Source organism: Ahaetulla prasina, chromosome 2 (assembly GCF_028640845.1).
Source record: "Ahaetulla prasina isolate Xishuangbanna chromosome 2, ASM2864084v1, whole genome shotgun sequence".
NCBI classification, from domain to species: Eukaryota; Metazoa; Chordata; class Lepidosauria; order Squamata; family Colubridae; genus Ahaetulla; species Ahaetulla prasina.
In genome coordinates, this window is record NC_080540.1 from 96,202,474 (window position 1) to 96,324,369 (window position 121,896).

General features: G+C 36.8%; 3 protein-coding genes and 3 long non-coding RNA genes across 7 annotated transcripts; 2 read left to right on the plus strand and 4 right to left on the minus strand.

Annotated features, from left to right (window-relative positions):
* The first annotated feature begins 17,149 nt into the window (after positions 1-17,149).
* CDKN2AIPNL (CDKN2A interacting protein N-terminal like) lies at positions 17,150-20,416 on the plus strand. Its single transcript, XM_058173257.1, has 3 exons — positions 17,150-18,052; positions 19,322-19,420; positions 20,229-20,416. The coding sequence occupies exons 1-3, from the start codon at positions 17,841-17,843 to the stop codon at positions 20,245-20,247; spliced, it is 330 nt and encodes a 109-aa protein (XP_058029240.1). The 5' UTR covers positions 17,150-17,840; the 3' UTR covers positions 20,248-20,416.
* Positions 20,417-28,527: 8,111 nt separating this feature from the next.
* UBE2B (ubiquitin conjugating enzyme E2 B) lies at positions 28,528-39,787 on the minus strand. The gene is made up of 6 exons (XM_058171356.1): positions 39,599-39,787; positions 35,261-35,341; positions 34,833-34,858; positions 30,804-30,893; positions 29,252-29,340; positions 28,528-28,967 (listed from the first exon to the last, which is right to left on the minus strand). Exons 1-6 carry the CDS (start codon positions 39,640-39,642, stop codon positions 28,839-28,841), a joined length of 459 nt encoding a protein of 152 aa, XP_058027339.1. The 5' UTR covers positions 39,643-39,787; the 3' UTR covers positions 28,528-28,838.
* A 3,005-nt stretch (positions 39,788-42,792) lies between these two features.
* On the plus strand, positions 42,793-121,645 carry LOC131192569 (serine/threonine-protein phosphatase 2A catalytic subunit alpha isoform). 2 transcript variants are annotated; one of them, XM_058171817.1, is made up of 17 exons: positions 42,793-42,972; positions 47,158-47,352; positions 48,931-49,109; positions 50,083-50,195; positions 57,666-57,805; positions 67,202-67,290; positions 69,259-69,412; positions 71,146-71,474; positions 71,977-72,070; positions 74,370-74,532; positions 77,199-77,296; positions 114,780-114,989; positions 115,953-116,126; positions 116,319-116,408; positions 118,905-119,066; positions 119,256-119,374; positions 120,021-121,645. In XM_058171817.1, exons 1-17 carry the CDS (start codon positions 42,808-42,810, stop codon positions 120,091-120,093), a joined length of 2,547 nt encoding a protein of 848 aa, XP_058027800.1. In that variant the 5' UTR covers positions 42,793-42,807; the 3' UTR covers positions 120,094-121,645. The 2 variants fall into 2 exon arrangements, with proteins under 2 accessions (XP_058027800.1, XP_058027799.1); XM_058171816.1 differs by lacking the exons at positions 42,793-42,972; positions 47,158-47,352; positions 48,931-49,109; ... (6 more) ...; positions 74,370-74,532; positions 77,199-77,296 and adding an exon at positions 101,800-102,057.
* Positions 55,976-59,625, minus strand: LOC131192576 (uncharacterized). The gene is made up of 3 exons (XR_009153754.1): positions 59,493-59,625; positions 56,640-56,744; positions 55,976-56,114 (listed from the first exon to the last, which is right to left on the minus strand). It is a non-coding gene; the product is annotated as an uncharacterized LOC131192576 (long non-coding RNA).
* Positions 67,149-101,511, minus strand: LOC131192575 (uncharacterized). Its single transcript, XR_009153753.1, has 8 exons — positions 101,396-101,511; positions 98,244-98,355; positions 89,133-96,719; positions 84,802-84,853; positions 81,035-82,560; positions 77,625-80,578; positions 70,084-70,956; positions 67,149-67,498 (listed from the first exon to the last, which is right to left on the minus strand). It is a non-coding gene; the product is annotated as an uncharacterized LOC131192575 (long non-coding RNA).
* On the minus strand, positions 105,349-113,248 carry LOC131192574 (uncharacterized). The gene is made up of 3 exons (XR_009153752.1): positions 112,821-113,248; positions 111,704-111,879; positions 105,349-108,304 (listed from the first exon to the last, which is right to left on the minus strand). It is a non-coding gene; the product is annotated as an uncharacterized LOC131192574 (long non-coding RNA).
* Positions 121,646-121,896: the final 251 nt, after the last annotated feature.

Genomic DNA, 121,896 nt, shown 5'->3' on the forward strand with positions numbered 1-121,896 from the left:
ATATCCTTCTCCTGGAGTGGGGTGGGAATGGAGATTTTGCAGTATCCTTCCCCTGGCACGCCCACCAAGCCACACCCACAGAACCAGTAGTAAAAAATTTGAATTCCACCACTGTCTTTAATCTGAAATGAGACCCTTGATGGATCTCTCCCAGTATTGGAGAGCAAATTTCTATTGCTGTGATACATGTTAGATCTACTGGTAGGTGATTGCTCAATGAACACTTAAGCCATTTTCTGATCTATTGATCAGGGAGGTTGAACAACTGGCCCTGTGGTACATCCAAAACTGAGGTGGGTTTCAAAAGTTTTTACTACCAGTTCTGTGTGTGTGGCATGGTGGGTGTGGCAGGGGAAGGATACTGTAAAATCTCCATTCCCTCCCCAATCTAGGGGAAGGATACTGCAAAATCCCCATTTCCTCTCAATCAGCCGGGGCTTGGAAGGCAGAGAATAGATGGGGGCAGGGCCAGTCAGAATTTTTACTACCTGTTCTCCGAACTACTCAAAATTTCCACCATCAGTTCTCCAGAACTGGTCAGAACCTGCTGAAACCCACCTCTGATCCAGAACAATCTGGAGCTGAACACACTTAAAACTGTAGAAATGACAGTAGATTATAGGAGGAGCCTCCTATTCTACCACCTCTTACCATATTAGTATCAAAAGTGGAGACCTTCATGTTTCTGGTTCTATAATCTTCTAGACTTGAAATGGACACCTAACATTAGAACCATGATTAAAAAGGCACAAAAAAGAATGTTCTTCCTCCGTCAACTCAGAAAGTTCTGATTCGCCGAGGAGCTGCTGATACAGTTCTACAGAGGAATTCCCGAGTCTGTCATTTGTACTTCTCTAACAGTCTGGTTTGGCACAGCAACCAAACAAGACAGGTGCAGTCTTCAATGGATAGTTAGGATTGCAGAAAAAACATTTTCAACCAGGCTGCCTTCCACTGAGGTCCTGTATACTGCACGGGCCAGAAAGAAGACTGAGAAAATATCTACAGACCCCTCACATCCTGGACATAAATTGTTTCAACCCTCATGACACTGCCATAGGACACTGCATGTCAAAACACAGAGACAGTTTTCCCACCATGCCATCACTCTGCTAAACCCCAAATTTCCACAGCACTGTCTTATGCTTAAGGATATTTACCCATGTAGTAGAGCAGTAGATTGCAGTTATCCTTCTCATTTTTTTCTATTACCTACTCCTATTTGTAGCTTATGATTTATCCCTTTGTATGTACACTGAGAGCTTATGCAATGGAGATAAATTCCAAGTGTCTAATCACACTTGGCCAATAAAAGAATATTCTAATATTCTAATTTTACTGGACAATACAAAAGCTAGTCTCTCCAAAAAGGCTGGCTTTCTTTTAGCTCTGGTATCTTTTAAAACTTTGAAACCGTTTCTCAAAGAAATAACAGCCTACCTAATAAAACCTAAAGGGAAGACAAAAAATCTCTTTTTCAAACTATTTCCTTTGCAGTGAATTCTGTAAATGTTCTGCAAGGACCTATTCAAGCAAGTAATCTGTAATTTGTTTAATTAGGTTGCCTTTACTGATTTTATTAGGAATTCTATGTGTGTGATTGTTTTCTCTTGTTGTTCTTCCTGTTTTCGTCAAATAAGCTGCTTTTTATATCCAGAGATCTAATTGTGTGGTTTTAAGGGTAGCTTTGTAGTGAAACATTTCTTATGTGCAAGATTATAAAGTGGCACAGGTATTCATTGTGTTCGCAGGATTTTTGTAAGATTCTGCCGGATGTCTGGGCAAAGTCCATTTATTTATATCTTCTTCTCTCCAAGTTTAAATAGAAGAAGGGTGCTTGACAGAGGGTCTTGGGACTCCCCAGCTGGACAAATAATATTGACAGGAGGTCCAGACTGAATGTGGCTTCCTGGTGTTTTTTTAAAATGGGAACTGCTTAGCAAAATGAGAACATCACTAGGAAAACATGTTTTCCTTCCCAAATATGTATATTAAAGAACAAAGATAAGAACTGTTTTCTAGCAGGTTGCCAACTTACTTGACTCTCTAAAGGGCACTATTGAGCTATAATAGAATATGAGGGCTCAACATAAGAGAGCGGGAGGAAGAGAGAAAAATTATACCCACATCTGCTGCTCTTAAGCAATTTGTTTATATTAAATTTCCATAAAATTATAATAGTTTTCTTCCCCTACAGCTTCTTCCTTTTTTCAGTTGAGATAATCAGGCTTTGGACCTTCTGCATAAAAACAATTTCTACATGTTGCATTTATCCTTTTTATTATAACTAAGTGGGTACCGACTGAGTGGATATCATTCTGGTCAGAAGTAACTATTCAATCTTTTAAAATGCTCTTTTCCAAGTGAAGATTAGTTCCCTAAATATTTTTTTCATTACTGAAGCATATTGCTGTCCTTAGGTTATACAGTATATCTAATAATATGTATGTATAATAATATGTAATAATATAATATGATGAACTAAACTCAGCATGTGGTCCTCAATGGAACTATATCTGCGTGGAGGAAAGCATGCAGTGGAACACCTTAAGGTTCTGACTTGCCCCAGTTTTCTTTAACACCTTCAGAAATGACCCTAGATAGCGGGATTGATGGGGCACTAATCAAATTTGCAGATGACACTAAGCTGAGGGGAAATGCTTATACTTTGGAAGATTCAGAAGGCTCTTCAAAGACTTGAGCATTGGGCCCTATACAACAAGATGTAATTTAGGGGTGAAAAAAGTAAGATCCTGTACCTAGACAGGAAAAACTATATGCACAGGTACAGTAGTACCTGGCTCAATAGTAATACCTGTGAGAAGGATCTAAGTCTAATCCTGGTGGACCACTGCTTAAGTATGAGCCAGCAGTGTGCTGCAGCTGCCACAAAAGCCAATGCAGTCCTAGCCTGTATCAACCGGGGGATAGCATCAAGATCATGAGAAGTGATAGTAGTGCTTTATACTGCACTGGTGAGACCCCACTTGGAATTCTGTGTTCAGTTCTGGTCACCATGATACAAAAAAGATGCTAAGGCCCTAGAAAGAGTGCCGAGAAGAGCAACAAAGATGATAAAGGAGATGGAGGCTAAACTGTATGTTGAATGGCTAAGGGAACTAGGTATGTTTAGCCTAACAAAGAGAAACTTAGGAGTGATGTAATAGCCATCTTTCAATACTTGAAAGGCTGCCATGGGTAAAAGGGGATCAACTTGTTCTCCAAACCACCACAAGGCAGGACAACAAGCAGTGAGTGGAAACTTGTTAGAGGGAGATCCAACTTAGAACTAAGGAGAAATGTCCTGACAGTTAGAACAATTAGTTAATGGAACAGCTTACCTCCTAGAGCTGTGGGAGCTCCCTTTCTGAAGGTTTTCAAGAAAAGATTAGACAACCATTTGTCTGGGATAAAATAAGGAGGGAATCCTGTCATGTCTCCTGCTAGAGGAATATAGCGTCAATATAAAGGAAGGCAGTAATAAGACCTGCACTGAAGAAACCTCTCTGTGATACTGGGAATTATAGGCCAACCACAACTGTTTTGTTTTGATTTATATTTCAAACATTTTATCCTATTTTGATCATATTAAGCAGCTTACAATCCAGTAAAGTAAAGACAATGATATCATAAGATAGACAATATCATCAAAATGATAGTTTATAACTTCTCTAATTAATATAAATCCACTTATCACAGCATTCCGTACACTACATCCATAGTGATATTATCAACATACATTTCAGGTACATCTTTTCCTCATTTCATCCTCCTAAAGATGCTTTGAAAAGCAAGTTTCTAAAAATAAAAAGTGAGAGCACAGGTATTATTTACAGAATGTAAGGAAAAGCATCTGAACAAAATGCTTGACCTTAAATTCTTTCCTACCATGTCTAACGGTGTGTGGAGACTCCTTAGTAAGCACCTTCAGTAGGAATTCCTTGAATGGGCAGATAAAGTGGTTTTAGAGATAACCAGATCCAAAGCCATGTGAGGCTTTGTAAGTCATTACCACTACATTGAACTGCACCCAGAAACCAACAGGCAACCAAAGCAGATCTTGTTATATGGTGCTGTCATGTAGTCACAATTAGTACTTGGATAGCTGCATTCTGCATTAATGTAACTGAAGTTTCTGGATGGTTTTAAAGCACAGTCTCATGTAAAGCAGATTAAAGCAGTTTGAACACAAGGTGACAAAGTCACTAATTATTGTTGCCAGTGCCTTCCAAGAATAATCACATTTGGGACACCAGTTGTAGTTGGGCAAAAACTCTCCCAGCCACAGCTTCCATTTGTTTTTCCTGAAGGAGTGGACAATTTCAGGAGAAGCCCTAAATTCTGCATCAAGTTTTTCTGGAAGAGCATAAGCTCATTAAGAACTAAATTTGATATTCTCCTGCACAGGAGTTACTCTATCTTGGTAGGGTTCAGTCTCAAAACTGCTTCATCCCATCAGACCCTACAGACATTGGATCAAGATTTTCACCACATCTTTACACTGGACTAGAGCAGAGAGGTAGGCTGACTATTGCCAGGGTACTAGTTACATTCTAGTTGCTTAACATAAAGGTTAAGTTAAATAGAGAAGGTTGATTCCTGCAATCCTCATTCTGGAGTGCCCTAAGTTTTAACCTCAGGAAAGAACAGAGCTACCATAAAATAATGCCTTTGATCCATCACCCTTGCAAATAACAGATACAGCAAGAATAAAAGATTGCACTCCCCCCATCCACAACCCACCACAGGTTATCAACAAGATGAACCAGTACAGTTTCTGTCACATGCCTGATCCTGAATTCTGCGCAAAAAGGGGCCAGATAATCTGCTGCTTACAGACATTTTGTAGCTATTGCCCTATCACATTTTCAAACACCTTCCCTTAAAAAAGGGAAGTTTGAGAGTGAGCAATAGTTGTCTGGTATAGATGAGTCCATAGCCAGTCCTTTAAAACCAAAATGTCCCAGTTACCGTTTTAAAGATTTCAGCACTTTCCCCCTCCCGCAACAAGACATTCACATTGGCCCACACCTAGCCACTTGTCCCCTCTTTGATGATCAGGACAGGAAGGCAGCTAGGAAGGATAGGAGTCTAGCTTATTGATGGCAAAGTTCATCTCACCAAGGGTTCTGTTTATTTCCTTAGGGATAACCCACTCAAATCTTCTAAGAGAATGTATCCAGATGCTATGTCCACAATGCGCTGAACTAATATTTCACAGCAGCCTGTTAGCAGTTTTTCTGGCCTATTCTTCTTAAAACGGTCTGGGTCATTTCAGAAAAGGCTGCCATATAGCCTTCTGCAGATACAATCAGGCCAAAGATGTAATTCTGCTTTGCTGGCCATATTGGTATGGTCAGTGGTGGGATTCAAATAATTTAACAACCGGTTCTCTGCCCTAATGACCACCTGGGTAGGCGTGGCTCGCTGGTCATGTGATCGTGTGGGCGTGGCCAACTCAACATCACTCACATCGATGGGCGCTTCACCTTAGCTATTACAATGTAATAAGGGTTAACTACAGAAGCAGTTTCTGTAAGCAGGGCAATAAAGATTAGGCTAGAAACAACGCTAGAATGTTTCCTTCCTGCCTTCCTTACAGGATTAGCCCTGTAAAGTGGGAAATAAACAAAATGAGATTTCTTCCAACAACTGGTTCTCTGAACTGCTTAGAAAGTTAACAACTGGTTCTCCCGAATAGGTGCGAACTGGCTGAATCCCACCAGTGAGTATGGTACTGGTATGGTATGGTGTGGTGGTGTATGATATTGTTATGGTAATGGTAATGGTACTGTACCGTATTGTATAGTCTTAAATGTGGGCTCTTATATGCATTCAATGAGATTTGCTTCTCCTTCTCCACCACCATAGTTTCATTTCTGGGTAACAGGGAAAGTGGTAAGTATATTAGATGGATCTGAATGATATTGATTTTCCTGTATCAAGTGGATGAATTATGCTGGAGGATAGTCCTGCTAGTTTTATTGAATCTCATGATGGTTTTTGATATCAGAAGCTATAGTAAATTTCTGGACTTTCTGGCAAGATGAAGCCCTGGAGATTCTAGTTTAGAATGTTTCTGATCCAGTCCATTGCATTGTTTTAAAAAATGATAGGAAACCATTGTTCAGCACGTAGACCCCTAAAGTTTCAACATGCTGTTTCCTATATCATTCAATATTTAAATAAAAGTGCTAGAGGAGGTAATTTGATCACCATATTGATCATCAATATGCTTAAGACACCCAACTGTATTGCTCTTTACCATCCAATTCCAGGAAATATGTGGTATCGTTGAATCTACTAAAAGAAAAGAAGCTGAAGATGGAACTAGTACCGGTAACAGGAAACTAGATTTGGGAACTGAGATTCAATCTATTTTTTGAAAAAGTTGCAATCCACCTGAAAGAGTGGATTCATAATTCTGGGAATTCTCTATTGATTCTCAGGTGCCACTGGATTTACAATTGACAACTATAAAAAGGAATATTTTTGCACATCTCTGACAGCTCTAATCCTTGCTGAGCTGAACAGATTTGATGACTATATAAATTTAATAAGAAAAGACAGACAGGCCGAAAGAAAGAAAGAAAGAAAGAAAGAAAGAAAGAGAGAGAGAGAGAGAGAGAGAGAGAAAGAAATAAAGAAAGAAAGAAAGAAAGAAAGAAAGAAAGAAAGAAAGAAAGAAAGAAAGAAAGAAAGAAAGCTGATGGACCTGCTTGAAATAATAGGTAGATGCCCTGTTGTGTGTTTCTGTGTATATTATGAAGATGGAGCTCTCTTTAAGACAGAAAAAAAGAAATGGGTCTTTAGTGACAGCTATAACAAGAAATATTTTTGCACATGTACGCCAGCTCTAATCCTTCCTGAGCAGAACAGATTTGATGACTATATAAATTTAATAAATAAATAAATAAAAATTAGCCATTTTTTAAAATTTGAATTTATATCCCGCCCTTCTCCGAAGACTCAGGGTAGCTTACACAATGTTAAGCAATAGTCTTCATCCATTTGTATATTATATACAAAGTCAACTTTTATTGCCCCCAACAATCTGGGTCTGCATTTTACCTACCTTATAAAGGATGGAAGGCTGAGTCAACCTTGGGCCTGGTGGGACTCGAACTTGCAGTAATTGCAAGCAGCAGTGTTAATAACAGACTGCTTAGTCTGTTGAGCCCCCAGAGGCCCTATGCCATACTTTGTTAACATACTATCTTGACTGCTGCAGCATGCATTGCATGCGGCTACCTTTGAAGAGTGTCTGGAAGGTGCAATGAGTTGAGAATTGTGCTGTTAAGACTGCGATCTAATGCATGGTGAATGAATCATATGATATCTGAATGAAGATATCTGAATGGGCCTCTGTGGCTCCGACTGCTAATGCAGTCTGTTATTAACAGCAGCTGCCTGCAATTACTGCAGGTTCTAGTCCCACCAGGCCCAAGGTTGACTCAGCCTTCCATCCTTTATAAGGTAGGTAAAATGAGGACCCAGATTGTTGGGGGCAATAAGTTGACCTTGTATATAAATATACAAATAAAATGAAGACTATTGCTAACATAGTGTAAGCCGCCTTGAGTCTTCGGAGAAGGGCGGGATATAAATGCAAAAAAAAAAAAAAAAGATATCTGCACTGTTTGCTCATCGTTTATTGCTTGACAATTTAAAGTGATGTTAGTAGCTTCTGCCACTCCTACGTTTCTAAGAAACCACTTCCCTTTCTGTAACGCTGCCCAGTGGTTGTGAATCTCAGGAAAGGCCCTCTTGAAAATGCCTTCTGCTGTCACATCTCATCCACTTAAAATACACTTCTGCCCCCTGCACTGCTCCAGGCAATAGAACACAATTCCTCAGGCTCTTAACATTTTGGAAAACTCAAAAGATGCCTCTCTTACTGAAGATAAATGTATGGTCCCTTTCACTCAATGGATTGAGGACTTGATTGCATTTGCTATCTGTGAGTGGATTGCCTATAGACCTAGATTTGTATGGACAAATATAAAGAAATATGGAACTCACTTGTACAAAACACAGACGGTTGAAAAAAGAGAAAACATAATGTAGTAGAAGTATAAATGTACTTGAATAATAACTGCATCAAATAAGTATATGTAGAATTATATTTACTGCTAAAATAAAATATTATATTTTTATTGTATTTTTCACTTTTTTTAAGAAAAGCATTTTCTATGTGGATGGCATTTCTCCCTCTCTCTCTTTTTTTGCAAATGGATTTATTTTTATAATTGTGATTTGAATTTTTTCTAGTTTATTTTTTGTCACTACTTTAAAACCGATAAAGCTTTCGCTGTTACTGGGATTTAATTGTTAGACCACTTTAATACTTACTATGCACTTTTCTGTAGTTTTTAGTTGTTATATTGCATTTTGTTTTAAATGTTTCAGTTATGTTGAGTACTTATGAGAGCAGAAAGTCAAGGTAGAAATCAAATAAAAATAAAGAAAGGGACCTAGCTGAGTCTGTGGCAGGACCAGGATATCAGCAATATTTTGGGAGCCACCCAAAAACCTGATAAAATATTAGCGATATGGACAAATAACTTTCTAGCTGTTTTCTCAAAATACAGAGCCAGGGAGAGAGCAAGCTGATGGATCTGCTGGAAATAACAGGTAGATGCCCCTTTTCTGTGTTTCTGAGTGTAATATGAAGATGGAGCTATGGGGTGTCTCTTTAGTGACAGAAGAAAGAAATGGTCCCACATGGTTTCTCTTTGGGAGGGAAAAGTGAATTCTAATTACTGGAAAGAAAGGCTGCAATTTGTAGGCTTAAATTCTGGATTTAATTATTAACATCCAACCAGTACAAAAATTCTACCTCTGATGTCTCATGGTGGGGCTGCTGAGAGGGTGGTGTTAAGACTCAGAATACATTAATCAAGTTCCTTTTTTCATCTTTCAAGCAGGAAAGTAAATCTTAACATTTATTTATTTATTTATTTATTTATTTATTTATTTATTTATTTATTTATTTATTTATTTATTTATTTGTCGAGTACGTATTAGATAATATATATAAGTATAAGCATGAATTGAATAAAATGAATACAATTAAAGGGAACATTAAGACAGGGACGGTAGGCACGCTGGTGCTCTTATGCATGCCCTGTAGGAAGTTAGCAGCCACCCCCCTCCTATAAGAATGAAATATTTTAGAAAATATTTAAAAGGCAGAATGTATTTCCCTGGATGAGAAATGGACAGACGTGTTTTAAGGACAAAGCAGCTCCCTGCAACTTCCTGCCACCCCCCCACCTTTATCAATGGGCCATTAAAGCCTCAGCCAAGCTCACTCATTTCCCCCCACCTCTGTCAATAGGCCAGAGGCAGAAACTCATTCTCCCCACCTTTGTCAATGGGCCATCATCCGCAACACAATAGGACCCACCTAGCAACTGAAACTCACATGACACCTGGGAAGATTACATCGGCCAGCAAGGCTAGCTAAGACCCCCCATCCCCTGGGAGTCTGACAACCAATCAAGATACTCTTCCTGTGCCCCAGAAAGTTCAAAGCTCAGAAAAAGCATAAAGCCAGGGAGCACACAGGATCTCATCCCTTTTTCTGTTCAGGAACTCAAGCCATGTGAACCTGATCACCATTAAACCATCTTTCCAAGCAGCCTCCATGTTTCCAGTGTCTTTGTCCCCACCTGGAACTGAACCCAGATGGATATTTCTTCCAACAGCCCCTTACAGACCTCTTAGGAATGGGGTGAGGTCAACAGTAGCCAGTCTTAGGTTAAAATTTTGGGGGCTTTGGGATGAAACCACAGAGTCAGTAGTGCATTCCAGGCATTGACCACTCTGTTGCCAAAGTCATATTTTTTGCAATCGAGTTTGGTGCAGTTTACCTTAAGTTTGTATCTATTGTGTGCTCGTGTATTATTGTGGTTGAAGCTGAAGTAGTCATTGACAGGTAGGACATTGTAGCAGATGATTTTATGAGCTATGCTTAGGTCATACCAAAGGTGGCGTAGTTCTAAATTTTCTAAGCCCAACATTTCAAGTCTGGTGGCATAAGGTATTTTGTTGTGAGTGGAGGAGTGGAGGACTCTTCTTGTGAAATATTTCTGGATACGTTCAATTGTATTAATGTCTGATATGCAGTGCGAGTTCCAGACAGACGAGCTGTATTCGAGAATTGGTCTAGCAAATATGTTGTATGCTCTGGTTAGCAGTGTAATATTACCAGAGAAGAAACTACGCAAGATTAGGTTTACAACCCTTAATGCAGGGGTGAAATGCTCCCAGTTTGGACCGGATCGCTATGGCGACAGGTGGTTTGGAGAACTGGTAGAAAAAATCCCTCCCCCCCCCTTCCCAGCTGAGCTGCGCAATCATCAGATGTGTTTTTTTTTCTTTTAAAAGCATTTTTTGGCCAAAAAAATGCTTTTAAAAGTAAAAAAAAAGCCTCTGATGATTGCATGGCTCAGCTGGGATCGTCTGAACCTTTTAAAAGCATTTTTTCTCAACTTCTTCAGCCGAAGAGGCTGTAAAAAAATGCTTTTAAAAGGTTCTGGTGATCAGGCAACTCAGCTGGGATTATCAGAACCCTTTAAATGCATTTTTTTAATAACCTCTTCGGCTGAAGAGGTTGTAGAAAAAATGCTTTTAAAGTAAAAAAATAGCCACGGCCACCCAGTCACATTACCCCCCAAGCCACGCCCACAGAACCGGTAGTAACAAATTTTACATTTCACCCCTGCCTTAATGCCTTTTTGGCAATGTTGTTACAGTGGGCTTTGGCACTTAGATCATTTGATATGAGTACTCCAAGTTCCTTGACAGAGTGAGGGTCATCTAAGAGGTCATGTCCATTCAGTTTGTATTTTGTGTTCTGATTCCTTTTGCCAATGTGTAAGACAGCATTTATTGGTTCAGATTTGGAGCTGCCAATTTTTTGACCAATCTGACACAAAGTGAAGGTCTTTTTGAAGGATAGCAGCATTGTTGGTAGTGTTAAACAGTTTTACATCATCGGCGAAGAGAACGCAGTTACTTATAATATGATCACAAAGGTCATTTATGTATAGTATGAAGAGTGTTGGTCCTAGAACACTGCCTTGGGGGACACCACTATTAACAGGTGCAGGATTTGATAGGGCACTGCCTATTTTGACCACTTGTCTGTTTGACAGGAACACGGTTATCCAATTAACATATTAAAAGCATCTACCTAGTGATCACATCAACAACTGACACCTTTCTGCGATATTTGTAATTTTACATGCAATAAGCCAGAAAAGGTTGCTGAGGTTAGAGATTACATTGGAGGTAGTAAGTAGGGCAGAGGGATTATGATCTCATGTTACAGATTTAGCTCTCGCAAGCTATGGCTAGATCCTGGTGAGGGCAGACTTACTTCCTGTTTTTCTTAACTTGGGATGGAATTTCAAGTTTAATAGCCAGAACAGCAAAATATTCAGTTGTTTGGCATGACATGGATAAATAATTGCTGCACTCAGTATGTATAATGCTGAATTAAACTGAACATTGTAGGTTACTTAAAAAAGACAGAAAGCTGAATCTGGAGATGCTGCAGTTTTTGATAACAGTGTATCATGCAGCACAATGATAATCTATGTGTATAGATTGGTTTCAGGATTCAAGTGGACACGCTCTCACTTAACTTGTAGTAGCAAAATCTGGCAATCTAACCCTGCAAATCTATTAATGTTCCTAATTCACTCTTCACGGGATTTTCAATAGGATTTGGTACTGTGAAAATGCATGCAGACTGCTTGTACTTTCATGTATGGTGCCCGTTGCCTCATTTCAACTGTAAAATGTAAAAATTACATTTTTAAAGGCATGTTATATGCTTTCCTTTGCTGTAGTTGGATAAAATTGTGATCCTTTCTATGACAAAAGAAGCCTATATGGGCAAACAACAATTGATCATCTCTTAGCAGCTTGAGATAATTATTTATAAACACTTGTTATCAAGTCAGACCTGTCATTTCAATAGACATATAAATCATGAAATGAAGGACGATCCTATTAATATTTACAAACAGTCAACAAAATATACCACTTCAAAAAATGCAAAATGGAGGATGTGTGTGAAAAAAAATGACAGGAAATCTCTGAAGCCTATGATGGTTTCTATAGTTTTACGTATATTAACTGTCATCCTTATCTTAGAGTTTTTTCCCCCTCATGTACTGTGTTATTCTGTCCTCTTTGTAACTGATATGAGAGACAAGCCAACTAAGATTCCCAAATCTATATATATATATTACCTCAAATACATGTCAAAACTGACAGTACTTTTCAGGCTGAACAACATCCAGTTTGAAGAAGTCAGAGTTCATCTTTAGGAAAACAAAGCAAAACCAGAGAGAAGGGAGAGAAAGAACTAGAAAAAGACATGTAGCACTATTTTGCACACAGTGTGTGGTGATCTCCTAGTGCAGTCTTCTCCAACCTAATAGTCTCCTGATGTGATGCATTAAAAAAACAATCCTCTCATCATCAGTAGTCTATACAGTGGCTTACAGTTGGAAACCAAGACATCTACTTTGTACATCTGGTCTGTCCCACGGAGATGAATGAGAATTACAATTTCTCTAAATTGCAAAAAGAACTGTCTGAATAATATGCCCATTGGTTGTTCAATACAGCTGAACTCTTGATTAAAAACCTTATGGAATCTTATTTCCTTTAACAGTTTGAAATAATTGGTGGCGGGGCAGGGGGTTCTTCTTAAAAAGGATCTTATTTTGTATGCATCTTATTTCCATGACCATTTAGCCATTTAAACAAAAGAAAGTCCCATTGATTTTGATAGAGAGGAGGAAGCATACTATATGTATCATTTCTGTCTCATGCCTATCAGTAGTAAATTATATCTGCCTTAAAAAATGACAATATTTCACATTAGCTTCAAAAGATAATGAAAAAGATACCCTCACTTACTCAAGAACAATGTTTTTGACAGTCAGCCCTGAAATAATAAAAATGGCCCATAAAGGAGACAGTAGGATATTTTGACATTCAAAGATGGAGCTATGGAGCTCCTGTTTTTAAACGGAACAAAATTCTACATCCCCTTTTCCATTTCCATTCCCAACTGATTAGATACTGTGTCACTGAATCCAATGTTTCTGAACCATGGGAAACTTAAGATGTGTTGACTTCAAGTCCTAGAATTCCCCAGCCAGCATGTTTCTTTCCAGATCTCTGAAGTATGCCTGGATTGCAAAGCAGCATCCAAAGTACCAAAGACTGAAACTCTCTGCATCTGTCAAATACCATAAAAACCCCCCAAAAAACTCCAGGCATTGCTAACTCGTATATATGTGCTGTGTAACAATTTATTTTTAATGAGCAGAGACAACAGGAAAGCAATAATCTGGACCAATTTATATGAAAGGGTAGTCCAGCCCCAGCTGATCCGAAAAGCAATACTCACAGCAAGCCGCTGATGTACGTGCAACTGTTTATTCATAAATAAACTGAATTCAATGGAAATAATATCCGAGTAAATGCTCTTCATGCTTTCAGCCTCAACAATGCAATTCTATACCTGTCTGTTCAAAGTGAGTCACATTTAATGCATCTTTCCTTAATCTCTAGATACTTCCTTACAACTTCTGTCATTTTAACTTAATAGCCGCTGGCTGTGGATGATGGTCATTGCGGTTCATCATGTAAAGGATACTCGGATGGGAAGTTAATTGAATGGGACTTACTTGTGTGTAGTAAATATAATTAGTAAGAGAGGGAGAGAGAGTACAGCTCAAAGAGCTTTGGTACGAAGGGAAAAGAGAACATATATAAATTAGCTCAGGGATGTAGAAACTAATAATTATCTAGAGAAATTTATTAATATCTCTGCTTGAAAATCAATATAAGTTTATTTATTTATTTAATTAATTTCTATACCACCCTTCTCCCAAAGGACTCAGGGAGGTTTACAGCCAGATAAAAACACAATTATACACATAGCACAAAAATTAAAAACCTTTTAAAAATCTGATTCAAATTAGGCCGAAATAAAAACTTAAAATCAGTAATAAAGCTATAATAAACCCCTGTTAAAATTACTATTACTTTAAGCCAGCCCTGCACTGTAAAACAAAAAAGTCTTCAACTCGCGGTGGAAGGTCCGGAGGTCAGGGAGTTGTCGTATCCCTGGAGGCAGCTCATTCCAGAGGGCAGGTGCCCCCACAGAGAAGGCCCTCCCCCTGGGGGTCGCCAGTCGACATTGTTTGACTGACAGCGCCCTGAGGAGGCCCTCCCTATGGGAGCGCACAGGTCGATGGGAGGCTATTGGTGGCAGCAGGCGGTCCCGTAAATAACTCGGTCTTAAGTTGATCTGATTTTGATAGTTTGATAATACTACCTTGTAGAATAGGAATGGAGATGCCACTGATGGAAAGTGGTGCAGAATAGTGTGCATTTAGTTAAAAAAGACCAACAAATGGAACTGCTTCTAATGGCAGCAGTAGCTAGTTAAAGAATTCATGGGAGAACCAGGAAGTACCGGAGTTCCTTCTTGAGTTGTTCCTTCAATAGAAGCCGATGTATGCTGTAAGAACTTCTATTGACATTGCTGAGCTAATTACACTGTAGAACACAGTGCAAGCTTATGGTGGCCTCAAGGGTCTTCTTCTCTTCTCACATATTTCTGTTAAATTAGGCCTTGGAGGTTTAGGGGTGGTGGAATGATGTGGAAATCAACAAGGAGTTATTTTTACCTGGACATATTATTGCTTGTACAGAAGGAGAACACTGAACAAATTCTGGATCGGTTTAGTTTCAGGGATTTGTGCATTGCATTAATGGATTTTATATGTGCAGAAACCTAAGCATAATTATGGCAATTTGAAAATCAGTAAAGTTCATATTTAGGACACTGCTTACACAAATGACAATTGACTGCTATACAATTCACACTTCTGAATAAATAGGCATAGCCTTAAATAACTTTTAATTGGACACACTGTGATATTTTTATGTGACTTAGAAATCCTATCATATAGCCACTGAACTGAGTAAGGCCACTAAATTCCAGGGAAGTTGTCTGTGAGTAAAGAGCACAATACTGTATTTACTGTATCACTGTAGTTTTCACTTCATTTTAAGCTGTGGATCAATCATCTAATACTGAAGTAAATTAAATAAATGTTCTTATACCACTGAAGACAAGAGGTAAACCTTAATACTTTTTGCTAGTTTAGATCCACTTTCTGCATCAAGAAGTTTGTGTAATGTGTTCAGAAGACTCACTGAATTCAGTCAAAACCTCACTATAGGATCTGATGCTTTTCAGAAAGTGAAAAAACTAATCTATTTACCTTTAAATGCCTGGGAAGATAATATAAGAGCTGTGGTGGTGCAGTGGTTAGAATGCAATATTGCAAGCTAATTCTGCCCACTGCCAGGAGTTTGATTCTGGCCAGATCAAGGCTGACTCAGCCTTCCATCTTTCCAAGGTCAGTAAAATGAGGAGCCAGATTGTTGGGGGCAATATACTGTAAACCACTTAGAGAAGGCTGTAAAGCACTATGAAGTGGTATATAAGTCTAAGCGCTATTGTTATAGTCAAATATGTATTATTTAATGGCTTTTGTATCCAATGTTCAAGAATCCAGTCTCACTTGCAATTTTTTTTAATTTAATTTTGTCATAATAGTATACATAAGCATTGTCATAAGTAAAAAACGTATCATGAAGTATATATATATATACATACATACATACACACATACATACACACACACACATTATATATATATATATATATATATATATATATATATATATATATATATATATATATATATGTAAAGAATATGCATTAGCTATATTAATTTGATATAATAAAGGGAACAATAGGACAGGAACAGTTTATTTAAATTTATTTAAATTATTTAAATTTAAGTTTATTTAAATTTAAAGGACTGTAAAACATAATACTCAGTATCAAATTCTTACACCCATACGTGTCAGTGAAACTTAGGTTTTAAACCAACCGAAATCCCAAACATAACTAAAACAGCATACAGATGTACAGAGAAAAATCTTATTTCCTTGCATTTTCTGTCAAGATAATAAAGACAGCAGAGGTGTTGCAGAGATGGACTTCAAGGAGGCCAATATTTGGCCAATATTAAAGCAGATGCCAAAAGCAGGCCCCTCCTTGCCAGAAATACCAAAAGATTGAGCTACTTATTCCATCATTGTTGTCTGCATCTAAAAGTAGTAAGGGCAGGTGCATAATCCAAGCAATGGCTGGGTGATGCTACAGTACAGTACTGCATTTTATTTATTAATCACATTTAGAAACCACCCATTTCCCTCAGGGGGATGTTGTACACAGCATACAAATAAAATATTAAAAAAATAACCTATATACAATTTCGAAAGAAGCAAAGATAGTTAAAATTCAATTCTAAAAATTAATTTAAAAGTAGGGGGAGGGACTTTTGGGTGCTAACAAGTATGTATCTTGTGTGAGCCCCAAGCAGGATAGCAGAGCCAGGTTGTCCCAAAGGTGCTTTAAAAAAGGCAACTGGTCTTTCTTTTTTCAAGAAAAATCAAGAAAACCCACATGCCTTTTTAAAGCACTTTCGGGGCAACCTGGCTCTGTTATCCTGCTTGGGGCTCACAGAGGATATACACCTTGTTGTATCCAGTCATCCTGGATGACTGGATACCTCAAAAGACACAGAGCCAGGTTTTTAGACAATTCTGAAAGGCCAGGAGAGTAGGGGCCTATCTAATTTCTGGGGGCAAAATGTTCCAAGGGTAGGAGGCAACAACTGAGAAGGTTCTCTTCCTGCACCTTGATAATTGGAATTCTTTGATGGGAGTCCACTCCCAGTTGGCTGGGCTGATGTAAATGGTTTGAAGACAGTTCAGTACATAACTTGGCCCCATACCATGGGGATTTTAAAAGTCATAACGAACATCTTGAATTAGACCCAGAAGGAAACTGGCACCTAATGGCAGTATAACAGCTATTAACTGTGTGCCATCAAGTCATTGTCAGTTCTTAGCAAGCCCATCTTCTCTCCATTATGATCTGTCCCTAATCTGGTCTTTTAGTCTCCTAACAGCACCCTCCATCACCACTGTAACCTAGTCTGTCCATCTTCTTGCCTGTTGTCCTTTTCTTCTCTTTCTTTCCACCTCCACCTTTCCCAGCATTAGAGCTTACTCCAGAGAGCGAGGTCTTCACATAATGTGTTGGAAGTAGGATAATTACTAGCTGTAAAATGGCCTCTGTCAAGCCAATGGCAGTTCTTTCTGGTTGAGTGACAAGGGCAGAAAACAAGCCACCTAGGTGATACTATGTGCAGCTATGGGAGCGCCTCAATCAGAGCAGCTGGAAGTAACTAAGATGTATTAACATTAAGCAGATGAATTAATGAGGTAGTTCCATCACACTGAGTGTGGTTTTTTTTTTGGCAAAGTCTGCTAAGCCTGGGCTACAAAATTCCAGACGGTAGCAAGGAAGAGGTACAACCCTCAGTATTCTTTGCTGCCATCTAGTGGTCGTCTGGGTTTTAGAGGCCTAGATTTCTTAGCCCTGACACAACATCCTTCGCGGAACCCGCCATTCCATAAATGCCACTCCGAGACCAGGGACGTAGAGATGACTCCACACGGTCTCTCTGCGCATGCGGATCTCTGCGCAGCCAAGTACGCCAGCCCGGTGGAATTAAGAAGGCCCCAGGAACGGAGTGAGAGCAGTGGAGATTGACGGCCAGAGCGGCAACGCCGGCCTTTTTGCCTTCTCGCCAAACGGCTGCTCTGTTTAAAGGCGTCAGTTCCGATTCCTGGTGGGCAGGCTACAGGAGGGAAGGATGGTAAAGGGGGACAACGAGGTCGCGCCCGAGCCCGAATTCCCTGAACAGTTCCGTTCCTACTCGGAGAACGAAAAACACTGGCAAGCGCGGCGCGCTTTCATCCTGCGCAATAGCCCGCTGGAGGGCGGGGAGGCTCCCACTCCGCTGTGTATGGACCAGCTGCTCTCCCTCTCCATGGTTTGGGCCAATCATCTCTTCCTGGGATGCAGGTACCGCCTCCTCGTCCCTTCGCTCGCACGGCCTCCAGATGTTTTGGGCTTCGCAGCTGGGCCCTCGTCGATGGAAGTTGTCGTCCGATGCTGCACCAGGGAAATGCTAGAGTAGTGGGGGAAAGGCGGCGGCGGGGAATAGGCTGCCAGCCTTTTGCTCATTCGACGCATGCGCTGGGATTGCCCGGTATTTTCTTAACCGCCCATTTTTTTTTAAGGGATTACGTCATAGTAAGAGGAAACCGTCTCCTCTATATATGCGGGTTTGAGAGCAGCTTCACCCGTTTCCTACCAGGAGAGGTAGTGAAAGGGAAATAAAAATACAGCCGGCCCACAAACATGGTTTTCTTTCTAGAGAGGAAAAAAAAGGACAATTATGTATGTAGACGTTGAAATAAAGTTTAACAGAGTTGCATGACAGGATTTCTTGAAGTTGTTTGCTCTGAATGCAGATAAAAATTGATATGGTGCACATTCTTCAACAATTTTGTGTATTTTCTGTCATTCAGTGATTAATGGTCTCTAATAATAGACTGTTCCATGCAAGTTATATTCCCCAGCAAATTGGAATAATGGATTACTTTCACCCCATGTCTCCATAAAGGAATCATTGGGCTATTATACAAAAATGGGAAGATACTATTTCAAGATAGGCAACCCACTTATTTTAACTACTTTGTTCTCATTCTTCAGCCAGCAAGTGTCTTGGGGTAACTTCCATAAGGTCATTAAGAGCAATACTATGCTATTAAAACAAGATTATTTTAAAAGGTGACAATGATGGCATTTGGCCACTTCTTTTTCTCTATTCAAAGGTTAATTTGTTCAGAGGGATTAGAAGAAGGTGGGGAAAATGTTAATAGAAGTTCACCTTGCTGATTTTTCATTTTTGTTTAAAGAAAATCTGTTTTAAAAACAGTAATCTGAAAGTTTATGAGCTTTTGGTATTTACTGTAGGGTTTGTTACAACTTTGCTTTTCAAATTTCATTTCTGCCTTGTTTCTAAGAACAAGGCACAGAATTTTTATGAAGTATGTTTGGAAACTTGGTAATTAAATCCAAAGTAACTTTGATATTGTATTTAGCCTGTATTTGCTGAGCTTTGTTCCTAACTTTTATAATAAAGCTGGCCTAAAGCACCCCAATTTTTCTCAAGTTTATGGATGCTGTTTATAAAATTGAAAGGATTGAACTTTATTGGTAGCAAATGTGAATGGTGGGAACAGTAGACTGTTAGATATCTTATAAACTTTTGTTTTCTTTATACAGCTATAGCAAAGATCTATTGGAGAAGGTGATAGAAATGGCAAACGGAATTGAGGTTGAAGATGTGCCACATTTCACAACTCGTGATGAGTTAATCAAAAGGTGAATATTATTCAATATTGGTCTCCTTTAGAAAACTTTTCTTGCAGCAATTTTACACATATGCTCAATTTTAGAGAAAAGCAGAATAGCCTATAACCACTTGATTGGGCTTTTACAATCTCTAAGAGCTCCTCCTGTCTTTAAGCCTAGTTAATGTAACTTTCCCAAAATCCATTCTAGTAGATTGTTCTTTTATGATTCGTTAAAAACATCAGAAATTATGATGGGTATTCCTAATAAATGGCCCGATCATTTGTATTACAACATTAATAATACTTTTGTATTAAGAGCACATTTACATCTGAATGTTTGTTAAGGGCTCATTGATTTGGCATAATTTCAGCAAAAAAAGTGAAAAGCTAGTAAGTGATGTGGAAATCAGGTTTTTAAGCCATGCCATAATTTTAAATTTATTGCTGCACATTTTTCAAATGGCTGGGTGAACATGATGCTTCTGATAATACATAGTCTATGTATTCATAATAGGCCCAACAAAGATGTACTAACTATAGCTTCTAGAATGCAGCATTAACTTTTCCCTGGCTGCCATGCATTTCAATGTTTATATGAATCAATACTTAGTCTGCAGTTATTTAATTATTTAGTATAACTTGGGATTAGGGTTTAAGTTAAATCCTAGGAGGTTTGGTATAATAATGCTTTTAGAACTATTATGTTTTGTGTAGGATTTCTAATAACTAAGACTCTTTTTGTAATGCTTGAATAAACTAAACATTACAAATTACTGAACTTCAGATATCTGTGGTTGCAATATACTTAATGGGCTTCTACCATGCATTTTTTTTAGAATCAACACTAATACCTAGGAGAAGAAATGCCAGAGTTTTTACAATACAATCTGTTTATATTGAAGCCTGATCTGGATACTTCAAGCATCACTTCTGAGATGCATTTTAGATTAGACTGTTTTTATACTGGATGCTTAGAGATTATGTACAGATTTTGATTAATAAAGAGTGAAGAAAAGAAAACTAGTACTTATGTTTATTTATCATTAGATACTCTGGCCCCCAAAGACCAGCCCTTCAAAAAACAGGTTTAAATCTGATGTGATATTTCCTAAGGTACCAGTTATATGGTATGAATACAGAAGTAACAAAATCCCATGAAAAATAAATGGGAATAATAGAAACAAATGTACAGTCATGAAAAATTGCTGGATATAAAAAATAAATGGTTTTTTTAAAGCACTGAGTTGTCTATTTTTTCTCTTTTTTACTACATATGCCTTGTAGTACCTCGCTGATCTTGTTTCACCTTGGAGGTTAAGTAGGGTTGGACTTGGTTAGTTCTTAGATGGGTGACACATTGAAATACCTCAACTCTTAAATTGAAAAATAAAACTGGAAGAAGGAAATGGTAAACAATTTTCATATTGGGCACCATTTGCAAAAAAGTATCTCTTCTGGACTGGATAATAGACCTTTCGGTTGTGGTTGTTACGTACTGCCCAAAATCTGGATTTAAGTAGGTTACAAAACCTAAATGAAGTAAATAAATGGTTGCTAACAGAAAATAACATGGTCTTCTCTGTGATGTTAATAGAGTTCAATTATACTTAAAGACTGTACCTCTTCTATGACCCATTTCAGTATTAAGGCTGTTATATATTTAACCATCCATACCAAAGTTTTTTGAATTCTCCATGATGTTTGAATTATATAAAACTCTATTCTGAACTCTTGGATTTCAAAGATATCTCTTGTTGACCATTTGAACAGTCCAAAAACCAGTAGTAGTGTTAAGCTGACTTGATTTTGTAAAAGAGCAGTACAGTTTGACCTTAAATTGATTTAGTGAATATAAAGTACTGTCTTAATCTGAATTTATAAAAGTACTGGCATACAAGGCAAAAGGAATCCAAAGTTGCAATTTTAAGATAGGTCCCCAAACTAAATGTTCAGCTCCCCCCCTTTTTTAAAAAAAAATGACTCAGGTCTTGCCTTATTTTTCCTGAAACTACAGTAATTATTTAGGATAACTAATATATAGAAAGTTTCCCATTCTATATAGCTCTATCATTGTGGGGTGAGAGAAATTCAGTTTTGGATGCATCTTTTCCTTTTCAGCAGAAATTTTCTATAGCATTTATCCTGGCATATCTCTACTATACATCAAGACTATGTTAGGGATTACTCTATCCCTGCTGTTAATACAGTTCAGGAATAGGCAATGTTCTGACACCTGGGAATTTAACACTACATGTTTTTAGTGTCTGAAAACTGCAGTTGGTTGGAATGATGATGATGCAAAAACGACCAAGATTTTTCCCTTATTGAGGATTTTCTTTTTAAAATCTATTTTACACTTAATAGCAAGCATTCTACTACCAAATGACTGGGAACTATGCAACAATTCTTAGCAACTACCATATGGTCATACTTGTCTTAAGGGCTGAAAAAAGGATTAGGAAACCCCCAAAAGTTGCCCATCCCAGTCTAAATATTCTTTCTATTGCAACTATTGTGAGGAAAACAGCTAAACATTTGTTTAAAAAGAACTAGGAAAGGGAAGTAAGTTTCTCTCCCTTGGTGTAGACCTCTGGACTCCGTAGAGATTCCAACCACAAAATTGTTCGTATAGTAGGACTGCTCTGGTTATTAATCAACATTTTGCTGGAGTTGGGAGATGGGTGAATTGAATGTGATTTCATAGGAACGTAAAAGCTTTGTTGGATTAGACCCAAGGTCGATTAGTCCAGAAATTTATTTTCAGTAGGTCAGCCAGATACTTCTGGGAAGCCTACAAGCAGACATATGCTCCCCTCCCCTTCTTGGCTGCTAGCAAGTGGCATCTCCCTTAACCATGACAGCTGACAGCTGATAGATATTTCATGAATTTACTTTTTCTCCTTATCTAGCCATCTACGCTCAAGGCCTTTGAAATGAATGCCCTTTTTTCTGCCTTGAAAGTACTGCCAGTATGTTTGATGAACCTGACCTGGAGTGGTTTGGGTGAGCGCTGCTTCTATTGAAGATAAATGAGAATGATGGCAGCTTATTGGCATTACTAGAAGTGATATTGGTGCACAACTGCAATCTATGCAATCCACTGCATGTTGTATATTTAGAAAGGATGGAACAGACAAAACCTTTTTCTGGGAATGTAGTATGGTGGTATTGGGCTTGCTATCATTAGAGGTCTACAGTTCTCAACCTCTTACATTTACAAATAGCTAATTATACTGCACATTACAGTACCTATTAGGGAATGTCAGACATTTAACCATTGCAAAGTCATCAGATCACACAAAAACAACTGAGATTTCATCATTGATATGAAAATATGTTCTAACTGCTTTTGACTTCTTTAGATACCTGTAATATAAACTGGATTTCCATTTGGTGGACGTGAAGACACTAAATCGCCCTCTGTGCATTATACTGCTGCAAACCTGAGGCATTTCTAAGGCATATTTACAGAAAAAAGGCAGCCCAACTAGATTTTTCAGTTATTAGCTGTTATATTCTATTTAAACATGAACCTTCTCCATTTGAGGATAGCTTTTTTGCATAGAGGTATCCCTCTAAAATGGATGTAGCTTGTTTTTTTCTCATCACCACTCGCTTTCAACTTTCAAGATTATTACAATAAAGGAAAGTCCATGCCTGTTTTTCTGTTTAGCTTGCTCTTTCCTTTATGTAATTCCTTTATGTAATTCTGGTGAAAGATTGGCTAGGCATTTCTGAGATACTATACATTGCTGATTCTCTGTTCTTGAGATAACTTGGAATCGTTTAATGCTATCCATAATACTGCAGTTCTGTGACCTACAATCTGATACGTTAAGTCCTATTAATAGACAAAAAAAAATATTAAACAATTGAGAGTGTACCATGCAGGAGTGGGCTTCAAAAATCTTAGCAAGAGTTTCTCTACTCTGTTGCTGGGTGGGTGTGGCCATGTCGGCCTCCTGCACCACGGCGGGGGAGGGGTGTTTTTGCCCGCCCTGGACTCTGGAGGCTTTTCATGAGCCTCCGGGAGGGTGAAAATGGCCTCCCCAGGCTCCAGAGGCCCAAACTTCTGGTAGGGGCGGGGCTGGTAGGGGCAGGGCCGGCCGGGCCAGCCAGGAATGGGATATGGCGGTTCTCCGAACTGCGCAGAATCTTAGCTAGAGGTTCTCCCAAACCCCTGTGAACCCCCAGCAGCCCAAATCCCTGATACTATGTCATGTCTTTATTGAACTCTCTGAATTAACATTCACTGTTCTTGTTGGAAAAAGATTAAACTTTACAGAGTTTTTAGTAATAATAACTTCAACTGAATGTTTTCTGTACCTGTTGACCAATCATGCATATGTTGTGTCTGTTAACAAGAGAACATCTATTAAGAAACTGCTTTCATGTGATATTTTGGGACTGTCTTTACATGAACTGGTTGCTTCAAGTCATGCCACATCATTTCAGTTAGAGTAAGGTAAGAGCTTTGATTCAGCCATTTCAAATTTAACAGTTCAGTTGGCTTATGTTTTCTATTTGTGTGGTGTTTACGAGCATATAACTCAGATTTAAATTTCAGCTCCTAGAAGGACATACTGGACACTTTCTAGTAGAATCCACTAGTACAGTCTAGACTCTACTGTTCCCTCAACAACTGCAAGACACCTGAGGCTGAGAATCAGCCCCAGATCATGATATGCTCCGCTGTCCTATTTCATGGTTGGTGTGTAATATGTCAGATCTCCCTAGTAACATTCAAGATAGGAGAAAGAGCTATTCTTTCTGGGCATGGGTTAACAGTGCAGTGCTTTCTGGGCATGGGTTAACAAACTTTGACTAATAAGTTTGTTTTCAAATGTAAAATTATTTAGAAGCAGTTTATATTTTGGCTTTCTTCCTTTAGCCCTTTCAGGGTAAAATAAGGAGGAAGGCAATCTTTATGAGAAAGCAGACCATTCTACCACTGGATTTTGTTTACAGTACTCTTATTAATCTTACTGGTGTGGGAAACATCTTAATTTTTTTTAAAAAATGTTTCTCATTAATACCCAAAGTTCCACTTTCATCTTGTGTAGCCTCAAAATTTTTCTTTAAATGGTACACTAGGTTGTGCAAGTAGAGCACTGCACACCAGAACAACTAGACACAAGAACAGTTTTTCCCCCAACGCCATCACTCTGCTAAACAATTTCCTCAACACTGTCAAACAAGTTATTAAGTCTGCATTCCTATTAGTCTTCTCATCATTCCTATCACCCATCTCCTCCCACTTATGACTGTATGACTGTGACCTTGTTGTTGGTATCCTTAAGATCAGGGGTGAAATGCTCCCAGTTCGGACCGGATCGCCCGATCCAGTAGTGATGGTGGTGGGTGGTTCGGAGAACCGGTAGCAAAAATCCCTGCCCACCCCCTGCCCCAGCTGAGCAGCATGATTATCAGAGGTTTTTTTTTTACTTTTAAAAGCATTTTTTCTTCGGCCGAAAAAATGCTTTTAAAAGTAAAAAAAAAAAAAAAAAGTTGGCCATGGCCACCCAGTCACATTACCACCACTACCACCAAGCCATGCCCACAGAATTAGTAGTAACAAATTTTACATTTCACCCCTGCTTAGGATTTATATTGACTGTTTCCCTGTGACTATCATTAAGTGTTGTACCTTATGACGAATGTATCTTTTCTTTTATGTACAGCAAGAGCATATGCACCAAGACAAATTCCTTGTGTGTCCAATCACACTTGGCCAATAAAGAATTCTATTCTATTCTTGGGCAAATTTTCATTTTGATTTTTGGAGAACAGCAATTTCCTTCTCGTTACTCCCCCACAAACTGTTGTAGTTTAGTGTTTTTCTTATGTGGACTCATGAAAACTGACATCAAACATGGCCTGCAAATCCTTTGCTGTTACCATGGATCTGTGACTTCCAGGAGTTCTGTATTCTCTTGAATGATTTCTTGGATAATTACTAGGAAGAGGTAGCAACATTTTCTCCAGTTGTACATCATCTGCTAACTAGATTTTAATTGGAGGCCAAAATCTTTGGCTATGGTTTTGTGGCCTAGTCCACTGGGCCCCAGGCTCAGGAACCTAGCAGCTCTTTTTCCGAGTCTGCAGCAACACCTGACTGAGGCATGATTCATTTTCATAAATCTGTGCTATGTGGAGCAAACTCTAATGTTAACAATAATCACAGTTGCATTTATTATTAAGAAAGGGCTCCTTGAACTCACACCGGTGATTGGAATTTCTGACATGACTTAGCCTCTTAAGAGAGCTAATTTTCCTAGGGTTTTTTCAAAAGGAGGGGGGAAAGTTGACTCAGTATGTATAATAAAGACATGACAGACTGCACTGTCTGGAGTGTTATTTAAACAGAATCTATAAATGGGTACAACTTAGATCAGGGATCTCCAACCTTGGCAATGTTAAGACTTGTGGACTTCAACTCTCAGAATTCCCCAGCCAGCTGAATTCTGGGACTTCAAGTCCACAAGTCTTAAAAGTTGTCAAGGTTAGAGACCCCTGACTTAGATAAAGCCCTGATCACATTATAGGTATAGTACAAATAAGGATTCACATTTTTTTCTCCCACCTCTATATCCCATATAAATTCTGGCTTCCTGAATGCTATGTGGAAACCTTTTGGAGAGTTAACGGAAGATGAATGGAGGGATTTTTTTTCCAGAAGGAATGAGATTATGCAACTAAATGTATCCCACACTGAACGGAGAACTGTTTAGAGAAATGTGTTTTGATAAAAATGAGTTCCTGCTATCTAATGTGGCTAATCAATAATCATTTTTGTCTGAAAAAACTGCTCAGAAAAAGGGGTAACAAGCAATACTGAAATGAACTTTTATGAGAATGTTTTCTAACCCAATTTTTATGTTTCAGTTCAAATTCCCTTTTTCTATATATTCCACCTTATTCTAGAATCAAGTTCATGTAGATGAAGAACTTATTATTCTATGTGCTCCCATGTGCATGTCATATTCCTGCAGCCATGTTCCCAGCCTACACCTCTAGTTGGGACTACCTAGCAAAGGGGTGTCAAACTCACATCATCAGTGGTATCATGTGATGTATCGGGACTTCCCCCTCATCTTCGCTAAACTGGGCTTGGCCACTGTGTGATGCATCTAGCCCATGGGCCAGGAGTTTGACAGTCCTGACCTAGAAGCTTTCATTTTCAAATGAGGTAGTCTGGTGCAGTGGTTAAGGTGCTGGTGTAGAAGCCAAGAGACTGTGAATCCTAGGTCTTCTTTACGGATGAATGCTGGAAGGGTAATTTCGGCCTTTCAGCCCAACCCACCTCACAGGACTGTTGTGGGAAAAACAGAAGGCAGAGCAATTAGGCATGTTCATTGCCTTGAGTTATATCCAGAAAAGGCAGGTTAAAAATCTAGTAATTGTTCTAGGTACAGCTAAAATATACCAGTAAAATTCCAGAAAAGCACAAACAGCTGTTTTATATTAGAATATTGGTAAATTGGGTATGAGCAATGGATTTTTTAAAAAACAATTATTCTCTGCTGGGGTGTGAAAAATACTGGTTTCTGGCTTTTTAAGAGAAGCAAACAAAAATTACAGCAATTTTCTAAAGCCTTTCTCTACCATCCAAGTTCTTACGATAAAATTACTCCTAAGTGGCTGCTCTCTTCAGACAGAGATACAATGCTGCTATGTTGGGCTTAATTTGAAATGGAGAAAGGTACAAGGCCTCACAACGTATTTCCAAAAGCAACGGGATAGATGTTTCCCCTTTGACTATTCTGCATCAAATCTGCTATGAGAGTTTGCAGTAGAAATCCTGCAAACTTCCAAACTGCTGCAAAATGGTTAAGTAGATACATTCCCCAATGATTTTGATGCAACATAATTCCTTATGGAGATCCTGCTGGATACAGATGCTTCTAGTATATTTTAAGTTATTTATATCTAAGGGATCATTAACTCCTAGATTTGCTGAATGTTCTGAGTGTTTTGCTTGACTTTTTACAGATATGAAACTAATGCCAACCCTGAGAATTTAGCAAACTATTAAAAGGATTTGGATCTATGCAATTCATTCTTAAAGCATATTCATTTGGTGTTTCTCTTTCATTTAGCAGACACAAGCCTTAAATGACCTACTATGCCTGTTAATAAGGTTGTTATAGTAACATGTAGTCTGATATCAGTACATGACTACTATTTATATAAATGTAATATGACCTTAACCACAACAAAGAATCACATGTGCACAGCAGTCAAGGAAAATGAATTAGCTCTTTGAACAAATAGCTGTAATGATCCAACAGAAAGGAAGGCTTGCACTTTTAAGTCTTGCCAATGTTTAAAGCAGAGTGGGCAGTTTTCCTGTGGCCAAGGGATTAATGTTTGTGGGTCTGGGTTTGAGGTAAGTGCTGGGTATTCTTTGGATTTCAACTGCAAAATGGTTATTTAAGGGAGACTATTGTGGCTTTCCATATGTTTCCTGCTTTAAAATGGGAAAAACTTATTTGTCAAGCAATCATATTTAAAAGGCCTTCTAGAGCCCTGAAACTCACACAGATTTTCTTCAGTGATCAGATTCACAGAATTACCAAGAATCGCTTCTCAGCCTTTTGGCTAATATCACATATAGAATTACCAAGTAAGGGTAGAATAGCAACAGAGAAGACTTGTACAGTCAAGGCACAGGTACAAATTATTTGAAAAACCAAGATGACAAAGTTTTGGGACTATAATGTCCATAATTCATTGCTACTAAATATACTGCTCCGGCACTTTAGTGCCAAGTCCCTAGTGGGCAGTAATTTGTTTATCCACGTTCAGAGCTGTTTGTACTTTATTTAGTGGCACTGGGCAAGCTTTGGCAAAAATGTTCATTTTGGAGAGCAACCTTGGTACAATTTCCAAGTCAGATGTAAGGTCTCTTGTCTGCCATTCAGGACTAGTAAAAAATGGCTGTGCAGCATGCTCCTTAAAAAAAAAGCATATAAAAATTAATCAACTTTAAAATCTGTGTCAAAAATAGAATAGTGACAAAAATGTCTTGCACTGAGGTTATGTATTTCAGCTTTACATGAAATATTTTATATATAAAACTCTAGTGATTTGTCCAATTTAAAAATCTAAAGAATTCAAAAATAAGGCATTCAATATTTTGAAAAAAGTACAGATTTACAAAATATGTATATTCTGTCATGAAAACTTCACACCAACATTATACACTTTGAAAAAAATACAAACAGGATATATTACAAATTTATGTAGCAATAACTTAGGTCATAACATGCAATAAAAAGTACATTAATCAAAGTACACAAGCTTTTAAAATTTTGAAACTGAAGAGCATTTGCAAATGCATCTGTACGCAAGTCAAACGTGGCACTTGAGTTCTGGTAGCATTTCCTATCGCAAGTTAAATTGTACATGATGATTATGGGGTGTCTGTTAATGAAAGTCATTTCTTATGAATCATTCCAACTTTGTTCAACAATAGCTGAAACTCGTTTTTCATATTCACGTTTGTTCTCTTGATAAAGCTGTGCAGCCTGACTGTTGGCAGGACTATTAGGATTAGGTTCATCAAGCAGTGACTGAAGGTAGAGGAAGCCAAAAACATGAAAAACAGTATTAATTAGCATTAAAAGGATAATGACAAAATAAATATAGAACAATGCAACATTGGACAGTAATTATAGCTAGACTGATGTTATAGATACTTTATATAGTGTTAAAGTTCGACAAAACAATCTTTTTTGACAAATGTAGTCATAAACAAACTAGCTCAGTCAAATAATGTAACTTACACCTGAAGATAAACAGCTAGCGTTTCTATAACAAGTCTGAAGAAAGTGTTCGTTATTATTTTTAAAATTACCTGAATTGAAGTTAAAATAGATGAGACATCGTATGTTGGACTCCAACGATTTTGAAGGATATCTAAACATATGCTTCCATCTGCATACACTAAAATAGAAGATATTAGAATTATGTAATTTGTTTCAGATCATTAATTTCCAGTTTACTACAAACACAGAATAATTTGGATTCAATGATCATCTAAAAAAGGTAATGCACTTTCTGATTCCTCTTAAAAGTAATTTAAAAATGTTTGTAATTTTTTTAGTGTTACATCCAAACTAGGTTTGCTAGCTTTCTTTTTGCTAACTAGGAAAAAATCATAGGCAATCATGGCTTCTGATTTTGATGGGAAAAATAAAGAATGTAATCTCAAGAGAGTCAGTCCCCGATTTAACTGTTTTCAGAGGAACTAAGTGCTTCAACACCATGCAGAAAGTTTAAATTATTTTGATATCTTATTAAGGCAAGTCAATAATATATTCCTTCCAAGGTTCAATATTTTAGTATCATTTTAATTGAACAGTCCAGAAATCTCTGCAATGAAGTTCATAGACTTATTGTCAAACAATAAATATCTGAAAATGTATGACATATTTCAAAGAAGAGACGCCTAATTTTTTCATAAGCAGGACTAGCTTTAAGTGTAGCTCATATAAACCAGTCATTATACTTAGTTAACATAACTTATTTAATTACAATATTATTATTCACACAGGAAGAAAGCCTATATTTTATAAAGATATGGACCCAAATAAAATTTATTTTCCAAATTTTGGATTTCTGCAATGATTAGTAATTTAATATATGAGACTCAGGACCCATGGATTTCTAAAATTAAATCAAAGGAAAGTTGTGGTTTAATATAGATTAAGGTTTATTTTTATTTATAGTAACAGAATGGGAGATAGTATTTACTGTAATCTAATGCATCTTCTTACAACAGGAAAATATCTGACACACCTATAATTCCTTTATGATTCCATACAAAATAGGAAGTTTTAATTTCTCTCCCAGTGGAAACATACTCCTTTAAAGAGTCTAAAGGTTTAGTTTCTTTCTGCATCTTCTTGTCTGATTATTTTAAAACATTTTTATATCACAATGTATTATATTAAATTTCACAGCAGTGTATAGTAATAAGGATAATAGTAATTTATTACACATCACTTTGGAATTAATACATTGTAAAGTACCTTTTAAAAAAGCTTAGCTAAGGCAACAAAGGAAAAATATCTAATGTTTAAGTCTTGTCCTTGGTATTTTGGCAAATGACTGAATTACTGCTTCCAGTTAACTCCCTACAGTGACTTCAAGAAAAGAAGAATGAATCTGAAGAATTGTTAATAACCTCTAAGAGAGACAAGAATTTATCATCTTAATTTTGTGATTATTCTTTTGACCGAAATGATTAATATTGTATTCATTTTATAAATTATCACCGGCAGATTGCAAAGAATTTCTGGGCTAACCAGTTGCCAGAAGCCTATCTTCAACATACAGAAATAGAACATTGCTGAATATATGATTACATTGAAGGTTTTATTATTCCATCTTCCGATAAAACTTACCATTGGGATGAAACATCTTCGATAAAAATCTAACCGTTGGCGGTTTATTTGGGTATTCTTCTGAAAATTCTATTATAAGTTTAAAGGTTCCTGTGTAAAAAAAAGTAAGCAATAAGGAAGTGTGGCAGGGCTTAGGAAATAAAAAAATATACATATATGCATTTTTTTTAAAAGTAGAAGAACAGCTGTATATAATACATCCCTATGTCACTTTAGTCAAATAGCTTAAAACATGGTCACAGTAAATCGATTGAAAATTAACCTAATTTTTCATTTTTGCAAAAACAGCCTACCATTGTAAAAACAAGAGTTATATTAAACATTTGTTTTTATTCCAAATATTAATAAAACACTGAAATAACATCAGCTTCCTCTAGCAATCCATCTAAAAGATTATGGACAAGACCTAAAAGTTAGTTAAAAGATAGTTAAAAGTTAACTATCAACTATTTTAAGGGAAACACTGCAGATTACTATGGTAGGGATATTACTATAGCTGAAGAAATCAAACACAAAAGTCATGAATAACTGGTATGCCTAACCAGTTCAGAAGAAAAAAAATGTAAACACCTCATTTGTAATAGGTATTAACTGTTCTGCTAAACTAAATGTTAGGACTTTTTTACGTATTATGCATCCCCTGTACTAAAAAAAACCCTGCTTTGCATTAGAAAATTCAAGATCTTCTGTGCTTCTCTCCCTCCTCCTCACACATGCAAACACAGAAAATATAGATACAAATAACCAACACCTGAATTTCCTAGTCCTCCAAGGTAAACAGACAGGAAATACAACTAGATGAAATAATTCTACTTTTATTGTAAGGCTAAACTAACAGAATCTTGTTAAGTCTAAGGATACAAACTTCCTGCTGCCACATTTAGCAGCCTAATCAATGAGGGCTGATCCTTCCTAAGTTTCTTTCTCTGATGGTTAAGCCACTGGGGCTCCTGTCTCAATTTTCTCATTCTTTCCCTGGCAGCATCTCTTCCCCCCTTGTTCCCCAAGGTCATCCATGCATTCCATTACACATAAAGTACTCTTTTCTTTAAAAAAAAATAAACAATTACAATTAAAAAGGTAAAAACGAAAAAAGGTTTAAATAGATAAGAAATAAAACTAGAAAATGCAGTAGAAAAAATGATCTCTTCTTCCCATATCTCTTTAAAACAAATCCTTAAAACTGTGCAGTCCTAGTCAGCAAAAGTCCATTAAGGGTTATCAGAGTTAACAGAATATTTTAGCTTTGGTCAAATAAATCTACTTTATATTTTTTTAATTCAGGAGTGCACAATTCGTGACCCATGGGCTGAATACGTCACGTGCTGGCCCCGTCCCCACCCGGTTTGGCAAAGGAGAAAACGTCCCGATACGTCACGTGACGCTGCGAGTTTGGCACCCTTGCTTTAATTTCTAACAAACTTGATTTTTTTTTTAATAATTCAAAACAACAGCATTTTCCTGCAGGACCAATTCTTTCAAAATCTTATTTCAAACCTATAATAGCTGGACCCTTAATCCATTTGTAACTTTTCAAAATGTTTATTCCAAAAAGGGGTATTTTTTTGTCTTTAAACTTGTATTTAAAATTTCTTTTGCTAAGAATTGAAGGAAAAACACCTGGTGTTATAAAATAAACGTGTCAGTCTAAATTTTCGAATAGTTAAGAAGCAATTTCCCAAAGTGATTAAGAAATGAGGTTTCACAAAACTTATGTCCATATAGGCTACAATAGAGCTGTAAGCTTAGTTGAAATTCCTTAACTCTCAGCTATTCAACTTATAAATCGACCACAAAATTATCAGTTCCTGCAGTGCAAATGGGTGATCTCATAACCTCTCCTTTTTCTGTACTTTGCTGGCCAGAATTCACCATCTGGCTGTAAATCTCCACAATGCCATCCCTGCACCTTCACACACATCTAGTTCACCATGAATCCTCACTAGAAGCCACTCACATGGTATTCTTTTCAACACAAATTTATTGGGGGGTGTGTGTGCTTCATATACATATAGATGCACAGAAACAAATATACTTTTGTATAGAATGAATAAAAATATTTGCAATGTGAATTCTTCCTCAGTGTAAAACATAGTAGGGATTCATTCTTTCTTCCATTCTTTGAGACAAAGGGATTTCAAAATGTATTAACTAAGAGTTTCTGGAGTGCAATCCCCAGTATATCCACAGATGTAAATATCACTGAGTTCCAAAGAACTCTTTCATTATTGTTGAAATAATGTCAGAAATATATTAATTTAGAGTTTATCTCACAACAATTTGAATTTCCACTTTTGGAATTTTACTTGTAATCCAAAAATAATCCTTCAAAGAAAACTGATCAGTTTGTGGACAGTTTTGGAAGGCATTACTATATTCAATACAGTTGCTATAAAAAGGTAATTGGATCTATATGCTATGGCAGAACAGGAAGCATGTCATCTGTAGGATGTTGAACTCCCCCACTTAAAAAACAAAACAAAACAAAACAGCTGCATATGGAAAGCCCAAGCAACTTGGCTTGTGAATAGCCATTTACCTTTTTGAGGGAGCTGAGTAAGAATGGTTTCCAGAAAGGGACAATTCACAATATTATTCTGCTCCTTTCAATTACAACAGAAGCCAGTGCCAAATAAATCTGATCCAAAAACTTTTGTGAATTTATTAGACTAATAATACATCCATTCCCATCTTCTAGTATAAATACAGAATATTAACATAAAAGAGTTTCAACCATTAAACTGAAACTTCATTGCCTATATTTTGCTACTTAAAAGTACATTCTCATCAATTTATAAGTCTCTCACATAAATATCTATCCTTCAACATGTTTTGAGTTATAAACAAGCATATTTCTAACTGTATTAAAGCTGTAAAGGCTTCAACTGAAAAGAATTGCAGAATGTGCATATAGCATCTGTTGGCGAGTCTTTAAAGCAGGACTGATCCTGGAAACAGATGCATCTGCGTTAATGAGTCAGTGACAGCTTTTCAGAACGAAATCTGAAGCATTGCACAACGTTAAAAATATTTCTTCAAGACATAACATTTAAAACTGAGGAGAGGGTGGATATACTGTATGTCTGTCACTGTCATAATAGTCTCATATTTTACTGTGGTTGTTTGTATCAAGGTAATGTAATATACTGGGACGTTTGCATTTTCAAGTGTCCATAGATGAATTAGGACAATGTATTACTGACAAAACTGGAAATCTGTATGAAAGATAAAGTGGTCCTTCAACCCAGGTGCTTACTGAATACACTAAACAATTAGAATATAAAAGCGGTCTAATGTTTTGATATGTTGTCTTTTGAGTCATTTTTCTCAAAATCCAATGACCTCAGATTTGGTAAGGTCTTAAGAGAGCCTCTCCAGGGGAGAATTAAAGAATGGCTTTAGTAGTGTATAGAAATTTGACCATGCTAAAGAGAGAGGATCCCCCCCCCCAAATATAGGGAAACAATGCTTATCTTTTAAGATTCCAATGTGGGTGAATTCATTTTTAGAATTATCAAGTCTGGGATTATAATTAATTGCATTTATTGCAAACCATAGATTTGAGTACTTCTTTAAAAAAAATCTAACTTACTGCAGATTTTGAGTTTATTCATTTATTTACCAGCTTATTTATCCTACCCACATCTAGAGATCTCTTGCTGGTTCACATTCAGATGACAAAAAATAGATATAAGGGGTGGGAAAAAAATCCATATTGTGGTTCTTAAATCTACAAATGTTTCCTGCAGAATTGTTTAACTGTTCAAAAGATATTTTAGCTTCTTTTGTTGTATATGGCAAATAGATTGCTGTATTTAACTTCCAATTAATATTATTTGCCAATAGATGTTTTCTCAATTGTTTTTTTGTTGTTGTTATCACTGAGCAGCAAATGAATACTTGCTATATAGTCAGTTACTGTTTCTTACATATTATTTTTCAGAATCTGCTTCAGGTATCAAATACCAGGAAATACTATATAGGCTCATGAAACTAAAACTAAAAAAGATGAAATTTAAAGAAACATACCATCTTCAAAGGGAGTACCTTCAGGCCTGAAAAGAAAAACAAGATCTATAGTGATTAAATCTTGCACTTATTTATACCTGCACTATAAATGACAAAAATAAAACTCTCATTTATAACTAATCTGCTGCAATTAGGTATCCTATAAATATATAGAATATATAACTGAAATAAATGTAATTTTCTAGTACCTCAGGTCATCTATTTTCCCGAGTCCTACTTACATTTATAATTTGAGATGAAACAAGTATCAAATGGGATTTCCTTACAAATGTTCAAAATTATGAGACATGCATAGCCTTGCTATAACATTTTTTTTATTTTGAAAACTTTGGAAAGACTTTTATGTTGGGTAGTCTTATTTAGTATTTATATCATGTTCAGAGAATTACCTAATATATATTTTCTTTACAACTGAATGCTTTACTTACCCAAAAATTACTGCATTCCATTGCATTATATTGTTTTCAGATGGTGCACCACTGACCCCAACAGGTGGATCTTCTTGTAATCTTCCAATAAACAAAATATAATAAACAAAAATATAAAATCTGATTGTGCAAACACTAATTATGCAGCTTGAAAATAATCAGAATCATATTATTCTAATACTTCACTACTTAACTCTCAGAAAAACTATTGACCTGCTAAGAAAAATATAAAATATAGAAGCATTCTCTCCAATTTAAAAGATAATGGTCAGAATCTTACTATAAGCAGAATTTTATAGAAAAGATGAATCCAATTCTGGGAGATAATTGATATTACAGATAGTTCTTTAAACCACAATTGAGCCAGGAATCTTCAGTTGTTGAGAGCAGCTGTCATTAAGCAAGACATCATGTGACCATTTCACTCAAACACAACAATCCTGGCTGTCTCACTTGTGGTTGTTAAATGATCATGCAGGTCATTAAGTGAAGCACAGGGCTCACCAATGCAGAAAACTGCCACAGGGCCACGAGGTCCAAGGTTTCTCTCAACAGCCCACTAGACTTGGGAGGCTTCAACCAGTTGCAGTAACTGCAATTGCAATAGCACAGGTAAATTGCTCCACTTACCTTTGCATTTTTCTGCAGCTGTTCACTGGCATGCCCAGCCAATATGGGTCAGAGACTTCCTTTATTCTAGTGGACATTTTGAAAAAATCATATGATTTGGGGAAGGAGTTCTTTCGAGCTTTCTGAATGATCATGAGAATGGCACTTGTTTGCAGAATCATTTGGGTGGCCTTTAAAGGAAGACCACACCTCACATCAACTGCATATGCCTGTCAGCAGCTGCAGAAAAACTAAAGGTAACTGAAGCAATTTACATTCACTGCTGGCCCTGTAACTGGTTGAGGCTTCCTGAACATGATGGAGTAGGGAGCAGATCCAGGTGTTCAAGGCTGCAGCAGTTTTGCAGGTGCTGATGGGCCAGATGGGCAGCTGAGATGGGGGGAAAGAGGCAGACAGATGGGGAGTTGGTTGCAAAGCCTCTGCAGTCAGTTGTAAGGATCAGTGGACTGCCAAGTGCCCAAATTTTCATCACATGAGCGCAGGAATGCTACAACAGTCTAAACTTTAGGTGCAGGTTCTAAGTTACTTTGTTCAGTAGTCATATTTTCAAATGGCCACTGAATGAAGAGTCATTAAGTGAGGACTATCTGTACTTTTCCATATAGTTATCTCCATGTATTGGGTATTGATTGTATCTCTCCAAGAAGGGGACATTAAGTTTATCTCTCTGAAGCACCAATAAATTAGTACAGATTGGAAACGTGTAAGTCTTGTTTGTATCCAAACAATGCCAATTTATTTTGGTGGGTGGAACAGCCTGATTCTGATGTATTGTTTCATTCCATTCAATCCAATAACCTCTATGAGGTATCCCAACTCTCCAAAATACTCATATATTTTGTGTATCATATCCATGAAATATCTTAATTTTTTTACATTATTCAATCACTAAAACTGAATTATCAACAGGCCATCTTTTACAGGAAAGTTAAACAGCAGAAAGTTCCACCATGTGACAAACATGTCCTCTATAATTTTACTGTATGAAACTTTCCTTATACTTGACAAACAATTCAGTTATTATAATATGCAAATGTCTTTACTGCAGCATTAATTATACTGCATTATTCTCATTTATTTACACTTAAGAATTCACAACCTTTTCTACAGGTTACAGAGTTGTATCTAAAATAAAACGGTAGTCATACACTTTTGTTTCTTGGAAAGAAATTGCAAAATAATAATAATAAGCATGTAATAAGCAAGTAATAATAAGCATGAGGAAATTAATAACATGATCCTGTTAATCTATACTTCTTTGCCCTTTAAAACTACTCTGAACTTTATACAGCTGATTTTCAGGCATGCTCAGTTCAATCCATTTAATGTCAACAACACAGGCTACCCAAAGCCTTAGGTGGATAGCAGAAGAATGCGACCCTGTGCTACAAGACAGCAAGTTTGCACACTAATGTCACACCAAATTATTAATTGCCATGTGCACTTCAGAGATAACTTTGATTAAAGCTTCATTAACACCATGCTGTGAAAAGCCTTTCACTCTTTAAATTTTGTATTCTAAATGGGGATTTCATATGTGAACGCTGTCATCTGAAGGTCGCAGAATACATAAATGCTATTTACTACGTCCAGTTTAAATTCATAAACTTTCTCCCATTAATAACAGCATTCTGAGACTAGTACACAAGCATTCTGACAAGAAATCACTTCCAGGGCCACTATACCAACCTAGCTATCTTAGAAGGCACTGTGGAATAAATGAATTCCATTTTGAGATACCTATTTGGCTTTCTTATTTATCTTTGCTAGATACCACAAATGAAGCATATTTTGCGCTGTTTCTACAAGTGCTAGATCCAAATGGTTATCTAATGACTGAAGTGCAATTTAAATCCTAACCAAATATTGGGGTAGAACTGCTCTACATATATGCAAATATATGCTATAGCATCCATTCTGAAACATCTACACTAAAAAAGTCACTTTTTTTTCTTTTGCCATTCCCTCCTATACTAATCTCAGTCAAAATGAACATTGGATTCCCTATAGCTGTACTGATTTTCTAGTTAACATTGCATGGGACCAGCTGTAATTTTAATATAGTGATATACACATTATCCAAATGTTCGGTTTACGAGCTGTTGTTTAATTAGGATTTTAGGCTTTATTGGTGAACTTTATTAGCTATGCCAGGAAAGACATTTTGGACAGTTTTCTTAACAGCTTGCTTGAGAAAAGGGAATGGCCATATTTCTGCCAACTAGCAATAACAAGCTCAGATGCCTCCAGATGTCACTAAAAGCCAAGAGGCAAAGAAGACAGAAGGAAGCAACCTAAGCAAACACGGAAGTACAAGCTCCCCCTTCCATAAAAAAAATTAAATAGCTTCCTTGTGTTAAGAGTTAGTATACAGTACCTGGAATGTTTATTGTATTTGCTTCAGCACAACTGGCTTTTTCACAAGTATTTTATCAAAAAAGTATTTTCAGAACGATTCAGAGAAAAAAAAACACAAATCACAAGCTCACAGACTATTTTTCTTCCATCCACATTTTCTATTTCTTCCTTTCAGATTATAGAATTCATTAGCCAGCCTTTCCCAGATTTTACATGCCTGAAACAAAAGCCATTCTCTTCGTATATGTGTTAAAGAACAAAGTGAAGTAAATTCCAGATATACCAAAACGACTGGTTAAGAGATTAAAAGATTCAACACACTAACGAAAAAAGAGGATCCTACTTTTGACTTCAGGGTTTCCTCGCTGGAGATTCAGCCATGCTGGCTTTTATTTTATTATTTTTAATCAATTGTGCAGTATTGGCAAAATGTTTTGTAATCGGTGAAGGGAAAGCGTATCAAGTAAACACTTGAAAGCCAAAGACGTAGTTCACACAATCTATGGCCCATCCACCAAGTACCTAATGGATAAATGTTTGTTTGTATATATCTATATCTATATATATCTATCTCAAATTTGCGGCTTCATGCAAACGCTTCATATCATCTTGTCTGAGGTTTAGAAAGAAAAAGAAACATGCTTCGATTCCCCAGGTAGCTCAGTACTTGGCAGCAAATCAGTAGCTTTTTAAAGCAAGACTTTCTGGCCACCATTTCCAAGAAATAGTTAAAAAGAAAACCTGGCACTTGCTTTCTCTGTCTCTTGACTACAGGCGGCCCAGTCAGCTGTACTACGTGGTCAACTCAGTCCATTTTAATCCGGCTCGCTTTATTTACAAAATAGGCATCAGACCCAAGGCTTTCACCGTCTCTAATGGGAGGTTCTTTGGGTTGGGAGGATTATTAAAAAATAACAACAACCACCCACATGCATCCAATAATCCGATCGTTTAAATCTCTTGTTTCTCAAATAATCCTCCTTTCTTTTTAGCATCCTCATTGTTTTTCTTCCCTAACGCGGGACGGCTAAGAAAGAGAGTGGAAATAGTTTCTTACAAAGGAGGGAAATACTTTGCCTCCCAGTTTTTGAGCAGAAAATAATCCAGGTTTCTTCTTTCGTTTCTTCTTATTCTTTACGAAGGCCCGTACTCGTCGCCGCCCGGAAGGGCAAAGAGTAGCTAAGTTCCAGCCGAGGGACCCCCCCAAGAAAGAAAGATATATATATATATCCCTTTCCCCCCTAGAAAAGGGGACCCGGCGGGGGGGGGTGTTCAATCCCAGCTCAAGCACTAAAGAAAAGGTTCCTAGCCTTGGAAAGAGCGATCCGGAGAGACATAGGGAGCATTTACCTCTTGAAATCCCTCATGAGCCTCCGCCTGGCTGGAGTGGACATGATCTTCTCGCCCCGATGATCGAAGACTCCCGGTCGCCCCCTCCCCAAAAAAGCCTCAGCACTGCTCCTTAGCGCAGCTGCCTCTCTCTCCTCGCGCTGCTTCACAAACAACTCTGCAATGGCGTCTCCCTCCGCCGGTGGGAGGAGGGAAAGAAGCCACCCTTCGCGACTCTACCACTCGGCCCGCTTGCGGAGGAGACCTAGAACGCCTTAGGAACGTACCACCGCGCCGGGGTGGAAAAGGGGGAGTAACCTTTTCTCCGAGAGCCCGCGGGTAGCTTTTGCTCCGCTTTTTAAGCCTGAGAGGCGCGGGTTTGGGCGCGCGGGCGGCGTTTTGCAAATTTCACTTCTGGCTTTTGATTTCAAGATCCAGTCTATTATTCACGTTTCTATATATTAAGCACAGTTCCCTCATCGTTAAGTTGTGGCGGTGTGGTATAAGCCTTATGAAGAATCTGATTATAAACAAGTCTCACCGTGCTTTAAGAGTTAATTTATTATCGCGTGAAAAATTGGTCGGTTCTTAAGATGCCACACGGTTATTTTTGCCGCCTAATGTGACCAACAACTGAACCGATAGGTGTATGATTGTGTGTGTGTAGCGACCAGCAAAGAAGTGCTTTTTTGCCACAACCTTCCAAAGCCTTTTTAAAAAAAAAAGATGCATCTCCTTTCTTCGATGGAATCGAGGTTGTTTGGGTAACAGGCAATAATGCCCTAAAAACGGGTGGATATTGAAAAATCTTTGTGCTTTCTGACCACTTTGTTTTCCGCAAAAGGAAAAAATACAGTAGTTAAGAAACGGCTCCACATAGAAGCAACTATACTAATGCAGCTGAAGACAGACGCGGATCTACGTGAATGAATATAAGAAAAAAAAAATTAGCAGAATGCCTAGTTATAGCTACGGAAATATTGCAAGCTTTCTGATTGTGTGCAATGAGGCCCGATTGCCTAAATGGGCTCAAAAAATGAAGCGTATAAAAAAAAAATCCCTTCGATCCAGCATACTGCCTATTAATTTAGAAAATAGCTTTACGGACGTAACTACGGTGCGGCCGAAACCACCCGCCCCTGAAACGTCTGATGTTCCCCCTTTCGATCATCTGATGATGCTAGACGAGGACAAAGAAAGGAGCTTTTTTTTCCGGGCTGTGGGCACTTGGCATCGTCCGGTGCTTTCAAACTAACTTTTGCCGATACGTTCGCTGGGCGTTCGCGGCTTTTGCGGCAACACCCCATTAGGCGGGACAGCACGTCGTCTTCCACCTGGGAGCTGACGTCACCCAGGACCTTGCCTTGCCCGAAACCTTATCGAACGCGATGACGTCGTGCCTGGCTGTTGACATAGCGGCGGTTGCCATGGAACTGGACCGGTTTGCTTGGCTAGACCTGGGAAGACTCAACATGGGGATTTCCCGGGAGCAGGTCAGGAGCGCCCTAGATAAGGGAGGGCAACTGTGGGATATCCTGGTGTGACGCAGGAAGGAGGTTCCTTGAGGCCCGGAAAAGAGCAGGCAGGGTGGGGTGTGCGGTGGTGAAGCTTGCTCAGGTTGCGTTTCCAAACACTGTAGCATGGGAGGAGGAGATGTGGTGGAAGTGAGGAAAAAGGTTGCAGACTGACAGATCATCAAAATCCAAATGCAGGTTTAAAAGCAAAGGATTATTTTGCAGCCCTGTAATAATCTCTTTGCTCCAGGAAAACCTTCAGTATACTGGAAAGTACCTAAATAAATGTGCAGGGGATTGAGTTGGATATGCATTATGCAACATCCAAATGCACCAAAGGGCACATTTGCAATGAAGGTTAATCAGAAGCTTCCACTTTGATAACCCCCACAGTTGGCAGAAGGATCCTTATGTATTTATTTAAGATTTATTTTATATGGCCACCCAACTCACCCACTCTCAGTAACTCCTGGAGACTTACAAGGATAAAAGCCCAATACAAAAATAAATAAAATGCAATAACCTTCCTGTGCCCTGCTGGCGACAATAATCAAATGCACCATTTGATGGGCTTCATCTCATTTCCATCTGTTAAATGGTTTTAATGCTTCCTGCAAAAATCAGGGAGTTAAACATTTGCCTTTTTTTTTCTTTTTGAGAAGTGGAAGATCATCATAGCAGACTGTAGCCAGTACAGAAAATAAGTAAATAAGGATAAGCCGCAAAGAATGCAAACAGACAACATAATTCAATAAAGGGAGAGGTGAGCTGGTCCCTGGCAGAAATTTGCATTGGCTCTCCTATATTTCTTTGCTACTGATCATTTTGATAGAGATTAATAATCATTGAAATGCAATCCTCTTCAGGGGAAGAATTCCCTGCTCTTGGCCCTCCACCCTCTTGGGCAATTTTCTTATTTTCCATGTTTTCGGCAATTAACCATTTTACAAATGAATTTTCTTAATATTCTTATAAATAATAGTTTCTTCAGATAATCTTATTGGAAGAAGAGAACATTTTTAACAGAGAATAAATCCAGCCAGTATGCTATTTCTAATATATATTATAGTTGCATGATAAATTTTGGAGCCATAATGTAGTTTGCAGGTGGCTCTGAAATGAAAGCATTAAGAAATCGAATGTATTAAGAGTCAAGAGTAGACTATAAACTAATTGCCTGATTTGAATGCAGGCTACACTTTATATTGCATGGGATATGGTTCACCAAATCTTAACAACTCTGAGTTATCCTGGATCAGAGCTAAAGCCAATTTATTCAACAATCCTTTCAGTAGTCAACTTATTTATGGAAAATTGATAAGCAGAAGCTCAATAACATTTTTATGTCCTCAGCAACAGTCAATTGGAAGCATATTATTTCTAGTAGTGGTGGGAGCAATATACCATCATGACAAGCAATTGTATATAGCTTATCCTGCAGTAGTCCTCTTCATTATGAATAAATATTCAAAAACCCAAAAGGTATTGATATTAATTGCCCCCATTTAGTCTGGTAGAACTTGGATAAATCAGTATCTTTAAGCATTATATAGGTATAAGATGTTTGATTCTGATTTTGTGCTATCAGGCCAGAATGCCTGTGAGTGTAGCCATAATTTATCTGCTAATGTTTATAAACATGGCTTAAGAAACAAACAAAAATAAGACTGGTTAACAAAATATTTTTTTTATCTTCCAGAGATTTCAGACTTGAGTATGGAGATGTATGAGATCCTTGGAAAAGTGGGAGAGGGAAGTTACGGAACGGTAATGAAATGTAAACACAAGGAAACAGGACATATAGTTGCCATTAAGATATTTTATGAAAAAACAGAAAAATCTGTCAACAAAATTGCAATGAGAGAGATAAAATTCCTGAAGGTTTGCTTCTTTTATTCTTTTGAAAATCAGTATTTTTAATAGAGGCCTGTACAACTTGTAGGGGGGAAAAGAGAAATATTGATACGGTAAATGAAAAATAATCACAGCATGCAAAGAAATACCAATCAATTGTTCACCATGTGATTAATATAAATGTGATTAATAAATGTGATTAATACCAGCTAGTAGAGCTGTAGCAGTGCTAGAGCTGGCAGTGAGTCCTGGAGGCATAGAAAGTATTTGGCAGGGCATCTTTGCATTGCCAGTGGCAGTTTATTTGTTGACTTTTTAAAAAATGCTGGTGAGCTTCATGTTGTGTGAGGTGTTTTGATATTAAAATTTTGATTTGTAACCTAGTAAATACATATTCTTCTTAACTGCCTCTTACCACTTCGGGTGTTGAAGATACAAAATTTGGGTTCTTGAACTTCTGGCGGCCTCAACCATTGTTATTTGATGCTGTTGTAGTGTGTCTTTGATGTTGTCTCCATCTTCTTTTGGGTCTGCTTTGTGTTCTTTGGCCTTCTCCTCTTTTTGTATATGCCTTGCATGGTATAGAATCCCAAGACATTCTTTGTAGATGGACATTACCTTGTAGATAACCCTCACCCCGTTAAAGACCTTGGAGTTTTCATATCAAATGATCTAACTGCCAAAGCCTGCTGCAACAAAAAATGCTTTAAGAATTGTTAACTTAATCTTGCGTAGCTTCTTCTCCAGAAAGATTGCACTACTAACCAGAGCATATAAAACATTTGCTAGACCAATTCTCGAATATAGCTCGCCTGTCTGGAACCCACACCTCATTTCGGACATTAATACAATTGAGTGTGTCCAGAAATATTTTACAAGAAGAGGTCTCCACTCCTCTGATTACAACAAAATACCTTATACCACCAGACTTGAAATTCTGGGTTTAGAAAATTTAGAACTCCGCCGCCTTCGGCATGACCTGAGTTTAACTCATAGAATCATCTGTTACAATGTCCTTCCTGTTGAAGACTACTTCAGCTTCAATTGCAACAATGCACGAGCACACAATAGATTTAAGCTTAATGCAAACTGTTCTAATCTTGATTGCAGAAAATATGACTTCAGTAACAGAGTTGTTAATGCCTGGAATGCACTACTTGACTCTGTGATTTCTTCCCAAAATCCCCAAAGCTTTAACCAAAGACTATTTACTATTGACCTCACCCCATTCCTAAGAGGTCTGTAAGGGGCATGCATAAGAGCACCAGCATGCCTACCGTTCCTGTCCTAATGTTCCCTTTGATTGCATCCAACTCGTATAGTTATTTCATGTTTATGCTTTTATATACTGTTGTGACAAATTAAATAATAAATAAATAAATAAAATAAAAAAAATAAACATTCTTTTCAGGTGAGCAAACCAATTAACTTGCTTTTCTTTGTAATTTAAGATTGGTTCTATTCCAGTTCTTTCTCTTACGATCTCATTTCTGATTTTATCCCTTCTGGTCACTCCACAGCTTTCCTCAAACATCTCATTTCCTTGGTGACTAACTTTCACTCATGCTTTATTGCAAATGTTCATGTTTGGCACTGGTAACATAGGGTGGGGATGAATATAAATACATATTAGTATAAGTAAAGGGTTTATGCCAGCCTTATTTTTGTGTAAGTCTTTTAAAATGAGCATGCAGTTTTTTAAAGAACTTAACACTCACCTGAATGTTCCAAAGAAATTAATTACATTTATTACTGTATGCATTTCTTATATTATCTGTAGCACCCAGGGCTGACTTTGTTAGAGTTGGCAGTACTTCTTTGCTTTACAGATTTAGATTTTTAAAATATGTGCTAAAATATTTTGAAAAATATATTTTTCAGTGAGATTGTTTCAGTGAAAATTGAAGTTATCCCCGCTTGGCTCTGCTGGCTATCCTAGTGGAAGATTCCTCTTGGAAAAACTCTTCAAAGTTATCCTGCTGCAGCTACTTCACATCTTCATGTGGCTGCAGCAAGATATGATTATGTTATGCTGTTGTTTTCAGTAGATAATAAACATCACAATTAGAAATACAGCAAATATATGTTAATTATATAGTATTTAATAATAGAATTGTTTTTATTATCCCTCAGTTTCCGAAGCTTTGTTTCTGTGTAGTAAACATAGGAGTTCCTTTCATACCCTCATGCTATTTAACTTCTATATAAATCTGTTAGGTGAGATTTGAATGTGGATCTGAGATTTGAATGTGGATATTATTGATATCCTGATTTTGTCCAACTATATTCCTCCCTTTTATTGGAGTTCTATGATGGTGCGCAGGTAAGGGACTACTGACTGGATATGCAAATGATCGAGACATGAAATTCCTCCTCATAACTTGGAGGCTGGATAGAATTGGAGTTTTCAGATCCGGACATTTGAAAAATAGCTTACTTAGCTAGGATTACACTTTTGAAGGTGTCAATAGTTTTAGGGTATTTTTCATCAATGTTTTGTTGTTGAAAAAGCAAGTAACTGATGATCTGGAGCCCCTTAACCTGGTATATCTATTTTTAGTCAGGGATGGAATATTCATTCTCTGAAATTTCCGTTCTGGATATCTATGAGGTTATATTTGAAACTGGCAAACTTTTCACATCCATTGAAAATACCACATTTAAGATCAGTGGCTCTTTGATACTGTCATTACAAGCAGAAAGAAAATAGCAGTGATGTGTCACAGATCATCATAAATGGTTTCTCGGTTTCTTTTAGATGCTTCCACCTCACAGCTGGAAGCAATGTGTTTCCATTTGCATTGCACCTGATCTTTATTTGCTAGTTTAGGAGATGTTTGTGATTCTGGTAGCAAGTTTTGGGCAGTGGTTTTCAAGATTATTTGACCAAAATTGATCCAGAGAGGACAGACCAATTTTGCTCTTTTAGACACTGCAAGGCACTGCTAGGACTCGCAAATTCTGGTAACAGCACCTATAATTCCCATAAGACCAATTTCAAAAGAATTGCACTAGGTGCCCTATGTTTATGGTATATGTTTGTGGCATTGGTGATAACAGGTAGAATCCTAAGTGGGATATCTCTCCTATAAATATTTGCCTAAATATTAGGGTCTGTGAGTCTGTCATCTTTGTTTCCTTATGGAAGCTATATGTTAGGAAGAGATAAAGAGATTTTCAGCTGTGATAGCTGAGTTATGAAATTACTCCCTTAATTGGCCTTTCATTCTACATAGTGATTTATTTCAAAGACATGTTAAGATGTAATGATGTAAACCTTGAAATCAATATAATTTTATGTTCTATAGTTGTGTTAATTTTACAGTGATTTTCTAAAATTGCAATTGCTATTGTATAGTTTTCCTGATTCAATCTGTCACATAGGTGGGCCAGAAATACATTAATGTAGGTAGTTCTCTACTTACAACCATAATTGAGTCCAAACTTTCCATTTCTAAGCAAGTCAGTTAAGTGAATTGTGCCCCATTTTACTTTTTTGCCATAGTTGTTAAGGGAATCACTGCAGCCATTAAGTAAATCATGTGATTGTTAAGCAAATTTGGTTCTCCTATTGACTTTGTTTGTCGGAGATCAGCTGGGAAGATTACAAATGGTGATCACATGACCCTGGGACAGTGCAACGATCAAAAAATACATGCCAATTACCAAGCAGCTAAATTTTGAACATGTAATCATGGGGATGCTGCAATGTCATAAGAGAAAAACCAATCATAAGTACTTTTTTCAGTGCTATTGTAACTTTGAACAGTCACTAAAAGAATTGTTGTAAGTTACCTGTAAATACTGTAACAATTTATGGGCTGGTTGGCTTCCAATAACTATAGGAGATTTTACAATTCAGTAAAGTGGGCAGATGAGGGTCCTCTCTCCTCCCCCTGGCTTGGCTTTCTTTGTGGGAAGATTCTTAAATTCAGAATTGGCTTTTGTGGGGTAAATTCAATTTTTTTACAACAAAATTATAATATAGATAAAGCAAAGTTTTTAGTTATTCTTTCATAGATTATCTCATAAATGCTGATTTCCTAGTGAACATTAGTGTTTGTGATACTTTTATTAAATTACTTAATAAAACATATAAAATATATTGGTTTAAATTAATGATTATAAAAAATAGATGAACAGTAGTGTTCAAAAGTGTTGAGGGCGGTGTAGAACACACACAATAGTCTTCATTTGCTCTTTTGTTAACAGCAATTTCGTCATGAAAACTTGGTCAATCTGATTGAAGTCTTCAGACAAAAAAAGAAAATTCATTTAGTGTTCGAATTTATCGACCACACAGTTTTAGATGAGCTGCAACACTATTCTCATGGACTGGATAGTAGAAGACTTAAGAGGTACCTTTATCAGATTCTTCGAGCAATTGACTACCTTCACAGCAACAATGTAAGTACTTTACAAAAATATTGTAAGTACTGTACAGCTTGACTACTGCAATGCAGTGTATATTTAGCTGCCCTTGAAGACCATCTAGAAGCTTCAACAGGTCCAGAACACAGCAGCACGAGCAGTGATGGGCCTACCTCAGTATGCCCACTCAACTCCTCTGGTTTGCAAGCTGCACTGGTTGCCATTTAGCTTTTGGGTGCAATTCAAGGTGCTAGTAATTTCCTATAAAGTTCTTCAGTTACGTAAGACCTGGTTACTTGAAGGCTGCCTGTCTCCCACAGTATCTGCCAGACTGATTCAAACCGGCAGAGATGGTGTTCTCTGGGTTTCTTCAATTAAACCATGGCATCTCTTGGGATTCTGGAAGTAGACTTTTGCTGTAGCAGCACTTGTTATGTCAATTTGATATAATAGCACACCACTCCCATACTTCCTCTTATTCTTCCTTTTACTGGACCTTCAGCATAAACCCAGTAGCTTTAAAAAAAAATCTGTTTGAGATTAAAATTCCCAGCTTTGTTCACAGGACTGGCTTAGATTTTAAATTTAGAGGGGTTTTAAATTGATTTTAATATTTATATTTCTATTTTTAATAATTGGTATTATTAATTATTGGCATTAGAATAAGTCTTTTAATGATTATTTTAATTTGTATATTGATGTTTTTATATGCCTGTAAACCGCCCTGAGTCCTTTGGGAGATAGGGCGGTATATAAGTTTGAATAATAAATAAATAAATAAATAAATAGGTCAGGGGTGTCAAACTTCCAGCCCATGAGCCAGATACATCACATGCTGGCCACGCCCATGTCTGGTTTAAAGAAGGGGAAAAAAGTCCTGATACATCATGTGATGCCACTGTGACAACGTGAGTTTGACACCCCTGATATAAGTCTTTTAAAATTCTATGTAGAAAATCCAGCAAGGCAGCAAATATCCTTGAGTCCCAGACTTCTTTCATCTGAGCTCTTGAATTAATATTTGCTTTTCTATCCATCCTGTCCCAAACATTCAATTCTTGAACAAAGGGATAATTCCCTTTTTTTCAAGATAGGCTTAGGAAATTGAGTTCCTAATTAACAGTTATGTTATTGCCCCTTCCAGTGTATTAAAACAAAAGCTATAATTAAAAACCAAACATTATTTCAAATATGCTCTGTTCCACTAACAGAAAAAGTCTAGGTTTAAATAAATTGGAATATAGTATTCCCAAAATGATAATAAGCAGGCTTGTTGGACCCATCTTTGAAAACAATTAAATGGGTGTCATATTAAGATCTCAGTATGTAACTTGCTTTTCAACCCTTTCTATTATTGCTTGAACCAGTATAAGACTAATACAACTGATAATATAGATAGGCTTTAATTTTAAGCCTATCATCAGTTCAACTAATTCACCTAGATTTTTTTTCTACCTCCCGAAAGATAATTGAAGTTATTCTTTTATTCTTAATTGTTTAGCGGTCTGAACTTGTATTCTTGTTAAATTTATTGAACTAGTTAGCTTTTAATATTCTGTTTTCAAACAATGTATTTTTGTTCTTAAACCAGATTCTACATTATTCTCCTGCTAGGTCATTCACCGTGATATTAAACCTGAAAACATTTTGGTTTCACAAACTGGAATAACTAAGCTTTGTGATTTTGGATTTGCTCGGACTTTAGCAGCCCCAGGTGATATTTATACTGATTATGTAGCTACAAGGTGGTACAGAGCTCCAGAGCTGGTATTAAGAGATACAACATATGGGAAGTAGGTATTTTTTAAAAAATAATACATATGGCTGTTCAATATGTATCATTAATTATTTTTAATTAAAGTACAGTCACCCAAAATATTCCAAAAAGAAAAAAATCTTGGGGTGAATAATAGTAAAGGAACATTAGAGGGCGCCCTGATACATTTATATACTGTAGTTCTTGTTTTGATTTTAAAAAGTCCTTGATTGAGACTCAACTCCTAGTTAACTTCTGGGAACAGCCCTGTAGTTTTCTTTGTACAGTAACAATATGGGATGGTTTGCCTTTACTTATTTTGGATTCTTATTTGTTTATTTGTTCGTTCGCTTTCCATTCTAGCCTGTAACTCTGGTGTTCCCTACAGGCTCCCATTCAAATACTAATCACGCTCAACCTTGCCTAATTCTCCAGGTCAGTCAGGGGTTGTTGCTACATGCTGAAGAGTTCCTTTCCTTTCCTTTCCTTTCCTTTCCTTTCCTTTCCTTTCCTTTCCTTTCCTTTCCTTTCCTTTCCTTTCCTTTTTTTTTTTTGATAAAGTTTAAAAAGTATTTAGTCTCTCAGCAATTTGCAGAATATCATAGACATTGAATATCTACAGTTTGAAGAGAGCTATAACCATTACGTTATGGTAAACCCTTGATGACAAAAGCACAAGCAAAACAATTCCAAAAATTTGAGCTTAGGAGATTTGGGCTACAGTAGGTTCTGCCAGATGGATGTACACACACACAGTTTGGTATCAATATAAAACATTATATAAAAAAATATACATTCGTTTTGCAATTAGTCTTATGATTAAATGAGTATTATTATAGGAATGCTACCAAACTCTGGTTCTAAAGCAGGTGTGTGAATTTGGTGAACTTCCTTTCATGGCAAGATTTGTAATAAATTAATTTGTTTTAGAACATTTTTATGACAAGAAGTAAACATTTGTAAGTTTAGTCTTTGTATTGTTGAGCACTTTGTTCATTTCCTGATCTTAGACCTGTGGACATCTGGGCTTTAGGTTGTATGATTATCGAGATGGCCACTGGCAACCCCTATCTACCCAGCAGCTCTGACCTAGATCTACTTCATAAAATTGTGACCAAAGTTGGTAAGTGCTGTTCTTAATGTTATTCACAAAGAAGTAATAAAGTGCAAATCTATTGGTCCAAAATAAATGCATTTAACCCTATACATCTTTCTGTTCAGCCTTTGGAATTTCTATAAAAGTTTCATTAAGGGGAATGGACAAATCATATTCTTCATCTGAAAAAAAAAATCACTTTTGGTAAAAAAAAATACTTGAAAAGTTCTCCTTGGCTTCAAAATGTCTCCATATTTTCTTGTAACACATAAAACAGAAAATAGTGTGAAGAAAAATAGCTTCAGTTCTTTCAATGCTTGAATTTCTGAATCACTTTGCTCCTTGCAGCTTTCTCTTTTCTGCCACCCTCATATAAAAGAGATAAACAGTTGTAGATCCGGTCTTATCATGCTATCTTCCTTCCTTGACTTCAAATATATATTTAATTTGATTAGTACTTTCCTCTCATCTCTTAACCTCTCCAAAGCCATATTGGAACATGTTGATCCCAGGTTTAAATACTTCCTGTATTTCTAATTTCAATGCAAATTATCTCCAAGGTTACTCCAAAAGCAAATGCTTTCTAGAAATGTATATATAAAATCATTTTAAGATACATAATTTATTAATTGTAGAACTGACCTAAGTTTATATGTTATCTGTTTACTCTTTCCTTTCCTTTTTATGTTATATATTCTATCAATTTTTACAATGTATGCTCTTCGGGGCAGGGATGTATACATGTACAGATTATACACGTAAAACTTATTTTAACTGAAAATTGGGATGGATTGTTTGTTGAATATTATAGGATCTGACATTACTCAGTGATGCAAAATGCAAATATCAATTGATACCAAACAGAAGAATTTAAATGATGACATCATGCAATTGAGATGCATTACATTGCTTATATTATTTGCATAAAAGTGTCTATTAATCATCAGAGTTTTTTTTATTTTGCATGTACTAAACACAAATTGCCAATTTCCTTCAAAGTTACTTTTCTGCCCGAGGCCTAATCAGATTTAGAAATCTAGGTGTGTTACTCTCCTTCCAGAGTTCTGGAAGTGTTGCCTCTAACTCTGGATGGTTTAAGTTCCTCTCTCCCTCCCTTTCCATGTTCTTTCTGTGGGAAAATTTAAAGAAATAAAAGTCTTCAGCTTTTCACCGTATTTAACTTCAAAATGAGAGAATTTGCGTTTACTTATAGATGTAGCCAACAGGTTGTCTTACGACAGGTAATGTTAGTTTGTGTTCTGGCCTAACCTGAGTTTTAGAAATTGAACTACTCGAGGTACCCATTATTATACCTCTACTGTACTTGTACAATCTGTAGGACTTTAAATAATTACTAAATACTCATTATAATTAAATAAATCCAAGGTCAGACAGGGGAATTTATTCTCATTACACTACAGATAGTCCTCAACTGAAAATGACAACTGGGACTGAAATTTCTATCACTAAGTAATGTAGTCTTAAAGCGCAACTGCACTGCTAAGTGATGGCAATCCCTGCAGTCCTGGTTGCCATCGTAAACTGAATTCCAAGCGAGTTATGCAAGGCAACTGCTGCCAGCTTCTTACAACCAAAGTCAGTGCAGAAGCTGGCAGGAAGTTGCAAATCCCAGGACAGCAGGCAGTTCAGTGACTGCTGCTGGGTGGGGGAGGGAGGGACAGGGTGGCCCAGAAGTTCAGCTCCAGCTAGGAAGTGTACAAGTGTGTGAGAAAAATGTGGATTGGGGAGGGTGTGTGAGAAGCCAGTGAAGGTCGGGAAGAGTATGCAGGGTGTTATTAGAGCTGAGGAGGGTATGTGAGGGTGCAGTGCGGGTCAGCAAGGGGGTGTGAGGGTTTTATAATTGGTTCTAGCATGATGAGTACTCGTTCCTTTGGACTATGAGTACTGTCTCCTGTTTGACTAACCAGCATTTCCCACATACCTGACAGTATCTACTGACATCTGTTCCAATTCCTGACCAGCAGAACCTATCTAGTATTGATACTTCTTTGTATACATTGTCATTTCCTGACAAGATGTTTTTAAAGAAGTGTCTTCCCTCTGTTTTTTCACCATATCAATATCCCTGGGAGATCTCCAGTATTCAGGGGCTCTCCTCTAGTTTTATCTGCCTCTCTGTTTCTTTTTTCTTTTCTTTTGGAGGCTTACACATCCTTTCCCACTCAAATCGGGATGAGAAGGGAGAACAACATTTATTGCTTTTGAAACCTCCTCTTCCTATTATGTGCTTGTACTTCAGTAGTTATTCTTACACCTCCCTCTGAGGATATGTCTAGCCAGGAAAATCTGTTTGTATTAGCAGGCAATGGGGCAGTTTAGTATTACCACAACCACTGTTGTTTCTATTTTGTCCTTGTATATTTGCTCCACGTTGTAGTACAAGGCTAGTATGGCCATAAACACTGTTTAGGTATTCTTTGTCCACTCTTAATACTTTCTTGACCAAATAAGGACAAATCATGTATTTGCTTCCTAAACCTGTAACTGGGATTCCATTGATCTTAGCTCACATTGTTATTTCTTATTCTCTGGATGTTTGCAACATGGCTGAGAAAGATCCCTTTCCTTGGCAGATTTGACAATCCTGAACTAAGTGCCCTCTCTTGCCACATTTATAACAGGGCCTATTTTCTGCTTGGTTTGTTCATCCTCCCTTTTCCCTGCATACCTCCTTTTTCAGTCTCCTTTTTTCTTCCCTTTTCCAACCTCTCCATGCCCCCTTCTAGTTTCCTCAGTTTTTCTGACTGCAAGATAATCTTCAGCTAAGGAGGCTGCCATTGTTGCCAGTGATACTCTTGCACCCGAAATCAGTCAGGACCAGGCAGGATCTGTGGGAATTGTTCCAAAATACTTCCATCCGTACCATGCCTATCTGGCTATAATCATTTTCTAGCTAGGTCTCCCAGCCTTGCCTAGAGTTCTCTCACTCCTTCCTATTCCAGTTATATTCACGGAATCTTTGCATATTTTGTGACTTCATAATAGCAGAGGATCACCTCTTTTACTTTATTGTAATCCACCACCTCCTGCCACAGAGTCCTCCCTTGGCCATTTACATGACATTATTGCATATTCAGAGATAATTAAAAATGCCTGTGTCTTCATCACACACTTATGTATAGATGGATTTTTATATACCTAACATACCTAAGGGTAGTGCTACCCAGTGGTGGAGCTTCTCCTACAGTGGCTTCTGTTTTCTTGTGCCTCCTTCCTTTGATCTTTTCTTTCTTTCTCCTTTCTTTTTCTAGACAATCTCTACAGGTACTGTCTCCTTCATACTACTGGTTTATGACTCTGCTGGGCTGGATTTGCTTTAACTCTGCCTCATATGCTTCCACTGTTGGATCTGGATCTGTGTGTTCCTCAGTAACCATCTCTGCCTTTTTTGGCTATATCTGCTGCCCCCTTGATGTGTCCATGAGTTTGAGGGCATGCTTGTGATCCCAGGGTACTAGGAATTATGTATGAAGAATTATTTATCAAGTACTGGTCGCATTGCTTCACCTCCTTTTTCATGCACTTATTTGAATGTCTAAAGTATCATTTGCACACTTGGAGCATGACATTGTGATCTCTCATGGGGAGTTCTTTCTTACAGCATAGAATAAAAATGTTACATAATCTTCATTGTACTAAACACTTTACTCAGCAATAGGCTGTTACCCCTACCCTGACAAGTTGGCTTAGCATGTAAACAGGTGGGCCCCAGTCTTTACAACAGCTAAAAGTTAAAGTTTGTAAAGTGGCATCCAGGCCTTGCCTTTTTCCAACATTTTTTGCATTTGTTGGGGTTTATAGAGCCAAGGTGGCGCAGTGGTTAGAGTGCAATACTGCAGGCTGCCTCAGCTGACTGCTAGCTGCAGTTCAGCAGTTCAAATCTAACTGGCTCAAGGTTGATTCAGCCTTCCATCCTTCCGAGGTGGGTAAAATGAAGACCCAGATTGTTGGGGGCAATATGCTGACTCTGTAAACCACTTAGAGAGGCTGTAAAGCATGATGAAGCAGTATATAGGGCCGTGGTAGCTCAGGCTGGTAAGAAGCCTGTTATTAGAACACAGCAGCCTGCAATTACTGCAGGTTCAAGCCCAGCCCAAGGTTGACTCAGCCTTCCATCCTTTATAAGGTAGGTAAAATGAGGACCCAGATTGTTGGGGGGGCAATAAGTTGACTTTGTAAATATACAAATAGAATGAGACTATTGCCTTATACACTGTAAGCCGCCCTGAGTCTTCGGAGAAGGGCGGGATATAAATGTAAATAAAAAATAAAAATAAAAAATAAAAATATATGTCTAAGTGCTATTGCTATATGCTTCCTTAGCGTGGCTGTTGTAATTGTTTTGTAATTGTTGCCAAGATCCAGACCAAGCTCTGCTCTGCTCTGAAGCAGTGTTGCTATTGAGCATCCAAGCTGAATTCCAGGCAGGGATCAAGTACAGATGGGCCACTTACCCTCCTTTTGGTCTTGACAGTTGACCATCATCCATCTTGCTTGCCTGTAGCTATTATATGTGCCTGGATGTCTGTGATGACCTAGGGCATGGCACAGAGGTAACACAAACAGCTGGCAGTTCAAACCGCCCCTTTTTTAGTCCAAAGCTCCCCAAATGCTCCCACGTTTCTGGCAAGTCCCAGAGCAGAGTGAGAACAAAGCCCCATACAAACCTCAAGCAGCCTCTGGTTGCAATTAGTCCAGCCCAGCACTGTCTGCACCAAGGCTGCACGGCAATAAATCCCAAATGTTTTTGGGAAAACAAGAGCCAAGCAAGGAGTTCAGGGAGCAAAAGATCCAGATTAGCCCAGAATGCCAACCAGGAATGCAAGACTCTTGGGAAGTTCAAACACCAGCACACAACACTTCAGGAACTCAGCGTTTGTTCCTGACAAATGCTCCTCCCACAGTGTCTCCTTAAGCCTCATTCCCCAGATGTGCCTGTTGAATGGTGAAGCTGGGCGGGGCACTCTCCTCGCATGTGGCCTGCTGCGTCTGCACTGATCTCACCTTCTCTGCACTCTCTGAGCCCTTGCATCATGAGGGGGTGGTTCTTGCTCCTCGTCTGACCTCTGTGTCTCCTCCTGGCCTGCAGGCCTTACTAATGCCGAACAGCCTTGCCTGGATTGACTCTGCCCTTCCCCAGTTTTCTCCACGGCCAATGGAGCTGCCCTCTCACTCGCTGTCAGTTCTTGGTCCAGCTCATCTTCCACTGCAGATTCAGATTCTGACGGGGGCATGACAATGTCACTTTGCACTTCTTCATCTTCTAGTGCCCCCCCCCCCATTTTTGTGTACTCTTCTCCTACTCACACATTCTACTTTGGCTTTCCTTTGTTTTAGCCTAAGGGCATGAGTGAGATAAGGTTGCTGTCTGTCCATGGACATTGGTACATTCCAGGAAAAGCCCAGGGGGTGGCTCAGCTATCCAAATGGGATGTTGTTATGCCAGTCAGAAAGCGCTGGGTGTGGCCAAATGACCAGCAAAGATGCAGGTGTGGATGTCTATGGATGGACGTTGTCAGTCCATCTCTCTCGGCTGGTGGGGGTTGGGGAACTGAGCACTGAGATTTCCAAGACTGTGAACCTATGTCTCTTTGTGGAAGGGGTTGAGCTTAACTTAACCTCAGGAAGTGGGGTGGGTAGGGTTTTTGCATGGCTGCAATCACACCACTCAATGTTTTTATGCTGTTTCTCCCAAGCACAGAGAACAGTTCTAATTCTCACTTGTCTCTCCCTTCCATCAGGCATGCGACGCTACTATACTTGTTATTAGTCTGTCTCATCTCACATGCTAATAGTATTATATTCTGATGAGAAGGTTAAACACAAATATGGTTAAACACAAATAAATACAAATGAAACAATACAGAAGAATGGGGAATATCTTTCTGGAACATTCTTCTCCATTATACTCTCTTCTCTTCAATCCTGAATATGGGAGAAAAAACAAAATTGTAGGTGAAACATTCAGGAATTAATAACAATCCCCTGCAAATACACATTCATCATTATTATATCTGTAACCCAGGAAAATTACATCTTGGTGTCCCTATTTCACTAATTCCTATAGCACAACTAGCAGTTCTGTTAACCACCACCATCCTCTTCCAAGGCTCAGGCTCTATCTTCCTTCTGCTCACCAGAGGCACTACTTTTATGGTAATAACACACACAAGAAAGGAAGAAAGAGAAGACAATACATAATCCACACTGGTCCCAGGCCAGGTTCCTTGTAAAAAACACCTAGAACTCGCTGGCAGTTCAGAAGCAAAAAAGAATTAATTGGGGGAGTCCCAGCCACCCAGATTACAGAATTGATTAGATTAGATTAGATTATGCATGGGTTTCAATTCCACCCAGTAAAATAACCACATTAGCTGAATTGCCAAGGATCCAGGATGGGGGAAGACATTTGATACGCCTTATATGATTTGGATTTCCATCAGACTTTACCAGCATAATCATTGATCATAGCAGACATCAAATTGCTTGTTTATGATTCAAGACATGAAACGGAGCAGTAGTTGTTCGAAGTATTCTCCAGTGATTTATTAGAGTCTGAAAAAGGAAACAGATGTTAAAATATCACTGGGAAAGGAGAAAAATATGACCTTGCTGTGCTTTTTGAAAATGTATGTAAAATAAAAACAATGTTGGTGATAATTGTGGTATTCTCATTTTTTACCATGAAATTTGATGTTGGGGTACCTGTATCTAGAGCTTTAGAACAGAGTTCTGGGTAGGGACATGTTAGCAGTATGTCCTGAACAATAAGAATGTATAAAGCAAGGCTGTTTGGGACAAAATCCTATGTTGCATTATAAACATTGTATATTATATGAATGCCTAAAATGTAGCATGAGACCAGAGATCCCCATTCCTAGAAATATGAACAAGTAGAACACAATAGCTAACATATTCTTATGTGTGTCTCTCTCTCTGTTTCTCTGTCTGTCTCTCTGTGTGAATGCTACTTTTTCATTTAAATTGGATGTTAAGGAAATACTGAACAAAAATCTAATCTTACTGACATACTCCAATCAGTGAACTTGCTTTAAATTAGAGAAAAATGGAGGAAAGATAGTTTGTAGCCTGTACAGTGTGTACCTTTACTTTTTTAAGTCATGTTATGACATTAAAAGAATAAAGTCTATAATATTACTTTGTTAAACTGGTCCTACCATAGTTGTATTAAGATTTTATCAATATTCCTTTACTATAACAACATTCCTTTAAAACAATTAACTATTTGGAAACCTCAATCCACCAAACAACTATTTGGTATTACTTAAGAAGTCAGTAATAAAACTGACTTTAAATTTATCTATCTTTTAATATGAATAAAATTATCTTAATCTGAGCTGAATCTTAAACTATGGATGCAAAATCAATGTTAGCTAATTTATTACAAAATATTAACAGTGCTACAGTAATAAATGTGGGAGTAATTTGGATTATTTATTTGTTGCTGTCTTTCAGGAAATTTGACACCTCACTTTCAGAGTATTTTTATAAGGAGCCCAGTTTTTTCAGGGCTGGTTCTTCCTGAAGTTCAACATCCTAAAAGTGCAAGAAAAAAATATCCCAAGCTCAGTGCACTACTTGCAGATATGGTTCATGTATGTCAGAAGAGGTCTGAGTATCAAGCTTACTGATGATTATTAGTTGTAGCCTAACATTATTTTTATATATAATTTATACATCTTGAATGTATAAAATTGAAGTTTATGAAGTTGTATTAAGAAATGGGAAAGAGACTTGCTGCATGATATAAAATTGTTTATATGTTGGTCACTGCCTTTTTCATATTCAGTAGAGGTTTTATTGATATTTGAAATTTCAGTCCAGGTCTAAAGAGAGGTATTTGCATATTTCAGATATTTTTGCAAGTCCGTGAAGTTTTAATTTTCTAGACTACGATGCTATTTTCCTGTTTTTATTCAGGAATAAAATTTGAATAAAATTCAAATTTTATTCAAATTGTGGAAAAGTTCTTGAATATGTCTTCAAAGATACTGAAAGGCAGGGAGAGGTACTCTATGTGAGCGCCTATGCACATATATGTATGGGTGAGAGAGAAAAACACATACTTTTAAATCAACAGATGTGATTTTACTACAATAAGTACCATTTTAAAAAAGGCACCATCAGATCAGTCTCGACTCCTAATAACTATATGGACACATTCATATGAGCCTTGGAAGAATCAAACATTTTTGGATGAAATTCCTATTGACTTGACAATTTAATATGCAGGAGTAAATATATATTAGATATATTTATCACACATCCTAATAAATTAATATTAAATAAACTTCTTAAATAAATGCTTATTACTGTAGTTGAGGGTGAAGGTTGGCTGTGTTCGCAGTAAGCATATTCAGGTTTTATGTGTAAGTAAAGCTTCATCTTAGTTGCATAGCACAGAGCCGAGCATTTGGGGAAAAGATGGTATCCTAGCTTGAGATGTCTTGGATTATCAGTCATTCCTTTAAGCAGGGGTGGGGAACATACATCTGAGCCATGCTGGCTCAGGAATTCTGAGAGTTGAAGTTATAAAGGAGCCATAGTTCCCCACCTCTACCTTAAAGGTTGAGTGGTTGAATTTACTGGCATTTTTAGTCAGCATTAGGAGATTTTTCTTCCTTAAGGAGATTCCAGTCAACTGTAATCGTATTTTGACTTACACTTTCAACATACCCTGATATAATTTATTATTTATTAGTTGGTCTTATTTATTTGGGCTTTGAATCTGATTCCAAAACGGTTCTTTGTAGACCAAATGTACGATCCCGGGGGAAAGGCATGATTACCTTAAGGAGTGGCAGACAGATGCTATATTTATGTTCCTTCATACTCCAAAACATACATTGGAACAGAATTGAACATGCTACATAGTTCTACTGTTTAAGGCATAATATTATGAAAACTATTAGCCATTTATTAAATCTTATGAGTGGATTATAAATTGGCACAATATTATAGAAACCACTAACCATTATTAAATCTTAGTAGTGGATTATAACTTTACAGAGCACACAACTGGCATTACTTTGGTTCAAACAAGATATTGTAGTAACAGAAAATAAAGTATCCTTTGATCATTTTCATCTTTATTTAGAAAACATACACATCTGGTAATGCATAAGTTAACGTAGAAGATTTTCTTAGTAATGAGGAATATTGAAAACAACAAGATACTAATTAACCAAAACGAATTTATTAAGTGGAAACATTGCTTCTCCATCATCTTCTCTCAAGTTAAAAATAATAATAAACAAAATTAAAGGAAAAAATTAAAGTTACCTTCAAAGTATCTTGATTGGCAGCTCAATATTATCTGCCCACTTCTAATAAGATACTAATAAATACTTAATTTTCAAAACATTTCCCCTCTTGTTATCTTGTTTAGTAGTTGCGTACCCATTTCTTCTTTGGTTTTAAACATCTTACCTGAAAACAGAAAGACTGTTTTTCTAAGTCTCAAATATTATTTATTTATTTATTATTTATTAATTAGATTTTTATACCGCCCTTCTCCCGAAGGACTCAGGGCGGTTCACAGCCATAATAAAATAGAACAATATACAAATAAAACCAAGATTAAAAAACTTATTATAAATAGGCTGAGATATAAAACAACAACCTATTAAAAATTAGACTCTCTAAAAATTATAAAATTATAACATTTTAAAAATCACGAAGCCAGTCCCGCACGGATGAATAAATAGGTCTTCAGCTCGCGGGGAAGGTCCGAAGGTCAGGCAGTTGGCGTAATCCAGGGGGAAGTTCGTTCCAGAGGGTAGGAGCCCCCACAGAGAAGGACCTTCCCCTGGGGGCCGCCAGCCGACATTGCTTGGCGGACGGCACCCTGAGAAGCCCCTCTCTGTGTGAGCGTACGGGTCGGTGGGAGATATTCGGTAGCAGAAGGCGGTCCCGTAAGTACCCTGGCCCTAAGCCATGGAGCGCTTTAAAGCTAGTGACCAACACCTTGAAGTGCACCCGGAAGACCACAGGTAGCCAGTGCAGTCTACGCAGGAGTAGTGTTACATGAGAGCCACGTGTATCACCCGCGCAGCCGCATTCTGAACTAACTGCAGCCTCTGAGTGCTCTTCAAGGGGAGCCCCATGTAGAGAGCATTGCAATAATCCAGGCGGGAGGTAACAAGAGTGTGAGTGACCGTGCATAGGGCATCCCGGTCAAGGAAGGGGTGCAACTGGCGAATCAGGCGAACCTGATGAAAAGCTCTCCTGGAGACGGCCGTCAAGTGATCTTCAAACGACAGCTGTTCATCCAGGAGAACGCCCAAGTTGCGCACCCTTTCCGCTGGGGCCAATGTTTCGCCTCCAACAGTCAGCTGCAAATGCAGCTGCCTGTACTGGCGTGCCGGCATCCACAGCCACTCCGTCTTGGAGGGATTGAGCTTGAGCCTGTTTCTCCCCATCCAGACCCATACGGCTTCCAGGCACTGGGACAGCACTTCGATAGCTTCGTTGGGGTGGCCTGGGGTGGAAAAGTACAGCTGCATGTCATCAGCGTACAGTTGGTACCTCACCCCAAAACCACTGATGATCTCACCCAGCGGCTTCATGTAGATGTTGAACAGGAGAGGCGAGAGAATCGACCCCTGCAGCACCCCACAAGTGAGGCACCTCGCGGCCAACCTCTGCCCCCCTGTCAACACCGTCTGCGACCGGTCGGAGAGATAGGAGGAGAACCACCGATAAACGGTGCCTCCACTCCCAGTCCCCCCAACTGGCGCAGCAAGATACCATGGTCGATGGTATCAAAAACGATGGTATTGTTAACTTTTATTAACTAATAGATTTTGGAAGCCACTGTTTCAAAATTAGACATACTTTTTCTTTAAAAAATGCTATGATTAATTACATATACATTTCAGTAGTATTATTATTATTTAATTATGGCATGAATTGGTGGTCACAGTTTCAGCGTCTTTAAAACTATAATGCAATTAAAATACATAAAAATTCAAACAATTGTTTTTCAAGGTAGGAAATTAACTTAAAATGTTTCCTAACAAATCTATATTAATAATTAAAAGACACTTGTACAATTTTCTATCCATCTCAAAGCTTTTCTATCTTGTTGCTTGGGTTTTATTGCAGTTTTTAATAGGATCCAAATCAACATTCATTAGTTTTTTCTTTGTAAAACTGCTTTATGTTATAAAACTGTTTTATGCTGTACTAACCCTTTTGGCCACTCACAGTTTGGAAATTGTACACTTCTAGCTTTGAATCATTAGTTATTTCTTAATAATTTTTTTAGTTAACATTACAGAATAAATTAGTTAGTAATTACTGGTTTTAAACTTTCTACATGGCCTACACGAATCACTGTTGTGAGATAAATAAATAATTTTATTTTTCACTGAGGAAAGGGAGCTTGAAATTCTACAACATTTTCTAACATTTTTAAGACAGCTAAAGCATCTTTTTAAAAAAAATCCATGATAGTCTAGGCAGGAACTTCTGGAGGACTATTGTTAGCCTTTTATTTATTTATTTGTGATGTGAGAAGGTTTGTACATACATTGTAGTAATACCGTGTTTCCCTGAAAATAAGACCCTGTCTTATATTTTTTTGAACCCTGAAATAATCACTTGGCCTTATGGTCATGTGCTCAAAAGCCTGATTGGGCTTATTACCAGGGGATGTCTTATTTTGGGGGAAACAGAGTAGTTATTTCATGATGGATGATCATTTGTTGTGGATGAATTCTGATATATTTGGTGAATAGAGGGGTTATTTTGTGTCTTGTAATTAGTTTGGCAGGGAATGGTGCTTTTTCATGCTTCTGATACTTCGGATAATTGAACTCACAAGTCGTTTGCTTATATGAGGAAAGGAACTTTTTTTTTAAAGAAGTAGAGGCTATCTGCAAATCTATTTTCAATCATCTGAAAATTTAAGGGTAACATTTTAATTTTGTTTAATCCAAATTTCCCTGAAATATTATTAGCTGATTTTCTTTATGCTTATAGAAAATTTCAGTATGCACATTATTTTTATATTTTTCCTGAATAAATTGCTTGGAGTGGAACCCATTTACTCTTATCAGCAAATTGTGTTGGCCTAAAATTTGCTGTTTCCCATGTCATCACTCTTTGTCTTGCCTCTACTTGCCTCTACTTTTCCAAATCACTAAGCTTCCTTCATTTCATTCCCCTGGAAAAGAGAAAGGGAGATATGATAGAGCTTCTTGATCTTGAAATACAGAAGTAAATAACTTTGTGTCAAGTCTGCTTATCATATTTTGTTTTTTTGTCTTGACCACATTACAACTCAGTGATTCTTTGACTTTATATTGGTTAAGCTTAAAATAAGGTGAAAGACCTGCTATTACTGTATGTTGGGCCATGCAAGTCCCAGGCAGATATAATAAGTGGTTATGCAATGTATCAATGCAGCTGTGACTAATCTGACATGTTACATCAGCTTTCTTTCCCATGTCTCCTCTCTGTTTTGGTAATCATTACTGAGATCACAGACGTAACAATATTGGCTTTTGTTGTCTTTTCACTAACTGTTGTATCCTCATTCCAGATTAGATTGGGAGTTGCTATGGTTCAACTGCTTGAACTCTTTGTGAAAGGCCCTGTTGAAATGAGGAAAGCTGATTTAATCTATTACATAATGACTTATTTCCTGAAGGCTGATTGATGGCCTCTTTATAATTTTTTTCATCCATAAAATAGATTTTCTTAAAATTTTCTGCTATATTTCTGAAATCTACATTTTACAAATATCGTTTTAGACAGTGTCTGCTTATCAGATCTTAAATATAAAGAACTGTATACATAGTAACAAAGAATCAGTTACATCATTAATGGCAGTAGCAGTGGCAGGCACATTTGTAATAATACTGTACAGCTATCATTTATTGTTGAACAAAAGTCTAAAGTACTTGATTCAGCATAAAGTAATGAGGCCCATAACTCCTTTAGCACCGATAGACTTGATTTCAGTGAAATGAAGGGTTATCATTCATTCATTCACTAAAGCTACAAGCAGCAGAATGATGGTATTCACAAATTAAAAATGTGTTAGCCAAACATGGAAATGTTACGGCAACTTCAGTTTCTACTTTATCCAATGCTGGTACATATTATATAGAAAGTGCTAGTTATTGTAATTCTGGGATGTCTCTATGTTAACTTTCATATGCCACAGTATCATCATGTCAGCTACCCATAGAGTTCTAAACGACTCTTTGAAAAATTTAGTCATCTCAAACAATGCTTGCTCCTTGATAAAGCAATTTCTGGATTGATAACACTGCTTCTGAGAAATGTTTCTACGTGCTTCCTATGATTCTAGAAGAGAGAAATTCCAGCAATAATATTACAGTTCTTAACTTACTTTGGATGGAGGAGTATGAAGCTTACAATCAACCCTGTTTTTCTTTTAAATTATATAGATAAAGCGAGAGAGCAAATTAGATATTTCCCTATTGCTCATTTTTTGAAATGCCTTGCCTTTTTGATAGCGAAAACCCACCCCCACCTCAAAAAACTTCCAGCTAAGCGTCTTTGCACTAAAAGGACCATATAAAGACAGCAAAGCAATTCTGCATATATCTGAAGGCTCTTTGGGCTGCTTCCAATCCAACAGTTTTTAGTTTTCAGCCAGTATCCCACAGCCTAACACCCTTCCAATATGCTAGAATACAATTAGCCTGGCTAGGTTGCAGAAAACTTTTCTGCAACATCTTTTTGTCTTGGCCAAATTCAAAACTAAAGAGCTTTTCCTTCCCCTGTGTTACTAAATGATAGTCTTCAGTTCATTTTTTTTCTGGTGAACTATTACACACACTGACAGACACAGACACGACAGAGTGGGGGGGGGGGAGAGAAAGAGAGAAGAGAAGAGAACTAGCTATTAGCTTCTATTGAGGATCAGCTCTGTTTGCTAATAGCTTTTGGAAAAATAATTGCGAGGCAGCTCTTGCAAATGTTCACTGCTTTTAAATCTAAATGTTTACATTAATTTGTTAAGATTAGGAATTAGAGGACTATGTCACATTTAATAGAATATATGTTTTAAGACTCCTTGCAATCTACTGTTCAGAAATAATACCCTTATTTATTTTTAAAATGGCAGAATAGTTTTTGTGAGTGATTTTTTCACAGATGAGCTTTCTTTACTAACTGGGGATTATAGGAGTTCAATTCAAGATACTGCATGAGCCCCAAGTTGTGGAAGTTATGCGTTTTCTTCATTTTCATCTTGACTGGATAGTTCTGCCTATTCAAAGACATGATAACATGAATAGATTTTCTTTTTCTGGGAATGAAGGGAACCTTGCTGGTCTCAGTATTTTGCAAAATCCAGTGATGTCAGGTTCACAGTGGCAGAACTAGTGCCTGGGGGCGGGGGTGGTGGTGGAAGTGCTACTAGGAATGAGAATGAGACAAATTTCTTCATCGTCTGCCTTAACATAGTAGGCAGTTTCCCCTCCTATTTTGCGGTGGTGGTGGGAACCATTCAGAGCGACTAAGGCCATAAATGCCCAATTATAGTTGGGAAAAGAAAGCTCAAGTGCTGTAGTCCTCTATACGCACTGGCTATGCGTATAAACAAACTGCAAATGTGTTTCCTAATTATAAATTCAGCATAATGTCCATTTGCCCCTTTGTTTTAGATTCCTTCTTGCACATTTCTTACTGTTTCTAGGTTTGCAATAAATAATGCTCTGGAAACATTAGGTAGGCTTCCCCCAACATTGCACTCTTCTGGTGTTTTGGAGTATGCTCAAAATCCTTGGCTAGTTTTACCCTGGATCTGGATGATGACATTTTTGGTCTAACCCGGGCCTCTAGCTGAGAAAGATAGAATTGCTAAGTTATCATCAATAGCCCAGCTGGTAGGTTATCATTCTTTTTGATCTTTGAACTTATCTCTGGCACTATCAGAAAATTTGATTCACTTTTTGAATCAGCTAATGCACTAAGAAGGAGAAAAAACTGCATTTCCTCAGAAAAAAAGTAAAGTATTGTTTGAAAATTAAGAACGTTAACATAGCTGAGGCTTCTATGAGAACATCCATCCTTGCCTTACTCAACCTCTCTACAGCCCTTGATATCATACCATGGTATCCTTATAGATCAGCTAAGAGGATTGAGGACAGGTGACACTGTGTTGTACTGGTTCATCTCCTTTCTCCAGTCAATTCCTGTTAGTGGTGATTGTGGGTGGGGGGGAGGGAATCTTGCCCTTGGAAGCTACTGTATGGGGTGACATAGGGTTTGGTGCTCTCTCTTCTCCTATTCAACATCTACATGAGGCCATTGGGAGAGCTTATCCATTGCCATTGGGTGAGATATTATCAATACACTGATGATACATCTTTGCCCCTGGTGAATTAAGCAATACCATAGACATTTGGTGTCTGGAGGCTGTGAATATCTGGATGGGGAACAAAAGTCTTCAGCTGAACCTTGACAAGACTGAGTGATTGGATTTTGGGGCCTGTTGGTTCTAAGACTATACCATCTTTGGTGTTGTACGGAGTTGCAAATGCCCCAAACAGACTTCTGCACAACTTTGGAGGGCCTCCTGGACTCATGATTCCTGCTCAAAGAGTAGATGGCAGTCATGGCTAGAACCATTGCACATCCTTGTTTTGCACCTATTCCTAGATCAGGGCCTCTGCTTATTGTCACTTATGCTTTGGTCCTCTCCTGACTGTACCTATCTACACGGGGCTGTCCTTGAAGAGTATCTGAAAGCTTCAGTTGGTGCAAAATGGAGTAGGAGTTATGTGTGCCTTTAGAACTTACTTCCCTGAGCTGCATTGATTGCCAGTCTGCTTCCGGATCCAATTTGAGGTGTTGTTTTCTACTTTTAAAACCTTTCAGCCTGGTTATTTGAGGGACGGCCTCTCTTCAGTTATACTATATCTGGTGATTCAATCAGATCCTCCAGGAGAGGCATCCTATACAGGTGGTCCTCTTCTTACAACAGTTCATTTAGTGACCGTTCAAAGTTACTTATGACCATTTTTCACACTTACGATCTTTACAGCATCCCGATGATCATGTGAGCAAAATTTGGATGCTTAGCAACTGGTTCATATTTATGACGATTGCTGTCCCCCAAGGTCATGTGATCCCCTTTTGTGACTTTCTGACAAGCAAAGTCAGTGGGGAGGCCAGATTCACTTAACAACCGGGTAACTAACTTAATAATTGTAGTGATTCACTTAACAACCGAGGCAAAAAAAGGGCAAAACTCACTCAATGAATGTCTCACTTAACAACAGAAAGTTTGGGCTCAATTGTGGTTGTACATTGGGGACTATTGGTATAGCTCTTGTATGCTAGGGAGCTATACTTGATAGGTCTCAGGAGGTGAACTTTCTCTGCCATGGCACCCACATTATGGGCCCTGACATGAGGCTGATTCCATCCCTGTTGATTTTTCTGGAAGTCCTCAAAACCTGGCATCAGGCCTGGGGCCCTAGGGGCCTTGTGAGGTAATGAGATGGTTCTATTCTTGTTAACATCTGCTGTCCTTTCTTTACATTCATAATTTTACTTTTTTTAAAAAAATAAATGGGTTGTTAAAAAACATGTTTAACTGTTTTATAGACGAAAAGTTTATTTCCTTTAGGTAAGATGGCAGGATTCTAGACAATAAATTATCAGCAATTTGCATTTCTTATGCTATAAAATAGGCCTGTATTCCTAAAATGCTCTTAGAAATCCTTTCAAAGATCATGAGAAGGATAGCTATTTTCTTTTTCAAGCAAGACAGAATTTGTCTTAAAAGGATTGAGACTTATTCATATCAGTGTACTAATATAAGAATTTTTACAGAGAAAAATTGAGCAAGATTTTTCTGGCAATAAAGAGAGATACTCATTATTGAAATTAAAGGACAATTACATTTATTTTTTTAAACAATAGAAACAAATATAATACAAACTTTATTACACAACATTCTTCTGTAGTATATCATTTCTAACATAATAATTTTTATTTACTAGGCTTGTTTACAAATGGATCCTGCAGACAGGATATCATCTGCTGATTTGCTACAGCATGAATATTTCACCAGAGATGGTTTTGTTGAAAAGTAAGCTATTTGGATATAACATTCAGCATTTAATCAAAGAGCTTTTTGAGATGGTTGGCTTTTTTGTATGACAGATGTAAAATTGCTGTTAATTTATTGATTAGAGAGAGTCAAATCTCCACCATAATTCTGCTTGTGTTGCTGAGACGTTATATTTTTCTTACGCGTAACATCTGATTTCTTGGAAACCTTATTTTCTTGACACGTTCTAGATATAAAACAGAGCAATTTCAAATGCAATTACTGTGTGATTGCTGCTATTCAATGTCCCAGTACTCTGTAGATCAGAACATTCCTCCCTATCTAATACCTTCCAGATTTTTAGGTGCTTACTACTTTTAAAAATTTCTATCTGGTGTGGCTTTGCCTGGGTATTCTGGCTTTTTCAGTTGAAACAAATCGGGGGGAGGGGGGGTGCAAAAGGGTATGTGAAAGGTGGGCCAGAGGCAGTAATGTGAGTGGTAGTAAGTAAATCCTCCTTATCATAACCAGAACAGTGTGAATATGAGGGAATTTACTTTATGAAATGTAATAGGTTTTTTCCTCAAAACTTTGTAACTAGCCAAGTTTCTGGGAAGTAGCCTGGGAGAAAGAAAAAGAAAGAAAATGGTTCTTGTTTTATCTAACTCTCATGTTCTTGCTTCCGGGATGTACTTAAATGATTAGGTTCAGAGCTCAAATCTGAAAATTATACCCTCAGAAAGAGAAACCTTTTCTACAGAGAGTGGTTTGCACTTAGAAACTAAAAATATATGAGGAAAATATTAATTCTCATTGGAGGAATTAGTCCTATGGAAAAGAAAGAAAAACCTTACTTTTTGAACCCAGACCTCAGGATCCAGGTTACTGGTTTTGGAGAGCTGTGTTTTTGCATATCTGCTATTGAACAAATTGGGCTCAAGAATGAAAGAAAGTGAACCAGAAGTGCTGAAAAAACTCTCTTGAGTCTTACAGATATCTTGGAAAGGTGAAAACATAATCTATACAAGAGAATGTCCCATCACCAGACATGTGGTTGCTTTTTTTAGGAATGTATATTAGAAACTTGATTCATCTTCTGAGAAGGAATGAATGAGATATTCTCAGTTTCAACAAATGGCTCACAGTATAAACAAAGTATGGATGAAAAAAAAGCAGTATATTTTCATTAGAAGCAGGCTTTACTGCCTTTGTGCAGAAGATGGGTTATGTAGCTATATTAAAAAGTTGTCTAGCCTTGTCTATCATGTCACCCAATCTTGCTTATATTGCTATAGTTTCAGATAAAATTATAGTAATTAGCGTGAAAAAATGGAATGTATAAAAGGAAAGCTTGAAGCATAAGCCAGTGTGAAAGTCTTTTTTTTTTGGCAGACCCTTATAGTTTGGAATGTATTCATGGATGACATAATAACCTTAAGTATTGGATGAAAAGATTGAATGAATAATGAATTTGTTGCAAATCTGTCTAGGAATTTGTTATGTTTTTCAAACTTCAGAATAATTTTGCTAAAGGGACAAGAAAGGATCTTAATTTTTAAACACAACACATAGAACAGTGCATAATTTGTCAAGATGGAAAGAGAATTGGAAAGTTAGCATATATTTTGTACTGAGAAGTAAATATTTAACATGGAACATAGAGCACATCAGCAAATCCTTAAAGTCTTTTCCAACGAGGCCAAATCTGTGATATAGAACATGTGTTGTCATTTGTGTGCTTTGTACAGTATATTTGCTTGGTATAGAGTATAGATATATGGCAGTAATGGAAGCTGAATACTGAAAAGAGTTACATAAACTGTCTATTGCATTAATTTCTCTATGAATTATGCTTACTTTATTGCACATACAGTAGTTTGGTCTCTAGAGAGAAGTAGGTGGTTGGGAAAGGAGGAAGAACCAAATTGTTGTAGGGAATCAAGCAACTGGACAAGAGTATATTTGAAATTGTCAGTGTGATGTAAATAATGTTCTTTTTTGTATCAGATTTTTACCAGAATTGAAAAGCAAATTACTACAAGAAGCAAAGTTGAATTATCTTTCAAAATTCAGAGACAATAACAAAGAGATTGAACAAATCAAAGATGAAAAGAGAATAGTTCATATTAACATGTCTCAGAATGGTCATGTAACTGTAAAGGTAAGAATGACTTATAATTATCTGTTTAATATCTACATATATACCATTACATTGCTTTATATATGGTTTATTTAATCATATTTTATAACTATTAAATTAATTTCCAAACAAATTAATTTATTTTTCTCTTAATACACTGATTTAGTCTTCTCTCAACAAGTCAGGTCTATTGGCAATTACAGCTCCCAGAATTGTGGGAATTTTTGCTCAAAAAAGCTCATGAATTTCAAGTTAAACAAGGCTTAATTAAGAATTTTGATTAAAGGATTGTGAATTTAAGACCCATCACAAGACTTTCACTGATGACTCACACCTGACTTATCACAAGACCCATTATAAGACCCTCATTTGACACACCCACAGCTTACCCATCCCAAGACCTATTGACCATACAAATCTGTTATAAACGGAAGAACACAGACACTGGTATTCCTAAACTCTGCTGAAGATGTTACCTAGCCTGGTAACGAAATGTTTGGAAACCAAACTCGGAGAATGAACCTTCACCCTCATTTATTTAAAAAAACCACACAACTCCCACACAGAGGGACTCTAATAAAATAGCAAAAACATTTGTCAGAACTGTTAAAACATTTATTAAAATTGATAATAAACATTTGGTGTGGCTACAGCATCAGGCTAGAAACTGGGAGACTGAGTCATAGTCCTACCTTAGGGATAAAGCCAGCTGGGTAATCTTAGGCCACCAGTCTCTCTCAGCCCTAAGAAAGAGGTAAGGACATAACCCTTCTGAAGAACTCTGCTAAGGAAACTTCAGGGACTTTCCAGGTAGTATCTGAGAATCAGGTACTGTTGAGCAGAAGAAAAAAAAGTATATGTTGGTGATAATAAGATATCCTAAAAATACAATGTGATAGAATGTGATATCAAATTATTGGCATTGGTTTCATTCTAGCTGATTGATTTACGCTAGAATTGGTATTACAATAGGCTGTTTAATTAGGCTGTAAGGCTAGCAAAAGCAAACAATTCAATGTTAATAAGAAAACCTCAGGACTTCTGTTTTTTCTAATATTGCTGAACTGAGAGTTCTAAACAGGTTTTTTTTTGCAATTACATTAATTATAAAATAAAATGCCTTTAGAAATGAAGAAATATTTCCATTTGAGCAGCATTCATTTAATATAAATAATGCTTTTAGGTATAGCAAGCTCCAGAGGAATAGCTGGCATGCCTTTTGCAGCAAAAGCAACAAAGAGTTTTGCAACACCAAAAAAACCAATAAGTTTATTACAATCACCTGATGAGATGGATTTTGTGCGACGGTATTTTGATGTAACAAATACATTAGGTTTAAATTGTTAAAAGACTTGTTTAATGCAGTATCCTTGTAAAGAAAATATTCTCAATTATTTTAGTAAGAGAATTCCACAATTAATACTCACAGCATTTTATCCAGAGAATCAGGTTCATGTATTCTACTGGCAAGATGATATTTCATCTAAGTTAGTGTTCCATAGTTGTTGAGTTAGTATTCTGGATCAGAAGATTATGTAAGTATTACACAGGTTTATCGAGTGAAACTATGAAAAAAATAAAGCAGGCCCTTCCTTATGTTGTTATCTACCAAAATAACTATTTTTAAATTGTGAATTCATATTCTGAAATGATTTGAACAGTTTCATTTTTCAATGAATTTCATAAACATGTTTCACATTTTATAGTATGAATAGATGTATTTGCACAAAGTTTGAATGTATTACCTCTTCTAGGAAATGGAAAAAGACAGAAAGTCAAAGGAGATGAAGATCAAAGGTATTAAAGTGAAAGGGGGAAAATCTGAAATTTCAGAGCTTAAAAGAAATGAACAAGAAGATGCTGTTTCACAGTGGGTAACTTTGTCTCAGAATGCTCTAAACTTACCTTATGAGAACAAACCCACAATTGGTGATGGTACCAGCTTGATAACAGTGGGCATTGATGCTGGTGGGATGAAGGATGAAGCTCCACAAACACCTTGTACAACAATGCCACGGATACATCCAAACTGTGGAAATCTTACTGCGAATTTCAGCTCACATTTCCTGTGTTCTAATTCAAGGTATTGATTGGAAAACTGAATGCTGGCCATGTGTAGGGGAGAGTTGGATGGAGGATAGGAAAGGATATTAATTTTTATTCATTTATTTTAGAGGGTTTGTAGGCTTCTCCAATCACAACCAACCTGAAGCAATGTTTCATTTCCTCTCCATAACTTGGATTCATACTATACAAAATGTAATTATAATATTACATTCATAAACATCACAAAATGAGATCCTGGGAATAAGAGTAACTTCCATTCCCACCAACCAATCATTTCTGTTAATAGAAGGAAAATATCTCAGTCAACCCTCAAGGCTCATTCAAAGCTTTAAAGAGTCGGGTTTTTTAATTCATAGATTTAAATATGAGTTTGACTCCTTATTTAAAAATCATCTTTTCAGGATAAATGTTTTAAAATGATATATGAAACATGTTTTTAAATTTCATTTTGGAGGAAAACATTACAGTCTCAAGTCCTCAATTATTGTCCAAGAATAAATGTATTCTTTCTTTATCAGACTTACAGAAAAAGCAAAGAAACGGCGAAGCCCTTGGCCATCAGTAGGACAAATAGGTTCAAACAGTCGTCAGGAAGATGGAGTTATGACTCAAGTAATTATAAAAAAATTTTTTTAAAAAAATACTGTAGTTCATGTACTAATGCAATTATAAATCAAATTAGATTTTTTTTGTTTAAACATGGTTTATAGCCCAGCTACAGGTAAAGTAGGAAGGAGGTTCATTCACGTTAGGTATGAAACACCAGCTGAGTGACTTTAGGCCAGTGACTTTCTCTTAGCCCAACTCACCTCATAGGGCTGTTGTCATGGACAAAATTGGAGCAGGAAGGAGTATTAGTTATGTTCACTACCTTGAGATTTATAAGGTAATAAAGGTGGGATTAAAAAAAATCAAATCAGGATATGTCCTCTTTGGAGCTTACCTTCTTTGCAGGCTATGTTTCTTAAAATCAGTATTCCTCTTTATTGGCCTCATATTTGAATACATTTTTAAAAAACCCTCTTATGCCCTTTTAAATCAGTGAGGAAATAATACCACTTCTGATTTCAGCTGGACTTAAGCAGATCTGTCAATATCATGCTGCTGACCTTTTGTAGAGTTTTGATTTGTTGTATAGGTAATCTTTGTTTAGCGATTGCCTCTGACTATGACCATTTGCAATTACAATGGTGATTAAAAAAAGAACTTTACAGCCAATGCCTGCACATACGGCCTTTGCATTGTTTCTCAGGCATATTTGCCATTACAATCAACTAGTACAATATTGCATTGTCCCACACCTGACTTGTTTCTTTTGTTTTTACTTTGTTGCCCCTGGCAGGGCGGAGGGATTATTATTTAAGCAAGCTTTTCTTCCACAATGCAGTGCATCTTCAGAAGATGCTAACCTCAAGTTAACAAACTCAGCTCTGTGACCTTCATTAGTTGATTGGAACTCTCCAATGGATTTGCACTGCTGCCCGACACTGACCAGACCCTAATTAATTTCACACTGAAGATTCTTTTGCTTCTAGGAAGCTGGCAGCCATGAGCCTGATAGGAAAAGTGCTAGCACATTCCTTTAGATGTGTATTCCCCATTGTATGCCAACTTACTCTCTTGTAATCCCTTCCTATCCAATTAATGAGAATACAAGCATTAGTTCTTTTCTTGCTAATTATTCAAGTGTGGGGGGGGGAAGAGTAGGAAAAAAGAGCCCTAGATTTTTTCTTTTACTCAGCTTCTTTGTAAGTTGAATTCTGGAAATTTTCCTCATTGTTTGGATTCACTTAGCTGTTTGGAGTCATATCTTTCTGCCACTAAAGCAAAAGAAAGTTGAAATCAAGTGATAAGCACTGTTGAGGTCACATGATTTTTCACTTAGGGACTGCTTTGCTTAACATCTGAGTTACTCATTTCAGTTGAGGTTGCTAAATCTAGTTGTGTTCATCCCTAGTGTTAAAACATCCAATAGGTTCTGTTGTTCTAGTATAGCCTAGAATTAAGTATTCCAATTCAATTATATTCCCTTGTAAAATATTTACACTTTTTCAGGCTTCTAAAAATGAGTAAACAACTTAATACTATATGGACAGGTTGATGTTTACACACATTCCTGGCCTCTGGACCATAGCTTGTTCCTATGATCTGAATTGGAAAATAAATAACTGTCACTGAGTTATGCATCTCTTTGGCTTTTTTTTTTTTTTTGGTGGTTTTGGTTAAGAAAAGTATTTGAATGTGGTAACTGATAGTAGCAAATTTTTATGGGAAGATTGGCTATCGAATTCTGACTCACAGGCTTTCATGTGCCAGTTACATAATTATTTTAGAGAAATATGCTTGGAAACCCGTTTCAAACATTACCTTGACTTTCCCATTTTTTTCCCAAAGGAAGTTGCTGCTTCTTATTTTTTAGCAGATAAAATAAACAAATCTTAGTAGACAATGTAAACCAAACAAGTACTGTATAGTTGGATTTTTCAGAGACATAATGCTGAATGCTGTTAGTTACTAAATCACAAAATATATTGATTTAGTTTGCCCAATAATTTTTAAAGAACAAATTACTTCCTATTGATATAAGCTTTCCCTAAATAAAGGAAAGATTTTAGTATGTTACATTAAAGGCAGAAATGAATAAAAATGAATAATTTAAAAAAATTAATTCAATGAATTCTCATAGATGTCTCCCAAGAATAATTATCTTGCATGATTAGGGTCAATTTCTTATATTTCTGATTAATTTTTAAAAATTCTTTTTGATTTTCTAAAAATGAGGGTTGTGGGCGGCATCTGGTAGTGTTGTATGTACAATTGTCCCTGAAGTGTTGAGTTGCTGATTTGATATAAATTATATTATAATCATGGTATAGATGTTTCCTTGGATGCATAATTATTCCATGTTTAGAACCAAATGGAGAAAGTATCCCTGTATGAAAGAGCTGCTCAAATTGATCAAATGGTGAACATAAACAGGAAGAAACGCAACATTTCAAGATGTGAGAAAAGAGAAATTCACTTGCCAGAACTAAATACAACAGGGCAACAGAAAGAACTGAAAGCAATGGAAAGTATGTTTGTTGTATTCTACAGGTCTTTGTGAATGTGTTTGTGTATATAATTATGGGCCTTACATCTGAAATGTGTATCTGTAATTAGGGACTTTAAATATGAAGTAGCATTATATCAGATTTAAAGATATAGTTCCCACAAAACTCATTGACAGCAAACAGTCTCTTCATTTAGTACACAACTGGAGTAGCATCTTTTCTTTGTAAATGGATGACTGAATAAAAACCAAATCCAGAAATTAATGGAAACGGGATGAAGTCTAGGTATTACTAGAGTTATAAAGCCAGCCAACAGTTATGGCTGGCTCTTTGTGTCAGCCAGCAAGCATATATTAAGCCTTCATATTTTCCCATTAGAAACTTTACTTGTGGTCCTCGACTTACAATCATTCATTTAGTGACCATTTGAATTTACAACAATACTGAAAAAAGCAACTTACGATCGTTTTTCCACACTTAATGACTACTATAGCATCCCCATAGACATGTGATCAAAAATCAGATGTTTGGCAACTGGCTGATATTTATGACAGTTGCATGTCTCAGGGTCATGTGATCATCTTTTGTGACCTGACATTTTTGACCTGACAAGCAAAGTCAGTGAGGAAGCCAGATTCACTTAACAAGCATGTTATTAATTTAACAACTGCAGTGATTCATTTAACAACTGTGGCAAAAAGGTTGTAAAATGGGACAAAATGTAACAATCGCCCCATTTAGCAACATAAATTTTGGCCTTGATTGTGGTAGTAATTCAAGGACTACCTGTATTGTGTAAATGCTACCGTTTGCACTTATTTTTGTTTGCTTTTTTTAAAAGATCAGATTAAACAGCCCCTCTATCTTATGCTGCTTTCTCCAGTAAAAATGTACTGGAGAAATTCCATAACCAACTGAGAAACTGTTTTGGAACCCCCTCATTTTCTAAAAAGGCTTGCAATACATGAGGTAGGGGAAGAGAATTACTTTTTTTATTGGTGAAATATCTTTTGGATAATGCAATGCGAGATAGCAAATATACACTGACATTTCGCTAGCCATGTCACTGCCCCATCAGAGCATATTTGAAACTGAACCTGGCAATAGAAGTCAAAACTTACTTCTGTGTTCATTGAGGCAGTATATGTCTATAAGCAGTAGATAACCAAACAAGCCTCCAGATAAGTAGAATACAGTGTGTGTGTGTGTGTGTATGTAATATCACACATGTTCATCACATAAGGATATGATATCTGTTGCTGCATTCAACTTCAGATCTATTCTGAAGAGACTAGTGGCATGACTAGCAAAAATATGTATTCATGATCTCAACTGACATTCCCCAGGGTTCATTTCACTAATAAATATTGGTTTATTAATATCGGTTTATAATAGTGGTTTATTATCTATGATTCCTATTTTCAGTTGCTTTTTAAAAAAACTTTCTTGGGCCATTTTTTTTAACGCTAAGCAGCCTGAAAAACTTCAAATTTGGACCAGAGGCAGTGATTAATGTTGCTTTTCTGACAGGTATTATGCTCCTGCAAATGGCCCCTTTCATTTATTTTTCATCATATAGGGTGAGGTCCTCAGATTTATATGTACTGAAAGCTGAATTAAAATAATTAAAGCTTTGATAAACAAATCATTTTTCCTTTTGCATTGGTTTCCTTTTGCAACCTTCAATGGTTTTGTTAGCTATTGAGTTGTAGATTTTGGAATATTTGCTTCAAATATTCAATTCTATATTAATAATTTTATGAATAGAATAGAATAGAATTCTTTATTGGCCAAGCATGATTGGACACACAAGGAATTTGTCTTTGGTGCATATGCTCTCAGTGTACATAAAAAGAAAAAAATACATTCATCAAGAATCATAAGATGCAACACTTATGATAGTCATAAGTTACTAAATAAGCAATCAAATCATACTAGGAAACAAATAAAACAATATAAATTGTAGAGATACAAGCAACAAGGTTATAGTCATAAGTGGGAGGAGATAGGTAATAGGAAGGATGAGAAGAATAATAGTAATACAGTCTTAGTAAATAGTTTGACAGTGTTGTGGGAATTAGTTGTTCAGCATAGTGATGGAATTCGGGGGGAAACTTCCCTTGTGTCTAGTTGTTTTGGTGTGCAGTGCCCTATAGTGTTATTTTGAGGGTAGAAGTTGAAACAATTTATGTCCAGGATGTGAGGGGTCTGTAGATAGTTTCATAGCCCTCTTTTTGACTCGTGCAGTATACAGATCCTCAATGGAAGGCAGGTTGGAAGCAATTGTTTTTTCTGCAGTTCTAATTATTCGTTGAAGTCTGTGTCTGTCTTGTTTGGTTGCAGATTCAAACCAGACAGACACAGATATAATATTATGAAGATATAATGTACAAAAGAAAGTGAAATATTGGGAAAATAAGGAAGGAAAAAGGGAAGAGGAAGAAGTGTAGTGTAAAGAGGGAAAAAGAAAAGAAAACACTGACTTCCGACTCTTTTTAGCACATTAGAATAAGATAATGTTATTACAGCCTCAACTTTTTACTTTTATATACTTAATATGTACTAGCCATTTCTAAAACAACAAACAAATCTAAATCCATAGTCAATTTCATTTTTTTAAAAAAGGAAAGATAAAGAAAGAAAAGAAAATGTGCAATTCTAGAAATAGTTATTTTTTCTTGTAAAAGTTAAACAGGTAAGAGTGCTGAAAAGGGAGTCAAAGAAACCTGAAATATCCAAAATACCATCTTTACAAAGTACGGATCAGAATCGTGAAAAACAAGAAGTAAGTTAAATTTCTCTACTGTGAACTTCTAGCCATATATGTGCTTAGTCTATTAAAATTGATTTAAACTTTCTTGTGTTGTCTTAGCAGTAATGATAACAACTCAGCTAAAAATTAAAAGTACAGGGATAACTGCAATCCCTTTGGATGATTGTCCATGGAAGGATAGGATAGAATGGGAAGGCATGTGATATCCATTTCAAATGACCCAGATATGGTTGATGAAAATGTTGTAACAAATTTACTGCTGGGGATATTTACATTGGTAGTGGGCTGCTAGGCAGGTTGCAGTAATGATAGGTTAGAATCAGTGGTGGGTTTCACTTACCTTTGCTACTGGTTTGCTCGCCTGCCACTTCTGTGCATGTGCAGAGCGTATTTGCTGACATCTGGGTGGGTGGGCGGAGCCTCCTGCTGCCGCTGCTACTGGTTCGCCCGAACCAGGGCAAACCGGTAGCAACCCACCACTGGTCAGAATGGTATATGAATGATCCTGTGGGCGACAAAGCCCTTCATTCCCTTGAAAATACTTGCATTGGTTTCCTTGGTTGCGTACCTGAAGCTGACAAAAGAAAATGCTGCTGATTCCTTTCTGGGATTTTAAAAAACCAACACTGATGCCCAGATTACTTTTGAGGTAGCAAAAATCCTTGAAGTACCAGAAAATCTTGCTCTTTCACTCCCAGGTTCCCAGACCTACTTTGAATTCCTTTGCTCAATTATTGCTCAGTTATTGTTTGAATGGGGTTATGAGTAACATTTCCATTCTTTGGTCTGTCATTTATGAGTACTGTACATACAAAGCATGATTCATGCTGCATAAGGAATGTTAAAAACTGCTGCAAAAATCTTTTGGAAATTTTGTTGCAATGTAAAACACTGAGATGTTTGAGAAGAAGATTGGTGTGCACTGCTCAGAGTTGCTTTTATAGAATTGGATTAATAAAGAACTAAGATAATTTTAATGGGTTTCTAATAAAGTCCTTTGTCAACTAATTTTATTTTTCAATACAATTTTTAGAGCACGAGAAATTCGGGAAATATGCAAAATGAATGAAAACAGCCAAGTTTTTCCATGTAACAGCATGCATCTTGGGAAGATATAGAATGTCTGGCGTAAGACATTTGCTTTTCAATTAACTTTTCGTTTAAAAAGTGCCATGGATAACTTTGCAGAACATGTGTAGATCCTCTAATAAAGTATTTTGAAATGCAATAGTCACCAAACTATTCATTTTGTATGGAATTATATAGTATATTTAAAGGTACAGGCAAAGCAGACTTATAATCAGTTTGTTAAATTTAATGTTTGGGGAGTGCATACGTTGTTGTTATTTTAGTAACAGTTGTATTGGGGAGAAAACCCCTGCCACCCAGATGTTGTTAAATTACACTTTTTAATAGCTACTGTCTATATGTCTATGGTCAGGGATGCTGAGAACTGTAATTCTCTAGATCTTGAGGAACCACTTCTTTCCATACTGCCTCATGTATCCAGCCTGGGAAATTATCAAATTATTTTGTTTTCACTTTGTGGTGGAAAAAAAATAAAAGAGAACATGTACCACAGTTTTCATGCAAATTTCAGCATTGTTGATTGATCAGGGATTATGCTGGGGTAACCTGCCTAAATATATATACACAGTGCTCATACTAAGACACTAGGGGAACATCTTAGCCTTCAGCTCCACATAAGCACACATATATCAAAATTATACCAAAGTGCCTTTAGTCCACCAGCCGTCACTCACATTGCTAGCAATGTACAGTTCTATGAAAAAGTATTCATCCATTTTTAGATTTTTATGAAGTTTGCATATCTATGTCAATGATTGTTATCCGCTACAAATGGTTTTAATTTTGGTGTTATTTTTTCTCTCAGAAATAATTATTTGGTAGCAATTAATAGCAAATGTATGCAAAAAAATTTAACAACTCAAAAGAGGATGAATACTTTTTAGCTTTTAACTCCTCAAGTCCATGCCAAAAAAGAAACTGCTAAATGTGGCTACTGCTAATAAAGCACATCAGAACATTGTATAAGATAATATGCAAGGATTCTAACTTGTGGAATAATTGTAGCTTGTCTCAGCCACAAAAGATAACTTTGGGCAAGGAGAAAACTAACAGAAGCCATCCACAAACACAAACATTTGGGGCCCAGGACAACTCTTTCCATAAAACGTCTAATGCTTCTAGCCGTTAGTGACCTTCCTATCTCTGGTTATTCACTGGCTGCTAATATAAAATGCCTCCAGTTTATCCTGTGACTTAATTTATATATCCTGTATTTCTGGATATATAATTTCTGCTACTTATTATGAAAAAGTAGTGAATTTGTAAGTGAACCTAAAACATTGTGAAATGATTTGCCCAATGATCATAATACATATCACTGCTGAAATATTATACAGTTATGTAACATACATTTTATATACAGTACTGTGCAAAAGTCTTAGGCCACCACCCGCTTTGTTGTTTTAGCAAGATTTTAATGACCCTAATTAGTTTTTTGGTCTCGAATACCACATCTTGAATATCCAGTTTGTTGGTTTTCCTTTGAGAGTAGCCTTGCTGATGCAAAAGTATGATTTTATCTATGTCAAATTAGGGTTCCATTCCATTTAGATTTATGGGGGCCAGGTGTCTGCTCAGCTGTAAAGGGAGGTCACACTATATACTTGTCACTTTGGCCTATGGAAGCTCTTTTTTAGGCTTTTTCCTGTTTTGGATTCTGCACACAAATTTCCTGTTATTTTTTGGTTGTATTCTAATAAGGAGACTGAGACATATTTATATATTGTCATTATACCATTGCTGCAACAACAAATCTAAAGATGGCCTAAGACTTTTGCACAGTACTATACATAATCAGTTTTTGTGATAATGTCTGAATCTAAGTAAACAAGCTGGGGAACTAAAAAAAAAAGCCTTCTCATTCTGGTTGTTATTTTGAGAGTAAGACACTTTACCAATTATATCACTGGTGATGTTAATTAAGGGTACCCTGTAGCTCAGATGTACAGTATTTGAATGCATTGCATAGGCAATGGAATATGAGCCCTGAAAGCATAATCTTGATATTTAGCACAAACAAAATATATAGAATCAGAATAATATATACATGTGTGGGGCAAAATATTCATAAACGGCTTTCGGAAATGGCATTATAAACTACTGCATGGTTTACCAAAGTATCTACAGATGCTGAAAGATGTGAAATTGCAGTTAGAAAGGATTCTTCAGATAGTGATAGAAAGTAAATAAATATCTGTTATGCATCTGAAAGAAAGTAAGAACAGGAGAGATGAATAGGAGACGATAATTGTCCTATATACACTGTATCTGGTATTTTTATTTATTAGCTTTAAAGGCTGTTCAACTCTAGATTTGGGGAGCTCATCATTAAAAATGGAAAAACAATAAAAATATATGGCTGTTTTGTTTCTATCAATTTGACATAATCAGGATTGTGCAATCTGATCAATGCAGTGTTATTAATAGTATGTCTATTTCTCTAATCTATTATGTGGAGAAGGCCATTGTTCAAAGCAAGTGAGAAAAACAGCATGAGCTGGAATACCTTTTGATTAAAAACAGCCAATACATTAGGAATTACAAAACCAATTCTACTTCAAACTGATAGAAGTATTTTTTTATCATTCATATTGGTTGGTACATTTTTAAATGCTCTGCTAAACTGTTTTTTATTTTATTTTTCAGGTCAGAGAAACTTACTGTAAATGCAACACAAACTGAATGAATGCAGTTTTTTTCTTTATGATTTTCCATTGATTATGATTTTCACCATTCAGCTCCAAGTACTTGATAAAGGAAATAAACAGGAAATAACTTTTTGTCATACAGTGAATATATATGCTGCAGGACTTTTTCCAAAATAAATATATACAGTAATTCTCATTTAGCTAATTAAAAATATTTCAGTGTGTTTTGTACATTGACAATAAGCTGAATTTCTGTTGTTGTTTATTTGCAGAGGGTTTATTTGCAACCTGAATCAAGGATCATTTTTATAGAAACAAACACATTATCACTTGTAAAAATAAAATATAACAAAAGGAAAACCTGCAAGTGTATCGGCTGCTAAAGAATTCTTTCCCTTCCTCCACAAAGGCAATCAAGTTAGACACACACTCACTCAAATACACACCCAGAAACACATATTTTCTTCAACAGTTGATCAGAATACCACAACATGTGCCTGAATTTTTTATCTATTTGCATTGCTGTTTTAATGATTACAAGTAATATAGAAAAATTACTATAGCAAGGCTCATTCAATGTTGCCTTGTGGGATTCTTTTAAATTCTATAAAATAGTAACAATTTTCACTTAGTACTGGGTTTTTGGACATTAATTACAAATGCTATTTCTCATTTTTAACAATAAAAATATTATACAAAATTATGGGATATATCTATATCTATATAAATCTATGTCTATCTATCTATCTATCTATCTATCTATCTATCTATCTATCTATCTATCTATCTATCTATCTATCGGCAGTTGCTTCTTTTCATGTCGTTGATGGTGGTTTGGTTATTAGCAGTTATTGTCAGTCTTTCAGGGTAGATAATGTCAGGAAACAGATTCCATAGTCATGTGAAAAAGTAAGAACACCGTCTTTGAGTTCTATGGTTTTATGTACCAGGACCCAAAGAGTTATGAGAAGCTAAACATCTTCAAAAGAAAAAAAAAAGAAAGTCCAGTTGCCTCCTGAAAAAGCACTTTTGGGACAACCATGACCTGGATTACTGAGAATCTCTACAGACTTGTGTATCACGACATAGTAAAAATCATCTGGTCCTTAGCAATTTTTGTAAGTATTTAACCTCAGGTAAACAACAATGCTAAAATTCAATAACTGAATTTTTTATCTATTTGCATATGATACCAAGTCTTTTATTTATAAAAAGAAAGCCAAAATGGAGAAGCCATGTAGAAAACTTGTACACCGGTACTACTTCCATAAGTATGAAGAGGCTAGGTAGCAGGCATTGAGGTATGTATGTTAATACAATGCCAAAGAGTAAAGTCATCAGCAATGATCTTAGAGAAACAATTGTTGCTGCCCAGCAATCGGGGAAGAGTTATAAGGCCATTTCCAAACAATTTAAAGTTCATCATTCGACAGTGAGGAAAATCATAAGTGGAAAACCTTCAAGACATTTGCCAATCTTTCCAGGAGTGGACGTCTCAACAAATTCACCCCAAGGTCAGATCATGCAATGCTCAGAAAACTGCAAAAAAAAAAAAAAAATTTAAAAAAAATCCAAGAGTTACATCTCAGCGTGTTAAATGTTGAAGTTCATGACAGTACAATTAGAAAAAAAATTGAACAAGTGTGGCTTGTTTGGAAGGCTTGCCAGGAGAAAGCCTCTTCTCTCTAAAAAACAAAACAAAAACCATGGCGGCACGGCTTAAATATGTGAAGTTGCATCTGAACCAATCACAAGATTTTGGAACACTGTCTTTTGGACAGATGAAATCAAAATGGAGATGGTTGGCTGTAATGCACAATGCTGGGGTTGGCGAAACCCAACCAATATATCAGCACACAACTCATACCAAGTGTCAAACGTGGTGGAGCGGTGATGATTTGGGCTTATTTTGCAACTGCAGTACCTGAGAACCTTGCAATCATTGACTCAACCATTGTTATGTCCCCCTCCCCACTTCACAGAGCAAATGCAAAGACGCGTGTCTCCCAGTCTTTTTATTTGCTACAGACCTGATTTTCTTCAAGTGAGGAAATACTTGGCAGTGACCGTGCAAAGGCCTGCCAAGTTCTCAGTCCGTTATCTCGTGCCCAAGATCCGTTGCCAGAACTCACTGACAAAGTCCTTTAACCCTTCAACAACCAAGCTGCAGTGCACCCTTGGTAGCTTTTTTGTCCATCACAAGGGCCACATGGCAGCTCCACCCACTTTTATACCCTGTGGGGTGTGGTTCAGTGACTCAGCAATCTCTGAGCCTGCCACACCTTTTCCTCTGCTGCACATGTTTATCTTCGTCGCTGCCTCGGATCAATCCAGGATTGATCGTCAGCAGCTGGGACTTGAGGCGTTGCCAGGGAGGAGGAGAGTGCGGGAGAGGGAGGCTTTGTCAGCTCCTCCTCCTGGCCTGCAGCTGGAACTTGGGGCAGTGCCAGCGAGGAGGGTCCTGGCGAGGGAGGCCTTGCTGGCTCCTCTCCCTCACTCTCCGAGTCACTCTCCTTCATGAGGACAGGCTCGGGGGGGGGGGGGGCTCGGGGGGACTCCTCTGTATTGCAAAATATTCTAAAGTTAAATGTGTGAGGTCATCTATTAAAGCTTGGCTGACATTGGGCCATGCAACAGGACAATGATCCCAAGCACATCAGCAAATTTACAACAGAATGGCTGAAAAAGAAAAGAATCAAGGTGTTGTAATGGCCCAAAGTCCAGACCTCAACCCAACTGAAATGTAGGACCTCAAGAGAGCTGTGCATAAACAAATGCCCACAAAACTCAATGAACTGAAGCAATGTTGTAAAGAATGGGCCAAAATTCCTCCACGATGTGACAGAAGATTGATAAAGTTACACAGAAAACAATTACTTTAAGTTATTGCTGCTAAAGATGGTTCTACAAGCTATGGAATCATAAGGTGTACTTAGTTTTTCACATATCACTTCTCCGTTTTGCCTTTCTTTTTGTAAAATAAATGATAACATGGTGTAATACAGTGGTTCTCAACCTTTATAGTGCTGCGACCCCTTTAATACAATTCCCCACGATGTGGTGACCCCTTTAATACAATTCCCCACGATGTGGCGACCCCAACCATAAAATTATTTTCATTTTAAATTTATCGCGCCTGAAGCCGTATTGGCTAGCGATCTGAACTGCTTGCGATTGCCTTGAGGACGGAGGAATTAAAGCGGAGACTCCTCCCCTATTAAGTTTATCGCGCCTGAAGCCAGATTAGGCTAGTGATTGGGAGTGATTGCAGCTGGCTTGAGAGGGAGACATCAGAGCAAAGATTTCTCTCTTTTTTAATTCATCGCACCTGAAGCCGAATTCGGCTAGCAATTTGAAGAGCCTGCAGCTGGCTTGTGGAGTCAACCATTGGGACACAATTCTTCGACTCGCAGGTATACTTCCCATATTTCTGATGGTCTTAGGCGACCCCTGGCAAATCGTCATTCGACCCCCAAGGGGGTCCCGACCCACAGGTTGAGAACCGCTGGTGTTATTTGTTCATCTGAAGTTGTATTTACCTCCTTTTAAGAACTGCAAAGGACCAGATGATTTTTACTATGTCCTGATACATAAAGCCATAGAATTCAAAGAGGGTGTACTTTTCCCCCCACATGACTAGATGTCACCTGACACCAAGCAAGTGGTTGATGAAGTTGATCAGACTGCACCCTTTGCTATGGCTTGTTGTCTACTTAAAATACACTAATAATTGTGTGGAAAAACAAATTCTAGTTAGGCACATTTTTGAGAAAAGCTCACCCAGTTAAATTCCTCCTTTGTTATGTAGCTCTGTAAGATCCAAAGTAGAAATCTGTATTGGGGGAAAAAATGGCAACTATATTTTAAAAGAAAACCTTGAATGTATATGATTCTAATCAATTCCCAAAAAACTACAGTATAGCAGTTAATTATATTACTGACCAAACTACTTTTGTACATGTCTTAATTATTTGCACTTATATATTCATAGCTGAAGTCCCAATTCATAACTGAAGTCCCAGCCTTATGCCTTCTTGCATGTACACTGGAGACCTGAACATTAGAATTCAGTTCTCAACTTCTATGCCGTCCTCAGGGCATGGTGCTTAAACAACACAAACTTTCAAAGCACAAGAAGTTCGCGCTAGTGAATGTAATAGCTTGTATTAAACTGTTTGGTAACCACAAAAATAGTTCATGCATAAGTCATGCGTGCTTCAGGGTTATAGTAACTGATACATCTTTTCTTTTGTAACACTTGCACAATTCATTCTGTTCTATCTTGTAGTGCCCTAATTTTGTCTTTTGTTCTTTGTGTTGTTTTACCATAGCTGTAGTTCTTCTGAAATTGTATTTTTTAAAATCCCAAGCCCCAAAATCTTTTTTTTTATAATCATGATAATTTGGTGGATTTCTCTCCATCTGATTTTGATACCCAGAAGTCTTATGTCCATCATTATTATCATCATCATTAACTTCAACTTGTTGAAGATTTCTTCATTGAAGATTATGGATTCAAATCTATCGGTTCAATTTAGGGCTGAGAAGCTTGATCAAAATCACCCAGCCATTTTCCATGCCTGAGAGAGGATGAGAACCACATCTAATACCTTAACTACTTTCGACACTGGTTGTCATACTTGATAATGAATTCTAAATAGAAATGGATTTCACATACTAAATAATTATTGGGGGGGGGTGTCTCCCAATATTGAATATAAAATTTAATTTCAATTGCAGTTGATTACCTGAGAGCAGCTTTGTGATGCCAGTATTAGACTACAAACTATCCTAAATTTCCAATCTCTGGATTTGTTGCCCAAGGAATATATACACAAGAAAAGTAAATATGTTCTTTTTGTCTCAATAATAATTGCAGGGTAGACATAGAATAGACCTTGTAGAGAAGATCGCATCCAACCTCTTGAGCAGAAATAAGTGCTGCCATTCAGGAGAGTCACTTATATTTATATTCTCTTCCCACATATGACTAAATGCTCCAAAAATAATTCTAAATAGCATTTCAGCCACTTGATTATCAGATCACAAGATGTCTCTTTCCACAATTTTATCACTTCTCATTACTGGCGAGAGAAGTACTAGGTTTCTCTCTCATCATAGCCACTCCATGAAGCTACCCATTTGATTTTACCAACATCACTTGTTAAAACTATTTTGGAGAGAAAGCTAAGCCTTTTATATGGTTATTCAGACTAGGAAAATTGAGTATATTTGGGTATTTTAAAATTTGAATAAAAGTGCAATATTAAAAGCATGTCATTGAAATTTAGTGTTAATGAAGTAAGAGAATAACTTGTTTATCTACTGTACTTACAAAAAGCCCCACTCTAGCCATTGTTAAATCATATTTCATTTTCGATGCACATATCTATTGCCTGTTTGTTCTCTGAACAATGTAATACAAACTTCCCTGGTGCCTTTGGTGTTAAAAATAGGTGATGATGCAGTTAGGATAATTATGGTGGGTCTGAATATAGTTTGCATTCTTACATAACAAAATGTTCTAACCCAGAGCCTTTATTAAAAGGGAGGAGTGGAATGATATGCTGTGGCAACCAGAAATTATGTATATATCACGGTTCTGTTTCCATAGACTAGATTAGGAATATAGCTTCACTGTTTGAGTTGAAACCATCTGCAGTTAAGTATCATGAAATGTGATACTTTTGTTGCCTAGATTCAATGATGGGTTACCACACTGCAGACATTTGTGCAATTAGAGAGAAAGTGTGTGTGCAATAATGTAGGCCCCTTTGTCCCACTAATCTGCACCTCGATTTTACTGAATGATAAAAATAGCATTTAGAATGTTTTAAGTAAACAACAAACTACATGAAGAAACATTGCAAGAATTCATCAAACCACTCAGTGTGGTAATCTGCTATTATTTCCACATTGGATATAGTGGTTAAAACATCAGGCTAGCGATTGGGAGACCTGGAATTCTAGCCCTGCCTTGGGCACAAAGCCAACTGGGCAATCTTGGGCCAATTGCTTCTCAGCCCTGCTGAGAGGCAATGCTAAGCCCCTTCTGAAAAACCTTGTCAAGAAAACTGCAGGGATTTGTCCAAGCAGTCAAGAATGACTTGAAGACGCACACACACACACATGTATGCACATAGATACAAAAGGATTTCATTTAAATGTTATTGAAAAATACCTAGTTACTGCAATCTTACAGAACAAATAATGGGTTTTTATCCAAGCACGTTTAATTTGATCTTAACAGTCACACTTTTATCAAATGCAAAATGGCTGTTTTGCACAGATCCATCAGATTTTGCTGTGAAATAACAGATGCTTCTTGGGGTTGACTGCTCTTCTAACAGAATGTATTTGTAAGGACATACCTGGAAGACGGTGGACTGCCCTCTCTGGTTCCTTGAGGGAAGTCCCTACAGCAGTGTTTCCCAACTAAGGGCCCTGTGAAAAGTTGCTAGGGATTCTGTGAAAGATTGGGATTAAAAAAAAACCAAGCCCAAGTTTTTTGAATTTTGCACAGTCTAGCACTCTTGGTGATGGTAAAGTTTATGGGTCATGACTAAATTGCCAGCCTGCTGTTTTTCTGTTATTGTAAACATTGTTAAAACATTGTGTCAGTTAGAAACGAACTGTATTGTGAAATTTTCATATTTTTGTAATTTTTATTCAGTGGTTCCCTGAGATCCGAACATTATTTCAAGGGGTGGTGGTAAAAGAGTTCATAAAGGGAGCTTTAAAGCATTTCCTCATAATCCCTCTCTGTAACAATCTATTCAGGACATTGTCATTATTCATGTTATTCCAGGTAAAAGTCCTACTCTGCATTATGTGATTCAAGAGGAAAAAGTGGGTCAAATGTTCTCATCAACTATTTAGTCAGGTGAGGAAAAAAGTACTACTTATTTATTTTATGTTATTTCGGTATTAGATGTTTATTCTGCCTTTATTATTTCTATAAATTCAAGGTGGCAGAGTTACTTAATATTCCTTCCTCCTTTTTATGCCCCTATTCCTTCTTTTTATGCCCCTATGTCATACCTGCAACCTATTAGGCAATTTGACAAATGGCTAAGTTTACCATTCAAGGTACCTGTCCATACTCATCCCACCTCATGTATTGAGAAAACATTGGTTGTTATATTTCCCATAGCAGGTGATGCTCATTAGGAGGGGAAATTAAATAGAGGAATCAACCAATGACTTTGCTTAACTTGTTGTACTACAGTATCAGGAGAAAACCCCTTGCTGGCCTTGTTAGTGAGGCATAATAAGATTCACTTGTCAGGGTTAAAAAACCTGTAGTTTTTTGCTGGTTCAGGTGGGTAGTATTTTTAAGGTGTGTTCAGACACAATTTTTGAAGAAGATAAATAGCAAATCAACACATCAACTAGCAATTACATGCTGGTTGATGTGCTAATTTGCTATTTATCTTCTTCATTTGTACTCTGAAGGTACTCTTCATTTGTACTCTGATGATTGACAAAACAATAATGATAGTGCTAATTTTCAAGACAATGGAGGTATTGAGATTAAGGGAAGCAGATAAAAGATTCTTAATTACATCTCTTGGAGTATATGTAGGTAGGTATTCCTTCATGTGTAGGAAATGCCTTCTTCAGATAAGATTTTTTTTTCTCCCTCACATTGCTCAATGTAACATTTTCTCCCATATTTACTTATTCAGGTTGTAAGGCAGACTGGTAAACTGAGGTCACACAAAACAAATCATGGGCACCAAGGAATTCTAGCAGTTTAAGTTTACACATCTTAAAGTTGCTGATGTTGAGAAACACTATTCTAAATCATTGAATTCAAGTTCAGTGCTTTTACACCCTCTCCCACCCCGTGTGTGTGTGTGTATGTGTATTTTAATTGTTCAGGAGTGATGTTTTCCCCCTTTCCTTCCCCAGAAGAGCTCTTGGGAAGATGCTAGGTACAATGGCAGTACCATCTCTGTTTTGAAAGTGAAAAAAGTGGGGGGAAAATGGAGGAGGTGAGGAAAGAAAGAAAGAACAAGACAGATTGTACCCCGGGGGGGGGGGGAGGAAATGAAGAGGCTTCTGACCAAACTTTCTTCTCCTATGCTTAGAAAGTTACTTACACTTACCCAACGTGTATGTGGATTGAATTCGCTATGTAGGTAGCTCCTTCCTTCCTTCATTTAGACTTCTGAATCTCAAGTAATTCCTTTTGTTGAAATGCAGCATTTCCTAACCCAACACATGTATCCGCTGGTTCTTAAACTCTGTACACAACTGAAGGGTTACATAACTAAGGACAGGAAGTTCTGACCTGTTGGGTAAGCCTCCAGTGAATTCCAGCCTGGTTTTTCAGAAAGCATTGCATATTCATTCCTTTTCCATTTAAAATTGCAGAAGTGGGAGTGAGTGGCCCAGAACTGGCTGATAGAAGGGCCAGATGCCAAAGAACGCAAGAGCCCTGCATGATGAACAGATACATAAAAGAGTGAATCTTGGCAGGCTTGGGTTGCTGTCCTTGTATTTCTCAACCAGAACAAATTGCCAGTCCTTTCTGAATGGGAGGAAAGAGCAGGTAGGCTTCCTCAGGAAGCATCTCAGAGGGAAGCAGAAATTATATAGAATTTTATGCCTACTGGAGCCATGTGTGGCATGCCAAATGTATGCAATTTCAATTGCAACATAAAATGGTAGCGTATTATCTCCATGGCAACTCCTTGTTTATCCTCATGATCTGTTCCTTGTTTTATTGGCTTTTGTGAACGAATTATGAAGAAAGAGGAAACTATGCCTCAGGTTATGTAGTGTGTCATTCAGGGAATGGAGGAAGCTAGAAGACGTTCAACACAGATCATCAAAGCACTTTGCTACATCCACTTTATTTTATGTACTATAGTTTTATACCAGAGCTTTCCAGGATTCAGTCTTCGAATCTTATTTCTATGCCAAGGTTTAGTTTAGGGAAAAGATGATTTAAGAACAGACAAAAAATGCCCTAGGCAGGCTTATAGTGTATTTCCTACACACCATTGACAAAGCAGAGAGAATCTACAGCATACATCAGGGAGCAAAGGAAGGGCTTCCTAATCAGAAAATTTCACCCCCAAAGCTAACCGCTGGCATTTCCTTTTTTTTTAAAGAAATTAACCACTGGGGATTTGAGAGCCCATAACAACTGCTGTGTAATGGAATATGGCAACTCATTGAACGTATCATCAAATCCCAGCTGTAAATGTGAGCAGATGTCAGGTTCCAAACAGCAGCATAAAATTTAATAGGATTCCCAATGCTTGATTTTCACCAAGCTGTAAATGCTGCCAAGTATTTGTTGGCAAATTAGAGGATTTATATTTTAATCTGGTGCTATTCCCCCAGGGCACAAGAGCAACTGGGATGTATGGGAGAGGTTGACATCCTTGAAAATTGTCATAGCAGGTGCAGTTTCAGTAAAAAAAAAAATAGTGACAAGGTTTCAGTTTGTTTGAAAACTTCACTAGTTCCACTGGAGAAAAAATAATCCAACTGCTAGTTAAATTGAAAGATGAAAACATAAAGGGCATTAATGATATCCTCTTAATTCATATCAATGTCATTCATGTATTATGTTTTCCTCCACTCCTTTTTTAAATCATGTACGCACATATTATCAGATAGAAAAGAGTCAGCCAAATATTTATGCTGATCCAACAAGTAAGCAAAATTGTAAAAGAACTTCAGCATGTACTTCAGACAGATAACACCAGTTCACTTTCTGCTGGCAGAAAACAGGAAGTTTTAATATGCATTGCCTTTCTGTGTGATAAAAACCTGATATAATCCCATTTAAAATTACATTTCTATCTGATCCATGCACAGCAATACAGTCAAATGAACGCTAAATGAGACATATAAAAGTTGCTGATATTTGTGATATTTAGTTTCACCTATTCAGAAAAAAGGCACTTCCTTTACAAATACAAGTATTTATTACAATATTTAGAAAGTATCTTTCAGAGCTCTCCCAGAGTGCTATACAAAACAACTGCATACAATAATAAAATATTGCTATGTAGCACTTTAAATCATGGGTGTCCAACCTTTTGGCTTGCCTGGATTGCACTGAGTGAAGAGGAACTATCTTGGGCCACATAGAAAATGTGTCATATAGTTAATATATATAAATCACATAATAGAATAGAATAGAATAGAATAGAATAGAATAGAATAGAATAGAATAGAATAGAATAGAATAGAATAGAATTTTATTGGCCAAGTGTGATTAGACACACAAGGAATTTGTCTTGGTGCATATGCTCTCAGTGTACATAAAAGAAAAGATACCTTCATCAAGGTACAACATTTACAACACAAATGATGGTCAATATATCAATATAAATCATAAGGATTGCCAGCAACAAAATTACAGTCATACAGTCATAAGTGGAAAGAGATTGGTGATGGGAACGATGAGAAGATTAATAGTAGTGCAGATTTAGTAAATAGTTTGACAGTGTTGAGGGAATTATTAATAGTGTTAAAAGTTTACAATCCTGGGGCACATTAGTAGCTGTTCAGGGCCGCATATGGCCTGCGGGCTGGACATAGCTGCTTTAAATATTATTAGTTCTTTCCAGAAGTGGCATTATCACGAACCGGTAGCTTTTATCACTACCAATTCGCCCGAACTAGTACAAACCTGTGGGATTTCACCACTGCTTCTTTCCTTACCTACCCACCTATCTCTCTACTCTTATTTTCCCCAAATTGTTATATTTTAACTTAATGGTATGGATCCAGTATTGACAGTACAAAGTTCTGTAGAATTTGTGAAAGGGGAATTCCCTTCAAAATGCTCTATTTTTTTCTCCTCAATCTGCAAAGACACTTATTCTCCCAATAAATAACATTGGAATTTAAAATCACATTAACTAATCTAATCGAGTGACTATTAATGCTAACATTAACATAAAATTAATGGTAGCAATTTTTTTCCAGAATGTATATACTGTAATGTATATACTGTATTTTATATAATAGGTATTTGCATTCCATCAAAGGGCAAATTCCGTTTGTTCCTTTATTATATATTCTTATTTAATTAAATAAATTATAAAAACAAATACTTTTCTTGTTCTTAATTGACATTATTTTGACTCTAAGCCTATTTTAATATAACTAAATATTGAACAGTACAGGTCTACATGAAATAATTGTATCTGTGAACTGCTGCTGAAGGAGTCATTTTTAGACACAGGATTAGCACAAAGCCATTCACAGAGAAAGACATGTATTCTGAATGCACGTACATTGCTATCTCTTTATAGAATGTACTGGAGAGAAACATAATAGAGAGGATGGAGAGAAAATTTATTACTGTAGCTCATATATATCACACTATTTTCTTAAATTGTGATATATTAAATATGCCATAATTGGCTTGGCTAACATACTGCAGTAGATAACAAATCCACAACTTTTCATGATGTGAGTTCTCAAAATAACATTATGACCTGGTACAGGGTGGGAATCTGGTCTTTGAATGGCATTATATAATTATTTTTACAAATCTCATAGATAAGGCAGCATCTATATGAAACCAGTCTAATCTGGATTCTAATCCAACAATGGAATGTATTTAAAATTAGTATATCACCTGACATATCATACTTTTCTAGGTAATATGCATTGTTACACATTAAATACAGTATGTAATATTATATGGTGGTGTCACATAATTCAGTAAAATAACAGAATGAGTGGTGCAAAATATGTAATCAGTAATCAAACAGAATAAGTGGCTTCTGGTGTGTGTCTTGGCTAACTAACGATGTATCCACAAATCAGAGATGACAATCGTTGGGAAAGACAGAAGACTGGCAATTAGATTCAGTTATTTAGTTTTCCAAAGATGGGAGAGATTGGGAGATTGTTTACAAGTGTCTGAATTGCAGCTACTCACAAACAGCATTCTGCTGTGGGTTTGAGCACCAGGAGTCAAGGGAGACAACAACTTTGCTCTCAATAATGGAAGAGCATTTATAAGGACACTAAGCTAGCCAAACTCACTTTCTAATTACGTTTGGAAATGTTGAATTTAATCACTTTATAATTATCAGAGATTCTCAAAACAGCAAGCTTAATTTGACAGCTGGTCAGTTTTATCTCTTTTTTTGAATTCGAAAATTTTTAAACAGACTTAAGAATTAAAAATAATATGCAATTGGCAAAAAGCAAAAAAAAAAGTATTTTAAGAAAGTTTTAAACAGATTGGGAGACAAAAGACGGTTATTGGAATATCAGTTATTTTTTGCTTTAAGATTAAAAAAAATGAAATAAGATACTAGGGGAAAATTACTGAAATGGAACTAAACCCATATTAGACATTAAGGCTTGATGAAAGTTGCAAATGGAGATTAAAAAACCATGGAGAACAGAGTTAAAATCATAAACCAGGTATAATTTTTTCTTAACTTATAGAGTTTTTTGAAACATGGGACTGAAATATTGACAATTATCTCAGAAAGGCTACAGATTTCAGTAGATAAACTTAGGTGAGAAAAAAATTAAGGAAATGTTTACCTGACATAAATATTACAGAGTTTGAAGGCATGGAAGACAACAAAATTAAGATTACCAAAACAAAGAACAGCTTTCTTCAGAGCCAGATTTAATATACTCCCCTCAGCACTTCTCCAGGGTAGGTATAAGAAAACACCAATAGCAGAACGGGTATGTATATTTGGTAAAGGAGAAGTCGAAGATATCTCACATGTCTTGTTGTACTGTGAATTATACAGAGTATGTAGGTCAATATATATTCTCCCCTCACTAGTGAGATTGCCAGGGAGGACAGACGACTTTTATGTAGACTTTTTGCTCCAAGACTCAAATCCGGCTACTAGAGAATAGAATAGATTAGAATTTTTATTGGCCAAGTGTGATTGGACACACAAGGAATTTGTCTTGGTGCATATGCTCTCAGTGTACATAAAAGGAAAGATACCTTCATCAAGGTACAACATTTACAACACAAATGATGGTCAATATATCAATATAAATCATAAGGATTGCCAGCAACAAAGTTACAGTCATACAGTCATAAGTAGAAAGAGATTGGTGATGGGAACGATGAGAAGATTAATAGTAGTGCAGATTTAGTAAAGTTTTTATTGTGCTACACGTGCAGTGGCAAAATTTAGTGTACAACTACACGTGCAGTATAGTGCAGTGGCAAATGCAGTGGCAAAATTTAGTGTCGCTGCAATGTCCACAAGAAAAAAATTGGTTACCGAATTATAGATGTCAACTGATGCCAACTTTTTGGAGATATATATATATATAAAACAGTTATGGGAAAAATACATTTACTCACATACCTGACAGTTCTACATGCATGTAAATTAGGAAGGGACCCAATTGGTTGAGATCATGTATTTTAATCATAGGAATGGTACTAGACACGATGGATGTCAGTAGTATTTTAATTTTAAGTTACATAACAGATAACTGGTTTTTATCATAGATTTTATTTGATATGTATTATTTTATTCTTGAATTTTTAATTGTATATTTACTGAGTGGGTTTTTTTATTTGTTCTGGCCTATGACTGTAATAAATTAATTACTTACTATAAGATTACTAAAACAAAAGACAAATCAAGAAAAGGATTTGGACATAGAACAGCTATGACAAGAAATCATGGACCAGACTTCTTTATGGGATTTACAAAATCCTGCTGAAAACTTTGAATATTCCTTTTTAATGCAAAGAGTAACGATAGATCAAATTCTGCAATGTCATAAGTATCCTTTAAAAATCAAGATTCTGCAGCGCAAAATGAAGGGGTATAAAGTTTGACTATTTGACCAGAGATACACCATTTGTTTGATTTTTCTGGCAAGTCCTAATTAATGTTTTGCTGAACTAGAATTGAAAAGATGATTATTTCTCTATTGAGTAGAGATAAAAATTAGGCTATAAAAAGGAGAACTTTTTTATCTGTAACTTTCAAATAAAGTGAAAATTTCGTATATCAGCTTATGCTTGATGTGATAAAGGTTAGAAGCCACTTCTTTATCACTGCATTTGTTGCCTTTTTCTTTCATCTTCTACTTCTTTCTTTTTTTTCTGCACCTGATTTTTCTTCTTCTAATTTAGTCTGTATTATCAATAAAATTATTAACAAAAAAATACTGACATGAAATGCCCTGACAGAACTGGTTCAGAGGAGATATTCACGACATATAATATCATGTTTATTCAAAGGCATTGCTCATTTAGTCCCATGGAGCCTTCTTGCAGCTATCTATTGAGTTCTGGATTATGAATGTACAGCCTGATCCTGTGCTCCATTAAAGTAAGTCCATTGCTTTCATTAGTATTTAGCATGATAAGCTATGCAGAAACACAAAATATTATGGTAAACATTTTCACAAACAGTACATAGAACTTAATTGAGACTTGTTACAAGGGAAAAAAAACAGGTGACTTCAGCCTGGTATTTTGGCCATTTCCTCATTAAAGATTGATAGCATTTTAATGCGTCATCCAACAATTGTTGAAGTAATATATCACTAATGAAGCTAGGGCTTACACTGACAAGCAAATCATTGGATTATTATGCTGCAAGATGTAAGAAATCACTAGCAGTGGAAATGGTAAAAATAAGTTTAGATAGTAAATAGTTGCAATATAAAATAACTTGTCAGTTTGCCTTCTAGTAAATGGAATTGTGGAGGCATTATGGCTCAGAGGTTAGAGATGCTGAGCTTGTCAGCTGGAAAGTTGACAGCCTGGGTTCGAGACCTGAGCGTCACATGATGGGGTGATCTTCCGTTACTTGCCCCAGCTCTTGCCCACCTAGCAGTTTGAAAGCATGCAAGTGCAAGTAGATAAATAGCTACCACTTCAGTTGAAAAGCAAACAGCATTCTGTGCACCTTTGCATATACTCATGCTGACCACATGATCTCGGAAATGTCTTTGGACAATGCTGGCTCTCTTGGCTCAGAAACAGAGATGAGCACGGCCCCCTAGAGTCAGACATGACTGGACAGGGGAAACCTTTTATCTTTAGTTTTAAATGGAATGCTATGTCTATGTATCCACCATGCAGTTTTGAGAGAGTATCCACAACAACAGTTCAAAATTCCAAATGTTCTCTATCTCATTTAATTGTTAAAATGTTTTGCTTTCAGACTATGCCTCAAAAAAATAATTTTTGAACAGAGTGGCCTTTTAAAATGTTGCATTATGTACGATTTCACCTTTTCTTACTATTCCTATTATATATAAAAATGGTATTATTTATTTTCCAACATGAGTGACAGGTCATAGAAGAAGAATCTATAGAAAAACATACTTATATTTCTTATTCACCAATTTTATTAATTGTATTAATTATTCACCAATTAGTTCTGGTCTCATTTTCAATAATGGCACACATCCTCCAGAAATTCATTCTTCTGTATTTGACTGAAAACGACTGAATCGATATAAATATCACCAGATCAACCAGATCTATAAAGAAAACATTCTAGCTATTTTAAACCTGGAAATCAGGTTAATGATATTTCGTATTGGCACAAGTTTTTTACTCATAAAAGTGCATACAATATGTTAAACCATAGTTTAAGTAGATTGGTTGAATAAGTCATAATGGGCTGAATTCATGGAACGAAGCTCCCAGGGTGATATTGGGCCAAGTCACATTCTCAGCTTAGCCTACCTCAAGGAGGCTGTGTGGAAAAAACAGGAAGAACATTATGTACACTGCCTTGAGCTCTAAATGAAAGCTGTGATAGGAATCAAATTTGAAAGTAAATAAATACATAATTGCAAATAGCCATAATTCATATTTCACAAACAGCTATGTTGGTGAAACATACCGAGCCATAAACAAATCAAATTGCGCCTTAGTACAATGTGTAAAGTCATGTGTAAGTCATAATTTTAGATGTGTATACAAAATTTAACTTAATCTAATTGCATTCCCTCCCTGACTCAGGAAGGTAAGCATAATGCAGATTTCTACTACTAATTTGAAGAAGGCTTTGCTGCTGCAAAACCATATTGTCCCAAATAAATTGCTCTTAAACACTGCAGCTCATTTGCTACCCAAGACAAGATTTTCAGGTGGCCAGTTTAGGCAAGAAATAAACAATAATTAATCAATATCATTTGTGTATTGTATGTTTTATTGCCAGATGTGAACTCAAAAACCTTATTTGAAAGTTTCTTTTCTCTTTAAAAAGAAACAAAAACTGAAAAGTACACAAAGTTACTTTCATCGTAGTGAAAACACCCCCAAAAGAGAGCAATTACTTCTTGTACAAATACATATATGAAGAGTACCTAAGGGACATCTTTTCCAATTGCATCTAATACTGTAGAACCCATCACTGCTATTTTTAATTCTAAGGCCCACAACATTGGTAACAAAAGTCAGCCTAGCTCACATGATTAGTGAAGGCTGTTGCTAAAGAAAAAACTTTCCTCTCACCTCTATCCTAATTTGGTTTTTATTTCAAGACAAAACCATGAAATGTTTATGGCTCTCTACAGTTTAAAAAGGAATGTGATGGCTCAGAAGCTAAGACGCTGAGCTTGTTGATCAAAAGATCAGCAGTTCAGCAGTTTGAATCCCTAGTGCTGCGGAATGGGGTGAGCTCCTGTGACTTGTCCCAGCTTCTGCCAATCTAGAAGTTTGAAAGCACATAAAAAATGCAAGTAGAAAAATAGGGACCACCTTTGGTGAGAAGATAACAGCGTTCTGTGCGCCTTTGGCATTTAATCATGCTGGCCACATGACCACGGAGACGTCTTCCGACAGTGCTGGCTCTTTGGCTTTGAAACGGAGATGAGTACCACCCCCTAGAGTCAGGAACAACTAGCACATATGTGCGAAAAGAACCTTTACCTTTACCTTACAGTTTAAAAAACCACAAGACACATGGTTGTTTTCTCTATAGAAGATTTGGAGCTACTCTTCCAAATTCAAGTCTCTTTGCAAATAATACTGAAAATACTAAAGAGAAACCACACCACCATAGCCTCACCAACAATGGCAGGGCAAAGTACACAGGGAATAAACAACACATATTCCCTAACATTGATGATGTTACCTAGACGTCGGATAATAAAATGTCTGCAAGTAAACAACCAAGTTCAGACAGCAGCAAGATAAAGAGCCATGGTGGCGCAATGGTTAAAATGCAATATTGTGGCCCAATTCTGCTTACTGCCAGCAGTTTGATTCTTACCGGCTCAAGGTTGACTCAGCCTTCCATCCTTTTGAGGTCAGTAAAATGAGGACCCAGTCTGTTGGGGGCAATTTGCTGACTCTGTAAACCGCTTAGAGAGGGCTGTAAAGCACTGTGAATCAGTATATAAGTTTAGGTGCTATAGCTAGTACTATAGTGTTTAAAATACATACAATAGCCTGGTATCTGTTATGCAGCCTTCTAATGCTGTCAGACATACACACTTTAAAAACAGGAATTAATATAACAGCGATTAATATTATTTCACTTTCACCTACTTTCCTCCACTAAGCCTAATAAGTATAATTATTTTGTTTTTGTAGGATTGTTTCAAAATTGCCAAGGGACTCTTGCATTTAGAAATATGAGGGATTTTTACATCTTCCTGGTGCCTCTCTTTCTGGATAACTGGCTGTGCATAGGTTGTGAGAAACCCCAGCCTTATTTTCATAATTCCTTAGAATTGTGTCACATTAACATATTAGTACTATGCCTCTTGAAATCATCATCCAATATACTATTACCACGTTTCCCAATCTTGCTATATTGCAAAATACACAATTTGGGCTTTTTTTTGTAAAAGTGGAAACAAGAGTCGATATTTCTTTCAACGCAGGAGATATAACCAATGTGTATCTCTGGGAAAATTAGAGTAATCTTCCTTACATTTAATTGCTCAGCATTATGCAAAAATTATCTCTTATAATTATAATAAATTAACTAACCTGATTCTCTGTTTCGTGATTTGACAAGTAGCATTTTGGAGATGCAATTTATGATTTGCTGAAAAGTCTACAATATCCTAAATATTTCATCCATGTATTTAAAGTAATTAATTGAGCTCCATCTATTATAATACTGTTGGTAATTTAGTCATTTTCATTTGTTAGACTTCCCATTATAATAAAACATTTAGCAGTTGCTCTTTTTTTTATTAATTTCAGGACTTTTTGAAAAAAAGACTTTTAAAGCATCCTTGCTTATAATAAATAATCTCCCACTATTAACAGCAGAAACTTATGCATGCCTACTCAGAAATTTGAGCTCAAAGCTGAAAATTACACAGCATGTATACTGATGCCAATTCAAACAAAATAGTAGTAGAACATTAATAAATAAATAAATCTGTACAGGGAAGTTGAGAAAAAGTGGCATACTTTACCGGCATGCCAACTCTATTTTTATCAGTTTCTATTTAATTGTCTCTAGGGTGGAGGTTAGAGAAAACTGGTTCTACACCCTTGCAGGACAGTCCTGATTGGATGCTGCTTTTCTAATCATAAATAAGGAATGTAAATCAAATCTCTAAGTGAAGTCTCTTAAAAGTATGTGCAGCAAAGGTATATGGAGCAAATGCAGATGGTTAAATTTATACTTGATTTGTTTTTAGAAATTACTAGATTTATATCTGCCACTATTTCATACAAGGCAGCATAATATTTTCACCTTCTATTTTCCCCCACAATCATCCTGGAATGTGAGTTGGGCTGAGAGAGTGACCCCAGGTTCCCATGGCTTCATGCCAAAATGGGATTCACCATCTCCAGGTTACTACCGTAGCTGGTAGTAACCACTACACCAAACTGAATCTCCAGCAAAAAGCTTCAGTAATTCTAATAGAAAGATGTCAGTGGATAAAATCAATTAGTTTAAATCAGTTAATGCAAGTTCTGCCTGGCCAGTTTAATATGGAAGAGTTATTGCACTCTGGGTTTCATCAATTAAACAATGCCATCTGTCAGAACCCTGGAACCTTGCTTTCTCTATAGAAGCACCTGCTCTCAAATGGTTCTCACCCTAATGATATTTTGAAGGACCTTAAAGACCTTAAAAACCTGTCTCTAGAAAGGACTAATTTATTTCTTTCTTTCTTTCTTTCTTTCTTTCCTTTCTTTCCTTTCTTTCTTTCTTTCTTTCTTTCTTTCTTTCTTTCTTTCTTTCTTTCTTTCTTTCTTTCTTTCTTTCTTTCTTTCTTTCTTTCTTTCTTTCTTCCTTCCTTCCTTCCTTCCTTCCTTCCTTCCTTCCTTCTTTCTTTCTTTCTTTCTTTCTTTCTTTCTTTCTTTCTTTCTTCCTTCCTTCCTTCCTTCCTTCCTTCCTTCCTTCCTTTTCTTTCTCTCTTTCTCTCTCTTTCTTTTCTCTGTCTCTCTCTCCTTTCCTTTCCCTTGTTCCCCTGACTTTGTTTTCTCTGTCATCTTTATCTTTTGTCTTGTATTGTTTTTGTGATTTTTGTGTTGTTATTTTAATTTTTTTTACCAATTGTATACCACCCCAAGTCGCTGGGAGTTGGGCAGCATATTACATTTAATAATTATCAAATTATTTACCACCACCCCATTTCTGCCCCACAATTCTCCAAAAACGTTGCTACAGAGTGGAAGTTTAGATAAGAGAAAGGGGAGCACCTGCATACCCATGCGTTTATTTAAAACAAAGAGTGGTAAAAGATTGATTACTTTTGGTTACATTTGTGCTCTAAAAAGCTTCAGAGTTCATCCCATGGTGACTGGGAATGCCACAAGGTGGGTGTTGCAGGATGATTATTGCCTTATACACTGTAAGCCGCCCTGAGTCTTCCGAGAAGGGCGTGATATAAATGTAAATTAAAAAAAAATATTATAGGAGCTATAATCCAGTAGAGAGGATGGCTTTATAGGAAGGGTCATCTTAAGTTATGACACAGTATTTGAAATTATTGAAGAATCACCCAATGTTTTTTATCAACTTAACACATCGTATCTGATCTTTCGAGGGCACCAGCTACTATCAATTTCAATGTTGTATGTGCGTCTTGGGTATAATTTTTATTACGTTGACAACCCATCGGGGAAATGGGTTTGCGAAGTTTTTTCTCTTCCACCTGACGCCGTCCGCTGCTAAACTGCAGACTTTTTGCGCTTCAGCTTCAATGTCTCCTGCCTTATTTATAGAATGGCACGGGGGGGGGGAAATCGTTGGGGACGAGTCATCCAGATTTCTGGAGTTCAGATATGGGAGTGACACAAAAGAGGAATATATAGTACCTGGCAAAGCATTCATCTCCCTCCAAACTTGATTCAAACTTTCCGCAAGAATTAGAATGCGTCTTACCTTTCTATTCCTACAACTGCGATTCAATTTACTTATTTGTTCAATTTATTTGAAAGAAAAATTACCTTTCTCTGCGCGCGACTAGGACGCCTCTCCCCGCCCCCCCTCGCCATACACTCCCTGGAATCTTCTTACCCCATTCTCGAGTATAGAACGCACAGAGGAACTCATTGAAACGCCGCCGCGCCTGGGGCTTGCGCGCATGCTCGAAGAGGCGTGCTGTGGGGCGCTTAGGGCAGAACCACCCATTTGGCTGTTAAGGACGCATGTGCGCCGTCTGAGCTGGTCTAAGGAGGGTGGGAAGTGTGGGGGGTGACGTCAAGGCGCGGCAGCCATTACACGGAGAACGGACCGGATCAGCGAGCGTGAGAAGCTGCCGCTGCCGCCGCCGCTGCCGCCGCCGCTGCTGCTCCCCGTCGCCTTGGAGGGAGAGATTCCGCCCTGCATGTCTCTCTCCTCCTCCTCCTCCGTCCACCCCTCACTCCTTCCCGACGCTTAGCAGCCTCCCCTAATCTCCGCGAGGGGGAGGGAGGAGAAGGGTGGGCGGAGGTGGGGCAGGGGTGGTGGGTGCCGGCGAGGGAGCGAAGAAGGCAGGCAGGAAGCGGCAGCGGCGGGAGCAGCGACGATGGAAGAGAAGGTCTTCACGAAGGAGCTCGACCAGTGGGTCGAGCAGCTGAACGAATGCAAACAGCTCTCGGAAGGGCAAGTCAAGAGCCTGTGCGAGAAGGTGGGCAGCCAATGCCGGGGTGGGGGGAGAGACCCAGACCCAGTCGGGGTGAGGGGTGGGGGGGAGGAGAAGGAGAAATACACCGCGGGGGGGGGGGAAGGGAACCGAAGAGGCCCACCCGAGAATTCGGGAAAGGAACCTCGGTGGAAATGCACCGGGAATCCAGGAAGATGCAGGTGGGATCGCGGGTGGGCATTGATCGCGGAAGGCTCCGCTGAGATGAGGAAGCGGGCCAGGAGGGCGCTGGGACGAGCGCGGACTCGGGAGCCGCCGCAAGGGGCGCCCTCCGGGCCGGATGAAAGAAGAAGCGGCGGCAAAGGTGGAAGGCGGAGGAGTCCATCTACCCAGAGAAGGCAGAGCGGGGTGTGTCCCAGGGTCAGGTGCAGTGTAAGAGACGGGGCTCTGGGCGGCCTTAGGCGGCTCACTCCGCAAGCCCCGCGGGGCACCCCCGTGGTGTTTTTTCCCCCTTTTTCGCTCGCGGGGTAGCCGGTGTGGCTCAGCGGACCGCTTCCCCCGCCGGTCCTGCGCCCCCTGTCGCATCGCCCTCTCCTCCTTCTCCCACCAGCTCTTAAAATGGCGCCTTTCTCCGAAAATAATGCTGCTAGGAAGTCCCTTGTGCTCGGCGGGCGGGTTTTGATGCACGGGCGAGTGATGGAGGAGGGAGAGGTTTGATAAAGATGCCGAAGGAAAGAAAAGAGGAGCCAAATGTATTGTTCTAAATCCGCGCCAAGCTCTCGGCAATCCCAACCTCGCTCGGATCGAGAGGGAGCAGCGATTAATTTATGTGGTCGGGATATCGTTCGGATCGTGATTTATGTCCAGAGGTGGTAATTTTATTCCACTGAACTTAATGGACCTTACTTCCGAGAAAACCTACAGAAAAGCTTTGTTGGAATAATGGGAGTAGTATGGAAGAAGAGTCAATCACCCTGGAATATATAAATATTTTCTTGTATTGCAGTAACATAATGATAAATCGGTTAAATTGATTGTAACGTTTGTTGACAAGTTCCTTCCTACTAAAATGCAGTTGATTTTTTTCATGAAACATTTGAATACCCATTCGTTAAATTACATGAGCAAATGGTATTCAAATAATTTATTACAGTAACATTACATTAACTTTATTACATTTAACTTAAATGACAGCTTTTAAAGGACAGTTTTTCTCAACGCATAGTATTTCCTTTTTTAAATTGATTCCTGTGGCTATAAATGACACACTCACTCAGCCCATACCACCTCACAGGGTTGTTACTGTGGAGAAAATAGTAGGAAGAAGGGGTGTTGGATATGTGCACTTGAATTATTTCCAAAAATAACAGGTGGAATACAAATTGAATAAATAACAGTTGTATTTAGTTCAAGTTTAAATTTAGGATTATGATTTTGGGTAAGTACTTTTGGCTAGAAATATATCTGATGAGACATATGTAGTGATTTGTTAATTTTCATTAGATCCATAAGTTTTTTTTAAATTTTTAAATATTTAATATTTAACCTTCAGCGACAAAGCAGTTAAAAATGTTAAGAGTGCTTTTTGATATAAACTAAAGATAGTCCTCGACTTACAACCACAATTGAGTCCAATATTTCTGTTGAGAATTTTCTCACAAATTTCCCATTTTACAATCTTCCTTGTCACATTTGTTAAATGAATCACTGCAGCTGTTAAGTTAGTAATGCAGTTGTTTAGTTAATCTGATTTCCCCATTGACTTTGCTTGTCAGAAGGTCGCAAGAGGGGATCATGTGACCCCAGGACACTGCGACTGTCATAAATATGAACCAGTTGTCAAGCATCTGAATGTAAATCACGTGACCGTGGTCATAAGTGTGAAAAATGGCCATAAGTCGCTTTTTTCAGTGCTGTTGTAATTTTAAATGGTCACTAAACAAACCTTTGTAAGTCAAGGACTACTGTACTACTCAGTTGTAGATGTCTATGGAGATTCTCAGTCATCCAAGTCATGGTTGTCCCAAAACTGTGTTTCAAAAGGCAACCCAGACTTTGTTTCAAAAGTCTAGTTGCCTTTTGAAAAAGCACTTGTGTGATACTCAGTCATAGGTTTCATTGGAATCCATGGAAGGAACTTAAACTACAGTAGAGTTTTAGTTGTAATAACTTTGTGGTAACAAAATTTAATTGTTTGAGTTTGCAACCTGCAAGCCACGTCCATTATCAGGAAACCATTTTGGTCTGTATTTACTCAAGTTTCTTGATAGGTTTGCTAAAGTAGCCTGGTATGTAACTACTGCAGTGTTAAATGTTTTTAGTTCTTTCACTTTACATGCTAAACATGTTATACTTTATATATAGGTAGTCCTCTACTTACAACCAGTTACTTAGCTACCATTTGAAGTTACCACAATTTCCCTGGGGGGTATTTATAGCTCAGTTCCGAAGTCCTGGTGGCTACTTCTTGTCATGTGACCACATGTTGGGTGCTCAGCAACTGGCCTGCATTTATAGCAGTTGTCAATGCTCACAGTCAGGTGGCCACAGTTTATTATGGTTTTTGCCAAAAATTGCCATTCACTTCCAGTATTTGGCAAAACTGCCAGTAGTGAACTGTTTGCTTAACAGTTGATGCAAAAGTTATAAGATTGGGTTGTTGGTTTTATGACCATCACAGTTTACAAAATAAGCTCCATTAGAATTGTAAGCCAGAGACCATCTATACTAAATAACTTTAGAAATGGTAGAAATTCAGTTTTGAAATATACAAATTTTGGGGTGAAAGATGGAGATTGTCCAATACATTGGCATATTATTAATAGGAATGAGTAAAACAGATAATGGAGGATTTATTTTAATGTTACCAGTCCTTTCTTTGTTGTTTGTTTTTGGGTCATGCATCCATCTGTGAAAACTGCTTAATATACATTGAATTTGCAGTTCACTTATTTATATGAGATGCTGGTTTAACTAGTATTTGAAACTACTATTTTTCTAGTTTTGTTAAAGAGTTAGATATTAAATATGACAAATGAATCCTTTCCCTACTTGGGGCAGTCTACCTTTGATAGTAAAGAATTTGGAGAGAAAAAGTAAGATTGTCCTTGTTTAGTGATTGCCTCGTTTAGTGACTATTTGCAGTTACAGTAGTGATGAAACCAATCCTTGCATTTATAATCCTTGTAGGTCTGTAAATCAAAGAAAATCATAGTCGTGGTTTCATTTAGGAACTGCTTCATTTAACAGCAAAGATGCTGGTTCCAACTGTGGTTGCTAAACAAGGACTATCTTAATCCAAGCTGTGGCATTAAACTACAGGAATAAATATAGTAGTAATAAGGTGAGCATGATTTGTAACATTAAATGTGAATGGTATAAGACCAGGAAGCTTTTCTGCTTGTTCAATGATGCATACATGAATAAGTGAAACATTGTGTCATAGATTCATTATAACACTTTTGCTAATATAACCTTATGATTCTTGATGAACATTTCTTTTATGTACACTGAGAGCATATGCACCAAGACAAATTCCTTGTGTGTCCAATCACACTTGACCAATAAAAAATTCTATTCTATTCTATTCTATATGATAAGAATAGCAGGTAAAAATCGTGGCTTTGCAAACTGACTATCTGAAATTCTTTTAAATGTTACTGGAAAATTCATTAACTTCTTTGGGCTGTTTAGATAATACCAAACTCAGGTTAGGAGTTCTTGTCAATTTATGTTTTGAAAAATTTAGAACTGAAATCTAAAGAAATATTTTTTATAAAACTGAATTGTTTATCCAATAAAATGGAAATGCATAATATATTGGTAAGATTTGTATAAAATATTATAGCATACTTATAGAAAATCCTTGTTTTTCCAAGATTTTTGTTCAGGTTAGCTGTCATCTCTTTTGTGTATTTCTTTTTTTTGTAGTGATACTCATATTTCTGAGACTATTGTCCTGTTCATTCTGCACAGGGCCATTGCTTGGAGTTAGCTTTTTTTTAAAAAGAATTTTAAAAATTATTTTGGCAATTCTTGGTGTTCTTAAGGCCATCTGATATTTCAGTCTTGTTAGTGCTCAGCACGTAGTGCGGTGTTCTGATATAATAACATCTTCTAGGAAATAAAGTTAGATTATTACAAATTATGGAGGAAGGGTAGAATGTCAGATTTTTTAAAAAATGTTTTGGATAGAGAAAATGTACTTTGCTTCAGAATTTTTTATTCTGTGGACAGAAACATAAGCAGCAGGTTTTGTTCAAAACACCAGAAAGGAATAGAAAGAATTGAGCATGAAGAATGATTTAAAAAGTCAGACATTTGAGGTGAAGAGATTAAAGAATACATGTTAAGGTAGTGATTTTTTCTAAGAAAATTAAACAGATTTTAATTTTTTTCACTTGGATTAACATATTAATAAATACTGTCCCACTGACACAGGTAATACAAATATAATAAACTATATTGCCTCTTCCTATCTTGATAAGTTACTAATAAAGAAAATAATTATTCATTTCTTCCATGCTGGTTCTCTTTTCTAGTTAAAATAGCTTGTTGCTACTGTACTGGTATGCCTTTAATTTAGATATGAAGATAAGTAACACTACTTGCTAAATATGCAATTGTTAATTAGTTCTGAATTAGATTAGGTATTAATAGAAACCTGGTGAATCAGAGTATATAGTATTTAAGGTTCTCATCAGAAGTAATGAAATTTTTCAATGTTATTTGACAGATCAGCATTTAAGTTAGCAATTAAAGCCCTGTATTACGACCTCACTGTGAAACATTGTCTTACCTTGGATTAGGTGTAGCATTCCAAATGAAAACCAAGATGTTCTAGTCTACAATTTTGTATATTTCAGTGTTTTAGATATATGTATGCTTAAGGTTTACTGAAAGTTATTCATTCACTTAGACTGATAGATTAAAGTTTAAAAGTTCAATTTTTTGAATCAAAGTAATGTTTTGAATCTTTTACGTTTTACACAGAAGTGTTGCCTAAAACAGAAATCCTAATGATAAATAGCAAGAATAAGATGAATTTTATAGGATCTCATCATATTACCATTTTGAATAGTAACTAGGACTATGCAGCCATTCATATTTTTAGGAGGAAAACATTTGGATGCCTTCATGGTTCTAGTAATAACATTAAGACCAGTTGTAGCTATGGAAACACTGTGGGCAGAAAAGTCATCTGAATGCTTGTTACTGGGATGGGGGGGTTTAGAGAATATCTGCACTTGCAATTAAAGTTATACCTAGAAAAAATATTTTGGAAGCCATATACAACCATAGTGCTTTTTCCTTTGTCTTTAACTTAATGGAATGAGCCTACCCGATGGGAGTGGGATCATGATCACTATTCAGTGTAAACAATTTAAACTTATCTAGAAAGATACAACAATCACTAATAGGAAATCTTGTATTTCTTAACACAATTAAGACTAAATAAAAATCATTTGTAAGTAGATAAAGTATTTAAAATACAAGGCATCAATTTTGCCACTTTAATGGTAGCCCAGGATTATCTCAGGACAAGGGCTGAGCAATTATGGAATAGATGTAACTTTTCCAAATATGTTATATACATCCTTAGCACGAGACAACTGAATCCTATCACACATCAAGGAATTAATAGCACTTATACTCTGTTTTCCAACCTTGGAGTGTCTTGCTTCAGTAAATGTGGATGAGTTAGTTAATCTTAAGCATTTTGCAAATTCACCAAAGTTTTCTTGAATGCTGCTCCATGTATTGTATCTGTCTATAGGCTGAACTAAAACAAGACTTGGATCATGTGGAAAGCTGTATTAGAAAGTTACCTAGGATGCAATGAAGACAGTACTCCTATTGATAGAAAATATTTATTTACTTTTACTTGTGCTTAAACATGTACACATGAAGTTTTTATTGTATTGTAGCTGTGTCCAATCTTAGTGAAAACACTCTTATGCCTGTTCCATGTAACGGCTATCCAGCTGGTAATTTACAATTTTAGTTAATTAAACAAATGATATAAAGTAAACAATAATAAGTCATTGTAATAGATTGAGTTCAATCTTAAACCTTGAACTTCCCATTCTTTATTTTGGTATCTAGGTCTTCTGCAAATCTCTTGCTTATATTTATCATGATGCCTGGAGAGGAATGATACAAGAGTCCTACTCACAATCCAGTTTTATGTTTGTGGATTCTCCTGAGAAGACATTTGCAGGGGTTGTGGTGGCAAATGTTTTTATCTTCTGGCTTAAAATCTTAATCAGTTCAGGTGGATGCTTGAAGAATACTGTAATAAAATTGAATGTGTTCATTCTATTCGTAATAAACTACACAAGATCTTAATGCTTTTAAGAGGCAAACTAACATAAAAATATCACATCTGGGTATGTGAGAGGTGCTGCAGGGGTTGGGAAGGGTCTGTAAGTGTGCGCCAGAGATGCCACATGGATTGGGAAGGGCACATAGTGTGGGTCAGGAAGGATAGCTGAGGGTTGTGTGAAAAGTGCTGTGTGAGTCAGCATGGAAAGGCAGTGGGTAGAAAAGGGTGCGAGGGGCCACGCAGGTCAGGGAAGGTTCATGGTGCTACGTAGTTTGGGGAAGGTGGGCGGGCAGCACAGGTCAGGGAATGGGCAGGTGGCACAGATTGGAAAATGTGCTTCCCTTTCCTTCCGCCACCTAAGTGTTGGTAGGTAGGGGAGGAAGTGAGGGATTGCAAGACTGGCTAGGAAACTGTCACAAAACATTGAAAACAAAGATTTGTGTAACCATTTGAAGTTATGATGATTCAGAATGAAGGATTTATGATGGGTTCTTGAAATTCTGGCTGTTGTATTGTCCTTGCAATATGACGAAGAACATTCGGGACCAACCACATTTACAACTGGCTTTCAGCTACTCGCCTATCCACTGCCTCCAGCTGCTCCCATTGCCTGGCCCTGCCTATCATTCTGTGTGCCACTATTGAACTAGACTGGGCCTTATTTCACAGAGGTGCAGCTTGGCCTTCCCTTGCAAGCTGGCCAGGGGTTTACAAAAGAAGGACTTGTATGGGTTGGGAAAGAAGGTCAGCATGTGGAAAAAGACCCTTTTGTGCAGCTGGGGCCTTTTTTCACTTATTGACCTTTCAAACTGCTCCTTGTTCCTTCTATCATGAAAGGAGGACCTGGATGGCCCAAGAAATCAGACTCAACCTGCACTACGCTAAAATTACACCCCAGATGGCACAGTAACAGTATGCAGTGTGGTGGGCTCAGTGATAGGTAGGGGCTGCCTGTGACAGTGCATAGGCAACAATAAAATGGGGGGGAAATAGGTGGGTGAAAGGAGTTGAAGTAGAAGCAATTGTTACCTTCTGCCAAGAATAGAATAGGGACCTTGGAAGTCTTCTAGTCCAGCCCCCTGCTCAAGCAGGTGACCCTATATCATTTCAGACAAGTGACTGTCCAGTCTCTTTTTAAAAATCTCCAGTGATGAAGTGCTCACAATATCTGAAGGCAAGCTTTTCCACTGGTTAATTGTTCTGTTAGCAAGTTTCTCCTTAATGCCAAGTTTCTTCTCTCCTTGATTAGTTTCCAACCATTGTTTCTTATCCTGCCCTCTGGTGCCTTGTAGAATAATTTGACCCCCCTCTTCTTAGTGGTAGCCCCTCAAATATTGGAATACTGGTATCATGTCACCTCTAGTTCTTTTCTCTACACTAGCCAAACACAAATCCTGCAACCGTTCCTCATATATTTTAGTCTCCAGGCCTTTGATCATCTTAGTTGCTCTTCTATGAACTTTTTTTCAAAGTCTCAACATCTTTTTTTGTAATATGGTGACCAAAATTGGTTGCAGTATTCCAGGTGTGATCTTACTAAGATTTTATAAGGTGGTACTAAATACTTCATGTGATTTTAATTCTATGCCTCTATTTATACAACCCAGGTTTGTATTAACTTTTTGGGCTGCTTGGATATCACTCATATCCAAGTGATCATCCACTAGGACTCCAAGGTTCCTCTCAGTTACTGTTTTTGAGCAAGATCTCGCCTAATCTGTACTTATACCTTTGGTTTTTCCTGCCTAAATGTAACACTTTTCTCCACATTAAAATCCATTTTATTGGATAGGGCCCATTGTTCATGTAGGATTCATTCATCAACAACTGGGATTGTCAAAAATGCCATCACTAAGCAGAGCAGTCACTTGACAATTGGTTTAATAATGACTGTCTTGTTTTGTAATGGAATTGCCAGTCATTGCCAAGTGAAGACTACCTGTAGATTAAAAACATTTGGGGAATCAAGTGTCTTTACTCTAGACTGCTGCAAATATGAATTTTTATCCAGTCTGGTTTTTCTGAACTTGCTTTCTTGTTATGTATGCCATTTTTAAAGTTTTAGAAAACCAATAGTATTTATAGTGAGATAATTTAATCGAGGTACAGGATTTGCTACCTTCCTATCATGGTGGAGCACTGAGTATAATCAAACTGTATAGTAGACCATTGATGAGCTGTTAAAAAAATCAATTCCTGCTAGTATTACCGTAAGACACCTGGTGTTGGCAATATAATACTTAGAAATATTAAACAAAAAATCATTCACTTGATTTTTAGACACCCAATCATATTTAAAACCAATGCTGTAATTTAATTTCAGAGTGATATTTGTAGGGACATACAGATTTGAATGGACAGCTTTGCCATTCATGGTCTCTTAATTAAAAACTTCCAAAGTGCTGTTTTATTTTGGCAATGCAGTATTTATTGCTGTTTCTTAAGAATCTTTTATTTATTGGATCTTCATTATTTTATTACTTATTCCATTTTAATCTTCTCATGGTTCTGTTACATGAGTGGAAATAGTATCTTCAAATAAAGCTAATAAGAAATTGTGACTTAGTAATTATAATTAAATAGATAATATTTATTGGTATGGATGCTGCAGATTTTCTTTGTATTACAATAGCTTCCATAGATTTTAGAGTCATTATTAATGCTATCATAGGTTATTCTTTGTCTAAAAAGTGCCAGAGAATAGTATCAGTTTGTATTCAGGTAATCCATTTATGTGATCTGACCATGATAGTCTTATTGTGAAAATGTCATTGCATTCTGCAGAATTTTAAATGTGCCCACTGCCTCCCTCAGTTTTTGTGTCCTAAAAAGACTTTATTTGAATCCAGACATGTACTGCATGCTAGAACAGAGAAAAACTAAGCAACACTTAAGAGGAAGCTGAAACATTTCTGCACTTGTTCTACATTTTAAACAAAACTATTATTGATAGGGATGGTTAAATCCAAAGAGCTTGTTGTTCAAGCTTAAAAACTGATAGTAATTGTTGTGTTATTAACTTCATTTGCACGCCTCAATTTTTAATAATTTATTTTACTTTAATCTGTAATGCTGATTTTTGGTTAACCACTAACATTGGTTAACACCTTTGTATTTAACAATGGTTTCATTTTTTAATGTATTGGCAAAAAGTTATTTGAAAGGTAAATGGCTCTGAATTAAGTCATAATGCCTATGAAAGAATAGCAGATTTTAAATTTTAAAAATAGATTGCTTTTAGCGATATCTGGTCTTAGATGCATATGGTATATATTTCTTATTCTAAAACAGACTTCATTCTCAAAGCTTTCTGGATGCTGTTAAATGTAAGACTCAGTACAAAAGAAATACTTTTGGATTGCCTACCTTTAGAGCCAATTAAAGTACAAGCTATCCCAGATAATAATATTCTTCAGAATTGGCTGTGTTTAAAGGAGGAAAGAAGGTTCACGGTACTCTTCTTATTCTCAGCACTGTAATATTCAGTTACAACATTGAATTCAAAGTCTGCTTCGTATAGGATAATGTTGAATAGCAATATTCTGTAGGAAAAACATAGAATGTTATGCAGATTGGGAAGATTGGCCCCAGAACTTTCCAGTACTGTAAAATAGGCAATGTCTGATTATTTTTAGTTTGCCTGATTTCCTCCTCCTTGGGTTCTCTTTCTGAATAGTTTGAAACAATCTGAACAAATATGTATATCTTTTCTGTGATATAAACTATGGAACAATCAGATTTTTAATTGGTAAGTTTCAAACTGAAATATTTCTGAATTATTTATTTAGAGAAGATGTTTCACTGTTTGGTAGTAGAACTTTTATATACGTGCACTGTAGGTAGTCTTTTCCTTGTAGATAATAATTTCTAGCTCTTCTGAAATATGACACCATTTGAAATGCTTATATGTAATTTATCAAATTGAATATGCTATCAAAGTCAGGTAAAAGTGCAGTCATTAGATCTTTCTGAAGCTACGTTGCTTTGGGGAAAGGATGTTGAAATATGCTGAAGGATCCCCATATTTAGTTTCATAGTTCTCCTTCTGAGGGGTAGATGTATATAGGGTATTATATCCCTCTCTCATCAGTGGTGAACTCCAATTTTTTTTTACTATCAGTTCTGTGGGCGTGGCTTGGTGGGCGTGGTGTGGCTTGGTGGGCATGGCAGGAGAAATATACTGCAAAATCTCCATTCCCACCCCACTCCAGGGGAAGGATACTGCAAAATCTGCATTCCCACTCCACTCTGGGGCCAGCCAGAGGTGGTATTTGCCGGTTCTCCGAATTACTCAAAATTTCCACTACCGGTTCTCCGAACTGCTCAAAATTTCTGCTACCGGTTCTTAAGAAACCTGCTGGATTTCACCCCGGCCTCTTATAGAGATTTGTCATGGATGCCCATAATAACATAATGAGAAAAGCGCATCCTTTTTGACCCACCGTTTGCATAAAAAACTTGAACAAGCTCATCTAAAATTTACCAGGCATTATTCCCATGATGCGAATCTATGGCACGTGCGCCCATAGTGGCACGCAGAACCATGTCACTTGGCATGTGTGGCGGCACCCGTTCCTCTTCCAGGTTTCAGCTGGCCTTTGTGCTTGTGTCAGAGCTGGTCTTCCATTTTCCAGTGTGAACATGTGTGCTGGCCAGCTGATCAGCGCATCCGCATGCGTGGCAGTAACCTGAAGACTTGGAAACCAGAAGTACATTTTACTGCACGCGCTCACCAGCTGATCCGCACGAGCGCATGTGTGCCAGTAATCTGAAGACTTGTCAGCACTAAAGAAAAAGAAACTGCAGTAAAAAGAAGAAAAAAACGCAAGTACATTCTCCAGCGCGCACACTCCTGTGCAACTCCTATTCCTGTCTTGGCCCAGACAAGCGTGCATATGATTTGTGTACAGACAAAGTGCTAACTTTTCGACACTTGGTGCTGAAAAGGTTCACCATCATGGCTTTATTCCATCAGAAAGAATAAAAGTGTCATTTAATTCTGTCAAAGTACATGTATCTGGGAAAAGCATTTACTCTAATTGCATTGGCTTCCATTTTCTAATAAACAGCTATTTCTCTAGTTTTGTCTAGCAACAAAAGTTTCAACTGTTAATGTTTTCATATATTGGTGGGGGGAGGAGATCGGCTGAAAAAAATTGAGTGTTAATCAGACAAATGAGATTTGAACAAGTCTTGCAGTTGGTGTGCACATTAACATTTATAATATATTTTTTTCTGTATGGCTAGGACCCTATTTCTTACAGATGTATAATTAACTGGTAATCATTAGGGGAACTGAATCTTTCAATTTAGAATTGAGACTTTTTTTGGCAATTCAGGGTTAAAATTTGCTCTACTTTTACTATTAAATTTTAATATTGTAAAAATTTAGTATACTTTTACAAAAAAAAATACTAAATTGTTGCTACGATTGCTACTTTAAGCTTTCGCAAAGTAATTGGGTGCAGTAGAATATGGATCTGTTCCATCTTGAACAGTTTCCTAATGCATTTTAGCAGACAATTACCTTGCACATTATTATTTTACACTTGAGAATTGGATTTAAGTTTTTTTCTAGACTGTCTAGCTTCATTTTGCCAACTTCAGAAATATGTGACTGAAATATTAATCTGTCAGGTTAATGATCTGAAAGTCAAGAACTTGGGTGTGACATCTTAGAAATCGTATATTGGTCCATGGTGAGGTAACATTAGTACGATGATGTTACTCAGATATATATATGTCCATTTCAAGTACAGTGTAAGGTTTGACCTATTGCTGGAAGTTGTAGAATTTGGATAGGGAAAAAGTAGGATAAAATTGAATCCCAGCAAGACTGGGCTTCTGTTTGTCCACAAAGTATCTGGTACTCTCTCCAGTCCAATGTTCTCAGTAATACCCACTTCTAGAGCACGCTTCTGCCAGAAATCCAGATGGATCCATTTCATCTGAACTTTGATTTCAACTGTCCAAAGAAACATTGAAAATCTACCATTAATACATTAATGTATGACTGTAACTTTGTTGCTGGCAATCCTTATGATTTATATTGATATATTGACCATCATTTGTGTTGTAAATGTTGTACCTTGATAAACGTATCTTTTCTTTTATGTACACTGAGAGCATATGTACCAAGACAAATTCCTTGTGTGTCCAATCACACTTGGCCAATAAAAAATTCTATTCTATTCTATTCTATTCTATTCTATTCTATTCTATTCTATTCTATTCTATTCTATTCTATTCTATTCTTGCTGTTGTCTCTCGTTATAATATTTGACAGTTTTAAGGATTATGTTTCTATTATGCTGTTTTTTAGTTTTGATTTTTCTATTTTATGTTGCTCTGAGTCCAAATGAATTGTATTTATATGTATGATAAATATTGTTCAGAAGCAGAAATTACCTAAAGTTAAGGTGACTTTTTTGTTCTGTTGCAGGCTAAAGAAATCTTAACAAAAGAATCCAATGTTCAAGAAGTAAGATGTCCAGTAACGGTTTGTGGAGATGTCCATGGACAATTTCACGATCTCATGGAACTTTTCAGAATTGGAGGCAAATCACCAGACACAAATTACTTGTTTATGGGGGACTACGTTGATAGGGGATACTATTCTGTTGAAACAGTAACACTTCTGGTAGCGCTTAAGGTAATAAAAATACATTTAAAACATGTTGGCATTAGAAATAGCAGGCATACAGAAAACATTGGGTTTACTTCCAAATATTTTGAACTTTATTATATGGTGTTTATATTCTGAATTACTGTAAGGATTTAATGCTGTTGAAAATTCTGCACGAAGTAAAAATTGTAACGGAGAAAATTATGCAATGGAGAAAGTCAAAGAAATGCCTACATACAAATTAAGATATATCTTAATTAGTATGTAGGCATTTCTTGGCTTACAACAGTTCATTTAGTGACCATTCAAAGTTACAACAGCATTGAAAAAAATACTACCGTTTTTCACTCAACTGTTGCAGTATTCCCATGGTCATGTGATCAAAATTCAGATGCTTGGCAACTGACTCGTATTTATGATGGTTGCAGTGTCCTGGGGTCTTGTGATCCTGTTTTGTGGCCTTCTAATAAGCAAAGCCAAAAGAGAAGCCAGATTCTTTTAACAACTGTGTTAGTAACTTAACAACTGCAGTGATTCACTTAACAACTGTGGCATGAAAGATCATAAAATGGGGCAAAATTCACTTAACTCGTTTAGCAATAGAAATTTTGGGCTCAGTTGTGGTCATAAGTTGAGGACTACTTGTAGTTGGAACTTCCATGTTTCTTAAGTCTGTATCTCCATTTTAATAGATGCAAAAGAGATCAAGGACTGATAAGATTGTACTCTTTGAATTTAAATTTAGAGACTCCCCTTCCCTCTTATATATCAGTACTATCAAGCTAAACAAAATGAGGTAGGAGTAATACAGATTTTTAAAATTTGGCTTCAAGGGATGTTTTAAAAAATTATGTTTTCTCCACATACCTGTAAATACTGATTATGATAGGGAAAGATACATGTTAATAGAGATGGGGACAAATCAAGGTAGGGAACATAAAATGAAAAGCTTTTAATTGCTCTGATCATACTAACTACCTTGTCTTATAGGTCCGTTACCGTGAACGCATCACAATCCTTCGAGGGAACCACGAAAGCAGGCAAATCACCCAAGTATATGGTTTCTATGATGAGTGTTTAAGGAAATACGGAAATGCAAATGTCTGGAAATACTTCACAGATCTTTTTGACTATCTTCCTCTTACTGCTTTGGTGGATGGACAGGTATGTTGAAAATATGAATATTTCTTGTTAATAGCAACAAAAATACAAAATAGGGTGAATGTTCCAATGTATTTTAATCTTATGTTTTCCTTTTAAAACCATCTATAACTTTCAGTAAATATGTTCATCTAACTAGTTTTTGAAAATTAAAAAAAAAAAGTTACTCTAATACTAGCTTCAATATTTTCACAGATTTTCTGTCTACATGGTGGACTCTCTCCATCTATAGATACACTGGATCATATTAGAGCACTTGATCGTCTTCAAGAAGTTCCACATGAGGTAACTTAATGCAATTTGAATTGTGATTAATGTCTAATGGTACTGTTTAAATTATTTTTTCTTTTGTAATTTTTATTAACAATTACAATAATAACAAATACAAAAGAAAAAAATAATATAAAGAAAAAAATAAGATGCAGAAAAGAGAAAAAATTGAAAAGAAAATAGAAAAGAAAAAGAATGCAATAGGGAAAGGAAATATAAAGAAGGGACTTCCCCACCCTCTTCGCAAGTAAAAACAATTTTAGTAATTTACTACTTTCTCTTAAAATACAACAAATAATCTCCTCTAATATCTAATCTTCTATTTGTAAACAATAAAGCCGTATCAGTTTAATTCTAGTATCAGCAAAAGTTTGTTAAGGGTTACCTGAGGTTACATATCTATTTTAACCTTGATCAAATAAAGCAGCACATTCTTTCCATTTATTTTTAACAATATTGGTCTTTAATTCATTTAGAAAATGTCCTAGATTTTTGTTTTCATTTTTTCTTTGTCCCTTCTCACAAAATTCTTCAAAACATTAACAAGCTTCTTTTGTAGGCCCATTATTGAACATTTATCCATTTCACTCTCTTCATTTATTTGTATATTCTTTTTAATTATCAGTTGGTTTCTTTTGTGTGTCCAGAGTAACATCTATTTCTGTTATTTTTGAGCCTGTTATTTTTAAATCCATCTTCAAACCAGTTTCATTCTTGTCAGGTAAAACTTGTTACTCTTCCATAGTATATTTTAAACACAGTCCGACTAAAGAGGCAGACAATCTTACAGTTAGTTTCTAGGCCCACATCCTTAGATATATCTAATGTTAAGACATTTTTCTTAATTCTATAATTGTGAGTTAACTGAGTATTCTTCTTCATAATCTTTAGTTCCCTCTAGTGTCCATTTTTAAAAGTATTTTTTAAAAAAGAATTCTAAACAAAAGTATTTTTCGACAGAAAGGTTGTTTATAATTGATTCTCAAATATTATTTCAAATTTACCTGGAGTGTATTTGTAACTTTGTAATAAAAGTTTTAATCACCCCTTTTGCTGTTTATTCCAAAAAAAAAAAAAATTCCCATGGAATTCACTTTTTGCAAAACCATCTTCAGTCTGCTATTATTCTCCAGAAGTCTGGAGTCTTCAAATTATTGATGATTCTAGAGTTGGCAATAAATGTTGCATTTCATGCGATTTATTTTAATGCTTTTATTGTTGAGATGATTTGGGTTCCTTCTAGAATTACTTACAAAAATTGCTGCTTACTGGTTCATCTGATTTTAATGTATTAAGTGATTATGGAGTTTATAGAACCCTACTAACAGACACAGAATTTCAATCTAGGATGAAAGACTTAAGTACTGTACAAAAATTCCTGACATGAAAGAGAATCAGTGTAGTGCACAAGTGGAGAATTTGTTGCACTCTCCTTGTTGCTGAATATTAAGTAACGAATAAGTTAAGGGATATCCTGAATTGTAGTTCAGCAATATTCGAAAGACAATAATTTCCCCAGTCTAGTAGCATAATCTTTCTTCTAATCTTCATAATGATGGATTCAGAATTGGGTAGAGTTAAAAATTAATACCCTGGTAATTTTAAATTCATCAGAATTGATTAGTTCTATTATAGATTACCAATGTGTTGCAAAATTCTCTGGGTACTATTAACGTTCATATACCTGACATAAATCTTGTGATCGTCAGTATTTAGAGATTTGTGTCTAGTGCTCTTATTATTGAAAAGTGGTATCAACAGAATAGAGTGGTAAATTATTTTAGCAGTCAATTTCTCTTACAAGCCGCATGTTCTCCACTGTTGGTTGAGGGGCTTTTCCAAGCAGCCACAAGATGGAAAATTATTTTTGAGTGTCTTATTGCTATAGATAACTGTCTATACAAGTGAAATAAAATAGATTCTGAATATGAATAATTTCTCATATTTTTGAGAAATCTTCCAGCTTTGATTTGTATATTATGTTAAAGAAGAATGAACTTGACTCAGGTTTTACTGCCTTGAGTGAGGAAGTAAACCAGTTCTGTAAAGTGACTGCTAGTGTTGGCAATCCCAACTGAAACTTAGTGTTTATCTAATTTTCACTGTTCTGCATTATATTTTCACTATTCTGAAAGAAACTTCTTTCTGTAGATGGCTAGTGTTGGCAAGGAGATGCTGGGGTTCCCCCCCTCAGAAGTATGTTTATTGCCACAATGTCTTACAGTATTGTTGTTCACAAGAATTAGCTTTAGTTGAATTCGGCTGTAGCTGAAAAGTAGCTGTAATTGAATTCTTAAGAATGCCCAGGTGTAGGAAACTTAGCAATACAGAAATTCTGGATTTCTAGCGTCACTGCTAATTGTTACCATTAGCACTGGATAAAAGTGTACTGTTTCCAACATATTTAGACATTCCAATTGTCATTTTGGAAGCTTCCTTTTGAAGTTTCTATGTTGTATTAGGCATCTTCCATTTTTAAAGGCTAAATCATAATGCTGAAATATTTCTTAGGGTCCAATGTGTGATTTGCTGTGGTCAGATCCTGATGATCGGGGTGGCTGGGGTATTTCTCCTCGAGGAGCTGGCTATACTTTTGGACAAGATATTTCAGAAACTTTCAACCATGCTAATGGTCTTACGTTGGTTTCAAGAGCTCATCAGCTGGTAATGGAGGTAAGCTTGTTTTGACCTGCTCTAAACTGTTTTAAGATATTTAACACAAACACAGAACATACCTTGATATATTTTAATACAGTATACGTATATATGTAATATATTTTATTATTATAACTACAGTTTATATGCCTAATATTATTTTATCTGCAGAGGCTCTTATTAAAATTACGTATTTTCTTTTTTCAGGGATACAATTGGTGTCATGATCGGAATGTAGTAACAATTTTTAGTGCTCCAAATTATTGTTACCGTTGTGGTAACCAAGCTGCAATTATGGAGCTTGATGATACTTTAAAATACTCATTGTAAGTATTTTAAAAATATTTCTATGAGAATGTTCAAAGTGCATTATTTATATCTCCTAGTTAAAAGTGTCCCACACACAAAAAGTCATGTGTGCTTGAAATAAATATGCACTGTTGCTTGATTTGGTCTTTCTAAGTATTTCAGAAGAGATTATTTGTGGAATATCCATTTGCATAGCTTTAAAATTTAAAAACATTTTTGTTTGGCTATTTCGGGGTGTATTCATTGATTCTTAAGAAGGATTCAGCAATCCTTCATAAAATTATTTTTCTGGATGAGTTCTTTGAAGTTTAAGCCCTATGTTAAGAAATACTTGCTTCTGTTATATTAATACTATGTATGTTAAGGAATCTTTTTACTTTTAATATTCACACAAATAGGTTGAATTTCTTTTTGTATAAAGTCAGTGAATGACAAGACATTAATTCTGTGTCTGAATAGAGCTTCCTTTGGAAATTCTTTTTCTCCCAAAGTGGCTCCTGCCATTTACTTTGCCACACTTTGAAGCATTATAGGGAAGCTTCTCTGTCCTTCTGAAGAAATTTTTCTGAAGTGTTATTTGAAATTTCAAACAGTATTAAGTTTATTATAGGTTATTTTAAAAACCTATTTTATAGACCTACAAATTTGAATTGTCTCTTCCAGTTTGCAGTTTGATCCGGCACCACGCAGAGGCGAACCACATGTTACTCGTCGCACCCCAGATTACTTTCTGTAATGAGATTTTCCACTTGTACAGTATTACCATGAACCATGTGTTGACCTAAAGGAACATGGGAAGAGCAACAGTAACTCCAAAGTGTCAGAAAACATTTAACATTGAAACCTGTTTTCACATGGACCAAAAGATGTGCCATATTGAAATTCAAAGCCTCTTGTCTGTCAGCGACTGTGACCACTTTAGAATGAACCAGTTCATTGCATGCTTGAAGCAACATTGTTGGTCAAGAAATCAGTTTCTGGCATAGTTCTACTTGTAGTTACTTTTGCTTTCTCTGAGAGACTGCAAATATTAATACGTAGACATTTAACACTTCGTGAATTACAAGTAACTTTCCATTTAGCTTTAGCTTTCCAGCATGATTGTAGATAAGAATAGCAAACTATCATTGAAGCTTAATGAACATTTTAAATAAGCACCGAGACCGACTTTTCTTATTTGTGTTCTTATTTTGTTTTTTAGAGAAACAATTTAATTTAATTGTATTATTGTTTCATCTGAACTCTGTTTCCACTCCCATTTTTCTCTCACACATTTTCTCTACAAAGTGTCCCATGTATGTGTTCATCGTAGTGAATTACTTTGAAAGAACAATTTATTTCTGTAAGATGTTGCTGCAGGAGAGTGTTGCAGCATTTTTCATAATAAACTTGTGAACTAAGTTTGGAAGATGGTTGACTTTAAAATGTATTGCAAGCACATATCATGTTGTATTTAATAAAAAAGTAGCTTTTATGTTTCTTTGAACCTTTGAAGGACCCAAACAAGACCGAGTCACAAACAAGCTGTTTTCAGGAAACATATTACAATACATAAAAATTGAAATCTAAGGATCAGATTTTGTAATCTGTGATATATTAGGCAAACAATTTACTGCCATAATTTTGTTAGCATTTTTCAAATACTTAGGGAGAATACTTAGCTATTCTCTGAAACAGATATTCTGGCATTTAATTCTACCGTATATTTAAAGTGAAAAAGTCTTGATTGTGAAGTCAAATTTCACCTAATCATGATCTTAAAAATTATATATCCTCAATGTTCCTGATGAAATCTACTTTTTTGCTATACTTGTAAACAAAAGAATATGAGGCTACTGCTTCTGTGCTACTGAATGAAGAATGGGAAGGAACTGGGGAGAGATCATAAATCAATTTCTGTACCCATTCTTAGTAGTAGCAGTCTCTCATACACATTATTCTCTTATGCCCAGCTTACTTTCCTTTGGTTTGAGCAGAAGGCAGTGAATAAATTAGACTAAATACTCCAAATACTTGCTGAATATATTCTGATCACAGAACTTGGGATATTTAAATAGCTAGGAAAAATGAGCCTATTATAATGGAAGTTAAATTCTTACTTGTAATTGTTGGTATCACATTTGTTGAATGATGATGAAAATAGTGTAAGAATGGGGATATACCAACAAGCCACTTGTAACTTGATTGTTTCAAATGTGAAAATCAAAACATGTATTAACAGTGATTTCCTCTTACTTTGTAACTAGTGTTTTTACTTACCATTCAATAAAGTAGTAACAGAATAATGACGTTGGGAGAAAAGTCCTTCTGTGCACAGGGCATGTTAAAGTGTTGTGCATACTTTGTGATTCTTGAAACTTTTTCATGGAATCAAGTGGGCCGATACCTTCAATTTCAAGTAGTTGGCCTTTTGCATCAAGGGTTGCTGCTCAGAAGCAGGGAAAATTACTTCTGTAATTCCCAGCCAAGGTATTTTTAACTCTCTATATAAGTCTATATATATAGAGAAAGAGAGATTTTCAGTTTCCTGAAAAACCTT

What these genes read in the sequence shown, in the direction of transcription:
- CDKN2AIPNL (XM_058173257.1), top strand. Translation starts at nt 17,841, where the DNA reads ATGGTAAAGGGGGACAACGAGGTCGCGCCCGAGCCCGAATTCCCTGAA. An exon ending in CATCTCTTCCTGGGATGCAG is followed by an intron (nt 18,053 to 19,321) that starts GTACCGCCTCCT and finishes TTCTTTATACAG; the next exon opens with CTATAGCAAAGATCTATTGG.
- UBE2B (XM_058171356.1), bottom strand. Translation starts at nt 39,642, where the DNA reads ATGTCCACTCCAGCCAGGCGGAGGCTCATGAGGGATTTCAAGAG. An exon ending in CTCATGAGGGATTTCAAGAG is followed by an intron (nt 35,342 to 39,598) that starts GTAAATGCTCCC and finishes GTTTATTGGAAG; the next exon opens with ATTACAAGAAGATCCACCTG. An exon ending in TGGAATGCAGTAATTTTTGG is followed by an intron (nt 34,859 to 35,260) that starts GTAAGTAAAGCA and finishes TTTTCTTTTCAG; the next exon opens with GCCTGAAGGTACTCCCTTTG.
- LOC131192569 (XM_058171817.1), top strand. Translation starts at nt 42,808, where the DNA reads ATGGAGATGTATGAGATCCTTGGAAAAGTGGGAGAGGGAAGTTACGGA. An exon ending in ACTACCTTCACAGCAACAAT is followed by an intron (nt 47,353 to 48,930) that starts GTAAGTACTTTA and finishes TTCTCCTGCTAG; the next exon opens with GTCATTCACCGTGATATTAA. An exon ending in CTGCTTTGGTGGATGGACAG is followed by an intron (nt 116,127 to 116,318) that starts GTATGTTGAAAA and finishes ATATTTTCACAG; the next exon opens with ATTTTCTGTCTACATGGTGG.